This window comes from Mustela putorius, unplaced genomic scaffold (genome assembly GCF_011764305.1).
Source record: "Mustela putorius furo isolate JIRA1106 unplaced genomic scaffold, ASM1176430v1.1 tig00000129_pilon_pilon_pilon, whole genome shotgun sequence".
In the NCBI taxonomy this organism is placed as follows: Eukaryota; Metazoa; Chordata; class Mammalia; order Carnivora; family Mustelidae; genus Mustela; species Mustela putorius.
Window position 1 is genome coordinate 44,852,693 of NW_025421290.1, and position 144,179 is coordinate 44,996,871.

The 144,179-nt window shown below is 47.8% G+C and overlaps 1 protein-coding gene and 1 long non-coding RNA gene across 2 annotated transcripts; both read left to right on the forward strand.

Moving 5' to 3' along the window:
* Positions 1-47,882: 47,882 nt before the first annotated feature.
* On the forward strand, positions 47,883-98,236 carry CUNH14orf132 (chromosome unknown C14orf132 homolog). The gene is made up of 2 exons (XM_004754742.2): positions 47,883-48,153; positions 91,142-98,236. The coding sequence occupies exons 1-2, from the start codon at positions 48,127-48,129 to the stop codon at positions 91,364-91,366; spliced, it is 252 nt and encodes an 83-aa protein (XP_004754799.1). The 5' UTR covers positions 47,883-48,126; the 3' UTR covers positions 91,367-98,236.
* Positions 98,237-100,307: 2,071 nt separating this feature from the next.
* LOC123390040 lies at positions 100,308-104,466 on the forward strand. Its single transcript, XR_006604698.1, has 2 exons — positions 100,308-100,470; positions 100,803-104,466. It is a non-coding gene; the product is annotated as an uncharacterized LOC123390040 (long non-coding RNA).
* The last annotated feature ends 39,713 nt before the right edge of the window (positions 104,467-144,179 follow it).

Below are 144,179 nucleotides of genomic sequence, written 5' to 3' on the forward strand. Positions count from 1 at the left end.
CATAATAGCCAAACTGTGGAAAGAGCCCAGATGTCCATTGGCTGATGAATGGATAAAAGTGATGTGGTCCATATATACAATGGACTACTATGCAGCCATCAGAAAGGGTGAAATATTACCTTTTGCAACATCCTGGATGGAGCTAGAGGGTATTGTGCTACATGAAATAAGTCAATCAGAGAAAGACAATTATCATATGATTTCACTCATTTGTGGAGCATAAGAAACAAAATGGAGGATCATAGGGGAAGGAAGGGAAAAATAAACAAGACAAAACCAGAGAGGGAGACAAACTATGAGAGACTCTTAATCATAGCGACTCCCTGGAGGGGAGGCGGGGAGGAAATGTAGTCATTCACATTTAGTGTAAACACTGATTGACTTTATTCTATTCCTTATCATTTGTTTCACGTTTATTACTTGTTTCACTCTGTGTCATTTCTCCATCTTCTTGGCTTGGGGTCACGTGACCAAGAAGCTATTATTCATTTTCTCTTCTCCCTTTGTTAATTCAGAAACTCTCTTGGGTGATAGACAACAAGGAGGGCACGTAATATGAGGAGCACTGGGTGTTCTATGCAACCGACGAATCCCGGACCTCTATCTCTGAAACTAATAATATATTATTTATTAATTCATTGAATTTAAATACAATGAAAAAAAAAAAAGACAAGAAAACCGGTCTGCAAACCCCCAGGAGGGGACTAAGATGGCTTCCAGCTGCTTCTTTGAGTGGGCACTCCCATGTTAGCAGGCAGGTTGCTCCCATACCAGGAGGACTGGACCGTGCATGGGGTGGCCCCAATGTCCTCCGTTAAAACAGAAAGCCTCTAATGTTGGGGCAGAGCATCCCAACACAGGGCAGGTCATTAACCCACAACCGTGGATTAATTTTTCCAAAGGAAAAAATGTTACCTTAACATAGTGATTCCTAACATTCTGGGGGTACACACTCTGCTGAGACTCCAATGAAAGCAGTAACCGTGTCCTCAGGAAAACACACATGCTGTCACACATGCTACAACCATACATAAGGAATGGCTGTGGGCCGTCGTGGTACGCCCATTAGGACTGGCTTGGAAAGTGGAGAACAAAACACCAGGGCATGTGGTCACCCTGCGTCCAGCCCTGCCTTTCTTCCTCCCTTTTTTCTAGGAGTGTGGCTCTCATCACAAGGATGTCGGGACTCATGCCAGCAGACAGAGTCCAACCCTCAGCTCTGCTTATAAGACCCTGCCGGCCCAGAGACCCCGAGCCAACACCCACCTCCATGCAGCTTTCCTGGGGGAGAGCCCTGGTCCCAGAGATGCTCTCCCTCTGTCTCTGCCACCCCGTGCAAAGGGCAAATGCCCCAGAAAAAGAAAATGGTCACAGCTGGCCCGAATGTCACACAGAGTGTTACCTGATTTTATGAGTATTAGGACCGTGCAGCTGACCAATTACAGGGGAAAAGGCACCTATTTAATTCCAGTTGGTTTCACCCCCCAGACTGATGCAGCAACAGACACCTTGGTCCACATGAGCTACCATGTAGTGGCTTCATTTCTGTGGACTATATTCTCAGGAACAGGATTGCTAAGGGAAGGTTTGTATTAACTTTTAATTTTCACAGATGTTGGCAGATGGCTTTCTTGGAAGGTTGTTAACAACTCACGCTCCTACCCGTGATGGAGGAGAGAGCCTTTTTTCCCACATGCTTTCCTGCAACTGTTATCACTCTTAAATTTTGCTGGGCTTTGGGGAATAGAGTGATACGTCATCATAATTGTGATTTGCATATTTTTGACTGCTAGTGAATTTCCATATAATCTTTGGCCATTTGGATTTGCTGCTGTATACACTGCTTCCTCATATAAGCAGCCCTGTTCCTTTCTCTCTCTCTCTCTCTCTCTTTTTTAAGATTTAATTTGTCAGAGAGAAGAAGCGCACAAGCAGGAGGAGTGGCAGGCAGAGGGAGATGCAGACTTCCCACTGAGCAGGGAACCTGATGCAGGACTTGATCCCAGGATCCTGGGATCATGACCTGAGCCAAAGGCAGACCCTTAACTAACTGAGCCACCCAGTCATCCCTAAGCAGCCCTGTTTCTACTGTGTTGTTTATCTTATCAAATTTTAAAACACATGTTTAAATTGTATAAATGTTGACTGTCATCTCTGCCACAAATTTTGTTTCCAAATCTACCATGTGTTTGGTTACTTTGTTCACGAGAGCTTTTTGCCACATATGTTTTAAAGTTGTATAGACACAAATATGTCTACCTTTTCTTTTAGGGAGTCCAGGTTCAGGAAGTTTCTCCCATCCTCAGATAATAAACACAGCATATCTTGCAAAATTTTAAATTTGTCTTTTTTTAACACAGTCAGTAATCCATCTACCTCTTTTGGTATCATCTAAAACTCACTCCTATTTCCTTCCACATGGATAAACAGTTATACAACATCATTTCTTCAACAATCAACTTTCCCGCCCTAACAAAGCCCCCATATTTTCTCAGGCTAAGTGGGTCCTGCATGATTCAGTCCACCTGATCTATTTCTCTGGTCCTAACCCAGTACCAGTCTGACTTGACTGCAATGCCTTTGCAAGATATTCTGATAGTATATAAGGATATTCATTCATTCTTCTTCTATACATTTTGGGTATCTGGTGGATGGCCTCCTTCCAGACCCAAACCCAACCTGGCATATATGGAGGGAAAACCACCAGGTATTATTTTTCCTTATAACTTTACATATGATATTTTTCAATAATCTAAACACCCCCCCCACAAAAGACTTTGAATTTCTGATTAAAATTTTATTTTATTTACGTACTTCTTTTAGGTGAACTGACACTTTCATAAGACATCTCTTTCTCTAACCTACTATGTTCCTTCTTTCGATCAGCTCTTGCTTTTATATTCCTCTATGAGATTTTTCTAATGATCTTCACACAGACTCTGTCTTTTCTTATTATAGTTATATTTAAATATTCTAGAGTTTTTGTCATTACACAAACAAAATATTTCTCCCTATTTCCATTTCTATTTCTGTTTACTTTTGGAAGAGACAAAACCTAATGGTTCTTTTTTTCTCTTTCTTTCTTTTTTTTCTTTTTTCTTCTTTTATGTTGTATTTCTTTTATTAACTTATAATGTATTATTTGCTTCAGGGATACTGGTCCGTGAAGTGAATCATCATTTTTACACAATTTATAGCACTCACTATAGCACATACTCTCCCAGTGTCCATCACCCAGCCACCCCATTCCTCCCACACCCCTCCCCTCAAGACTACTGATTCTTGTATTTTTACCTTGTGACTAATGTATCTCTGCCAACCTCTTCATTTTAAACATTTGTGACTGTGTAATTTTTTTTAATTTTTAATTTATTTTTTAATAAACATATAATATATTTTTATCCCCAGGGGTACAGGTCTGTGAATCGCCAGGTTTTGTGTAATTTTTTTTTTTAATCTAATATGAAAGTCTCTGTCTTTGAGGGGGAAAATGTAGTCATTCACATTTAGTGTAAATACTCATTGATTTTATTCTATTCCTTATCATTTGTTTCACGTTTATTACTTGTTTCACTCTGTGTCTTTTCTCCGTCTTGGTTTGGGGTCACGTGACCAAGAAGCTATTATTCATTTCCTCTTCTCCCTTTGTTAATTTGGAAACTCTTTTAGCATTTTCCACTCCATCAGTTCTACTTATCTTCAGTCCGCTGTCTTCATCGGGGATATATTTTGTTAGAAATATTTGGAGCAGAGATGTTAACTATGATTTTTCCCACCAAAGAGGTATTGCATCCTCACTGAGACACTCTATATTGCCCAAATTTCTTCCTTGTCTGGGAAGATGACTGCTGGAGATGCTTTCCTCTTCCTTTTTGCTCCTTCTCCTTCCACGGTGGATAAGACTGTGTGGATGTTTTTACTTTTCCCCCCAGCCCCACTACTGTGAACTCTGAGTTTTCATTGAGATGGTTTAATATACTTTCACTTTGGGGGTGTCTGGATGGCTCAGTCAGTTAAGCATCTGGTCAACATTTAGCTCAGGTCACCATCACAGGGTCATAAGATCAAGTCCCAAGTCAGGCTCTGTGCTCAGTGGGGAGTCTACTTCCCTCCATCTCCCTCTGCCTCTCCCCCTGCATGCACACACTGGTGCACTCTCTCTCTCTCTCTCAAAAATAAATAAATAAATGAATACGCACATACTTTCAATTTTGAACCATGTGGCATAGTCTGTTCCTTTTTACTTTAAAAGTCTTTATTGAACAAACATATTACATGACCCTAGACAGCCTAACCTCATTCATGTATGTTTCACTGCATACACGTATTTATATATAATACATTTTATTACACAGCACTGCTCACCATTGCTTCCTCGCTCCTTATCTCCCCCATCTTGAATTCCCTCTTCAAGCTTCTTTATTTAATGCACACTGTTGGCAGGATACACTTGCTAAAGAATACCTTTGGTGGAATCTAGGAATCAGTATCTTCATTATTTTCACCCAGCTGTCTGTGGATTGTCACCATCTCCAGTTTTTTAGTCAATGTAGAGGAAAAGTCCAATGTCAGTCAGATTCTTTCTCTTTTATAGGAATTTGTTATTTCCGCTGGGAAGTTTGTAAGAGCTTCTTTTTGTGTTTAGAGTTTGGGGATTCCTGCAAGATAGGCCCAATTCTGTGTCTTTTCTTACTCATCTAGCCTGAAACTTGGTGAACCCTTTCAATTCACAAACTGTTTTTTTTTCCTTTGGCTCATAAAAATTGTCTTCTACTTGTTTGTTAATCGTCCTTCCTCCAACTCCCTCTTCTTCTGGAAGTCATGTTGCTCACGTGTTAACTTCCCTGTGTCTACTTTTATTCTCTTGTCTTTTCTTTCATGATCCTTAGTCTCTCTGATTTTGTTCTGAGATTTCAGTTATTTCATACACTTGTCCCTCGAGACCACTAGCTTGGGTCTCTACCATGACCATCTCCTGCTCACTTCTTTTAGCTCAGAAACAATGTATCTCAGTCCCAGAATCACCCTAGTTCCTGAATAATTATATATTATTCTTTTATCTTAAAATTCAAAATGTCTCTGTTAGAGACATTTGCTTTCTGTATCCTGACTTACCTCCCTCTTTCTGGCTCCAAAGCCTTCAAGATTGGTTATTGTCCCTTCTTTAGGACTCTGGTTTAATTTGACTATTAACATGCTCAAAGGAACAGAAGTATTGCAGGTAAGAAAGTAGAGCTGGTGGCAGACCAACACTCAGAGCCCTGCTAAGAATCTCAGCTGGAGGAGCCACCCTGCCCACAAGTATCCCTGTCCTGCCTTGGCATCAAGGGCGGTGGGGAAATAGTCCATTGTTTCATGAATTCATCAGCACTCAATGGCCAATGGGACTAGGTCCACTCATGCCTGCCTCTCCTTTATCCCTCCCAAAGTCTTGATATCTCTGAAGGCCAAGTTCTTCCCACTAAGCCTCTCAAAATGCTCGGCCCTCACCCTGGAACTCCCAGAAGCTGGTCTCTGGGTCCTTGCTCCATCCCACAGGAGAAACACTTGTAATTGCCACAAAACCCAGGGCTCCACCACAGCACAGCTGTCCCTGAGCCCCACAGATATGGCCAACAGAATGGAGGAGGGAGAGACAGGGACCTCTTCAGTTCATGTATTTCCAGATTCTCTCTCCTTATCATCGTTTATTAAATATTAGAAGAAAGGAGGATGGCACAGGGAGGTGAGAAGAAAGGAAAGTCATTTTGAAACATATCAAGATATGAAACAACTTGGGATGGATATTAACTGAGTATCTACCATCTGCCTAAAGGCAGACATCAATGCTTTTATATACTATGTCATTTTATCCTCCCATCAACCTTAGAATTAGATATAGTTATCCCCAATTGTCTTAGCTCCCACTGTTATAACACAGTGCCTTAAATAATGGATGTCTGGTTCACACATTCTTGGGCTGGGAAGTCCAAGACCAAGGTGCCAGCTGATGAACTCCTGGAGAGAGCTCTCTCCATGGCTTGCAGATGGTTGTCTTCTCACCGTGTCCTCACATGGCAGAGAGAGGGAACTCCAGTGTCTCTTCCTCTTCTTACAAGGGCACCAGTCACTGCAGGGGTTCTACCCTCATGACCTTATCTAAGACTGATTACCTCCCAAAGGCTCCACCTTCACATACCATCAGAATTGGGGTATAGTTTCAATGTATGAATTTGGGGTCTGGAACACAAACATTAAGTCCGTCACCCCAAACACAGATGAGAAAGCAGTTATAGAAGAGACACTCAAGGGCATTAAACACTTTGCTCAAAGTCCAACAGCCAGAAGCGACAAAGATGAGAACTCCTTTATTCCAAGGGTCATAGTCTTTGTACTACACCGTGCTGAACACAGATATTCTTGAAATTTTTTTTTCTTAAGAAAAAAACCCCACAACAATCCATTCTTTCCAGGAGTGTCTGGTTATTTTATGAGGCTTTATAGCATTTGCTTCTCCCCGTGGTGACACGACTTGGAAGGAACTTGCTGTTCCTGAGCAGGGGAGGAATTTATTTTCTTCCTCTAGAATCTGCCCGAACTAAGAATAGGCCAGGGACCATCTGTGTATGACGCTCGGAACTGGAAACACCAGTCTGGTGAAGCTTCCCCAGTCCATGGGATGAGACAGGGGACGGGTGGCAGAGAGAGGCCTGTGGTCTCTCTGCTAAGGCGGGACTGAAAATCACCTGGGCTGGCCTCTGAGAGACATTAGACAGTCATGTGCACACACAATGCACACATAGACACTTGCACATAGGCCTACACACATGTACACACACACGTGTGTGCATGCACAATGTACACACAGCCTGTTACATACACGTGGGTTTACGTGGACACATGGATGCACGTATACAGTGCACATGAGTACACACAGACATGCATACACATACATGAAATGTACGTGCATGCAAATATGCACACACACACATACATACAATGTATACACCACATGCACACACACATACAATGCACATTTTAATACCTTTCCCCATTTGAGTGTATGCTGGACTCATGAAACAGCTTTAACATAGGAGGAAACGATCAGAATTTCCTAGTGAATGCTTCTGTAGTTAAAAAAAAAAGTCTTTTTTTCTTTCACTCCTGATTTGTATATACTGCACACACAGCTTTATGCTAGCAATAAAGGAAATGAGAGAGAAGGGAAAACATTCAGCCAGAACCCCTCCAGTCCAGCACAACTCTGTCTTCACTCGCCCACGTTCCCCTGCATCCTTTATTCAGATGGAGACATATTTTTACAAAGCTCCAATCACTTTTCACTTTGTCTTCTCCTGTGTTGCAGATTATTTTCAGAGTTATGGTTGTTACAGCTGGGGCTTATCCCACGGAGTGGAATTTCCTAATTTACTTTGTGGTGTAAATATCCCTACTGCTGTTTCTTTTTAGTTGTTTGCAAATTTCTGCCACCATAAATAACAGCACAGAGAACACTTTCATGAAGAGGGGTTCTGCTACTTGAGGAGTATTTCCTAAGGATGGATGGATGGGTCACTGGGTGTGTGGGTGGGAGAGGCTGGGCTAAAGCTGGGTTTTATAAGCATCCTCTTTCTGGGGTCCTCAGGGAGAAACCCAGAGATGGTGCTCGCTGTTGCTCCTGGGAGAGTGAGAGTAGAGGGGTAGGCTGAGCTGGGAGCATCCAGGAAGCCCCACCTCCCCTCATTCAGGACCTTACTCTCCCTTCTCATGTGCTAGATTCCTGAAAACAATTCCATTTCAACAGAGTGGCACTGCTGAACTTGCCTTTGGAAAACAGGGGTTGCTAAGAATATTCCTATCCAGCTCCATTTGTTCATGAATGCCTATTTTCATTCATTTACTAATCCACAAATGGGTATTGTCATTTTATCTAAGCACTCGTTCCACACATTTTGAAGATTCCATATGTGCTGGGCTAGGGATCGAAGGTAAAAATGTAAATAGCTAGCCCCTGCTCTATAGAGCCCATGATTTAGTAGGAGAGAGAGAGACATCCGAATACTGATCATGGGTCAAAAAACTCGTGAGTCACCAGGGCATTATCTCATTTCTCACAAGAGCCTTCCGGGGCATGACTTGTGATAACCCCATTTTACAGATGAGAAGATTGAGGCTTAGTAACAAGTTAGAGATCACGGGGCTAATAAGTGCCATGTGGGACTCGGATCAAATCTCTCTGCCCAGAGTGTGAGCTCTCCACTGTGTGACGCGGCAACCACCCTTCAGCATAAACCATGGCCTGTGAGATCCTCGGGAAGAAGGGGTTGAGTTGGGCAGGACTAGAGAGGGTAATGGTTCCAGCAAAATTGCACAGCCAAGGCAGGAGAGAGCAGGGTCTGACATCAGGTGCCTTGACTCCCAGTCTAGTGCTCCTGCCTCAGCAAAGGACGGCCCCCGCTCTTTGCTCTTGTGCAGGGTGGGAGCAGAGCTGTGAGACTTCCAGGAACATGATGTGCTGTCTGGAGCAAGGATGGCAGAAGTGACAATGAGGTGAAATTTCTTTGACAAGGGACAATGGAACTGCGGGATTTTAAGCACAGCAAACCTCTCGGGTTCTTTGAAAAACTGGGTCAACTCACAATGCTGAACGCCCTCTTTGCCTGGAATTTTCTACCTGGAACAGCATTTCACACACCACAGACATCATTACTACCCCCCAGGGGACTGAACGGTCTGACAATGCTCCCCAAAGTTAATGACCAAAATTATGCAAAATCTCAAGGAAATGAGAATCCGGGAAAATGTCCCTCACTCCGCACTACCCACCTTCCCTCTCGTGCTAAGGTTCTGAGACATGAAAACCAATCCACTTTAACCCAAACCCCATGGCTTCTGCACATAATGAAAGGGTTTACCTGAAAGGAGATGAAAGAGAGCAACGGGAGGCTCGGCTTTCTCACCACTGCAGAGCTCCCGAACGGTCCTCTGAGGGCAAGAAAGAGCCTCTGTGGGCCAAGATATGCAGAATCCAGCTACCACCTCACAGTGTGACCTTGGGTATATCACTTCCCTTCTCTGATTAGTCTCTCATGGGTCACATGAAGGCATTAGACTAGTCAGGGTTCACTGAAGAAACAAAACCAATAAGATGACATATATATAAAATTTACTTCTCTCTATATGAATGTATGTTTATATATTTTATATATATACCCTCATATATATCTTTTATATCTACGTATAGATATCATTTATCCCTATATATCTTTATATATCTATAAATCCTTATCTATCTATATATATCCATACACATATCCATATATCTATTTCCTTATATATATCTTTATCATCCATCTATATAGATACATAAAGAGATTTATTTTAAGGAATGGTGTGGATGCTGAAATCTGTAAGGCAGGCCAGCAGGCTAGAGACTCAGGCAGGAGTTAGTACTGCAGTCTGATGGCAGAATTTCCTTCACTGGGAAACTTCAGATTTTTACTCTTAACGCCTTTGACAGACTGGATGGTATGATGGACGTGATGGGATGGTGTTGGTGAATGGGATGGTGGGATGATGATGGTGGGGGCAGTGATTATATGATGACGGGGTCATGATGACGAGGAGGACTGGATGATGGGGAGGGTGGGATGCTGATGCTGGTGGTGGTGGTGAGATGATGAAGATGAAGGAATGATGAAGATGGAGAGACCAGGATGATGGTGATGATGGGATGATGAAGGTCATGAAGATGGTGGTGGTGGTGGTGGTGGTGGTGGGATGATGCTGATGGTGGTGATTATGATGACGATGGGATGACCATGATATGATGATACTGATGGGATGAGAATGAAGAGGTGGGAGGAGGATACTGATGCCATGGGGATGGCATGATGAAGGCAGGGCATGCCCACAGCTGCTGTCCTGACAATACTCAGTTGGGAGAGAGACAAAGATGTGCAGTGACAAGGTCATAGACCTGATGTCATCACATCCGACTTATCCTGCTCCCCTCATGTTATAGTGAGTAGTTTCACCCATCTGAGCCCTATTCATCCAAGAGACATAGATGATATGCATCCTAAGAACCCAAAGATAGTCTATTTCTGCCTCTGACTCACCATAAGATCTCTGGGGGAAAATCTGGGCCCAGAGAAGCTTTTATAACCAGCTGGGACCCATGAAGAAGGCAAGGACACCCATCCACGCACAGTGTGCTCCTTTCCTGTGCTAAGCTGGCTTGATTGGCCATGAGCTAAGGTATCCCTCAGGCTGACCATTTGTGTTGGGGCTCACTGCTTTGTTCCTCTGAACCTCCCTCAGCCCCCTCCCTCTGGAAGGCCACCCCCCACTCTTTCTATGATTCCTCCAGCCCCTCAGCCTTCAAAGACACTGCCCAGAGCCTTTGGAGTGGCTCTCCTTCCCATTTCACTGCCTGCCTGCTTTCCCTGCATATAAACTTCAATTATCTTAATCACTGTGATCTTAAGATATTGAATCCTGCTTTCCCATTCAATACCATGCCCACTCAATATCATCAGTTGTATTTAATGGCTGCTAGTTACTTTTGATACCCACAAGGGCCCAGCAAGTGGGCCATGAGATCGCCCATCACGCACTGACTGCGTGTCAGAGCTGGGAACCCTGCTGGGTCTGTCTTGGCTTCCAAAGAGCCTGCAGCCTGACTGCATGATTTCATGCCCACACTCACTCAAATATTCCATTACTGCATGTTTGGGTTGGTCCGGATTTCTCCTTTTGTAAATGATTCCAGAATTGATATCTTTGGGCATAAAGCTTTTCCCAGTTTTTGGACCATTCATGTCTTCAACCATCTATGGAACATCTCTACACAATCAGGGGTCTTGTCCAGCTTGGCAGCATTCCCACCTCCTTCTACCTTCATTGCGGGGAAAATGCACAGGGCGTAATTTCCCAGAATCCCCTTCCAATATGGTTCCTATTTAGTTTTTTACAAGTGAGAGACTCCACTGACAATGGAAGGGAAATGGGAAGAAGCCATTATTACTTGAGGGACATTGGAGATAGGTGGCTGGGTTTATTGGTACCAAATACCCTTCTCCTCAGTGTCCACTGGAGTCAGGATGCTCTAGTGCTGTGGGTAGTGGGATCCATGATGGTTCCTTCCCTGGAACACCTAGACCTTTGTTTTACCTCTGATGGGCACCACAGAGTCCCCTCCCAAGCCCTGTCTTCAGCGATGATATACACATTCCCAACTGCTGACAGAGAGCTCACAATTAGGTGTCTCACTCGGAATTGCTGTCTGAGAGAGGTAAATCCACACTCAATGCTATATCCTCTCCAAGGGTATGGCCACTAACCAGCCACTGACTTGATGTCTGGATACAACGGCCTATCTCTCTGGCTCCTGTTGGGGTAAACAATGAAGGGCCATCCCAAATCCAGAGCTCCCCACCAGACTGGCTGAGATCTCCAGGCAACACATTGTAAGTCAGCTTCTCCCTCCACCCAGTCCTCCCTTGTTTCCTCACAGGTGTATCTTCCAAGAACACTCTCCAATAAATTTCCACACACAAATCCTCAGAGCCTGTTTCCAGAAAACTCAGTTTAAGACTCTGGTCTTCACTGCCCACGTCCATCCAATAGTCACGTAAGCCAAGGACCTTCAGGGTTGGTTTGCTGTAGCAAACCAATTTGCCTGCGCTAATTATCGTAACAGAAATTGGGACTGGAAGTGGAATTCTGCCAGAGCCACAAACCTGATATATGTGATGCTTCCTTAGTGGTAGGGGGATGGGAATTGAGGAAAATTAAGTCAGGATGGAAATATGTCAATTCAGCTTATTATAAAATAGCACAGCATATGGTGAAACCCTTGCCTGCAGTTATTGGGGAGGCAGACCACGGGCTCACTGAATTGGCAGTTCTAGGGCAGGGGTTGGAAAAATATCATTAGTGATGTGTGCTCACTGCTGTTGGCTGGATTTGATAAGATATTATAAGAAGAGATGGACTCAGACAAAAAATGGGAAAATAGAGAGTCCTGAAATTTGGGGCTTTGCATGGATGGGGGAAAAACTCTCTTTAGTTCCAGAACAGGAAGAAATGGAATCAAAAGAGGCTTTAAGGTACAAAGTCCAGCCAAACTTCCCAGTAAAGATAAATTAACAGCCAAGATCAGAGTAAGGGTGTGGGTTGCCAACCTATAGCTCCAGATAACCTTAATGGGACCTCCATTAAATAGAGAGGGACATGGGGCAAGGGAGCAAAGAAAGAATCAGACTGGGAACTAGTTTCAGAACTAGGTTTAGGTGCAGTTACTGATGCATGGACCCAGCTGGAAGCTAGTCTATCAGAAATGTGCTGTTTGTGAGGGTCATATTACCAAAGGAACCACACAGCCAGACAGAGCAAGCCTTTCACAGTTCAAATCTTAAGACAATCCTTGTGCCAATCTTCTAGAACACCCAGTGGGACAGAGAACCAAGCAGTCCCCCAGAGAGGGATTATTCCTCAGTGACCAACTTCCATGCTACCAAGAAGCCTCATTAAACAAAAACAAAATTTTAAAAAAATAAATAAAAAAACACCCAGAGGGTGGAATCAGGACTAACAGAGAACAATTAACGAGGAACATCTCCCAGGGAGTAATGTCATTGAGGCAATGTATTGAGGTTCTATTTTTCCAGTTCTACCAATATATATTGAGAGTGAGTTCAAGCAAGTGACTTGTTTTTTCCATTCAGAGATTTCTAGACCAAGAGGAACCATGTAAACCTGATGGTAAAGATGGTTGAACAATATTTGGAAATCCTAAGTTTGAAACTGCATGTAGCAACTGGAAGAGATTTTGGAGGAGGGGTTAAATGAGCTGGGGAGAAGGGGGAATGGGAGAAGACATCAAAGGGACATTTGGAGCCCTTGGTAGAGATAGTACTCACCTGGTATTCTGTGTGCTTCCCTACATTTCTCAGCCTCCCTTGCAGTTAGGTTGGGGCTATGTGACCAGTTCTGACCAATAGCCTATGAATGACATCACATTTGTCTTTCTCTCTTACAGAGGAAGTATGCACCAAGTGACATAGCTACAAGGTACAGGAGGGCCTCCTGAACACATTGACCTTTACACAAAATTCCTTGAATTTCACAGTTTATTGTATTACATCACAGAGAATTATGTTTGTTTCTGCAGCACGGCCTAGCCTGTCCTGACTAATATTCCTATTATGTGTTACTTTCCTCTAGCCAATGAGTAGAAACAGACATTGGATAACAAAGTAACACAATTAGGTTGTTACAAAGATTCCAAAATCTTATCGAATTCTAATGCTACTGCTCCTTGGACTTCTGGAAACTCTTTTGATTAGACTCATTTTTCTGCTGTTATTTCTGAGGGATGAGGGAGAGGCTGGAGGCCTCATCAATGTCCTCCCTCCTCTTGTTGACTCTAGCCCTTCAGTAAGCTGTGTGGCCCAGACTCTTCTAGGAAGACTCCTCTTTCACTGCTCATCCCACCAGGAAAGAGTGATGGGTACCCAGCAAATGATCCTTACCCTTTCTCAGCCCAGCCAGCTTGGGTAACCGCTTACTCCTTGGGTTCCCAGCTCCAACCAAAGCCAGCTTTCTTGGAACGTTTCTCTCCACACCACTATAGCTTTGTTCCAGGGCACCTAGGCCAGAATAGTCTTACCCTTTCTGAGACTCAGAGCTCTTTGGGGAGCTTCTGTTCCTTGTTTCAATGGGCATCCACAGAAACTTCAAAAAGCAACAGTTACTGCTTACCAGTACCCACTTTGCCCAGGACTTCATAAACGTGTCTCCTATCATCTCAACAGCAATTTATGGTTGAAGTTTCTACCTCCATTTATACAGGAGGAATCTGAAGCTCAGAGAAGCTAGGTGACTGGCCCAAGAGCCACAGCAAATAGCAGAACTGAGATTGGAAACCAGATTTGTTGATTTCAAAGGCCCTGCTGTTTCTACCTCCAGTTTATTTTTGCACTTGATGTTCTGTCCCTTCCCTGTTAGAAGTCAACTCTGCACCATTCTCAATTTCATTCCCTCTGCAACCATGTATTGAGCACTGTGCTAGCTAGTGAGAGTCCGGGATGACAAAGAAGTATGCAATAAAAGCAAGATAATCAGCTTCCTGAAATTTGCACCATTTAAATCATCAAGGCTAATCTCCATTCAATGTAAGACAAAAGCCCAGATGGTCAATGCCCCCTTCCCACTTCGGCTACAAACATTCCTTTTTTTTGCAAACTTCTCAAGCTGTTCTCTGATATCAGTGTATTCAAGGTGCCCCACAGGATTCTCCACCACTCTCCAGTATGGGCTCTCACTTCTTCTCATCAAAGCTGACCAAGGCCAGCTCCCAGACCTCAGCTGACTATATCCTGTGCTCCTTCTTCTTAGGAGCTCTGTAGACAACAACTTATCCATTCATTCATCCAGCAGACACTTAAAAAGCTGGGTGCCATTGTGTAGGCCCTAGGGCTATAATGATAGATAATACTACTGGTATTGCCTTCATGGAATGTAGGCCAGGAACAGGGAGGTGGACACACCAAGGCACCATAAGGATGACAGGTGAGGTGAAGGAGGCTGGATGTGACACAACGTTATAAGAGAGGGGGGAGTCCATGTATTCTGAGGGCCACTATTTCCAGAGAGGCTTCAGGAACAGCTCAAATTAAACATGAAGCATAAGCAGCTGATCTTATGTTTCCAGGAGAGGTGGGCTGGCGTGGAGAAGGAACCAACATCAGCAAAATCACAGCTCTATGAATCATTCAGGTGTGTTCTCCAGAGTCCAGGCAGCTGGAGATGGCCAGGTTCCAGGTTCCAGCTGGGGATGGGGGGGTGGGGGTGGGTGCGGTGTGCATGTTGTTGGAAGAAGTGTACCCAGGGTGGTGTGCTGGGTAGAGGCCCGATTCTGCAAGGCTGGTGAGCTAAGCCAGAAAGAGAAAGAGCTCTATCCTGTGGGCAGCAGTCTCACATTTTACCGAGCATCAGAATCCCCCAGGGGTCAATTATGTGCAGGGCACAGGGCCCATACCAGCAGTGCTGGCTTGGCCAGGCTGGGCAGGGGGCAGGGAATCTGCATGAGCGACAGGCAGCTGGGTGAGCCCTGTGCATGGGGTCCTGGGAGCCCTGCCTGCTCTGAAAGAGACGGAACCTGTAGACAGCACCTTGACCCCATTCTCCCGCTTGGAAAGACAAAAGCCAACTGCACCACAGAGTTTCAGTGTTGTTTGATGGTGTTCATGCCATCATCTCATAGAATCCAGATTTAGAGCCTCCAAGGAAATGAGGGCTCGGCTTACGCTATGAAATGAGGTTCAGAGACGGAGGAGTTTCCCTGCAGCTGGAGCCTGAGTCTGCCAAGGGCCAAGCTGGAGTTAGAAGCCATGTTCTGCTTTGTTGATTTTTGCCATTCTAACTGGAGTGAGGTGGTATCTCATTGTGGTTTTGATTTGTACTTCTCTGATGGCTATGATGTGATGTTGAACATATTTTTCATGTGTGTGTTAGCCATTTGCATGTCTTTTTTGAGGTGTCTTTTCATGTCTTCTGCCTATTTTTTGACTGCGTTATTTGTTTTTTGAGTGTTGAGTTTGAGAAGTTCTTTATAGATCTTGGATATTGGCCCTTTGTCTGTACTGTCATTTGCAAATATCTTCTCCCATTCCGTGGGCTGCCTTTTAGTCTTATTGACTATTTCGTTTGCTGTGCAGAAGCTTTTTATCTTGATGAAGTCCCAAAAAGTTCATTTTTGCTTTTGTTTCACTTCCCTTGGAGACGTGTCTTGAAAAAGTTACTATAGCCAATGTCTCTTCATAGGTAATTGCCTATGTTCTTCTGTAGGGTTCTGATGGATTCCTATCTCACACTGAGGTCTTTCATCCACTTTGAGTTTATATTTGTGTATGGTGTAAAGGAGTGGTCGGTTTCATTCTTCTGTATGTAGCCACCCAATTTTCCCAGCAACTTATTGAAGACACTATCTTTTTTCCATTGGATAAATGGAAACAACAAGTGTTGGTGAGGATGTGGAGAAAGGGGAACACTCATGCGCTGTTGGTGGGAATGCAAGCTGATATAGCCACCCTGGAGAATAGCATGGAGGTTCCTCAAGAAGTTAAGAAAAGATCTACCCTATGATCCAGCAATTGCATTTGTCAGTATTTACCCCAAAGATACAGATATGGTGAAAAGAAGGGGCACATGCCCCCCAATGTCCAGAGCAGCAATGTCCACAATAGCCAGACTGTGGAAGGAGCCGAGACATCCAACAGACAAATGGATAAAGATGTGGTCCATACATACAATGGGATATTACTCAGTCATCAGAAAGGATGAATACCCACCATTTGTATCGACGTGGATGGAACTAGAGGGGATTACACTAAGTGAAGAAAGTCCAACAGAGAAAGACAATTATCATATTGTTTCACTCACATGTGGAACATAAGCAATAGCACGAAGGGCCATAGGGGAGAGGTGGGAAATCCAAAGGGGGAGAAATCAGAGAGGAAGATGAACCATGAGAGACTATGGACCCGGAGAAATAATCTGCAGGTTTCAGAGGGGAGGAGGATGAAGAGAGCAGGTGACAGGATGATGGGTATTGAGAAGGGCACGTGCTGTGATGAGCACTGGGTGTTATACTTAACTAATGAATCACTGAACACTATAGAGTGGCTAACTGAACATGAAGAAGAAGAAGAAGAAGAAGAAGAAGAAGAAGAAGGAGAAGGAGAAGGAGAAGAAGAAGAAGAAGCAGCAGCAGCAGCAGCAGCCATGTTCTGACCCTGTTCTCACTGCCACGGCCATGGCCACACCTCCACAAAACTGTGATGGAAGAGAAGTATCTCTGGCTATAGACTGACTATCAGGGCCCAGGACTACTCTGCTGAGGGGCCCTGCTGGTCTTCCTATAGAGCATAGTAACCACATAAAGCACACTTGGGAGCCAGCAGAATCCGTCTGTGGTGACGTCAGCACAGAGGCTGGGACAAGAGAGAGCTGGGGGCAGGTGAGGTCCTTCTGCCAAGCCTTGAATTATTACAAAACAGTGACTGGGTCACTGCTGAGAAAATGTCATCAAAGAATATCATTAGATACTTTGCACTTTTTAAGGTCAAGTACAATCGTTTACGTAAGGGCACCCTCAAGCAGGTGGATGATCAGACATCGGGTGTCTGGAAGGCTCATAGAAACGTTCCTGAGGCTGTCTACACCATTGGTAGCAGACAGAGGCCTCTCCTCCGGGGGCCCCAGCCACGAGCTGGGGAGAGTCTAGTGTTCATTCTGTTCAGAGAAAGCAAACTATTTATTGGGGGAATTTAGCCCATAGGCAGAGGCCCATTTCTTATGCACTAGAGCCCCCTGCTGCCTGTATATGGCTAGCGATGGTCCCGTCTTCACTGACCTCCTAAAATGGGAAAGCTCCCAACTGAAGATGTTCAGACTTCTTATTTGTGAAATCAGATCACATATCATTCAAACGTTGGAAAACTAAAGTGGCTTATTTGATTATGAGAGCTGGTGGTCAACCGTGGGAGATTTCATTAGATCCCACTACACAGATAAACCTGATGAGAATTCTAGAGCTGCATATAGAAGTATGAATTACTAAAACTAAGAAAATAGGGTGCACATTAATTTGATTCCTGGTGGAAAGCATTTTATACATATAGAACCAAAAGAAGATCTCATAAGGGAAAGTATTAATCAAGTCAAGTAGGCTTGACAAGGGAAACATGTGCATTTTCCCTAGGCAGTCGCCTTAGATGGAAACAGACACGGATGGAGATTTTACTGGAAGGGCTCTCACAAGGACAACTGTCAGCGAGGCAGTGGGAGAAGCGAGACTGGAGAGAGGTGGGATGAACAGACCTCACAGGTAGTTCTAGAACTGAGCAGTGCCTCCAGCTGTCCTGAATCCAGGCAAAGGGCTCAGGCTTTTGTGTCCCTGTGTGGACCAGTCATGGGCTATGAGAAGTCCTAGGGAACACAGCTGAGGGAGGGATTAGGTTGTGAGCTTTGTGCCAGCAGCCAACTGTCCTAGCAGCTGGGCAGTGAGTGCGTCCGTCCTTCCATGGAAACCAGATGGAATGCTCTCCCATCCCCTACCCCATCTTCTGTGCCCATTTCCTTTACCTGGGCCACACTGATGGCTGATATTTTTAAATCTCTGCCCATATCACAGGTTAAAATTGTTTATTGTTTTAAACTATCAGGGCACCTTTTTGTTTATATATTTGCTGATTCCCCCTTATGTTAGTTTCCTTGCTCCTTTTTCTACTAACTAAACTTGGCTTCTCCCTCAAGTGGGCGTTTGGATAAAAACCAAGCTTGGGAGCCAGTTGGAAGCCTGTCTTCTACCATCACACTCATAAAACTTTAAATGTGCTTTTCTTTTGAGAGTCATTTATTTATTTCTGAGAGCCAATACAAGCTGCAGAGGCAGAGAGAGAGAGAGCATCTCAAGCAGGCTCTGCGCTGAGCATGGAGCCTGATGTGGGGCTTGATCTCATGACCATGAGATCATGACCTGAGCCAAATTGGATGTGCCACTGACTATGCCACCCACCAAATGTATTTTACATCCTAATTTATTCTTACTTTCCATTCCAACCTGTGGTGTTTCCCTTGGATTCCATTCTCTTCCTTTTTCTTAAAAGCCTCAAGGCAACAAATCTGGCGAAAGCTGACTATCGACTTCTAAAATAATACTCTAAGTTCTTCTGAGAGAAACCTAGCTTCTAGCATAAAGGCATTCAGCTCCGCTTTTAGATGTTGAGAAATCTAGGTATGACCTCTGAATCTGAATGTGAACCAAGAAGTACACATGTGTAGTAGCCTCTTTAAAAAGCCATATTTTTTTAAGGATCACTTTCTGAGAAAAAAAAATCCCATTGTCAAGATATGAGACTTCTCTTTTTTTTCTTTTTCTTTTTTAATTTAAATTTAATTAATTAACGTATAATGTATTATCCATTTCAGAGGTACAGGTCTGCGATTCATCAGTCTTACATAATGCCCAGTTCTCAGTACATCATGTGTCCTTCTTAATGTCCATCACCCAGCCACCCCATCCTTCCCACCATGCCCATCCCCTCCAGCAACCCTCAGTTTGTTTCCTATGATTAAAAGTCTCTTATGGTTTGTCTCCCTCTCTGGTTTTCTCTTTTATTTTTTTCCTCTCTTCCCCTATGATCCTCTGTTTTGTTTCTTAAATTCCACATGTCAGTGAAATTATATGATAATTGCCTTTCTCTGATTGATTTATTTTGCTTAGAAAAATATCCTCTAGTATTTTCCATGTCATTGCAAATGGCAATATTTTTGATGGCTGAGTAGTATTCCATTCTATATACACACCACGTCTTCTTTATCCATTCATCTGTCAATGAACATCTGGGCTCTTTCCATAGTTTGGCTATTGTGGACATTGCTACTATCAACAATGGGATGCACATGCCCCTTCAAATCACTACATTTGTATCTTTAGGATGAATACCCAGTAAGCAATTGCTGGGTCATAGGGTAGCTCTCTATTTTTGACTTTTTGAGGAATCTCCATACTGTTTTCGAGAATGGCTGTACCAGCTTGCATTCCCACCAACAAAGTAGGAGGGTTCCCCTTTCTCTGCATCTTTGCCAACACCTGTTTCTTCTTAACTTGTTAATTTTAGCCATTCTGACTGGTGTGAAGTGGTATCTCTTTGTGGTTTTGATTTGTATTTCCCTGATGCTGAATGATGGTTGAACACCTTTTCACGCATCTCTTGGCCATTTGGATGTCTTCTTTGAAGAAACATCTGTTCATGTCTTCTGTCCATTTCTTGATCAGGTTATTTGTTCCTTGAGTTTGGTAAGTTCTTTATAGATTTTGGATACTAGCCCTTTATCTGATATATCATTTGCAAATATCTTCTCCCATTCTGTCAATTGTCTTTTGATTTTGCTGTTTCCTTTGCTGTCCAAAAGCTTTTTATCTTGACGAAGTCCCAATAGTTTATATTTTCCTTTGTTTCCCTTGCCTTTGTGTCTAGCAAGAAGTTGCTGTGGCCAAGGCCAAAGACTTTGCTGCCTGTGTTCTCTTCTAGGATTTTGATGGATTCCTAAGACATGAGGTTTTTCTTTATAATGAATATCCATTTCACACATTGGTCTAGGAAATGTGTTGGGGGCAATGCTGTCATTAAAACAGACATGGTGAAGCTGAAACTTTGAAAATTGCCTCTAGGAAGACAACTGACAGTTCAAGTTAGAAACAATGAAGCTTCCTACCTTCACGTCCATCTAATTCAATTGCATGGGTAACTGTTGATTATTTACCTCCTGGAAGGCAGCAGACTAAGCTTGAAGATCTATGTCTGTTTTTCTCAATACAGTTCAAGGTTCTTCATGTACTTGTTTAGCTCTTACCATTCAGACCCTTCTCCAGCCACATCCAGCATGGTCCTCAATGTGCCTCCATACAGGACCCTGGCATGCCTCCCTGGCTCCTACCCCCATGTATTTGTGGACACTCCCTCTCTGATCATATTTGTCACAGTGAACTGCTGCTATGGCCTCCACACAGCTCAGATCTATCTGCTGTGTAAGCTTCTCACTTGCGCTCGTCCCCAACACCAGTCTCCCTGCCTCCTCCAGGTGCCTGCAGCACTTTGCACAAGCTGGACTACGGTCTCTATGGTTTCCAACGCTTGTTCTCTTGTGTCACCTATGAGGCCACCAATTCTTTCAGGAAATGAGCTGTGCCCTCCTAATTGTACAGTGTGCCTCATTAGCAAAATATGTGAGGGGCGCCTGGGAGGCTCAGTTAGTTAAGTGACTGCCTTCAGGTCAGGTCATGATCCCGGAGTCCCAGCATCGGGCTCCCAGCTCCATGGGGAGTCTGCTTCTGTCTCTGACCTTCTCCCCTCTCATGCTCTCTCTCACTCTTTCTCTCAAATATAATAAATAAAATCTTCTTTAAAAATTTCTTTAAAAGTTTGTGAAAGAGTAGATGAAGAGATCTGGGAAGTGTTTTGTAATTTACAAAATATTTTCACAGACTTCAGGCAATGTATCACATCACGACAGCCATGCAGGCTTGGTATTGTTTTATCCCATTTTTTTGGTGGAAATAAAAGAAAGAGAATTAAATAAGTTCCTACCTCAAGAGGTTTACAAGCTACTGGAGAAAACAGAGATATTGTAAGCCCTTGTCAGAAACAGAAACCCAAATAAGGCACTGCAGAATTGGTCTTGGAATCCAAGAAGTAAAAGAGTTGAATTCCAGTTTAAGATGAATATAAAGAGTGTTGCGTGGAGCACTGGGTGTGGTGAAAAAATAATGAATACTTTAATGCTGAAAATTAAAATAAATAAATAAATAAATAAAAATAAAAATATAATATGTGCAAAAAAAAAAAAAGAAAGAAAAGAGTGTTCATTTTCATTTTTCCAAGGGTTAGAAAAATCCTAGCAATAACTTAAACACACCACACAGGGGCAGAAGAAGCCCATTAGAACTAGTATTTCTTATTCTTCAGTGCATTTGTACCTGTTCATAATTCTACATCGGGTGAGACACAGAAGGAAATTAGGTTCCTCACATTTATTGAGTGCCTGTTGTATGTCAGAAAGATTACATAGGGTGGATCAGTAAATCCTCTAAATCTTGTGAGAGATTCTTATTTGACCCACAAAATTCCCCATCCCTATCCTCCACCCCACATCTTAGCCCCAGAGGTGATGTGACATGCCCAAGGTCATACATATATGGTCAGCAGTGGAGTTAAGATTCAAGCCCACGTCAAATCTCAAAGCCTGTTTTATTCTTTTCATTTCCTGTTTCATTCTTTTCATTTCCTGTTTCCTTTTCATACTTTTTAGATTACACAATACAAGACTATATTCTCATTGTTAATAAAGACATTCAAGATAAAACTTATGTCACCCTAGACTCCCATCTAATCCCTTCCCTCTGATTATTTTTAAAGATTTTATTTATTTATTTGAGAGAGAGAGAAAGCAAGAGAGAGAATTTGCTCACACTGAGTTATTATGTCATTGCTGTTAAATATTTATTGACAAAATATCTTATAATGACATTATGTTTTAAATTTGATAAGGTATAGGATTTGCTGCAAAATAATTCTACTGGGGTAGGAAGAATTGAGATGAAACAAGAATTCTGGGATTGACAGGTGCTGTAGCTGCATGATAAGGCTCATTGAACTGCAACTTGCCATACTTAAAAGTTTTTTAGACACTCTTGACTTCCAGTCTCCAAGTAAGACACAGGAAAATGGAAAGAACACGATTCCATCTTCACAACATCAAAAACATCAGGCAATCTGTAAATTCATAACTTTTCTTGCAACCAATTATTGCCATAGGACAATAAACCTTGTCACCTTTGGGGCACTGGTGAAAATCCATTATAGCTAGAGAAAAAGGGGGGAGAAAAAGTCCTTTGCTTTTGGGGAAGGTGCATCATCACTGTCCACTGACCAAACCCAGTTGGAGGTAGGCAAGATCACTGAGAAGCCCCACACCCAAGACCTAGGGACAGAGCTTTTGCTTAAAACTAAGGCTTAGTCAAATGAAAAAAAAAAAAATGTCTCTCCAACCCCACCAGAGGAGGAATGATACTGTGGGCATGTGACGTGTGCATCACAAAGGACACATGTTCTAAAGGTTCCTGTAGTTGGTTTAACACTCTGATGTCACCAGCTTAAAATATTCAATAACTTTTTTAACTGGAGTGCCCCAAATTTTCATTTTTCACTTCTAGTTGCATAGTTAATCCTGCCACCAGGCTAACAAGTGTCAAGTAACAAATAACTGATGGAAGAAAGAAACAGGAAACTTCTAGATCATTTTATTGAGATTATCTATTCTGAGGAACAGAAATTTTAAAAAGTTTATTTTTTTAAATATTTTACCTATTTATTTTACAGCGAAAGAGCACAAGCAGGAGGAGTGGGAGAGGGAGAAGCAGGATCCCCACTGAACAAGGAGCCTGACACAGGATTCAATCCCAGGACCCTGGGATCATGACCTGAGCTGAAGGCAGATGTTTACCAGACTGAGCCACCCAGGTGCTCCAAAAAGAGTTTAAAAGGAGAGTAAGGTAAGGTGAATGAATAAAGCTTCAGAAAACTGTGGAACACCATCAAATGTGGCAACATACACATAATGGGAGCAGAAGAAGAGAAAATAAAGAAAAGAACAGAAAGTATATATAAGTATATAAAGTATATATAAGACAGAATGGCTTAAAATGGCTTAATACTTGGTAAATTTTGATGAAAAACATTAATATGTACATTTAAGAAACCTAACAAACTCCAAGGGGATAAATTCAAAACTTTCCATGCCTACACATATATATCATAACCCAACTTTCAATATCCAAAGACAAAGAGGGAATCTTGAAAGCAGCAAAAATACAAGTAATTTTCAGTAAGAATAATCAATGATTTCTCAGATTAACCATGGAGCCCTAAAGGCAGTAGGATGATATATTCAAAGTGATGAAAGTAAAAACCTATCAAATAAGAACTCTGTATCCAGCAAAACTATGGGTATAGCTTGCTATAAAATCCCAAACTATAGATATGGAAATTAAGATATTTTCAGATAATAAAATAACTTAGATAATTGGTTGCTACCAGAACTTTCCTACAAGAAATATTAAGAGAATCTCACTGGCTGAAAGGAAAGGACACAAGACAATAACCCCAGTCCAAATGTCCACATGAAGAAATAAAGAGCACTGGTAAACATAACTCTACGGTAAGCATAAAAGATGACAAACATGTATTTTTTTATGTCACGTTCTCCCCCTTCTATCTGATTTTATAAACTGCATAAAGCAAAAATTGTACATCTGTGTTTATGGACATAAAATATATAAAGATGCAATGTGTAGAATAATAATAGCATGAGGGAAAAAATAGCACAAGGGAGGAGGAAAGTGAACAGAGCTATATAGGAGCAAAGACTTTGTGGACTATAAAAATTAAATTTGTATTAATTTGAACTGGATTACCATATATATAGTACTAACATATATCAATAGATATCAAGAAGGGAAATAAAATGGGATTAGAAAATATCTTTTTAATACAAAATAATGGAGGAATAAAGGAATAAGAAAGATCTAAGACACAGACAAAGCAAATACCAAAATAGTAGACATAATTCTACCCTATCAGTAACATTAAATGTAAATGCCTCAAACACTCCAATTAATAGGCAGAGATTGGCAAAATGAATTTAAAAACCACCATCCAAGTATATTTTATCTACAAGAGACATACTTTAGATACAAAGACACAAATAAGTTGACAATAAAAGAATAGAAAGCAATCTGCTATGCAAAGTGGAACCAAAAGACACCTGGGTGGCTCAATGGGTTGGGGCTTCTGCCTTCGGCTCAGGTCATGATCCCAGGGTCCTGGGATCGAGCCCCGCATCGGGCTCTCTGCTCATCAAGGAGCCTGCTTTCTCCCCCTCTCTCTGCCTACTTGTGATCTCAGCCTGTCAGATGAATAAATAAAATCTTTAAAAAAAAAAAAAAAAGAAGAAGAAGAAGAAAAGACATCTAGAGTGTCTCTTCTAATACCAAACAAAATGGACCTTAAGACAAAAAAAAAAAAAAAGTGTGATTAAGACAAAGAAAGACATTATATGATGAGAATAGACTGAATCCATCAAGAAGACAACAATTGTAAACATAAATGCACCTAAGGATTTTTGCATTACGGTGTAAAACGGTGGTCCAGTTCCATTTTTTTGTATGTAGTTGTTCAGTTTCCCCAAGACCACTTTTGAAGAGACTGCCTTTTTCCCATTGTATATTCCTTCCTCCTTTGTGGGAGAGTAATTGACCATATAATTTTGAGTTTATTTCTATGTTTTCTATTCTGTTCCATTGATCTATGTGTCTACTTTTATGTCAGTACTATACTGTTTTGATTACTATAGCTTTGTGATATAATTTGAAGTCTGGAATTGTGATACCTTGAGTTTTGTTTTGTTTTGTTTTGTTTTTCAGGATTGCTTTGGCTATTTGTGGTTCCATAAAAATTTTAGGATTGCTTGTTCCAGTTCTGTGGAAAATGTTGGGTGTTTTGATAAAGACTGCATTAAATCTGTTGATTGCTTTGCTTTGTAGACATTTTAACAATATTTGTTCTTCTAATCCATAAGCGTGTAATATCTTTCCATTTCTTTGCTTTGTTTTCAATTTCTTTCATCAATGTTTTATACTTTTCAGAATACAGGTCTTTCACCTATTTGGTTAAGTTAATTCTTAGATATTTAGTCATTTTTGGTGCAATTTTAGATGGGATTTTTTTTCTTAATTTCTCTTTCTGGTGCTTCATTATTAGTGCATAGAAATGCAACAGATTTCTGTGCATTGATTTTTGTATCTTGAAACTTGACTGAATTCATTTACCAGTGTTTTAGTGGAGTGTTTGGGTGGAGTTTTCAGGGTCTCCTATATAAAGTCTCATATCATCTGTAAATAGTGAAAGTTTTACTTATATCTTAACAATTTAGATGTCTTTTATTTCTTTGCATCTGATTGCTGTGGCTGGGACTTCCAGTTCTATGTTGAATAAAAGTGATGAGACTGGACATCTTTGTCTTGTTCCTGACCTTAGAGGAAAAGCTCTATTTTTTCCCATTGAGTATGATGCCCAGTGTGGGGTTTTCAAAGATGGGCTTTATTATATTGAAGTATGTTCCACTAAACCCACTTTGTTGAGAGCTTTTATTATGAATGGATGTTATACTTAGTCAAATGTTTTTCCTATCTCTATTGAAATAGCCATATGTGTGTTTTTGTCCTTTCTCTTATTGATGTGATGTAGCACACTGACTGATTTGCAAATGTTGAACCACCCTTGCATCCCAGGAATAAATCCCATTTGATTGTGGTGAATGATTTTTTTAATGTACTGTTGGATTCAACTTGCTAGGATTTTTGTATCTATGTTCATCATAGAGATATTGGCCTATATTCTTTTTTTGGTGATATCTTTATCTGGTTTGGCAACAGGATAATATGGTACTCACAGAATGACTTAGAAGTTTTTCTTCCTCTTCTATTTCTCAGAATAGTGTAAGAAGAATAAGTATTAACTTTTCTTTAAGTGTTTGGTAGAATTTGCCTGTGAAGCTATCTGGTTCGGGAGTTTTATTTATTGGGAATTTTTTTTTTTAATTACTGATTCAATTTCATTGCTGGTAATCAGTCTGTTCAAATTTTCTATTTCTTCCTGATTTGGTTTTGGTAGGTTATATGTTTCTAGGAATTTATCCATTTTTTCCTAGGTTTTCCATTTTATTAGCATATAATTTTTCATATTATCTTACAATTGTTTGTATTTCTGTGGTGTTGGGTTTTATTTCTCCTCTTTCATTTGTGATTTTGTTTTTTTTGTTTTGTTTTGTTTTGTTTTTAAAGATTTTATTTATTTGTCAGAGAGAGCGAGCGAGAGCGAGCACAGGCAGACAGAGTGGAAGGCAGAGTCAGACGGAGAAGCAGGCTCCCTGCGGAGCAAGGAGCCCGATATGGGACTCGATCCCAGGACGCCGGGATCATGACCTGAGCCAAAGGCAGCTGCTTAACCAACTGAGCCACCCAGGCGTCCCTGTGATTTTGTTTATTTGAGTCTTCTCTCTCTCTCTCTTTTCTTTTTTTTTTTTTCCTTTTTTCTTTTTTTCCCCTATGAGTCTGACTTAGAGGTTTATCCGTTTTGTTGATCTTTCCAAAGAACCAGCTCCTGGTCTCACTGATTGTCCTATTGTGTGTTTGTTTGTTTGTTTGTTTTCATTTCTCTATCATTTGTTTCTGCTTTTTTAAAATAAGCAGAAAAATAAAATATTTTTCTTGATTCTTAAGCTAGGCCTGTATTGCTGTAAACTTCCCTCTTAGAACCACTTTCACTGCATACCAAAGATTTTGAACTGTTCTGTTTTCACTTTCATTTGTTTCCTTGTGATTTTTTTTTTTAATTTCTTCTTTGATTGCCTGGTTGATCCATTCATTGTTTAGTAGGATGTTATTAAACTTCTGTCTTTATGCTCCTTCCAGATTTTTTCTTGTGGTTCACTTTCAGGTTCATAGCATTGTGTTCAGAAAGAAGCATGGAATGACTTTAGTCTTTCTTAATCTGTACAGACTTGTTCTGTGGCCTAATATGTGATCTGTGATAGAGATGTTGCATGATGCGGCCACTTTGGAAAACAGTTTGCCAGTTCTAAAAATTGAAATACAGAGTTACCATTATAGCCAACAATCCTACCCTAAGAGAAATGAAAAGATATATCTATACAAAAATTTACACATAAGTGTTCATAGCAGAGTTACTCACAACAGCCCCAAAATGAAAACATCAAATACTCATCAATTGATGAATAGGTAAACAAAATGTGGTCTGTTCATACAATGGAGTATTTTTAGCCATAAAAAGAAACATCATAGTGATACACACTACAACAATGATGACCCTTGAAAACATTAAGTGAAGGAAGCCAGACACAAAAGGCCATATAGTGTGTGATTCCATTCATATGAAATATTTTAAATAGGAAAATCCATAGAAAGAGAAAACAGATTAATGGTTGCCACAGCTGAAAGAAGGAAGAAATTGGGAGCAAATGCTATTGAATAATGAATAATGAATAATGAATGTTAATGAATTCATATAGGTGTGATAAAAGTGTTCTGGAATTAGACAGTGATGATGACTGCACAATTCTATGAATACACAAGAAACCACAGAATTGAATGCTTTAATATGGTAAATTTAAGAGACATGAGTTATAGCTCAATTTTAAAAATCTGTACACGAATGTTTATAGTGGCTTATTGGTAATTGCCAAGCAGAGGGAGGAGGAGGAAAGAGAGAGAGAGAGAGAGAAGGAGGGACAGAGGGAGGGTGAGGGGAAAGACAGAAGGAGGAAGAAGGAAGAAAGAAGAAAGAAGGAAGGAAGGAAGGACAGTCACTTCAAGTTACTTAGGTGGACAATTCATAAACAATCTGGTACATGCATGCAGTGGAATGTTTTTCTCAACCATTAAAAACAGAAGGACTGCTGAAACACAGCACCATGGTTATACATCAGATTCATTAGGTGAAGCAAAAGGATCCAGACACAAAGGGCTGCATACTCTAGAATTCCATTTCTAGGACCTTCCTGCAAAGACAAAACTGTATGGATCGATAACAGGTCTGTGGGTGCTTATGACTGGGGATGTGGGAGTGGCTGTCTACAAAGGAACATGGTGAGAGGTACTTTGGGGAGATGATGGAACTCTTCTAGATCTTGACAGTGGTGGGGTTTCCACGACTGCCTACATGTGTCAAAACTCACAGACGTGTATGCTGAAAAGGATAAATTTGACTTTCTGTGCCTTATAACAATACAGAATGTGAGTAATTTTTCTTTAATGTCTTAGAAATCTTACGTGTCAGTGTTTGGAACACCACCTCGTTTTCAAAGGGCTGCAGACATACCGCACTATGGATATATCCTAGTTTATTTATACATTCCTTAACTGGTAAGCGCTGGGCGTGTTTCCTTTTCTTTCCTATTCTAGCATTGCTTCCATCAGTATTTCTGCACTTGCCTCCTTATGTCATATTTTTATTTTCCATTTTCCAAAGATACACACATACGAATGGAACTCCTGTGTCACATCTTACCCTTAGTGCTCTGCTGAGTATCAACAACCCTCAGGAGTTCTTCTTCCCAGTGGAGGCCTAGAAAGTCTCCTCTACGGTCAAGTATGGGACTGAATACTGAGCACTGCTGCTCAGCATTGTCTAAGGATTGGTTACTAATTTTTTTAAGATTTTATTTATGTGAGAGACAGAGAAAGAGAGAGCTAGCACAAGTGGGTGGAGGAGCAGAAGGAGAGGGACAAGTAGACTCCCACTGAGCAGGGATCCTAACGCAGGGCTTGATCCCAGACCCTGAAATCATGACCTGAGCCAAAGGCAGAATCTTAAGGAACTGAGCCACCCAGGTGCCCCAGGTTGGTCACTTTTTTACTCAAACACTTGTCTTCAGCATTGTTGCTTTATCTTGTTTCCAACCATCCTGTCTTTCATGAGGTCGTGATAGATTTGATTGCAAAGCTACATGGGATTTTTTTGAGCAGCAACATTGTTATGTTTTAAGCCATGCTGGAGAGCCTGTTACCACAATTGGTGGCTTTATTTGCTATGCACAGATGATTCATGCAGGCTTTTCTGTCCTATTGGAAATCCCTAGGAAGGATTAATTTCTCAAGATGACAGAAATACATACATATATGTTTAACACATATTTAGCCATAGATTCTTGAGTCTTGAAAGTAGGCAAGACCCACTACACCCATTGGGAAGGACCATGGATGAAGTTACTAACTGTGGAATACTCAGTATCTAGCACAGTGTATGGCATGCCCGGACTTGTGCAGTAGATGTTATATATACATAATCCCTCCAGGTAACTCAGTCTCATCTCACCAGTCTATGAGCATCTATGCTCATGAGCTTTGGAATCAGGCATCTATCTACTGGAGCCCTACTTCAACTTCTCTTTCTCCATTCTGGGATTTTTTTCTGAGCCCTAGAATTGCAGGTCTGCCTGCCTACCAGACATCGTCACTGGGATGGCGCATCAACCCCTCAACAACATCATGCTTAACAATGGAATCTCACCTTCTTCCCTTCTCCTCTCCCAGGGTCCTCACCTCAAAAATGGCAAAACAATCCACTTGGTTGGCCATACCAGAAACCCACCATCGTCTTTTTAGGTCGGTCTCCCATACCCTATCAGTTCCCAGTCCTGTTGGCTCCACCTCCTAACCATCTTTCAGAAATGCCTTTGGAACTGATTCTATCCATCATGGCATCACAGCTATCTCCAGGCTGTGTTCCCAAATGGCTGTAACTTGCTCCCAGATTCTTTCTCAACTTCTGTGCCTTCCTTCATGCCATTTTCCAATTGCCAAACAGAGTTATCTTTTAAAAGATGCCTTTGGAACTTCAACAAGATACTCGCTTTTATAATCAATTGAAACCTTGGCTTTTGTGATTGTTGCCTTAGCTATGAGTATAAAAATAATGTACTCCGTTGAGTATAAAAATAATAAACTCCATTGACAACTTTGTTCTCTCAGAGATCAATAATTTCCTTTGAGGCCATAAGCCTCAACCACCTAGTCTACTTTTAGGGGTAGAAAGATTGTAGGGTAAAAAGGAATTACCTACCATGAAAATATATATATATTTCAAATGTTTCAAATATATATATTACACATATATATGTGTATATATATATATATATGTATAAATGTTATCTGCCATACTTTTGACAGTATAAAGATAAATAATGTCAGTTTTCACAGTCTTGTAATGGACAGCATAAGCCTGATGTCTGAGCTAGGGTGCTTAGTTCCCGTGAGAGTCTTAACAAGAGCATGTACATTTCTGATTCTGAATTGTAAAGAGGAAACTTAAAGTAACATTTGATCCATTGACTTGTTTTTTTTTTTTTTCTAAGATTTAGGATGTGTTAGAGACATATTGACTACAAGGAATAGAAACATATTCAGAAGAGGCAAAATACATATGGGTCTAAAGTCAAAGGAAAGGTCATGGATAACAAAGGTAGAGAGTACTTGGATACTGGAAACGTGTCAACCTCCTCTTTGCAACTGGATAGTTAGAGGGCAGACATAGGGTGGGGGTAGGGGTCTTGGACCATGGGGTCAAGGGCAACACCAAGAGATGGTATAACAAGATGGAAGGAGCCTACACCCAAGTAACTTTGTGAGTAAAGGTAAATCAACCAACTTGAACTACTTTGTGAGAGAAAATATGCTTCAGTCTTGTTTAACTCAGTGTTATTTTGGTTTTCCACCATGGCAGCTGAACTTACATCCTAATTTTGTGCTCCCTATCCCTTCTACATCTAACTCAACCCAATCTCTACATTTATCTCTCCCAGCCTGTGGGGCTTCTCATAACTTGCTCTCCACTTGCCATCTGTGTTCTCCCTCAGGACTAACTCTGCCTAGCCGCCCATGACTGAAAACCCAGCCTTCACCTCAATGCCAAATTCTTAAGAGAGGGAGCATCTAATGGGCCCACTTGCAGTTAGATATCCATTAAGCTATGGGTAGGATCACAAGGATTGCTGGTGCCGGAGCTGGGGATGGAACAGGCTCTCTATGGAGGTAATATGGAAAAGAAGAACATGGTAAGCAACTCCAGAATAGCCTCAGACTCTCTCTGCAGAAAATGTAGACCATTTGTGGAGTCCAAGTTAATAGCATAGGAAATAAAGCAGAAAAAGCTCATAAAAATTATGTATGAGCAATTTGCTTTAATTCATCATCTCATTTTATTTTAAAATTACCAATGACACAGGTACTGTGATCATCCCCATTTACAAGAGAGAAAAGTACAGTGCAGAGAGGCAGAAGACAGTGACCAGCTGAGCCGACCTCAGGCACTCATGACCTCGGCTCTGTACTGCCTCTGAAAGGCTCACTGACCACTAGCCCAGCCTTACTAGAAAGAGGAAGTCTGGGGTCTCTCGACCAGCTGCTATACAGCAGGGTGAGGCCCTAAGCCTCTTGTCTGGGGGGTGATCTTTCTACCACACCAGCCTCCTCTGAGGGTGTCTAGAGAAAACACCTGGAAAAATGTTGTGATGTCAGCTGCTTTTCTTGCCCACACGCTACTTCTGAGGCTTAGGTCACCACTGTGGCAATTGAAAAACAGTTTTGGATTGAGTCCCAATGGCGTGATGTGGACACGACCCTCACATCACTATCTTCCAGTTCATTAGCAGCAAAACCTTCCCCAGGGCCTCATCTTAAAAACTTACAACTCCCACCTAGTGTGGACTGGACAGATGTGCTACCTCAGTCAGCAGGTCCATGAAGGCATCCATGGTGATAATGCAGGCTCACTTGGATTGAATGCATCAGCAGATACCCAAAGTGATGATTTTTCCACCTGAAAAACAATTACCTAGTTAGCTTAATATCCAGTACTGGGAATCAAGGTCATGGTCCTGGGATTCTCTTCTGCTTCGCATGCTTGTTTCTCCCTTCTTCTTCCTCCCCCTCTTCCCCAAGAGAAGGCAGGATGCCAACAATACCCAGCTGTGCCCCATCAGGTGGCAGAGAACTCTTTCTAGAACAATGCAAGATGGCACCTTTCTGGCCAATAAGGCAAGGTGGAGCCCGAGGCTGAACTACTCATGTCCAAGCCCCCACCTTATTGATGTCAAGGTTGAACTACTCATGTCCAAGCCCCCACCTTGTTGATGTCAAGGTTGGTTGAAATGTGTGGAGGATGAGATAAGAACTCCCTATAGAAAAACTGAAGATGGCAAATTTATGACGGCCTTGGCATTTACTTGGGACCCTTGTCTACAGGACACTTTGAGCCAAAGACCAGGGAGTGGGTCAAGCAGGCCAGTGCTTTAAGAACACAGAGAAGAGCAAGCACCTGGAGCCCCATGAATGAATAAAAAAGAAGTTAATTAACTAGTAAACTAAGATTTATTATTTATTGAGCACATTCTATGGGCAGCACGTTTCATGGATCCTCTTATTTAACATTCATTAAAAAAACCCTCTGATGTACTGTCATTATTCTCACTTTACAAATAAAACTTTGGGTTCCAGGTCCTGAGATGTCACCACTGCTTCACCCAGGAGTGGGCATGGTGATGCCACATGTCAGAACTCAGCAGAGCATTTACAGAATATGGAAAATTCCATATACCCTTGGATAACCCTCTTCAACAAGAGAACTCTCCTTTCATCTATATGCTAAGTATTGATAACTCTCAACCAACACATATAAACACAAGATTCCACATTTAAGAAATCAAATCAAATCAGATCAGATCCAGCTCTGAGTTCTTCTCAGTAAAGTTTCTAAGAAGTGTCTGATATCTAACACTGGAGGACTCCTTCCTTCTCCCTTCAGTTATACCAGAAAACCCAAGGCTTACTTAAACCATAAAATTTGGGGAGAGACCTAGCTTCCTGCTTTGTGGCACCTGTATTCACCAACCCCATGAATGGAGGCTGTTTTTAGGAACAGAGCTCAGGCATCTCCACTCTAGGAACATGCAAAATCTGCCGCTTTCCAATCTCATGGCCACTTCATACCCTTCCTCAAAGCTCAGAAATAAACAACCCCTCCCACTGTGAGAAGAACCAACTTAATTATGAAACACAAAAGCCATGAAATCCTCTCTGAGCCAAGAGAGTCCCCACTTTAGAACTCAAAGCCTGACTGCCCATCCTACAGGGACAGGGAAGGGGACAAGTCCCTCTTTGCTCTTATTGAGATATCTCCTGCAACCCCAAAAAAACCAGAAACCAACTAATTTCTCAAAGACTCACCCGGTCACATCCGTTTTCTCCTTTGGGCTTCTTTGAATAGAGCACCCAGCCACTAACAATAAAATGGTTGAAACACTGGAAAACATTTGCATTTTATAGATGAGAGACTAAGAGCTTCCCCAAGGTCTCTGCGCTTCTAGAAAGCTTATCAGAGTCTCAAAAGGGGCTCCACTCTGGGTTCAGAAGCCCAAAGATTGCTAGATCTTAATTTCTAAACACCAATCACACTGAAGGAAACTAAAGCTTCTTTGAAAAATGTCTGTCTTCAAGCTCGGACAAAAAAAGTAGGACACGAGTTTATAACATCAAATTGTGTCTTAAAAATATATAAGTGCTAGAAAGAAAGAAAGAAAGAAAATGTAAAAAGGACACAGAAACCAAAGTAAACCAACTTGAAAGGGCTTCCAAAGGAGAAATCTGAGACAATGTGAACATCAAAATAATGTAGTTACTCGGAAGTAAATTATGTCCCTTCAGGTGTGTATATTGGGGCCCTAAACCAAGGAGATGGAGACTTCAGAGGTAATCAGGCTTAGATGAGGTCATGAGGATGGACCTTCATGATGGGATCAATGCTCTTATAGGAGGATACACCAAGTACGCTCTCTGTCTCTCTCTGCATGTGGGGACACACCAAGAAGGTAGTTATCTGGGACCCAGAAAGCAGGGCCTTGCCAGAGACAGTATCAGATGACACCTCTATCTGGGCCTTCCAGCCTCCATAACTGTGAAAAATAATTTTCTGTCATTTAAGCCACCGGGTCTATGGTATTTTGTTACAGCAACTCAAGCAGACCAAGATACCAGCAATGTAAGGAACATTTTACAAAACAAAAATGCCAGTGTCCAGAGAAATAAAGATAAACTCATGAAACATTCCAGTCTAAAGGAGAAGAAAAAGCAATGAAAATTAAAAGCAATGCTTAATCCCAAAGTGGGATTCTGGATTAGAATAAGAATGACCCCACAGGACATTAAGACAATTGATGAAATTTGAATAAATCCTATAGATTAAATAATAATATTGTATCAATGTTAAATTGTCTGGTTTTGAGCATCATACTAAAAGAAATTGTCTTGTCCTTAAAAACACACCATACCTATTTGTGGATTAGAGATGCCCAATATCTGAAACCTTCATGTCAGATAGTTCAAAAAAAAATTAGTGATTTGGATATCTAGAGAGAGGGAATAATAAAGCTAATGCAGCCAAATGTTAATCATTGTTGAATCTGGGTGGTATATTGGAGTGATTCGTGGTATTCTCATGGCCCTTTGGTATTTGAAATGATGTCAAAATAAAAAACAACCCTCTAGAGCTCAGACAGACTTATATTCACTCATATACACCCCGTATTGGGGGAGGGGCTAAATTCAGTCCAACAGTGATGATTTCTACACCTCAGTGGCTAACTAGGTCCACATTTCTGTTGGGTGCACACAGCTGTGGAAATACTGCCGTTAGTGATGGGGAGTTTTCTGAGTCATCCACACGGGTCAGAGGGGGAAGAACACTGAAGATCTAAACCCTAGAGAAATTCCCAGGGGTCTTTTATTCCAAATGCCCTCACCTGAAAGAATCTGTGTCAAGATTCTTTCAACTGTAACGGCAAAAACTCAATTCAAGCTGGCTAGCAAAAGAGAAGATTTACAGGCTCACTTTGCTGCAGGTTCCAGGATTCCAGAGTGCCAGGGGCTCAGAGACTGCTGTCCTGTCTGTCTTACTCTGTCTTTGCATTCTGATGACCTGCCTTCAAGCAGGTTCTCCCTTCCTTTGAGGAAGAAGCTATCAGCTGCTCTAGACCTGCCTTCTATCCCCTTCATGGCCTCAGGGAAATGGAACATCTTTTCCCTAGTAGTTTCAGAGGAAGTACTCTCTTGACTTTTGTTGGAATTAATATGTCTACCCCTGAAGGACTCTGGGATGTAATCACGGATTGTCTAGGTTTTGGATCACAGAGCTAGCCCAAAGTCTAAGAAGGCGGGTGGCAGAGAAGCTGTCATTCCGATCAGACACTCTGTGGGAGGCTGGGAAGGTCTTTTCCCCACAGGAGAAACAGGGTTCCGAGAGCAGAAAAGGCTAGGATGGATGGGGTTAGGGTAAAAACGACATGTCAACTCCACCTTGCCCTTTGAGTCCCCAACCTGCACATACCACAGCTTTCCCACACCTTCACAATGTCTCCACCCAAAAGGATTCGACGAAATCACGTATAATCCAACACTGACCTTTCCCCCAGCCTGAGACAACCTAAAGCCACGTCCAGATCCAGATCCAAATCCACGACTCTTGAGTGAACTTCATGAATCTCGATTAGATCTGATTATGATCTCCAGATGCCCAGCTACCAGACGGCTGAATGATACATTAAATCTCTCTTCTAACACTTCTCTCGTACAACAGTAGAGACAGAAAAAGAAAAATTACAACAAAACTCCCCTTGGGAAAAGAAGACAAGGAGAAGCCATATAAGACTACTACTTGTTCCTATTGTTTCCCCTAGGGATGGTCACAGGGAATCCCTCCTGGCAATGAACAAGTCCTTGGCGGTCACTTCTGGCTGTCCCTCGTCCGCTCTCTGAGGAGATCCTCCTCATGTGCTGACCGTCATTGTTGGGTCAAGAAGGAAGCTCCTTTGAATGTTGTATGTCTCTGGCAATCCAATTTCTGATCAAGGATGTTCAAGGCCCCCTGATTGCCTCCAGGGACAAGCAACTCAGGCTTTCTGTTGTCCACTACTGGGATTTCTCTAGAAGCCCAATGACCTGAAAAGTTCATTAAGAGTCTGGTCTCTTTGTTTCAGGGAAAGTCCTCAGATCAGCACCCAAAGTTAGAATTCTGATTGTGCTGGGGGTCTTGGCATCCAGGCCATGGCTTGCAAATTCTGCAGATGGGAAACGGGCTTCCCCTGTTCTCTTACTTGTCTCTCAGTCAACTTGTATTATTAACCATGGGCAGAAAAACTCTCTCAGGAAAGGCAGCTTTTATTCCCCCATCATGTCTGGGGTGGCCAGCTTCCAGCAAAGCTCATCTCTTTCTTGTAAGAACTTACTGAAGTCCACAACAAGCTTGCTCCAATATCCTTTCTCCACCATTCCTCTTAAAGCGAGTACCAGCAAGTACATGGCCCTTATCCCAGGAGAGGCAAGTGACTCTCAACCAGCTGGCTGGCTCCAAATAACTTCCCCGCTGTAGACTGAAAGATTGTCTCTGCTTCACACCAGTTCCCATTCAGCAGATTCCTCATTTTAGGTTCTGCAATACCCCACTTCTGCTATGAATTTCAATATTAAGCCAGGTGTTTTGGTTTCAGGGCACAAAACTCATATATATTTTCTCCAGGAGCGGGGAAGTACAGAGGTAGAGGCACCTTCAGGCACCACAGGATCCAGGCACTCAGATGATGGCCCTGAGAACTTTCTTCATCTCTCAGCTCTGCTTCCCTGTGGGTGGGTTTGGGTAGGAAGATGACCACTAGCCCCTCCAGATCTGCATTCTACCAGCTTAGCAACTTCACAGAGAGACAGCCTCTCTTTCCAGGTGAAACACTAGGGCTAAGTCTTATCGGACCAACCTGGGATTGCATGTTCACTCCTGAATCAAATTCCTGTGGCCGCTTGGGGGTGGCATCAGTCCTGGAGGGTCCACATGGACAGAGAGCCAAGGACAGGGATGACCCAAGGAAACTGGGGATATTGTCATCAGAAGAGAGAGAATGTCTGCTGAACAGGCACAAACAATATACCTTCCCTCTCATTTTCCAAACTTCAGTGGCCGCTGCCCCAGGGGAGCGGCAAGAAAAAGGGAATGAACAATTCTGCATCACCCACTGCGTGGCTTTTATCAGCTTATTTTTTCAACATAAATGTTTGGGCTCCTGTTATTACAGAGCGTAAGAGGAGCTAAGCGTTCTCCAGTACCTCGTGTTTCCCAGGCTTCACACTGTTTGTTCGTTTACACAGCTCCCAGCTCCACAGGGTGAGTCCCATAATGACTGTAAGAAACTGGAACGATGAGCACATCACCCTCCCATCAGCGGCAGAGCGGGGCATCCCTATCGGGTCCCCAGTGCTGCTGTAACCAAGAACCACAAACCGCGTGGCTTGAAACAACAGAAATAGAGTCTCTGACAGTCTTGGAGGCTGGAAGCCTGAAATCAGGGTGTCAGCAAAATCGGACTCCTTCTGAGACTCTAGGCGGACACCCCTCTTTCTCTTCCCAGTTGCTGGTGGCAGCTGGCTGTCCTTGAGCTTCCTTGACTTGCAGCTGGGTGTCTGTCTCTGCCCCATCATCATGTGACCATGGCTCCATATCTTCTTACAAGGACAGTCACACGGGATTAAGGCCCACCCTAATGACCATGTTTTAGCTTAATTACATCTAGCAAGACCCTCCTTTGGAGTCAGGGCCCTTGCACAGGTACTGGGGTTTAGGACTTCAGTATATCTTTCGGAGGGACATAATTCAACCCACAGCATCCAAGCCAGGCCAGGTCCCAGAGTCATCTATTCCCTCTGGTCTCAGATCTGGGAGATAGCTGCAGGGATCCCAGAGGCGAAGAAGCCCAGTGTGGACCCTCGAGGGGCTTTTGTGGTGTAGGGAGAGACACAAGGTAAGGAATGAGTGCTCTGATGAGGGTGGAACCAGAAACGGCATCATCCAGTCCCTGGCAGGTTCCTGGAGGAGGGATGTCTGCGGGGAGCCACGAGGGGTAAGCAGGGTGCGGGCAGGAGAGGGCAGGGACAGGAGGGAGGAACAGGTTCCAGGCAGAAGGGAACAGGACAAAGGTTGGGAGGGAGAGGGAACTGGGCTCTTTGGATTTGTCAAAACAGTTCCTCGGGACCAGATCGGAGAGATCAGAAGGAAGTGCAAAGAGGAATGTGCATAGGCTGGCAGGGGCAGACCCAGGAGGGTGGGAAAGCCATGCCCAGGAGCTCAGAGACTGGCCAGGATGTCACCAGGAGCCACACACATGAGGGCATGTGCTGGCTCTGCTAGAGGTGCTGGTTTCCATCCAATTCTCACTGTCCTGCAGAGTCGGTAATGTTAGCCCCATTTGGCACAATGGAGAAATTGAGGCTCCCAGAGATCACAGCTGTGTCTAGGTAGAATCAGAGGCCAAATGTGGCTAGTCTCCTGGAAGTCCCTGAGGGACACATCTTACTCCCCTGGGGGTTGGGCTATGCAGCGGGGCCAGACAGCAGAGCACCAGGCCAGGTGCTGAGTTCAAGTCCCGCCCCTCTGCTTCTTAGCTCATGACTTCCGGCAAGTTGCTCTGCTCCCTAAATGGTGCCTCCCAGATGCAGACACCTCGGCCTGGCAGGGCTTCTGCCTGGAGTGGCAAAGGAGTGGACACAAAAGGGCTTGGGCAATGGATGCTCGGGAAAATGGAGGCAGCCTGGTGGCTGCGTGATACCAATCAACATCTTCCGTCCGTGTGACTTCCTGGGGGAGAGGTTGGGAAGCAGCCACCTGGGGCAGACAGAGCTGGTCAAGGAAGCGTCCTCCTGTGACGTCACAGCCCTGCCACCCTCCCCAGCAGACCCACACTGTCCTCCACCATTTCCTCCCAATGCAATCAGTGCTTTAATTAAAATCAGTTCATCAGCCTCCAGAGGCGCAGCCAACAGTGGAAGCAGAAACAGCATTTACCTTCTGGAGGCGGTGCCCGGAGCTGGGCAAGTTTCCGGTGAAGGGAAGCAAGTGGGGGTATCTCGACCAGACTGAGCTGGGGGCTTGGGGAGAGGCAGACACTTTCCTCTCTGTGTGTGAGAGACACAGGCAGCCGTACATGGGTTTCTGACTAAGCATTCGGCACCCCAGCTCCCTGCGGAGGATGGAGATGCTGGAGTGGGACCGGTGGCCGTCTTCCCCAGTCAAGGAAAGAACTGGGACTTGGTGGCAAGGTGGTCCTGTCCTCTCTGCTCAGCCAGCCCTCCTTTAAAGGCCACAGAGCTGTCTCAGATGCCTTCGCCCTCCTGCATCCCACCCCAGCACTGCAGATGAGCTCTGTTCCCAGAAACAGAACGCAAGAGCCATATACAACTTTACACTTTCTAGCAGCCCCATACACAGGCGAAAAGGAACAAGTGAAATCAATCTTAATCATACATTTTATTTGGCCCGGTAGATCCAAAAAAATGTCATTGCAACATGAAATCAATAGTGAAAATCATTACTTGTTTATACTAAGTCTCCAAAATCCTGTATTTTATATTTCTGTCTCAATTCAGACTTGCCCTATTTCCTTTTCTTTCTTTTTTCTTTTTGAGGGTGGTTGACGCACAATGTTGTGTTAGTGTCAGGTGTACAACGTGGTGATTCAACATGTCGATACGTTACGCTACACTCCCACAAGTATAACTGCCGTCTGTCGCTATTACAGTGTCGTGGACTATGTTCCCTATGCTGTGTCTTTCATTTCCGGGACTTAGTCATTCCCTCACCAGAAGCCTGCCTCTCCCAGCTGCCTTCACCCATGTTTCTGTCCCCGTGCCCCTGGAAACCATCAGTTCGTTCTCTGTAATTATAGGTCTGATTCTGCTCTTTGTTTATTCACTTGTCTTGACTTTTAGATCCCATGGATAAGTGAAATCATACGGTCTTTGTCCTTCTCTGTCTGACTTATTTCACTTAACAGAATACTCTCTTAAATCCATCCAGATTATCACAAGTGGCAAGATCTCATTCTTCTTTATGGCTGAGTAATAGTCCATTGTATACATACACACCACATGTTCTTTATCCATTCATCTATTGATGGACATTTGGGCTGTTTCCATATCTTGGCCCTTGTAAATTATGTTGCAATTTAAACATAAGGGGAAATATATCTTTCTGAATTAGTGTTCTTATTTTCTTTGGTAGTGGAATTGCTGGATTGCATGGTATTTTTTTTTTTTTTTTTTTTTTTTTTTTTTTTGAGGGAGCTCCACACTGTTTTCCACAGTGGCTGCTCCAGTTTTCATTCCCACCAACAGTGCATCAGGCTCACTTCTCTCCACATCCTCCCTAGTAATTGTTATTTCTTGTCTTCTTGTTTCCAGCCATTCCGACAGGTGTAAAGTGATAGTTCACTGGGATTTGATGTACGATTTGATTGATGACATTGAGCATGTTTTCATGTCTGTTGGCTACTTGTATATCTCCTTTGGAAAGACATCTTCAGGTCCTCTGCCCGTATTTTATCAGATTAGTTTGTTAGCATTGAGGGGTACAAGTTCTTTATATATTTTGGATATTATCCCCTTATCAGATGTATCATTTACAAATGTCTTCTCCCATTCAGTAGGTTGCCTTTTGGTTTTTTGTTCGTGGTTTCCTTCACTGTACAGAGGCTTTTTATTTTGAAGTAGTCCCAAGTGTTTATTTTTGTTTTTGTTTCCCCTGTCTTAGGAGACATATTTAGAAAAATGTTGTTATCTCTGATGGCAGAGAAATTACTATGTTCTTTTCTAGGAGTTTTCTGGTTTTAGGACTCACGTTTAGGTCTTTAGTCTGTTTTTAATTTACTTTTGTATATAGTAAATAGTCCAGCTCCGTTCTCTCGCATGTAGCTGTCCAGTTTTCCCAGCACCATTTATCGAAGAGACTGTGCTTTTCCCCATCATATATTCTTGGCTCTTTTGTTGAAGATTAATTGGCCATATAATTTGGGGTTTACTTCTTGGCTTTGCATTCTGTTCCACTGATATATGTGTCTATTTTTGTGCCAGAACCAAACTACCATACTGTTTTGATTATGATACCAGGATTGTGATGCCTCCTGCTTTGCTCTTCTTTCTCAAGATTGCTTTGGCTATTCGGGTCTTTTGTGGTTCCATACAAGTTTTAGAATTATTAGTTCTAGTTTTATGAAAAATGCTGTTGGTCTTTTTATAAGGATTGCATGAATTTGAAAACTGCTTTGGTGAGTACGGACATCTGAACAATACTCATTCTCCCGGTCCATGAGCATAGAATATTCTTCCGTCTTCCGTTTGTTTATGTCCTCTTCAATTTCTTTCATCTGTGTTTTTTTTTTAATATTAGTGTATTCCTTTTTTTAAAATTTTTTATTTTTTATAAACATATATTTTTATCCCCAGGGGTACAGGTCTGTGAATCACCAGGTTTACACACTTCACAGCACTCACCAAAGCACATACCCTCCCCAATGTCCATAATCCCACCCCCTTCTCCCAAACCCCCTCCCCCCAGCAACCCTCAGTTTGTTTTGTGAGATTAAGAGTCACTTATGGTTTGTCTTTCATCTGTGTTTTAAGCGTTCACAGTACAGGTGTGGTTTCACCTCTTTGGTTAAATTAATTTCTAACTATTTTATTCTTTCTGGTCCAACTGTAAATGAGATTGCTTTCTTAATTTCTCTTTCTACTATTTTGTTATTAATGTATAAAAATACAACTGATTTCTGGGCATTAATTGCGTATCCTGCAACTTTATGGAATTCATTTATTACTTCTAATTATTGGGGGGGAGTCTTTAGGGGTTTTTTAAGGTACAGTATTATGTCAGCTGCAAATAAGGCCAGTTAAACTTCTCCTTTACTTTACTTTTCTTGTCTGATCGCTGTGCTGACTGACATATTTCATGGGCTCAGTGGCCGCACGTGGCCAGTGGCTACTGTGTTGGACAGTGCAGGTCTGTCTTGTGCTTAACATTGAGGAAATAGTCATCTTCGTTTATCAACAGGTTACAACTCCCTCCTATGGAACTAGGACCCAGGGAGGGTGTACTCACCCTCTAGAGAGCCCGGCATAGTGCCTAGCTCTTGGGAGGACCTTCATCATTGTTTTGGAGTAAATGAAAGATTCTTTATGAGGGACGGTCTCTCTGCCCATAATATGATATGGCGCTAGGAGATGTGGGCATGGCCATGGTCCAGGAATCCTGCCTCAAGTTCCCTTTTCTTTCCCATGATCTGGGAGCCCCGCATCAAAGAGGAAAGAGTGCCGCAACAAGTAAAGGTCCAACATCTGGCACTCACTCATTTTAAAAATCAGTGTGATGTGTGTGGATCAGCGAAGGAAAGCAGGGAAGTCCAAGGAGGGGGCGGGGGAGGGGCCTAGAGCAAGACACTTTACTTCCTAAAGCCCCCAACTTCATTTCACCCCTTTGTTTATTCAACCATAAATGCTTATTAGCTCATTAGTTTGTTCATTTAGGGAATGTTCCCAGCATACTTCATTTAAGCTAGGCTTTTGCTAGGTGCTGGTGCGTTTCATGAATAAATAAGAAACCATCCTATCTCTTGCTCTGTAATCCTCTGGTGAACTTGTTCTAGCAGAATCCGTGTTTAAACTGGAATAAACAAACAAATGAGCAACACTTGTATAAGGCTAACACCTTCCCTTTCCCCTGTGGACTTTTTTTTTAAGTGTTATTTATTTAAATGATCTCTCCGTCCAGCACAGGCTGAAACTCACAACCCCAAGATCAAGAGCTGCATGTTCCTCCGACTGAGCCAGCCAGGCCCGCATGTGGACTTAAACTAAACTCCCTTCTCCCCTTCCATTGACAACACACCTACTGTGTGCCCGGTATAGTGCTAGACCATCTTTCCATCATCTCATTCAATCCTTCCATTTTTAGGGGTGAGTAAACTCTGGGTCAGAAAATGTAGGTAGCTTGCCTGATGGCTTCCAGCTAGCAAGAGGCTGAGCCCAGAGGCAAGCCTGACTCTTCAGCCTTCCTAAATGCAGGGCTTAGGACCCTATGGCAGTTCCTTGTCTTTGTTATTGAAGCTCTGCCTGGCTATAGGGCCCAGAACATGGCAGGTGCTCTGGAAAGGCAGACTGAATGGATCAACGGGATACTCGTTGAATTAGAGAATGAATGAATGACTTCTTCATCACTTTGTGATGATTTGTTTTTATGCTGGTCTGATTAAAATATAGGTTCCTGATGGGAACAGAAGGCACATGGACTCTGCAATCAGCTGGATCTGGGTTCAAATCCTGACTTGGCCCACATTTGCTGAGAGACCCAAGCGAGGTTCTTAACCAATCTGGAGCTATGCTTTCTGAGGTTTGGGAGCAATGTATGAGAGAGTGTATGCCTAGCAAAGTGTAGGTACTCAGAAAACACCTGTTAAATGGAATGGCATTGAATTGCAATTTGATAAGCATCTAGGGGAGGCTGGGGAAGAGAAAGCTTAAGATAAAGATAAAAGAAGCTGGCATCAGAGTCGTTCAGGAAGCATGTACAATTCCAACTGCAGCCCGTCTTCCTGAGAATGAGATTCAGGAGGAATCCGGCTCATGAGCCAGTCATGGGGCACAGGGGGTGAGATGCTGAGGAATTACTTTTTGAAAGTGATCACCTTGGAGCATTCGAATGATCAGAAGAAATGGGTCTCACAGCAAAGGTTGCAGAGGAGAGAGAGTGAGCCAGACCTCAAAGGACAGAAGGATTTCCTGTGCATTTCACTGTCTCCACCACTGCCCTGGATTCTCTCTGCCTGCTAAAGGACAGGTGGGTCCTGGGCCATCTCTGCTCCTGTGAAGGGCCTTAAATAATTGATAAGCCACTAAGTGAGAATCTCATGAATTCTTAAACCCTTTTAAGGGCCTCCCGGGAAGGGAGGGCATCCCCTCCAGGGTCTCTGTGGCCCTGCGGTCTCTCCATCTAGGTCCTGGATAAAGCAAATGTCAGGGTCAGGCCCCCCTGTGTGGCCTTCACACTCACAGCTTTTTAAGGAATGGAATATTTCCCCTCGCAGGATCCCCAGTTCTCTTCGCACATGGATTCTACACCAGTAATTGGCGTAAGGGCAATCTGGAGACTGTCCCCAGGACCCAGATCCTCTAAGAGGAACATGCATAGATATGTTCCCTTCCCCCAGGCTAAACTGCCAGGACCCAGAGCATGCAGGTGGCTTAAAACTTGGAGTGCTTGGGGTGCCTGAGTGGCTCAGTGGGTTAAGCCTTTGCCTTCAGCTCAGGTCATGATCCCAGGGTCCTGGGATCAAGCCCTGCATCGGACTCTCTGCTCAGTGGGGAGCCTGCTTTCCCCTCTCTCTCTGTCTGCCTCTCTGCCTACTTGTGATCTCTATCTGTCAAATAAATAAATAAATAAATAAACAAATAAACTTGGGATGCTCAAGGCCCTGGCAGATTGCCTCTCCCAACAAGTAAGTATATTTTTTAAATGCAGAAATGTTATGGAAAAAAACAAAGGTTCCCCCCCCCCGTTTGTTTTATTTTAAGGACAGATTACTTAAGCTAGGGAATGCTTCCTGGAGGAGGTAGCTTTTGAAATGAAACCCGAACCATCAAAAGAAAGATCTGGAGAAAGACAGCTGCAAACAGAAGGAATAAAAAAGACTGTCTGCCTGCAGGGAATCATACTTGGTGTGTTCCTAGGACAGAAAGAAACTCAGTGTGGCCAGAGCACAGTGAATGAGAGGGTTAGAGGGGTCTAAGGGAGACAGAAGACTGGATCTACTGGCCCTCATGAGGCCTCTGGGGAAAAGAGCAAACTTTTGAGCCTCTTTCTGGATAGACATAACCCCTTATCCATACACAAGATTCCATGAGAGGAACATAGCTGAATTTTAACCCCTACTTGCCTGTCTGCCAGGCACCTTTGTGCAGTGTGCAACATGCAGAACTGTACATGAAGGACCTAGGGAGTGCTATTAGTTGTCTGTGATGGAGCTGGACAGAAGAGAGAAATCATAGCTCAGTGCTGGCCAGGTTAAATTCGAGATACCATTAACCACCAGGGGAAGTTGCTGAGTAGACAGATGGATATGCCCATCTGGAACTCCGGGCAGAGGTCTGGGTGCCCTCACTGAATCATCACACACTTGGATAAGGCAGTCCGGGGATAGCCAGGTCTGCCTGTGAGGTGCTTAGGAGTCCATGGGAGACGTCAACAAGGTGCTCAGAAATCAAAATTTAAGAAGAGACTCCTTCCCAGGATCACATAAGTGCAGAGCTGGCACTTGAGAGTGAGTACCACCTTAAAATTTGTGTCTTCTTAAATCTAGTTCCATCCTGTGTAATTCAATGGAGAAAAGGTAGTCTAACAACTAATGGTGCTGGCCCACTTGGACACTCATTTGGTAAAGAAAAAGAAAAGAACCTCACACTTCCCTTCACACTGTATATAAAAACAAAAATAGGTCAGAGACCTAAACATAAAAGCTAGAAGTATGAAACTTTAGGCAGGAAAAAAACAGAGAAAACCTTCATGACCTTGGGGTAAGCAAAGATTGCTTAGGCTACAGAAAGCATGAACCATAAAAGAGAAAAAAAAATCAATTGGATTTCATCAAAACTAAGAATTTTTCTTCAGGGAAAAACAAAACAACAACAACAAAAAACACCATTAAGAAGATTAAAACACCAGAGGCCCAGAGAGACTGTGTACGGTATATATATCTGACATAGAATTTGTTTCCGAAACACGTAAGGAACTCTTCCAACTCACTAATAAAAGGACAATTGATCCAATTTTTTTTTCAGTGGGTAAAAGACTGGATCCAACCCTTTGCAAAAGAAAATATACGAACATCCAAGAGTAAGTTAAAGTGATGTTCAAGATCATTGTCATCAGGAAAATGCAAATGGAAACCATAATGAAGTATTACTTTCCACCCACTAGAACAGCTTCTGTTAATAACAATGCCAAGTGTTCCGTGAGAACACAAAGCAACCAAAATTCTCCTACACTGCTGGTGGGTATATAAAATGTACGAACACTTTGTAACAGTTTGGCAGCTATTACCAACACAAAACTAAGCCATTGCCCTTTGAAAATGGAAACAAAGACTTGTAGCCAATGTTCAGTGTTTTAGTCATGATGGCCAAAACCTTGGAGACAACTCCAGCATCCATCAGCAGGAGAAAAGATTCAAACAAGACTGGTCCATATACACAGGGTCTGTATTCAGCAATCACAGTGTAACTACCTACATATGCCGCACCATGAATGAGTCTCCATGGCTGAACCCCAAAGCCAGACAAAGAAAAACAACAATTGGTATGATCCCATCTATACAGAAATCTAGAAAAGATAAATCTTACTGTAGTGCTAGAAACCTGATCAATGTTTGCCTGAGGCTGGCGATGGATGGTGGGTATTGACCCTAAGGGAATAAGAAGAAACTTGGAGGGATGAGTGGAATGTTCTATATCTTGATTATAGTTCTGGTTACAAGGGTGTATATATGTATCAAGACTCATTGACATGGACCTGTAAAATAGATACATTTATGTAAATTATACATCAATAGGGTGAGTTAAATACCTCCATTCAAGCTTTTGTGGACAGCCTTTTAAATCCTCTGGTCCTCCTTGTCACTCAGCCAGTGTGGCAACATTAGAATGTTTCTTCTGTTCAAGGACATTGTAGTTAAAGAGTTTGGTTCAGGGCAAGGACATAATGAGCATTAAAAATGGACTTCAGCGGGGGTGCCTGGGTGGCTCAGTCTACTAAGCGTCTGCCTTCAGCTCAGGTCATGATCCTAGGGTCCTGGGATGGAGCCCCACACTGGGCTCCCTACTCAGAGGAGAGTCTGCTTCTCCCTCTGCCTCTGCCTCTGTGATCTCTCTTGCACTCACTCTCTCTCAAATAAAATAAAATCTTAAAAAAAAAAAAGAAAGAAAGAAAGAAAGAAAAGAAAACAAGAATGGACTCAGGAACTTGCAGTGCATGAGGGAAGTGGGGCCCAGAGAGAGGGGAGACACTTGTCCAAGGATACACAGCCCCGTACTCGTATGGACTACGAGGTGTTGCTCAGGGGAGTTTTGGGTTTTAGAAAAACCTAAACAAGCAGAGACAGATGTCGGTCCATCAATCCGTCACCTCTTGTCCTGTCTGTTTTCCTTCACAACTGAGTCTGAGGTGAGGTCAGGATGCCATCCCCCTCCACCACCCCAGCAAGGCCCGGCCCGCCACGCGGGCAATTGCCCAATTGCAGAGCGCCTTCTGGGTGAGATGCCCGTGGTCCGCCCAGTCCCCCCACCCCAGGGTACGGTCCTCAGCAAGCAGAGAGGACCACCTTGGGCAGGTCTCTGCACCTCCAGCATTGCCCACCTCCCCTCCAGGGGCTCGGGGAGAAGCCATGACCATGGCCGTCGGCTCTCACTACTCCTACGGAACCCAGAGTTAGTTCTGCTCCGAAAGTGAGGCAAGGGAAGGAAATAACGAACAAGCCAAGCTAGTTCTTAAACCTCCTTGTGCCCAGCTCCAGGGCCTGAGGCACACTGAACTCTGGGCACAGAGCGGGCAAGGAAAGCTGGGTCACCCTGACTCTGACCCCCAAACAAGACACGCCAGCCCCTACGGGGCGCCAACAGCGTTGTACTTGGGGTCCAGCCCCAAGTTCTTACTCCCATCAGCTGGGCGACCCCGGCCTCAGTTTCCCCACTTGGCCCCCCACGCAGGAGAGGATGTGGGACGCGCAGGGGGTTCCGCCGGGCCCCGCCCTTGGGGTGGGGCTGGGGGCGGTCACGTGGAGGGGCTCCGGGGCCCCCGAGCCCCGCCCCGCTCCCGGCCTCTGTAGGGTCTGGGTCCGGAGCCGAGCGCGCAGAGCCCACCGAGGCCGCCACGCCGAGGCTGCTGAGGTCTGCGGGGCCGCAGGATCCGAGGTGTCTGCTCGCTGCTCCGCCCGTTCCCGGCCAGCTGTGCAGGCGGCTGGACCCGCAGCAGCAGCAGCAGCAGCAGCAGCAGCGAGGACTCGAGCGCGGGCGGCAGCGGCGACACCATGGATCTGTCCTTTATGGCCGCGCAGGTAACCGGGCGCCTTCCCCGCGATCCCTGGGCTGCAAGTTTGGGGAGGTTCGGGGCCACGGGCTCGCCCTGCCTGCACCTCTGGCCGCGCCGGGAGGCTTCGAGCCGGGCGGTGGCGCCCGCCGGGGATCTACGTCCCAGTCCTTTGTCCGGAGCCGGGCATCCCCGACCTGATTTCTCGCGTCCGAGGCACAGAGCGCGGCACCCGGGGGGTGGGGCCCGCCGTGCGCCCTGAGAGCGCAGGGCCGAGCTCTTCCCAGACTGCTAGGGGCCTGGGCGTTGCGAGGCGACCCCTCCCTGCCGTCCCCTCTCCAGGACCCGGGCCTTTCCCTCAGGGCCGTGCAGCCCAGATCCGTGCAAACCCGGGTGGGCGGGCACCTTCGCTGCTCTCCATTCCCTGTCGGGCGCCCCCCACTCAGTTTCCCCCATTAAGTGGAGACCACAGCCCCCGCAGCCTGAGGAAGGAGGTGAGACCCGCTCTGTGACCAACCGAGCGCCTGAGCGCCGCTATCCTTTTATCCTTCTTTTTCCTTTGTAGGGAGTCTGTAGGCATCAGTGGCCAACGCGACCGTAACTCTTCCCTTGACACAAAACAGGTTGCCAATGTCAGGAACAAAACCGATGACCTCTCGTCACTTGATCCCTGCTGAAAGAGAGTCCCCTGGAGTTCTGAGCGTTGGGTCTTTATGTTTTCGTGCTCAGCTCTCCTGAGCTAGAACAAAGACAGGCAGACACCCCCTTTGCAGAGCTGCGTGGCCTCTCCCGAGACCCAGTGCCGAGGACAGTCTGGCTCCAGGGAAGACCGCATTGGGTCTGGACGAGTAAATCCCAGTGCACCACGTTCGGACCTTGCCCCTTCTATGAGTTGCTTATGTTGGGAGCCCAGAGGAAGGAAGGCCACCGGGGGTCCCTCTGTCCCCTGCATGGGGAGCAGGGGCCCCGCTGCTGTTTAATTTTTCAGGGGATGGATTTGAAGAGAACACTTTCCTTTCTCACTCCCTAAAATCCCCACCCCCCACCCCAAGTGGAAGCCTCTTGAAAAAGTAATAGCAAAATCCAGGTTGTATGGACAATGAGATCCCGAACCCAGTCATGGAAGGATGCAGGATCCCCAGGATGGTTCCAGATCCCAGCTCTAGGCAGCATCTTGTTTAGTTTTCCAAAACGTGCCTTGCTCCAGTCAGCAACACTGGTCTTTGCCTAATTTTCCGTCTCCTGTTTCTAAACCCTTGTTTATAAATATTGTCATGTGGGCATCATTTTAGACAGTGGTGACTTTAGCTACAGGTTAACTGGAGTGGCCTCACCAGATTTATGTCTAGGGGAGACGGGGGTTCACACACACCTATCTCTACCTGCCTCCTCAGGATCCCACCAAACAGCTTGCATCCATGGTTACGAGATGAGATAAATTGATCGGGGCTAACCCTGGGGCTGGCTGGAGCATTGGAGGTTGCTATGGTAACCCGACAAAATAAACATAGGACTTTCCACCATCTGCAGGCAGAGCCCGCACAGAGATTGGGTTCTTTTTTCTCTGTCTCTCTTTTTTTTTACTCTCAAGTTTTGTGTGCTCAGTGTATTCCTGCCAACAGATATTTGGGCATTGGTGACATGCTCAGTCCCGAATCAGTTGCAAGGAACAGAAACACAACAAGCCATCCTAGGAAGAAAGCCTGAGGTTTATGGAGCGCCTGCTGTGTGCCCACCATTTGCACACTGTATTATAGTAAATCCGGACAAGCCTGTGACATGGGCACTGTTATTCCCTCTTTCACAGATCAGGATGTGAAACTTGAATAAGATTAAATAATTTGCCAGCACGGCGCATGTCCCCGCACATCAGCAGTGGACAGTGTGACAGGGAAATATTAATGCCTCCATCTACTTGTTTGGCAAAAGTGCCGAAAAGCTCATGCCAAGCACCGTGCTGGGCGTATGGGGTGGGACTGGGGTGCTGGCGACAAAGTGAAAGGGGATGTATGTAGGTTTTCTTTCTGGTACTTCCAGAGGACTGGAGACGTGATGGGCCAGGCCATCCCCAGCAGGGGGAATGGATCGGGATCAGAGCCAACCAAGACGCTTGGCACATAGTAGGCCTTCGGCGAGTTTCTGTTAGGTGATTGGACGGGGGTGAGACCAGATGGATGTCTATTGTGAAAAGGCAAGAACAGGAAAACAGTGCCTTTGTTGTGTTGGATGCCCCTCCCCCCCCGAACACCTGTCACCATCAGGACTTGGAGGACTCAAACTTGGACGGAGTAGAACTTCAGGCAGGTCTCCCCTGGTGGGCTCTAGGCAGAGAGGCAGGAGGAGGGAGGCCCAGAATATAGTCAGAGCCTCCTTCAGGAAGGGGGAAGGTAGGAGCAGAGGACATCTGGGAGAGGGGGGCTGGGGCCAGGTCACAGAGGTGCCAACCATTGAGTGGGAAGTTCACATGAATCAGTGGGCCGTGGGAGACATTGCAGGTCGTTGAGCAGGGAATGGTTTGTGATTGAAACTGGGTACTTTGGGAAGATCCCAGCCCCAGTGGAGCAGAGAGGCTGGAGGCATTAGTGGAGCCAGAAGCACCCACCTGCTTGATTAATTGAGGGAATGAAGCCAGCTCCCTGGGACTCCAAGAGCTCCTCCCCCTCCTCAGGGTTGTGGACTGTGATTCCTGTCCCTGGCTTTAAAGGGTCCAGAGGATATAAGCCATTTCAGAAAGAGTGGCCTCTCAAACGCTAAGCTTTACAAAGACATGCTTTATGGATGGAGGGAGTGGACACCAGTTCTCCCGCAACTCCGCAGCCGCAGATGCGCCCTCACTGGTGTGGGTGCGTGGGGCTGTGTGAGGGGGTGTGGAAGAAGCTGTGGACCCAACCTCACCCCTGAGCCCCGGAGGTGCTCAGCCACCCTTTCCTCCACCCTGGACACACCCTCGCCCCTCTCTGCACAGTTCCTGGGTCCCCAGACCCCCTGGCACGTTGAGCACCTGTTTCTCTATGGTCAGCGGTGACCAGAAGGGCAGGGCTGTGCAGATGCCCAGGGAGCTGGGGAACAGGAGGACAGCACAGACATTGAGGACTGAGCCCCAAATCCCTGTGTCATTGCTGGGGTGGCTCTTACCCCAAAGATGGCCCTGTTCCCTCCCTCCCCATCATGGTTCCTCTGCCCTTAAATCTGGGTTGACATCAGTGACTTTCTTGACCAGGAGAAGGCAGTGTGGGTGGCATTCTGGAATCTCCGAGATTAGCTTTTAAGGAGACTGCAGCGTCCACTGATGAGTCCTAGAATGCTTGCTCTAGGGGAAATGCAGAGAGCCCGAGACCTCTGCAATGAGACGAGAGAGTGAACATTTAAGGGACCTGCCGCGTGGGCAGAAATGAACAAGAGGGTGAGGCGTGCTCGAGGCTGTTAAGGCCGAGTTGAACGAGCACACACAGGACACACGAGCTCAGTCTTGTGTTTGTCCTGTGCCACCCCTACAGTGACTAGTCTAAACTCAGGAGTTCCCAACGTTACTGCCACGAGGATCCCCTGGGAGCTTGGATGACCTGTGCCCCCACCCCACCCCCAGTGCTCCCCTCACAGTCTCAGCTGGAATCGGACATCAGTATTTTCTGCCGTTCCCCAGAAGATTCCAGTGTGTGGTCTGGTTGGAGACTCAAAGCTGAAACCGCACTTAGGGCCATCTCCCTCCCCTCGTCTGGATGGAACAGGTCCTTGGCTCCCTGGCCCCTCTCAGGTCACAAAAGGTCCTGTGGTCTCCAAAAGTCAACTGAGTATGGATTCAGCAACTTAAAAAGTGAGACCCAGAAGGATAACGTGGAGACTTGCTCCAGAATTGAGGTTCCCCCTTCCTCCTGCCCACACCTGCCACATGTGGGAGACCCATAGTCGGGGAGGTGGCTCTGCGAGTCCCGTCACGCAGACAGGGAAGAAGGGGAGCGCCAGGAAGGCTCAGCCAGCAAGCGGAGGACCAGGCGTGGAGTCCAAACCCCATGGCTGTCCTGCATGTGGGTTCACCAGCTCTCAGAGCAGACCCAGTGCCAGGGTGCGGGGGTGCGGGGGGAACCCAGGGAGTGCAGGGGTGCGGGGGGAACCCAGGGCCCCGCCGTGGAGCAGCCCCAGGGGATCCTAAGTCCCTGAACACAGAGTGTTGTGCTTATGTCCATTTTTTTAAAAGATCTGTTTATTTGAGAGAGAGAGAGAGAGAGCATGAGCAGGGGGAGGGGCAGAAGGAGAGGGACAAGTAGACTCCCCACCTAGCAGGGACCCCAACACGGGACTCAGTGCCGGGACCCTGAAATCTTGACCTGAGCCCAAGTCAGACACTTAACTGACCGAGCCACCCAAGCACCCCGTGTTTATGTCCATTTTTATTTTTTTTAAGATTTTATTTATTTATCTGAGAGAGAGAAAGAGCATGAGAGGGAGGAAGTTCAGAGGGAGAAGCAGACTCTCTGTGGAGCTGGGACCCCCCTATGCGAGACTAGATCTGGGACTCTGGGATCACAACCTGAGCGAAGGCAGTGACTTAACCAACTGAGCCACACAGGCGCCCCATGTCCATTTTTAAACATGTTCCTAAGGAGGACTCTATTAGTTTCCTGGGACTGCCCTTAACAAAGGGGCACCGAATGGCTTGGCCCCGGGGGAGAATCCATTCCAGGCCTCTCTTAGCCTTGGATTTGCCCGTGGCCCTTGGTGCCCCTTGCATGTGGCTGCATCTCTCTGATCTCTCCCTCAGCAAACCTGGCACCTGCCCTCTGTGTCTCTGTGTCTCTTCTCCTCTGCTTAGAAAGACGTCGGTATACTGGGTTAGGGTCCACTCTGATGACCTCCGTTTAATTTGACTATACCTGCAGAGAACCTAGTTTGAAAGGAGGCCATACTCACAAATACCAGGAGTTAGGGTTTCAGGAGCATGTTTTGGGGGGAGACACAGTTTACCCCATAGTAACATCTGAACACCCACAAAGAATCCAAATCTTGATTCGTGGGCTAGTGCCCACCGGTCTTCGAGAGGCAGGGGGCAGATCACTTCTCTACACCTTAGTTTCATCATCTGTGAAATGGGCACAAAATCGCCTTCCCAGTGGAACTGTTCATGTAGTCCTTCAGCTTCCTGTGGGCCCGACCCGGAGCTCTAGGGAGGAGAAGGCCACGGGCCTGCTGTATGATATGTGACATGGTGTGGGTAAAGGGCCAGACGAGGTACCGAACCCACAGGTCAGGGAAGGGTTCTGGAAGTTTGATTTCAGCTGTCCGAGGGAAGCCTAGCTGTTACGTAGACAGAGAAGGAGGGAGGACATTTAGGCAGAGGGATTAGCATGCACAAGGGTTGAATGGAATAGGGCTTGAAATAGTGTCTCCTGTTGGGTGTGGAGTTTGCAAGTCAGGGCATTTGGCTGGGGGGGAGACAGGTGGGGAGGGCGTGGGAGACTAGGGCCAGATAGGGGACCTCATGCCGTGGAGGACAATGGGGTGGGGTGACCCACGGGGCAGAGGGCTGGCCTAGAAGAAGGCACAGGCATCTCTAGCCCCTAACTTGTGCCCCACAGACACACAGGTCCAGGGCTGTGGGTTCTTCCAGGTTTTCAAGATAACTGAAAATTTGGATTTTTATATGCAGTCTGGATTTTTAAATTTGGCCACTCATTAAAAATTTTTGGTAAGCCAGCCACCCATGATCTGAATGAACTGTTTCAGTTACTTAATGCTTTTTATTTCAGCTACTTAGTGGCCTAAAGCAATCATTTACTTTGCTCACGATTTTGTGGGACCAGAATTTGGGAAGGATTCGGCTTGACCATTTGTCTCTGCTCAGTGGCAGCAGGGCCTGGAGTCAAGACATCCAGCATCGTACACACGTCTGGTGACTCTGTTCAACTTGACCATTCTCACCACTTGGCCTTTCGTCTTGCCTGTTTTTCTTCAGGCAGCTGGGGCTTTCTCCCAGTGCGGTGGTCTCCTTGTGCCGCACTGCCTTCCCCCTGAACGGGCATTTCTGGGTAGAAGCTGCGAGGTTTCCTATAAATGAGGCTCGGAAGTCCCAGAATGTCAGTAACTCTGTTCATTTGGCCAAGAAAGTCCAAAGGCCAGACCCAGTTTCCGAGCAAGGGATCAGGTTCCACCTCTCAGTGTGGGGAACAGCGTGCTCATCCAGGAGGGACAGAAGGAATGGATATCTTTGGGGACTGGCTGCTCCAGGGGCCAAACCCGGCAGGTGCGGGATTGGTCCTGGGGCTGCCCACGCGTGTGCCCTAGATGAATGGGATGTGTGTAGAACTTGGCAAAACCTTGTGAACTGCCAACTCCAAGAGAAAAATAAATTACTGCTAAGGAGGTAGGCCATGACATCATTAGGCTGAACTGTATCAAGTTGCTGATCCGTGGCCATTTTTACCTGACAATTTCATATAGTTCAGCCTAATTGGTGCTAGCTGGAGAAACAGTAAGTTCTTGAGTTATGGAGGGAAGGAGGGGAGGAGACGCGGGGAGGGAGATCAGCACCTGCTGGGGAGACCTGAGGGGGCTTCCTGTGTTTGAAGAGAGGGCATCTCGCCACCACAACCCCAAGACACACACACACACACACACACACACACACACACACACACACACACACACACACTTCTCCCCTCAGCTGAGTGGGCAGTCTTTCCGGAAGACAGCCTGTGTGGTCTAATCATAGCTGAGATTCATCAGCCGCCATCCCTAATCCCCTGCCCTTTTCTCTCCCTAGACCTTGGGAGGCTCATAGTTAATTTGCATTTTTAAATCATTTTTCATGGAGAAGGAAAAATCCACAAAAGAATCCAGTAGTGCTGAAGAGGTTATTCTGTTATCTCTGGAAATGGCCGTCCCTACAGGCATGGGCTTGTGGGATAATTCCAAAAGATCTGCAAGACACCAGCAGAAATTTTCTCTCCCCAGAAGAACGCAGCACTGCCCAGAAAAATAGAATTCTAGGGAGTCTGGCAACCTCCTACTTAGAGAATGTTTTCCCCAGCCAGCAACTGCTCTCTTTTCTTAAAGCAAGATTTATCATTTAAATACAAATTGTCTACTTATCTCAAATGTTTTTAACTGTAGGGCCTGTCTTGTTATACTTCCAATTTTCATTTAAAGGATTTAAATATTTTATCTTTGTAATTAAACCTGCTTCAAGAGAGAATATAATGCTACGTTTTTGCAGGGCATAATGAGCGGTTAAGGAAGACTCAAAATTCATGGTACTTTTTGTAGACCAGATTTCTAGACAGCATTTTGGGAGTCAAGACACTCCATGTCACAGAGCTAAGAGAACTGGGGCATCCGGAGGTGAGTTGCAAGTCTCCAATCAAATACTTGAGTGTTTATGGAGCAGCTCCTGTGTGCTGAACTCTCCTCACTCTGCTTTTAGGAACGGAACCCCAGTTCCTTCTCTTCTGAGATGATGGAGACTCACCTCTTCACTGCCCCCTCATTCTGTCCCCTCAAGATGCCCCTGTACTTTCCCATTATAACTGCCATTTATCAAATTCTTAGGGGGGCACCAGGCGGGCCCTGTGTTGTGTAACACACAGAATCTCACTAAATCCTTTATGACAGGTCTGTGGAATAGGCAATTTTAAGATCCATTTTACAGATGAGGAAACTGAGGCTTAGGGCACACACAACTGAGATTCAAACCCAGATCTCTCTGCCATGTCGGCTTGTTTTTTTGTTTGTTTGTTTGTTTGTTTTTGTTTGTTTGTTTGTTTTTTAATGCAATCTCACAATCTCTGCCTTCTGCTTAGAGTCTTTAAGTCGTTCGTATTTAGTGTGATTTCTTGATGTGGTTGGGTTTATATCTACTATCTCATTGTTGCCTGTTGGTCCCATCTGTACTTTGTTCTCTTTCCCCTCTTTTTCTGCCTTACTTTGGATAAGGAATCTTTTGTTATTCCATATGATCTCCTTTGTTGGTTTACTAGCTCTAACTGTTTTGTTATATTAGCAGTTGCTTTAGGATTTCTAGTATGGACCATTAAGTTATCACAGCCGAGCTGCAATGATATTATACCACTTCACACTACTCTCCCCTCTCAGCTGTTGTGCTATTGTTGTTACACATTTCACTTCTGTGTGCTATAAGCCTCACGCCACATTATTATTTTTGTTAAAATTCAAGGATCTTTTAGAGCAATTTAAATAGTAAGAAAAAAGTCTTATATATTTTCTCATAAGATTATTTCTTCCAGTGTTCTTTATTCCTTTGTGTAGATCACAAATGTGGTATCATTTTCATTCTGCCTGAAGGACTTTAACATTTTTAGTGTGCACAAGTGCTGGCAATGAATTCTTCCAACTTTTATATGTCTGGCTGGGAAGAGTCTCTCTCTCCTTTTTTCTAACTATCATTTTTGAAAGTTAATTTTTACTCGGCATGGAACTCTAGGTCGACAGTTTGTTTTTCAGTGAAGATATTGTTCCTCCAACTTCTAGCTTGCAGTGTTTCCACTGAGAAATCTGCTGCCATCGGATTTTGGCCCTCTAAACATGTGTCTTTTTTCCTTTGGCTGCTTTAACAGCTTTCTCCTTATTGATTTTGGGAACTTTGCTTATAATGTGGTTTAGTGCAGTGTTTTGTTTTGTTTTGTTTGTTTTTCCCATGTTTCTTGTGCTTAGGATCTGGGAGCTTTCCCATCTGTGGGTTTGTAAGTTTAAGGTCTACAACACAGTGATTTGGTGTGTGTGTTTATCACAAAATGGCAACCACCCATGTGGTCTTTGTTTCTATGAATCTGGATTTTTTTAGATTCTGCATATAAATGAGATCATACAGTATTTGTTTTTCTTTCTGACTTATTTCACTTAGCATTAAGCCCTCAAGGCCCATCCATGGTGGTGCACATGGCAAGATTTCTTTCATTCTTCTGGTGAATAGTATTCTGGGGTGTGTGTGTGTGTGTGTGTGTGTGTGTGAGCATGCATGCACGTGCGTGCATATCACATCTTTATCCATTCATCCACTGATACACACTAGGCTGTCTCAGTGTCCTGGCTGTTCTAAGTAATGCTGCAGTGAGCATAAGGGTACAGATCACTCTTCGGACAGCGATTCCATTTTCTTTGGCTATATACCCAGAACTGAAATTGCTGGATCATATGGTAGTTCTATATTTTTAAATTTTTAATTGAATTTTTGAACCTCCACACCACTTTCCACAGTAGTTGCACCAATTTACACTCCCACCAGCAGTGCACAAGTCTTGCCTTCCATCCGTATTCTCACCAACTCTAGTTTTTTTTGGTCTTCTTTCTTCTTGATGCTGGCCCCTAGGACAGGTGTGAGGTGACAGCTCATTGCAGGTTTTGTTTTGCATTTCCCTGATGATAAGTCATGTCAAGCACCTTTTCATGCACCTGTTAGATCTTCTGAATGTCTTCTTTGGAAAAACTCCAATTCGCATCCTCTGCCCACTTTCTATCTGGGTTCTTTGGGGTTTTTTTCTTGCATCATATGAGCTTTACATTATTTCTTTACATAGCTTTTTTGTTCCCACCTTTCCTCTCCTTTGGAGACTCCATTTACACATACATCCAGCTGCCTACAGGTGTCTCCCAGCTCCCTGGTGTTTATTCATTTTTGATGAGTCTCCTTTTCTGATTGTGTTTCATTTAGGGTAACTAGTATGGATGTGTCTTCAAGTTCACCAGTGTTTTTCTTGAACATTAATCTCTGTGAATCCCATGTGGTGTATTTTTTATCTCAGGCATGGTAGTTTTTATGTCTACAAGCTTGATTTGTGTCTTTCTTTATATTTTTAATTGTCTTAGCATGCTCAGTGTTTCTTTAGCTTTCTGAGCTTGTGGAGTAATTAGAACAACTGCCCCCTTGGCCCTCATTGGCTACTCTTAATTCTGCCTCGGTTCTGGCTGATTTTGATTGACTGCTTTCTCCTCATTATGAGTCATATTTGCTGCTGCTTGGTATGCTTGACAATTTTTGATTAGATGCCAAACATTGTGAATTTTACATTGTGGGATGCTCAATATCCTTTTATTCCTATAAATATTCTTGAGCTTTGTTCTGGGATGCAGTGATGTTACTTGGAAACAGTTTGATCCTTTGGGGTCTTGCTTTTAAGGTTTGTGAGGTCAGACTGGAACCATCTTTAGTCAAAGAGCCCTTCTTTCCTGCTGGTGAGGCAGGCAGTTCTGAGTAATTTACACAGTGCCTGTGGATTGCAAAATTTTCAAAGTGACTGTTGGAAACAGGAACTGTTTCCAGCCTGTGTGGATGTTGGGCACTATTCCCTGTCATCCTTTTGGGTGATTCCTGCCTCCATTGCTTCCCTGACACACCTGCACCCATCAATCCTCTCCTGGATATCTGAAGGGTCCTTCTGCAGACCCCTAGGGTTCTCTTTGTGTATAGCTCTCTCCCCTCCATGCTCTGCCTCATTGTCTCCAGCTGCACTGGTCTCCCCAGACTTTAGTCCCATCTTTTCCATCAAGGAATGTACTGGTCTCTGCCAGGTTTCCCTGTCCTGTTCCACAACCTGGAAACTCTCCTCAGGTAGGCAACTGAGTCACTTGGAGGGATCACCTAGTTTGTTTCCTGTCTCTCAAAAGTCAGTACTCTTTGCTGCCTGATGTCCAATGTCTTGCAACCCATTTTCATGTATTTTGTACATTTTTATTGTTGTTTCATTTGGAAGGGTAGATCTAGTCCCTGTTACTTGGCTGGAAGCAGAATTTTCATAGGTGTTTTCAACAACTATGTTCCCACCTTCCTCCTTCCTGCATTATGGGGAAGGGGACTCAAGACCTGAGTCTGACTCTGGCCAACTGTCTCCCCCCGCCAACTCCCAGCCCTGGACCCTTGCTTGGTCTGGCACATCTCGGAATCTTCTGAATGTTATAAAATGTGGGTGGAGTACGGACTTAATCTCACAGGTGACTCTCGGATGCCAGGGTTAGGAAGCCAAACTGCACAGGCTGGGCAAGTTCCTTTCCATGCTACCTTGCCATGTGATCTTTTTTTTTTTTCAGGTGCCCTGGGACAGGGCATAGGGGACATCGAGAGAGCCAGTGCTGTGCCACAGGTGTCAGGTGGCTTAGTGAGCAAGGATGGGTTCCCTGAGGCCTCCCTCCATGCCCCTGCACCGTGGGGAGGCTCAGTCCCCAGAGGGATGGAAGTGAAGGGTGGAGCAGGCTGGTAGGCAGCAGCTGGGACTCCATGTGTCCTCTCCAGACCCTGCAACCTCCACTCATCCATCCCCTCAGCATGGAGCTGTGGGAGATGGTTACAAATGCAGTTAACTTGGCCTCCAGCAGCTTTGCGGGGAGGGGGAACCTCAGGGAGGTGACTAATTGCTCTCCCAGACCCCTGCACCCCCGCCTCTCCCGAGCCCGAGCCCGAGCCCGGCAGTGTTGTTGGCATGTCCTGCCTCCTTTCTGAGGTCCTGCCAGTTCTTCTTTCTCCCATGGAGATCCTGCTGCGGCCTCGCCATACATCCCAGTAACCTAGCAGGCAGGGTGGACTTGCGGGCAACATGCCATACAGAGCCCCCACAGTGGGAGAGGGGGCGGATAGTGTGGATGAATCTTGAGCTCCTTAAGGATGGGCTCCATGCTGCACAACTACCCAGTGAAGACAATTCCACTGCACGCCCATGTCACACATGGGGAGACCGAGGCTCTGAGAGCCTGAGTTTCTGGCCCAAAGTCACCCAGGCAAGAAGGGGTAAGATGGGGCTGGATCTGAGCCAGGGCCCAGGTGCCAGGTGGGGAGCAGCTAACGGGTTGCTGTGCCACAGCGGGCCTCCAAGGCGCCCCAAGCCCCGGACCAGCATGCTTCTTTGTTACAGCCTTCTGTTAGCCGGTCTCCCTCCCTAGAGCCTGTGTGTGCACAGGGGACCGTAGCTGCAGGGAGTTGTTCCAGAGCCCAGACAGGCTGGCGCCAGAGGCTGGCCAGAGGCCCACAGAAGGCTAAAGGGGTTGGGGGTGGGGGGCGGAGTGCAGGGCTGCAGCAGGGGGAGCTGCTCTGGAAGAGCTCCTCTCCCTCCTCCTCCATCAGAACATCAGAGAATCCTGGTGTTCCCTGAGTTCGGGGTTCCTGTCTCCTTTATGCTGGGATCACCACTGCCCAGCCCAGGGCCAAATGGGGAAAATACTGAATCAGTGAATTGAGAGGGCCAGGAATCCCAAGAAGCACAAGAAAAGCTAGATAGAAAACCATGTCTTGTGTCCCCTTGCATCACTTCCTGTTGGGGTCTGGGTCACAGCTTTCTTCCCCCAAGGGGAACCCTTGGTCCCTAACCCCGGGACCTGGCCTACCATAGGTTCTTAGTAGCCCATGGAATGGACACAGTGACCCCTTGAGTCAGGGAACTGGAGAGTGAACTCTGATTCCCATGTTTGCCTTACTCTAGGATCAGATCCCCAGGAAGACCTACTGTAATGCCAGAAATCCCTCCCAGCATGCCTTGTGAAGTGACCTGTGCATCTGCATGGGCAGGGAACTTACCACCTGGCAAGACCATGACTTCACTGTGCAGCAGGGAGATCACTTCCTCTCTCCAAGCCTCTGCATGCTCAGGGTGCAGTGGGGTCATGGTAGTGGTGATAAGTTATGATCAAGCTCAAGATTTTGAGGCTTACCAGCAGGCATGTGGCTCCTACTAAGTGTCAGTGAATGGGAATTATTCACAACAGACTTCCTCCCTTGAGTCAAAAATCATCTGCCCTTCATCCCTGGCACCGAGTCTAATCCTGGTTGCACGTGATGGGCTCTTCTGTGATTGCACTGGGGGACCACAGAGAGCACCCTGGGATGGGGGGCAGAAGGCCTGAGTCCCAGGGCTGGCTCTGCCACGAATGATTTGAAGTAAGATACTTTAACTTGTAGCCTCCGTGTCTCTGTAAAATGGGTAGCCCATTTTATACCTAGCTCATGATGTGGGCAGGAGAATGAAATGAGATGATGGCTGTAAAAGTACACCTTAGTGCACGAATACCAGTAAGTGTTACTCCATTTGGGCCATCCTCCTTTATTCTCCCTTAGTACCGTTCCTTTTTCGGACTGAGTGTAGCTATTTCCCTCCCTCAACTGTCTTCCCAAATGACTACTCTCTCTGAAGTCTTCACCAGGTCAGGCAGTGTTCTTGTAAATCCATTTTCTTAAAATATGACATGATGCCCCAGAAGAATCCATCACCTCCTCAGATCTAACCCTGATACACCCGTTAATGTGGCCATTGAGAGTCATATCTTGCCTCCCGTGATGCTGTACCTTTGAATCCTACTGATGAGGGGCATCTCTTTTCCGAGTGCTTTGTAGCCAGTTCTGCTTTCCAGAATGTGTACAATTGATCTTTTTGAACCTTAGCACAGATATGTCAAGAGCTGCGAGGCGTCTGAAATTCTACCCTGTGTGTAAGTTCGCCTGCTGTAATTTAAATGATGCTGGCAGAAGACATGAGGCTCCTGGATAGAGAACTCTATGACTCAGAGCGCAGCCAGCAGTGTGAGCTTCATGTTCTCATCAGTACACCCTACTGCACGGGCCCCAGGGGGGTGATGCCGAGCTGCTGGGGAGACTCTCTCTGCGTGCTCCCTGGGTTTGTGGAACAGCCTAGAAACCCCATGCTTAGGAAAACCTGCTCTTTTCAAGGGAGCTGCTGGCAAACCTGCCCCACCTTTGTCTCCGAGGGAGTCACCCCGGTCAGGAGACAGATGTGCCCTCAGCCGTACAGGGAACATCATCTTTGTTTGGGGCAGTTTGCTCTGCAAACGTCCTTAAAAGATAGTCTGAAGTGGGTTGCTTGGGTGGCTCAGTCGGTTAGGCGTCTGACTCTTGATGTTAGCTCAGGTCATGGTCTCAGGGTTGTGGGTTCAGGCCCCATGATGGGCTCCACGCTCAGCAGGGAGTCTGCTTCAGATTCTCTCTCTTCTCTCCCTCTGCCCCTCCCCAGCTCATTCTCTCTCTCTGTAAAATAAATAAATCAATCTTAAAGGAAAAAAAAAAAAAAAGACCGTCTGAGACAAAAAGCCGGCTGATTCCTTTGCCAAGAAGGCGCGTGAGAGATGGATGGAGAATGGTGTTCCGGCTTCTCCCGCGCACCACCGTGCACCGATATGGGCTTGCGTCTCCCGTGGCTATTCCTGAGTTGTGTCACTTTGGGCAAAGCACTAGCCTCTCTGGTCCTCTGCTTCTGCACCCTGAAGTAGAAGTGCTGTGAGGCGTCCTTAGGAATCGCCTTCTAGAAGCATGCTAGCTGTGCGGGTACCCAGTGGTCCGATGAGAGGAGGCAGCGGAGCCGCCGCCACCATGATAGGAAGCTCATCTTTCCATCGCTCGATTCTCACCCCTGTGTCTCCGCCATCCCTCTCTGACCTGGTGCTCGTGCTCCTGCCCCTTCTCTCCTGTCAGATGGGCCCAGTCTCCATCCTGGCCCTGAGCCCCACGGCCAGGGTGAATGCCTAAAAGCTGGGCTCTGGAGGCTCCAAGCAGAATGCACAGAGCCTGGCTCCTGCCCAGCTTTTCCGAGTCTCCACCTCTTCATCCATGTTACAGAACCTGCCTCCTGGGATTTAGGAACAAATGAAAGGAGGGGGTAAGCGCGTTTGGAGCATTCCCGCGGGAGACAGGTGCTCAGCAGCGCCGTGACGGGGCTGTTCCTGGGGTCTGAGCTTCCCAGAACACAGTATGAGGGTGAAAACGCACGTTCCCTACCTGCTGGGAAAGGTGGCCATGCCAGCCGCTCCCTGGAGAGAACTGATGCGGAAGAGAACCACCTCCAAGGGGGCTGCGGAGCGCGAGCTGGTTTTGCAAACCTTGCAGACCGCTCCGCGTGCGGGGCATCTGCATGGCAGGGCCCCCATGAGTCTCCTGTGTAGGGAACACAGAACTGACCCAGCTGTTGTCCCATTGGCTCGAGAAGCCGGGGTACCTCGGGTCCCCGACACCTGCTGTTTTGTCTCTGCAATGCTGCTTGCACACTGTGTGACCCTGGGTATTGGTTCCCCTCCTTAGGCTCCATTTAGGGCCTCCATGTAGCGTGGTGGTTGAGAGCTGGAGACCAAGAGTCAAACAGATGGGGTTCAAATCCTGAATTGGAAACTGGCTGGGAGATTCAAACAAGGCGGTTTATCTTCCTCGGCCTCAGTGTCCTTATTCTGTAAAGTGGGGATGATGACTTTTCCTGCCTCATGGAGCTGTTGTGAGCAGAGGCCAGATGTGAGCAGATGTGAGCAGAGCCCAGCCACTTAAGAGTGCCTGTTGTGATGCTGCATTTTCTGGGTCTGGGTCTGCAAAATGGGGCCGGTGGGAGTGGACCACAGGACCTCTTACTGCGTGGGGACATGGAAAGACTCCCGGAGTCGAGGTGAGCAAACCTTGGTCCAGATGTTCCTCAGCCTCTTCCCGGTTGTGCGTGACCTGGACAGGTCCTGTCCCTTCCCTGTGCACCCTCCGTAGCAGTGGCGGATCCCACCTCCTTCTCCACGTATGACAAAAGTGCTGGTCACCACTCCTGGCCCGGGAGCTGGGTCGGTGGTCAAGGGGCCTCTCAGTTCTGAGCTTGTTCGTCAGCAGGGCTGCTGGTCCCAGAGAGCACTCCTCTATTGGGAGCCATCGCCAGGAGGAAGGTACCAGACTTGGAGTCCTCCTTGGGGCCAGAGCAGGTAGGAGCCTCCAAGTGGGCTGCATGCGGTCCCAGTGGCTGGAGCGCCCAGTGTTTCATCCCAAAGCAAGGCTTAGTCCTCAGGACATCCTCTGGAGCAGCTTGGGCTGATGGAACCCCCATGCATAACCCCCAGCTCATCCTACCCCCGTGGCAAGCAGGGTGGACCGTCCCCTGGGTGGACAGGAAGGAACAATGCCTTCTGCAAAAGGAAAGTCTGCTCAGCTGCCTCCTGGCAGGTGATGTCTTCTGGGCGCTTCGAGGTGGAGCCCATTCTCTATACTTTCGGACGGGAAAGTTCCGTGGTGTGAAGGGATATTCTAGGGAGGAATCTGCAGGCCTCCATTCCCGGGATCCATCATGGAGAGGAACGTGAAGATCCCAGGGCCCCTTCTGGCTTGATTCATGTCACAGTGGTGGACAAGTGGCCTCCACTGCCATCAGTCCCTGGGGTCGCTGTGCAGTGCCCACCATGTCCTAACCGCAGTGGCCTTGCCGTGTGGTGGACGCGTTGCTAGATCTGAGCTCAGCCCGAGCAGGGACTCAGAAGACCGGCAGTGATGGGCATCCCTCACGTTGCCACGGTGCTTTTAGATTTGCCATAAGCCTCAGAGTCGGCTCTGATACGGGAGCGCGGGTCAGCACCTCTGCTTCCAAAACCGGAACCCCAGGTGCAGAGAGCAGAAGTGGGTAACCCTACCCCAGGCTGGATCCCAGCCCTGCCGCAGGGTGTGGCCAGAAGCAGCTCCCGGGGGGGAAGGGCAGCCCGGCAGAAGGCTGAGGAAGCAGCTGGGGAGTGGTCTGAGAAGGTTCCGGAACAGGGCAGCCCAGGGCCGCATCTGGAAAGTGCTCTGCTTGCAAGAGGGGCCGTGCTGGGGACTGGGGAGGGCAATGCACCAAGAGACAGAATGGTAGCCAGATGCCAGGTCCTCTAGTATCGGTGCCCACTGGGGGTGAACCCCTCGGCCCTGGAACGCAGAGGCGCCCAGACTGCAGCACAAGCAGACTGATGCTACCCCTCGGGCCCTCAGGCCAAGTCCCATGTTCCTTCCTTAGTCCACTTAATTCGTTGGACAGCTGTCCTCTGGGCCACTCGCCTGGGTCTGGCTCCGTGCTGGGTACCAGGTCCAAGGGCCCAGCTGTCTGGTGGGAGAGCAGCGGAGCCAGAGAATGGGTGGTACTCAGAGGGGAGGGTGGGGCAGGCACCTCCAGCAGCCTGCTCTGGCGGGCTCTCTGGGAGGGCTTCCTCGAGGAGGTGGCGTCTCAGGCCCTGTGGTTATGCTTCTGTGCCTGCGGCTTGCTTGGAGGCTGCAGCAGCTCTGGGGTGGCCACAGGCTCTGGAGGGAACAGGCTGGCAGGTCCTGGACTCCTGTAATCCTGGGCTCCAGCCAGCACCACGTTCTGTCTATTTGGGGGCTTGCAAAGCTTGACCTTGGGGCAGTGAGGTCCCTCAGGAAGGAAGGGGGCCAGGACAGGAGTGAAGCCCAGGCGCCCTCCTACCCTCTCCCCCCACCCACTGAGGCTCAGACCCCCATCCCATGTCCCTGTCCTCATCACACCTGTAATGCCCGAGGCCCACTGGCCCCGGCACGCTCAGAGCCCAGGGGCTTCCTGCCCGCCACACTCACTCTAGACCGGGCCCAGGCTCCTGCCCGAGACCCCTTCCACGTGGGTGTTCAGTTTCTGGGTGTCGGCCCTGGGACATTTGTTCACCTGGGAGACCCGGCTTCCCATTTGGGCCGGGAGAGCGCCCGAGGCTCAGACCGCCAACCACAGACTTGCAACTTGCAGGAGCAGGAAGGGACCTGGCACCGAAGCCCTCTTCACACAGAGCTGGCGTCGGTCCCGTGTGCGACAGTGTCGAGGGCCTGGGAATACGCCTGGGGCAGGGCTTGCATTGGTGGTTGGAGCTGGCCTCTAGGAAAGATGTCCTCTTAGGGGCACCTGGGTGGCCCTGCAGGTTTGGCATCTGCCTTCAGCTCGGGTCCTGATCTCACAGTCCTGGGGTGGAGCCCTATGTCGGTCTCCTTGCCCCATGGGGAGTCTCCTTCTCCCTCTTCCCCTGCCTGTGCGCTCTCGCATGCTTTCGCTCTCTCGCTATCTCTGTCGAATAAAAAAATAAAATCTTTAAAAAGAAAAGCAGAAGTCCTCTTAGACCCCTTGCTCTTCCTCTGCCTTCTTATCAGTCGTAATAACTGATCCGTCCTTCTACGACCCTAACAAGTCTCTTTGGGGGTCCCAGGCAGCTCCTCTGGGTCACCTTCCCCAGCTGTGGGTCGGCGTTTGGAGGACACAGCTGCCTTCAAATTCGTGCTCTGCCGTCCAGGCTCCTGGGTGACTTGAACCAGTCACTTAGCAGCTCTAGACCTGCTCCGTGGCCTGTGAGATTGACAAGTGTCATTAGGCTGGAAGGATTCGGTGGGGACTGGGAAGATCAAGGGCACAGGCCTGGCACTGAGCATTGTCTAGATGGAGGGAAGGGGGGCCCAGGAAGGGGGACGGGACATCAGCCATGACATCTGGCTCCAGCTGGCAAAGGCTCATGACTCAGACCGGTCCCTTCTCCCAGAACCTCATCTTGAATCTGATGGTTCTTTCCCCATTTTTTTAGCTTCATTATGGGTCAAGGTTGGTGCTACATGACAGGGTGAGATTGCAGGTGTTGCTTTTGGAAGCTCGGCTGTCACTCACAGTGATTGACTTGCAGGAGAATTACATGCAAGGAAGCAAGAGCCTTTAGCTATATTCCTCATTTTTAAAAAAGGATTTTATTTATTTGACAGATAGAGATCACAAGTAGGCAGAGAGGCAGGCTCCCTGCTGAGCAGAGAGCCCTATGCAGGCCTTGATCCCAGGACCCTGGGATCATGACCTGAGCCGAAAGCAGAGGCTTTAACCCACTGAGCCCCCCCAGGTGCCCACTATATTCCTCATTTTAACACAATCAGCATGTTGAACTGATTCTGGCCAGATCACGGGCTCTGCGGTCAAAGGGTCACTTACAGCCAGGTTGGTGGAGAAAATCCTTGGCTGACCAAATAGTTTGCTACAGCAAATATTCTAACAAATGATAACAATTCAGCTTGGTAAGTCCATAGCCTTTAGAGCCCTTGAAACAGCATTCATTATAATATCAATGCTGGGAGCTCTTCTCCATAAACAGAATCCAGCTTGACCTTTGGAGGATGAGCTGCAGAATCCATTTGGCTTTAACTTAAACGATCAGGTAACAGTGATGTAAATATTTCGTGATCTTGCCTCTTATCTGCCTAAGCGAAGGTAAGACCCCGTATCAACAGCTTCATGGTCTCTCAAATTTCAAGCAAACCTGTCTGGATTCTGGTTTCTTGTTTGCTTCTGGTGACGTGTAATTTACAGGAGATAGAGCAAGACTCTTAACCGTGCGGCCTGATGAATCTACGTATTGTGCCAAAAACTGTGGACGTACCAGGCCTGGCTGCCATCGGGTGAAATCCCTACTTACAAAGTTGGCGCTTGGCTGGAGGGTCCCCCTCCTCATTGCGAAGCGCGGCTCACCGTGCCGACGCTGCTTGTGCCAACAGTAAGTTTCGTGCAAACAGTAGGGCTCGTGCAGAACTCTTGCTTTCCTTCCCGGGGGTCTGGAACGTGGGTGTGTGCCGGCCGGGGGTTCCTGTGTGGCCAGCCCCCAGTAAAAATTCTGGTGCTGTGTATCCTTAGTTGGCTGCAGTGGGGACATTTTGTCACAACTTGTTGTTGGGGAGTTGGGTGCGTCCTGCGTGACCATACCAGGAGGAGATCCTTGCAAACTGGTGCCTAGTTTCCTGCGGGCTTCCTCCTTTTGGCACATTTTCCCTTTGCTGATCTTGCTTTGCGTCCTGTGCTATAACACATGGGAGCCATGAGTCTGCCCAGGGCATCATTGAACCTGGGGTAGGCTCGGGGTCCAACCTACACATGTGAGCGCCCCTGTGACTGCCATCTGGGTCCAGAAGTAGATCATCTTCCCCCCAAAGATGCCCTCCTGCAGCCAGCACCTGCCCCTCATCTCCCTCTCCCTGTTCCCCCATCCCTGCCAGGCCTTGGGGAGCATCTTTCCCTGGCCACTCCTCCGGAGGCAGCTCTGGTTGCACACAGAAGAATTGTTTTCTCTCTTTTTTTGCACACAGCTTACTCACAAATGCATCTTTTTATCTCCTGAAAATAGCTGCTTCTGACCCAGCAGAGTTTTATCCACCGGAATGTTCCTTAATGACATCATTTCTGAGCCTCTGAGCCTGTTCCCTGACCCCCAGCACTTTCCTCTCTGTTCTACTTTAAAAAATCTTGTGAATAGTGGCTTATTATAATGATGTCTGTTATTAGAATGTTCCTGGGGGGTTTCATAGTCTACTTTCTTGCCGGAGACTTTTAATAAGCTCCGATTCCAACCCCGGATCTGAGAACATTTTTTCTCATGGATATTGTTCATCTGAACAATGTTGAATGGAGACTAACGTGGTGGGTTTTCCCACACGGCCACACCTCGAACGTATGGTAGAGCTTGACGGCTGACTCAGGGAAACGCTTCACAGAGTCTGTTCTCTCAAGCAGAGAGCTTGGAGGGCTCAAGTCCTCCCCAGAGGGATCAGGGTCCTCTCGGGGGGGAGTGACAGGCTTTCCATAGTTCTAGCTGAAGGAGCTACAGAAAGGGCTCGGTTTGCACCCACCATGTTGACCAGGAATAGTAGCAAAAAGTAGGGTTAAAACAATTTAATCCCCTTGAAACAACAGGATTCTAAAATACCGATGGATCTTGCATTGATGCAATGAAGTATTTTTAACTCTTTTCTCCTGTGTAATTCATTTTCATGGAAACTCTCGAGAGACCCATGTATTTCCCGTGATGTGGGAATGAGGCTTCTGAAATCAACACAGAGCCGTGCAGACTCCAGAGCCCAGTGTGATGGAATGAAATACCCTGATCAGTTCCTGTTCACATTTGTTTGTGGATAAATAGGATCCATCTTTCTTACCACGTATTTTTGGTGCCAGACTCGAGGTCCCTCCAGACTTTCCCTCCTGGAAGCCAGAGGGAGGTGGGCGGGGTTCATGCCAAAGCCTTCTGTCCTTGGCCACCTCTCCCTGCATGTAGAGGCTGTGGGTAAATACTGGGCACACAGTGGAGCCAGTGCAGCACACTGGGTTAAACTGTATGTGTACATATCTGTTATTTCTAAATTGAAAGCAAGAGAACAATGGGACACACTTTGCATTGACAGGACAGATGTTAACGGGGGCGGAGCAGGAAGACTGACCTTCACGGAGTTCCGTGCTGTGGCCCAACATCTCTTATGTGGGGGAGGGGAGGCTCTGGGACACAGCTGGCTGCTGGTGGCCAGGCCGAGGGCAACTGGTAGCTTACTCATCTCCCACTGCCATGCCAAGCCCACCTGTCAGATGCAGAAGGAAGTGCAGGATATTGCTTAAGCTGGGAGCCCCTAATGGGATCGGTTGTTTCTTAACACACAAACACCTGGGGCAAGCCTCTGCTTTCAGCTCAGGTCATGGTCTCAGGGTCCTGAGATCGAGACCCACATCGGGCTCTCTGCTCAGCAGAGAGCCTACTTCTCCCCCTCTCTTTGCCTACCTCTCTGCCTACTTGTGATCTCTCTCTCTCTTTCAAATAAATAAAATCTTAAAAACACACACACACCTGTCTGCAAATTCCTACAGTGCCACCAGCCCATCTCTCCTAGACCACTGCGCCTCTGAGCGGGTGGGTGCCTTGAGTCCCCTCCTGACCCTTCCCTTCGTGGCTTACTTGCCGCAGACTCTTGAGTTGCCAGAAACATTGAGCTCGAACTCCAGAGTTTGCAAATGTTCGTTACAGAGCATGCATCACCTTAAAGTAATAAAAATAAAGACACTGTCACCATGACCTCCTACTACTATTACGACTAGTAACATTAAGGAATAAGGTAGCTTATTAAATTATTACCCACCTTAACACCATGTGCCGGGCACTGAGCTTAAGAGCTTTACACCTGTTGTCCCAGGAAGTCCTCACGGCTCCCCAGTGAGGGTGTTCTCGTAGGTCTCTGTGCAGATGTGAAGAGGAAGGCTTCGGGAGGGTGACGGATGGGTCCCCGGTCACACAGCTCCCTGGTAGCCACATCAGACAGTGGACAGACAGGGATGGCCCAGCTCCCAATCCCTGCGCTTCTCCCGTGGGAGTAGCTGGGGTGTGGTATGACTTGTTGTCACCGGGCCTACGTGTTGTCGCCCTGTGTTACCATCCATAAGCTCACTCGGGGAGCCACCTGCCCTTATTCAGGTGTTTGCTGAGCAGCAAAGGCAGCCACCAGGAGAGCCCCGTGTGATTGCTGGGGCTGGGTGTGGGGGACACCTGCTAACAGCAGGAAGTAGGGTCTGGGTGTGTGCGTGTGTTGAGTTTACTGTATTTTCTTTCTGGTAGAACACGTTAGTGGCCCTAAGACCAGTACGTAAGAGATGATGCCTTTGGCTGAGAGATATTTATTTCTGTAAAGATTTTATTTATTTGAGAGAGAGAGAGCAGGAGTTGGGGGGAGGAGCAGAGGGAAAGGCAGAGGGAGAGTTGTGTGGGGCGGGAGCTCAGTGTAGGGCTCCATCCCAGGACCCTGAGATCACGACCTGAGCCCCCCAGGTGCCCCTGGCTGAGCAGGGTTTAAAGAAATAAACACATCAGCATCATCCTCAAGGGGATGTTATTCTGATGCTCGGTTTTCTGTCTTGGTAAACACGTCCCAGCCTAATAAGGAGTTAATCCACGTCTGTGGGGAGAAATCCTCTAGCCACCGGCCCCGAGCCTTGGCATGTTTTGAAGTCGAAGCCCTGGCCGTCAACTTTGTTATCTGCTCTCAGCTTTTCTCAGAAAGTCACTGTGCTTATCACGTGCCCGCAGGAGGCGCCCACGGTCTCTGAAGCTGCCCTCCCCCCACCCCAGTCCGACCGCTGGGCTGATGTCCCCTGGTGCAGAGGAAGAAGGTGGGCTCCGGATGAAGTGGGGGTCCGTGGCCGCAGGGGGAGTGGCCTGAGCCCACAGCGACGGTGCCACGAGCGTCGCAGCTGCTGACGGCTCCCAGCCAGGAAGAGGGGACGGAGGGAAGAAGGGAAGGGGGGAGGGAAAGAGGAAGGAAGAAAACCCGAAGGACTAGTGGGTCTTTATCAAAGATCTCTCCTTTATTCCTCTTCTTTCTTCCCTGCCTTTCGCAAAAGCAGACATTGATTTTTTTTTTAATTTTATTTATTTATTCGACAGACAGAGATCACAAGTAGGCAGAGAGGCAGGCAGAGAGAGAGAGAGAGAGAGAGGGAAGCAGGCTCCCTGTGGAGCAGACAGCCCGACTCGGGGCTCGATCCCAGGACGCTGAGATCATGACCTGAGCCGAAGGCAGCGGCTTAACCCACTGAGCCACCCAGGCGCCCCAAGCAGACATTGATTTTATAGCCCCCCGCGTGCATCTCTACGCTAATCCTTTGCAACACTGGGACTGTCATTATCACTTAGAAAGGAGGCATTTTTCCAAGTCTTCTAGGAGAAAATGCCTCCTCCCCAGTGCCCTGCCCGCCGCTGGTAACGATCGGGTACCCTCAAGACCGCTTTTCTGAGTGGTTTCCTTGCCAGACCACCCAGAGGGGAGGCCCACATCCCTTTTCCCAAACTTTCCAGCTGAAACTGGATCGGGGTTTTTCAACAGAGGATCGAAGCGCTTTCTTTGTTCCTGGGCTGTTCAAGCACATCCTTCCTGGGGCGCCCGGAGCCTCGTTAGCCCTAAATACTCTTGAGGAGAATACAGCCTTGTTTCTGAGACGATTTCTCTCCAACAGGCAGGTTTCCTGCGGAGCACAATACAGACTTGATTTAGCCCAGACAAGCCTGGGAGCATATAGTGAGGACCTACTGTGTGCACTCGGGATCAAAGGTGACAACTCGGGTCTTCACAGTCCTGAGTCATAAAACAAACATCAGTACATGGTAAAATGGTAAGACTGTGACTTTCAGCACATTGCAGGAAAAATCATTTCATCTGACCCTTGCAAAATCTCTGGAAGGTGGAGGAGGTTAGGATCATGGTGTGTCTGTTTGAGGTTTGGAGGCTGAGACCGGGAAGGTTTTTTTGTTTAGGCCCCTGCTGATTTGCAGCTGTGAGTTAACTCTCCACTCTCCTCGCCCCTGGCCAAGCCCCCGCTGGCAGATGGCTGCGCTCAGGACCAGGTTGTAAAGGGTAATGTCAGTGGCAGAGGAATCCTGCTCTTTAAAAGCACTCTTGACCTGAGGAGCGGGACTCTGAGGTCCTCTCAAGGAATCACGAGAGTCCTAGCCCAGTCTCTCTTTGTTTTTCTGGCACTTGACTTTTTCCACGTTGGGACCCTGCTTCTGTGCCAGCTCTGAGGACCAGCCTTTCTCTCTGGCAGGGATTGCCCAGGGCTCCAGCCTCCTTTATTTCTCGGGCCCTGTTTTCTTTACGACACACGGGCTGGATTTCCAGCTCATGGACATGCAGGGGGCTGTGACGTGGCTTCATGAACACGGATGGGGGAGATTCTTCCTCTGGCTTCCAACCCAGCAGGGTTTGCAGAAGCACCTGTGAGTGCAGGGATGCCTGGAGAGCTCAGTCATTTTAAGTGTCCGACTTTTGATTTTTGGCTCAGGTCATGATCTCAGGGTCCTGGGATGGAGCCCTGCATCAGGTTCCTTGCTCAGCACGGAGTCTGCTTGGGATTCTTTCCCTTTCCCCGTCCCTCTGCCCCTCCCCCTGCTCTCTCTCTCTCTCTCTCTCTCTCTTTCTCTCTCAAATAAATCTTTTTTTTAATAAAATTTTTTTTAATATTTTATTTATTTATTTATTTGACACAGAGCAAGGGAGAGGGAGAGAGTGAGAGCAAGCATAAGCAGGGGAATGGCAGGCTGGAGAGAAGCAGGCTCCCTGCTGAGCAGGGAGCCCCATGCAGGGCTCGATCCCAGGCCCCTGGGATGGTGACCTGAGCTGAAGGCTGAGGCTTAACTGACTGAGCCACTAAGGTACCTAAATCTTAAATGAACAAATGAAAAAAAAAAGAAACACCAGTGAGTGTACATCACATGTTCTGAGCCAGCTTGGATCAACAATGGCCAGCTTCCTGACACGGTAACTGCGGGCAGCAAAAGATGGGGAGAGATTGCTTCTCACCAGCTCCCCGCTCCCCGTGTTCAGCAAGTAGTGGACGAACAATGCCCCCGTCTGCCCACATGTTTTCTGTACATCTATTAGGACCTACCTCAAGGGACACCCCTGCATGGAGACCTTCTGGAAGCTTCTTAGGACACTTGTGTCCCGTCTCTTCTCCTGTTGACACAGGTGTCCCTGTGGAGGAGGGGCACGGCCCATTCACCCGGACCATCATCACTGGGAGGAGACCAGTGCACTAAAAACGTTCCCCTGGAGGTCCCGATAGTCCTCCCAGTGGAGAGTGCCTGGGCTTCTGTTCTTGTCCTTTGTCTCATGCCACAGTGACTACTGAAAACTGTGGTGCAGAGGAAGGGAGATTAAAAAAAAAAAAAATGACCTAGATATTTTTCTTATGGCGATAGTCATCTTCCACTTAATGGCAAGAATACTTTCAAATGATGTCTTTCCTCACCTTTAAAAGAAAGAAAAAAAGGAAGGAAGGAAGGAAGAAAAGTTAGAAAGAAAGAAAGAAAGAAAAGAAAAAAGACCCCAAAGCCGCGGGGTAGGGAGGTAATCACGGGTAGGTCCTGGCCCTGCCTCCCTTCCCTCCAGGGCGTTTCCTTGGCAGACGCGAGTGATGCTCTGTTCCAATTAATTTCGTTTGTTAGCTCTGTTCTCTACCCTGTCTCCCGCTCCTCCCCCTCTCTTTTCCTTCCCTTCTCCCTCTTCCTCCAAAGTAAAGAGCGCATGGTTTCTCTCCTTGCACTTCTGGCTTCCAGCCAGTCCCCCTGGCACGTAGTAGCCGCTTTGTCCTGCCGGTGAATGAATGACCAGTTGAACTAACACATTTCCCAGCCTTCTCCCCAAGGCCTTGATAGTCCACTGCACCGGGGAAAGGGAGTTTAGTATGGTCAGGAGGATGTGGGCGCATACAGGGGACTAGTCCCACTATTGAATCATCCCAAAGATATTCGTGAATGAGTTGGGACAGAATAAGTACTAACCTAAGACATCTTTGGCCCACTATTTCCTAGGGGGAAAACTTTAAAACTCCTTATGTTTTTGGGTATGCTCAACTGTTCATACCCAGTGATAGTGACAGGAGCTTTTCGAAGCTGAACCAACAGAGGCGGGGCAGACCTGCCACCCCAGGAAGCCCGGGCCATAGAAAGGCTAGTAGGTGCCACCAGGGAGGACAGCAGCATCCCCACCAGGTCTTGGGGCTGCCTCTCCCCCAGGTTCTCAGCCAGTGCCTTCAAAATAAGCATTGTCCCCCTGATTCTCACGGAGGACCATGGACACACCATGGAGGACAGGGTCCTGGGAACCCTGGAGCCCCGCCGCCTGACATTTCTGTCCCCCAAGGCAAGCGTTCCCTCCATTACTGGTAATCGGAGTTGATGTGTGTTCTGACCAAGCCAGCATTTTCTTCTGCTGTGTTGTACTGAGTTTCTATGGCAACGGTTTCAAAAGTGGTGAATTTGCTTTTTCCTTTTAATTCAGTAGTGCTCTGAGCCTTGCCAAAAATATCCTTGTTTTCCTGGGTCCTAGGTTTTTCCTGAGTCTACACGTGTTTAGTCACAAGTAGAACTTTATGCATCCTACAGATAACGTCTCAAATAGCACAAGGTACAGCCACCGATCGAGCAGGTTCTTTTAAATAAAATGTTCTGTGCGAGTTGACGTGCTAGGCACTGGGAATCCAAAGGGAGATTAGACTCTGTTCTTATTCTGAGGAAGCTCACATTCCCTAAGAAAGATAGATCAGAACTCAGCTTATTGTAATACAATTTACTATAATGTGACTTAACGATGTACTATGATGTAATCTTAGTTCACAGCTATAATACAATGTAATCTAAGATAGCATCACACACTGCAACAAACTAACATAATGTTAGGATACAGCCGACTGGAATATAATGTAACATTATGTAATGTCACATCATTCAAGTGCACAGCTAACCGTAATATAAAGTGACATAACATGTTAGTACACTGCGAGCTAGAACATAACATCACCTAATGTAACAGAGTACAATGATATAATAAATATCATGTAAAGTCATAAATCTAAGACGATGTATTGAAAGTTCTATCGGTTGTAGGAATAAAGTTTTATGGGAACCCAGCAGAGAAAGCCATAATGCAGCCTAGAGCAATGAAAGAGTGAGGCGTTGGCACGTGTGAGTTTTGATTCCTGGTCGGTCACTTGGAACTTGGAACTGTGCAAGCTCAGGGGAATGACTACACCCCTCTGAGCCCCCAGTCACCCACCTCCTGCTGGGCTGGGGCGAGATGGAAGCTGTACCATAAAGTGACAGCATCCAGAGCAGCCCCTTTTGGTGAATTCCTGCTCATTCCCGCTGGCCGGTTCCAGAGAGGCTCGGGAGAGGCTCAGGAGAGGACCCGCAGGCAGTGGACAGACTGTCCAGTCCAGCATGAAGCAGAGGCGGCTGCCTGAGCAGCGAGGGGGCTGGGTGGAAACACTCAGCACATCCGGTCGGGGGGTGGGGGGCAGGCAGTGTGGTCCCTGAGGGTGTGGGATCCGACCCATCGCCACCCCTGGCTGCTAAAGGAGATTGATGTCACAGTGCTCCTCGAGGAGGCACTGAAATGAACACAGATGTCACTCTAGAAGCTCCCTGTGTGTGCTCAGTGCTGGTCCTGATGTCACGGTGCCCTGTCACCTTCGTGAGTCCCGAGTGTCACCTCTGCCTTCCTGGCCTGTTTAGACACCCCACAAGAGAAGGAAGTATCCACTGGCTCATGGAGGTGTCCAATAACCTCCCCATCTCCTTTCACTCTGTGCCTCCCTTTCTTCCCCTGCCCGCAGGCATGGGGACAGTACCCAGCTCATGGAGCTGTTGGTGACAAAATGCATTGTGTCCTAAAAGGACCCAACACGTCCCCGATGCAGAGCAGGCTCTCCATAAATATTAGCTTTTATTTTTATTTCCTAAGCTGTTTTTCATTAGCAACTCTTCAGCACGTGAACAGGAGCCAACTCGAATGGCACGTGTTGGCATCGGGTGGCTGCATTGCCCTTGACCAGAGCCGACAAGAAGGAAGACAGAGCCAGGTGGGTGACTGGCTGTGTGGGGTCGATTTGATGAAAGAGCAGAACTGCCTTTGTCCTTGTGCTCTTCCAACAGATTAGCCAAGTTGGAGGCCAGTTCTCTGTAGGACAGCATCCCAGAGTAGCTTGGGGCTGGTGACTTCGTGACAGGGCTCTCGGGGGTTTGGGGTGTAGGCGGGATGCCCAGGGGAGCGTTCGTAGGCAGGATGCCTGAAGCTTGCAGCCAGCGGTCGGGGTCGGGGGCCTCACTGCCGAGGCTGGTGTTGCCTTGGGTCTGTAGCCTCAACATCTGTAGAAGGAGGCAGAGCCCCTTGCTGATACCCCCTTGGGGAAGAGAAATGGAATTCCCACTTCTGAAAGAGACCAAAGCAGGATCTGATTGCACTCTCCATTTCTGCCTCCAGGGGAGCAAGCGTGCGGCTGGTGGCAGGAGCACAGCCGGCTGGCACGGCTCTTGGAGAGGGTGAGCAGGACGCAGGCGCGTTCCTCAGCAGAGCCCATCCGTCGGGCTTCTGTGCAAGGTTTCTGTCCGCCGACACCTTGCTGCCTTTACATCTTCTGTTCCAGCCGCTGAGCACGGGGACATAGTTTCCATAAGAATCATCCTGTAATACTGCTGTGAACCCCCTGATACTCAGACTATTGATTTCCATAAGAATCATCCTGGAATGTTGCCAGGAACCCTGTAATAGGCATTTTGAATTCAGCCTCCAGAACGTCGGGAATGTCTAACCTATCGAAGCCTTGGTTTTACCGTCTCTAAGATGGGGAAATCCCACCTCCCTGAGAGGCAGTCTGTCTAACTAGGGCAGGTATGGGACAGTCAAGGAGCAAGGTAACATGAGAGGGACACGTGGTGTCCCCCATGGGGCCAGGGCAACTTGCCTGGGGAGATGGGTGGCCTTTGAAGGCTTCAGCCCCCTTCACTGTCCTCAAAGTCCCGGGGCTCAGAGGCTGATGACTGACCACGGCTTCGTGAATCAGGCGCGAGGTGGAGGTCAAGAGCACTGAGGATGTTGAGCTGAGCTCTGTGAAATGCTGCCTCTCTTACGTTGTAGGGGGTGTAAATGTTAATCATTTAGAGGGAAAGGCTCTCTTTATTTGAGAGGCCATCTTGTGCCATGCTGACCTGTGTTCTCACAACCTGGAGTTGATATGGGGCCCTTGGCACAAACCCCTCATCGAGGAGAAGTCTTCACACCTGTGCTCATTAGCATTTCTTCCAGCACATTCCCAGGTCCCAGGGAGGAATCTCACAGAGCCGGATGGAGTCCTGCTTCCACTTAAGACCCCATGCCCCAGAGCCCCGCTCTCAGGATGGGAGTCAACTTCAGTACTGAACCAGGACGATTGGCCCACAGGCCACCTGGCACCCAAGCTGGGCTGGGAACCCATGAGGCATGGGCCCTTTGACCAAAGAAGGGTTTTCCATGTGGAGGGCGCTCTGGGAGTCCTTCGAGGATTGTCCATTTACCTTGGTGATTAACTCTCAGTGCCCAGAACCCTACACTCTTCACCTGGTCATTTATTTTTAAAATAACTGGTTTCCCTGTTTGTGTCCCACGAAGCACGGACAGCTGCTGTTTTTTTGGGTCCCTGGAGAGGAACCCAGCCCACCTTGTCCCTCTGGGACCAGTTCCGTCCTCACTGGGCTCTCTGCACCACCGCAGCCTCTTTCGTCTCTCCCCCTGGGGAAGTCTTGGGCACATAAACTGCAAACCATATTTGCAGAAATGCCAGGACTCTGGGAGGAGGAGACATCCAGGGCTTGTTACTGGTGACAAGTAACCGGGAACCAGTAACCCGGGTTCCAAGTCTGAACTGGTGTGTGGATCACAAAGTGTCATGCCCCTGTGCGCGTGGATTCTCTGGTTCGTACATTGCCTCCCCCTCCTCTCTCACACACATGTACTTCCAAGCTCACGTGCTCACGCTCACCTTCCCATTCCGGTCCTTTGCCAGCTGAGGAACTGACCCTGGGCAAAGTCCTTCCCTCTTCCCACAGGCAGATTCTGGGTCCTTTTTGGAAGGGGTCAAGGAAGGCAAGCGCCCCAGCTGGGCCACTGGCCATTCTGAAGGTCCAACCTGAAGCCATGCCAGGGACTAAGCTGCCTGCCCTACATCCTGCTGTGACGCTCCCTCAGGATGGCCCTGGGTCACCATATCTCCCCTCCACCCCTGCAGGCAGCCGCACAGGTGTGGGGTGATGATGGCCCCCTCAGGAGGCTCTTGTCTGCACGTTGCAGACGGGCGAGCTCACTCGGAGCCCTGCCTCGTGTGCCGGGAAGGGGAAGAACATCCCATAAGCTGTGGCTATTCCGAGTAGAGGTTCCATCTCAAACGTCATTGAAATCAAATCCGAGATTCCTGGGCAAGCTTAGTTGTTCCCTTCATCTTCTTAAAGGACAACTTTTGAAATAGGACAGACACACAGGACCGTGTACAGCTTGATGGGTGTTTTTTAAGGGAGCGCCCATAACCAGCGCCCAGATCAGAACAGCCAGCCTTCTACCCTGAAACACCCTGGTCCCTCTTCCCAGGCTTCACCCCTTCCAGCAGCAGCCATAGGCTGAATCTGACACCAGATACTAGTGTTGCCTGGTCATGACCTTTATAAAAATCAGGATCTCTCACTCGACATGCTGTTGATATTGGACTGGATCACTCTGTGCTGTGGAGGGATGTCCCGGGCACTGTGGGATGGTCACCCGCAGCCCTGGCCTCCACCCACTAGGTAGTCTGTAGTGCGCCCTCCCCCTCAGTTGTGACAATCAAAATGGTCTCCAGACATCGTCGAAGGTCCTCAGGGGTGCAGAATTACTCCCAGTTGAGACCGCTGAAATAAACGGGACCACAGAGTACATTCTTATCTGAGTCTGGGTTTTTCGGGTCGTTACGTTTGTGGCTCATGGTTCTCGTTGTGTAGGATTCCATTGTGTGAATACGCCACAGTTGACATACCCATTCTCCAGCTGATGGGCCAACTGTGCTGTTTCCGGTTTGGGGCTCTTCGGAGTGATGCTGTATAGACAGGTGTACACATGTGTTTTGGTGAACACGTATTTGCATGTGTGTTGGGTGTGCAATCTGCTTTGTGAGGTCTTTTGCTTCCTTTCCCTCCAGTGGCCACTGGCCTCCGTGCCTGCCTCCTAAAGGGGCTTCCTCACCAACACCTTCGGCCTCCCCTGGACCTGGCGGCATAAACCTCAGTGTGCCAAGCTCCACCATCTGCTGCCGTCACTCCGCTGAGGTCATTGACACTCCCCACACAGCCCCGTGGGGACCCCCAGCCTTTGACCAACCGGCCACAGCCCGTGCCCTGCCTCCAGGTGGGGCCGGTGGCAGGGGGAGAGGGAAGCCTATTGACCCTGCCCTGTAGCCAGGCCTGGGAGGTGGCACCCCTCATATTTGGGGAGCTGTGCTCCATGCCTGTGGGAATGAAAGCCCCAAGCATCCAGAGGGAGACCAGCCCCAGGGGTCAGATGATGGATGGTAACACGCGTGCGTGCGTGTGGCTACACACCCCACATCTTATGAATGCATTTCGCAGTGTTCTGGCAGTGGGGAGATGGCAGGAGAGCCACAAATAAAATGTTCTGAGAACCAAAGGAAGTTGAAACTTCAAGGGAAGGTTCCAGAAATAGTAGCTGGACCTGGAAAGTTGGGAGGCATTTTGGTACGCGGAGGTCTGGGATGGGCTTCCTGGTCTGGGAAAGGTGTGAGTGGCCACCAGGAGGCCAAACAGGCAGGGTGCTTAGTACTTCCTCAGGTCAGGGTCCTAAGCCCTCAGCCAGCCCGTGGAGATATCACAGTGACCTCTGCCATGGACCACGTGGCTCCGTTTCCCTACCTGCCTTGGCCATACATGCAGGAAAATCCGGGGGCTGTGGAAAGAGTCCAGGCTTCAGGGCCCTATGCAGGTTAGAACCAGCCTCCCCAGCCTCCCCAGCCCAGTTCTGCAGGGGGAGCCTCAGCTCTGGCCAGCCGGTACAGTGGGAATGCCGGTGTTTCCCGCCCCTCTCACCTCCCCCCACCTCCCAGGGCATGGAGAACACTGCATGGCTCCCATGGGCTGCAGAGACAGCGGTGGCCTTCGAGGTGTGCTGTAATTTCCTTTCCAACATACACCCCCGTCCAGGCCGTACATACAGCTCTGTAAGTTCCCACAAACGCAGAGTCCTGGGACCGCAACCACAGTCCCCTCCCTCACCCCAAACACTTCCTGCCGCTGCCCTCCTGTTCACCCCGCACCCACGCCCGCTCCCGCCGTCACCCTGTCATTTCTCCCTCCTCCAGATCGTCACGGGGATGGAATCACACAGCGCGAAGCCTTTTCTGTCTCACTTATTCACACGCTGGAGAGTCCCCCGCGTGCTGTCCATCAGGAGCTGATCTGTTTTGCGTGCTGACTAGTATTTTACTGCGTGATCCTATCGCCGTTTTTTGGTTTTGTTTTATTCTGTGCTGCTGAAAGACAATCTGCATTGCTTCCAGTTCAGGGTAGTTATGAATAAAGCTATTGTAAACATTTGCCCAGATTTTTCTGTGAGTGTACGTTTTCATTTTGGGGGAAGCAAATACATGGGACCAAGATTTCCAAGTCGTTCGGCAAATGTATGCTTATGAGAAACTGCAAAATTTTCCAGAACGACTGTACCATTTTACTTTCCCACCTGCCTTATATTTGAGATCCAGCTGGTCCACATTCTCGCCAGAACTAAGTAATGATCTTTTAAAAAAAAAAAAAAAAAGTGAGAAAGAAAAAGAAAAGAAAGAAAAAAAAGAAAAAGAAAAACTAACCATTATAATAGGTGTACAGTGGTATCTCGTGATGGTTTTATCTTGTATTTCCCTAATAATTGATGACGTTGAACAACTTTTCATGTGTTGTTCTGCCTTCTGCGTTTCTCCTGTGCAGTGACCATTCAAAATTTTGCTCATTTCTCAAACTGTTTTCCTATTGTTGATTTTTCAGAGTTCTTTATATATTCTGATTACAAGTCCCTTGTCAGATACATGATTTGTAAATATATTCTTCCAGTAGATGGTTTGTCTTTTCATTCTCCTATCAGTGCCTTTCGCAGAGGAGATGTTTCTAATTTTGATGAAATCTCGGTTACCAATGCTTTCTTGTATGTATTGCACTTTCGGTGTTGGATTTGAGAATTCTTTGCTTACCTAACTCAAGGTCACGGACATTCTTCTCTGTATTTTCCTATAAGTATTATACTTTTTCATTTTCATTTAGGTCTGTAATCCATTTTGAGTTAATTTTTGTGTAAAGCATGAGGTGGGGTCTTGGGGGGTAATTTTTATATAAGAGGTCAGGTTCCAGGGACATTTTTATTTATTTATCTTTTTGGCACATCGGTAACCAAGTGTTCTAGCATCATTAGTTGAAAAGACTACTCTTTCTTCACTGAATTTCTTCTGAGATTTTTTTTAAAAATTCAATTGACCATATTTATGTGAATCTAGCTCTGGATGCTGGGTTCTCTCTCATCGATCTGTGTATCTCTTGTGCAAATGCTACACTGTCTTCACCTTCCAATTGTTGATTGTTTGACTGTAGACAACCAATTGATTTGTTTAATAGTCTAGGTATGCTGTTAGCTTTAAGCTGTTTCTTGGTGATGGTTTTTGGTTTTTGTAGATGGTCTTGATCAGATTTAGGGAGTTCCCTTCTATTTGTAGCTTGCCAAGAATTTTTACCATGAGTCAATGTTTAATTTTGTCAAATGATTTTCCTGTGTCTATGGATACAATTATGTTTTGTTTCTTTTTACTTCTGTGAGGATAATGAATTACATTAACCGATCTTTGAATGTTGACCCAGGCAACAAAAAATACAGTATCTTTTTATGTATTGCTGGATTCGGTTCACTAGTATCTCTCATTTTATTTTTTGTCTACGTTTAATTAGGATATTGATCTTCCATTTTCTTTTCTTGTCATATCTCTGATTTTGGTAACAGGGTTGCGCTGGCTTTATTAACCTGATTTGGAAAACATTCCACAAAAAGAGTTAAAAAGTGACCTTCCTTCTTCTATTTTCTGGAAGAGATTGTGAGGAGTTGGTATTATTCTTCCTTGTGGGTCTGGTAGAATGAGTCAGTGAGACCATTTGGATATTTCTTTTGTTCGGGAGATTTTTGCCCTGCCTTCTGCAAGTGGTGGTCCCAGCGTGGGTCCGTTGGTAACGGCGCGGCGATGCTGTCTGACTCTGTCCAGCACGGGCCTCTCTCAGGGGTGCGTCTGGACTTATCCAGGGTTTCATGAGGCTTCTTTGGGTCGCTCACATGCCTATATGGCACAGAGGGAGCCCAGAATGTGCACAGGTTCTGTGCAGAACTAGGGGATCCTTTCTGCGCTCTCTCCCCCTGGGATACTCCTTGGCTCCCAGGGACCTTCTTCCCTAACCCTCCAATTGGGAGTCTGTCGACTTTATTGCCCTTTGTGTGCCGTGGGTCTGAACCATCACGCTGCCCTGCCCGCAGGGCAAAGCAGGAGATGAGAGAGCAAGCGAGTGAGAGAGGAGGGATAAGAACTAACTCCCCGACACATCTCCGACTGCAAGAGCCCTTTCTTCAGTTCCTCCAGCCAGAGAGAAGGGTTTTGCCTTACACTTTAGGTCCCCTGTCTCTGCCACTGCCCCCCACGGCCACAGAAGAGCACCCAGCAACCGGGGCTGGCCCCAGGGCAGCCAGAGAGAGAAAAGAGAAAGAAATTAGGGATTCCCCCAGATTCTCTGGGTCCCCCGGGAGCCCCTCTTCCCTGCCCTCTGTCTACAAAGAGGGGGGTTCTCTAGGGCTTTAGCTGTCGGCACTGGGAGACGGAGGGAGGACGCCGGGAAGCTCACCGCGCCTGCGTCTTCAAGGTGGGAAATGGAGAAAATCACAAAAGCCCCACGATGGTGAGGCCGTGAGCGGGGAGCAGGCCTGGCTCTGTGCCCTCCAGCAATGACAGCGGGGACGATACTAACAATAGCTGGCTTCTTAGAGCCCGGATGCGGTACTCCACCCCCACGGCACCCTACAGAGTGGCCCCTGCTATCATCCTCCTGGGACAGAAAGGGAACAGAGGCCTGGAGAGGGTCAGTCACTGGCTCAAGGCACACAGCCAGAAAGGAACAGAACCAGGGCTCAGGCTTGTGCCTGATTCTTTGGTTCAAGGGATTAAAAACAGCCTGCCCTCTTTCATGCTGTGAGAACCCTGTTGCTCGGTTCTCATCTCTGTTAAAGTGCGCCAAATGCCGTTTTATGGCTGAGAGCTTATCTGTATTCCTTTTAAATGTTAAGCCCTTCAGGGTCTCCCCTGGGAACCCCTAGGGTCAATCCAGCGCCTCCAGGTGCACAGTAGGTCCTCGGTGTTTGTTGAATGACTAATAAATGGATGGATGGCGCTCCCAGGCTGTCCAGCCTTTATATTTGGACCACAGAGATCCCGTGAGAAGGTAGTAAGGGAAGAAATTGGCTTTATAATGTTTGCAGGCCGGCCGGAGGCCTCCTGAACTTTCCAGGGAACGAGGTCACCCAGAGAGGCCTGGCTGCAGATGGCGGGCTCTGGAGAGACAGACCCGAGGGCGTGGCCCCTCGCACAAATTCTGAAATTGCAGCTCTTTCTCAGAGAGGCCGCACACAGAGTTGCCAGATTTAGCAAATAAAAATGCAGGAGGCCCAGTTAAATTTAAATGTCAGATCATTTTTCAGTAAGATTTTTTTCCTCTAAGTAGGTCCAGTGAAATACTTGGAATATACTTACATCAAAAAGTGGTTTTGTTATTGTTTCTCTGAAATTCAGATTGCACTGGGAGGGGGTGCGGATTTTACCCAAGGGCCCTCACCATGCAACCCTCACTTGAGGACCGTCTACACCTGACCCTGGCTTTCTTAGAGTCTGGCGAGGGCTTCTGAGCCCCAAGCTTGGCCTCGGCCGTCACTCCTCTGAGCAGCTCCTGGGTAAGCGAGGCTCAGAGAGGGAAGCAGGGCCAGGTGTGTCAGCCGTTAAGAGGCACCAGAGTGTCCCCACCCACTGGAGATGGGGACAGTATGGATGTATCTATCCTCGTATAAGTTTAGCTTAGAAATCCACAGTCCAGGAGAGGATCAGCTCCTATGTGTGGCTGAGATACTGCAGGGACCCTGTGGATTTCTGGGGGAGAAGGGTCTGGTGGGACCCAGCACGAGGCCAGCAAGCCCACTTCCCAGAGCCTCCAACAACAAACACCCAATGTCTCCGGTGTCCCCTCCCCTGAAGCGTGGGCATTATTTGGGGAACTTTTGCCAGAGCCATCTCTTTGAAGATTTTCCTTTGAAAGCATCTTCTGTTCCTTCCTCTGGAGAGGCCCAGCCTAGGGGAGATTTATCTAACCTCCCTCATCTCAGCAGGAACAGATGGGCCCCCGGAGGCGGGCCTCCTCCCAGCAGCTCTGCTGTGTGCAGGGAGAGGGGGTTGGGGTGGAAACCATGTGAATTGCCACGGTTGGAACCTTGGGGTCCTCACATCTGCACTTTCCTGGAACCCCTCCACACCGTTCTGGTCTCCAGCACCGAGGGCCAGGGTCCCCCCGTGGTGATCAGAACCCACCCTGTCTGTGACCCACTCCTGTTGTTTAAGCCTTGCTCTTCACATTAGAGGTTGAAAATACTGAAGAGTGCCCAGTGACCGGAAGAGACTCTTTCTAAGAGCTCATCCTGTTTGCTCATCTTTTCTTAGAGTAAAATGTTACGGGCAAAACCAGTCTCCTTTGCGCCGCCCTTTTCCTCCGGGACAGGTGCACTGCGGAGTCTGGCCTCCACATTATCATCCTTGACTTCGCTTTTAGTGTCGGGGATGCTCTCTGAGTTTATTTGGCGACTCCCGCTTCCCCACCTCCCACCGCAGACAGCGTTTTGCCACTCCTGGCAGCCCTCATCCGGGAGGCAGTGTCTGGTATTTGCCCTTGGGTTTCGGAATTCTTGGCTGATGGACCTGGAGTTCCTTTGCTTTCCCTCTGTCTTCTGAGCACCGGCTCTTTTCTGGGCCTTGGGGATGCTTCAGGAAACCAGGAAGGCTCCTGCTCTCCTGAAACGTACCGTCAGGAAGCGCAGCCTTGATCAACAGACCTTAAATGTTGACCTGTGCTGTTGTCCCCTCTTTAACAAGCCAACGGGCTTCTTTCTGACCCGGCCGGCTGGCTATAACCACCTCCTCTGCTGGGGAAACGAGCTCCCCGCTCCTCCTGCCTACGCCCCACGCTGTGACTCAGCCTCAAATGCCCAGGATCTGATTCTGCCTCCATGGGCCTCTCGCTTCTACGAGGTGGGAAGTTAGAAGTCTTCACCCCCAAATCTGCTCTGAGTTGAAACCTCATCCAAGGGTTCCACTCCCAGGGGGCCAGTGACCACATCTGCCCACTGGCGTGAGAAGGCCCGGTTGTCACCCAGTAGGGGAGGAGGGGCATCTCTAAGAGACCCTTCAGATGCTTCTCTCACCATCTGTCTCTGGGGTGACTCCAGCTACAGCCCGTCGCTCTGACCATGAGTCCTCCTGGTCAGCCGTTTCCAATTTCCCAAGAATGCAATTGAGGCTGATCTTTTTGTTTGTTGTTTTCTATTCATGAGATTTCACCATTTAAACTTGTTTTCACATCTATGGACACTTTGAATGTGGACTCTGTTTTACCAAGGGAAAAAAAAAATCAGAACAACTAAACATCTTAGACAGATGGATCAAATGACAGCACTGGCCACACTTGGAGCATCTCTCAGCCAGAACATAAGTTGGGGAGCAGGGGGGCGGTCTGTTGCACCTGCAAGAGAGTGCCTGATTAATGGATTGCATAAAATGCACATCTGGAAACGCCAGGGTCCCCCTTCCCTCCCTTCGACTTAAGCAGTTGGATAAGATGCATGCAAGCTCCTGGTTTTGAATTTCTGCAAAGACTGATAAAAGGAGAAAATATGAGGAATTGCTGAGTGACTGTCTTGGGCCACATTTTATCACCTATGGTTTTATCTCCTCCTTGCGAGAATCCTGCTGGTCCCACTGAAGACAATGAATTATCTTCACAACTTACAGGCAAGTCAGTTGCAGGACCCACCAGCTTTACTATACAAATTCACCCCCAAATCTGTCTTGAACTGGAACCCACCCTTGTTCCCACCCTCAGAGGGACAGTACCGATCTGACAACAGCCGTGGTCCCTGGCACAGTACGGAGTGGCAGACGCAGGGCAGATTGTTGTGGCAGATGCAGGGCAGAGGGGAGCTCGCTGTCTGGAGAACGCACTGTGCCCCCGAGAGGGTCTGTGGGACTGGGTTGATGGAGCAGAGCTGGTGGGGAGCCCTTCTGCTGACTTCAGGTCATTAATTCCACAGGGTCAGGTTTGTCACCTTTTTTACATTAACAGTGGGGCTGAGAGAGCTTGAGGTGTGTAGGTCACAAGGCTTACTTTCCAGAGAGTTCCCTGTGTAGCGGAGACCAACCTCCAATTAGGTGAGCCTCTGAATAGGTTATCTGACGGGGCAGAGACTGTGCAGGTATGATTAAGGTTAAGGATCTTGAGATCAGGGGCGACTGGGTGGTGTGGTAGGTTAAGCACCTGACTCTTGGTTTTGGCTCAGGTTATGATCTCAGGGTGGAGAGATTGAGCCCCACCTCGGGCTCCATGCCCCGCGGGGAGTCTGCTTGAGATTCTCTCTCCCACGGCCTCTGCCCTCCCCCACCATGTGCTCTCTCTCCCTCTCTCAAATAAATAAATCTTAAAAAAAAACAATCTTGAGATCAGAGATGATCTTGGATTATCCAAGTGAGCCCAGGGGACTCACCAGGGTCCCCATACTGGGGCAGAGGGAGGGTCTGAGAGAGGCTGGAAGATCGCACAGTGAGGGCTTGCGAGACAGAGGAAGGAGCCACAGGCCAATGCGGGAGCTTTGGAAGCCGGAGGAGGCTGCAGCACAGTGAACACCTGCGTGGCAGCCCCCGGAGACCCATGTCAGACCTCCGACCTCTGGGTCTGGAAGAGAATAAATGTGTGTCATCATTCGTGGCAACTCGCTAAGGCCACCACAGGATACTAACACGGGGACACCAACTACGTGCAGGGGAGCAGAGCACGGGAAGCAGCGCAGGTGGACGGGTGCTGGGGGAGAGCCGGTGGACGGCAGCGGCCCTGGGCAGGGTGGTGGCGGCAGGGCCATGTGCTCTGCTCTCTGGGGCTGCGCTTTCTTCCCCGCCAAGAAGCTCTGCCCAGTGTCCTCCTTTTCCCCAGTGATTTGATGCAAATACCCAGAGAGACCAGCCCTACCTCAGAGAGAGGTGAGGGGGGCACAGGTCTCGCCCCAGACCGCAGCGGGTCCCCCACACAGTGGAGTGGAAGGAGGGCCTCTGCCCAGAAACCCAGCAGGGCCCTGGCTGGGGGAGAGGGATGGAGAGGCGGCCACGGGCAGAGGACTGGAACGTGGGTTCACTCTAGGGGGTCCAGCAGGCCCAGGGGAGGCAGCTGCAGACCAAGTTCAGGTGCATGGGGAGTCCTGGCCTGAGTCCCCCACTAAGATGCTACCAGCAGAGTTTCTGGGGCCTCACCACAGTCCTGCTTCCGCCGTGGGCTGCCAGAGGAAGACCCTAGAGAAGGGCAGGCTGTGGAGTGCCCGGAGCGCCGGCTGTGGTGGGGGCTGAGGAGAGGAACCCACTGCCCTCTGTGAACCCTGCAGGTGGCAGGACCATCGGGAGAGGCCAGAGAGGCCGTTAGCCAACATAGGAGTGACAGCCCTTGAGTTGAGAGAGGCCATCATTCATCAGCAGCAGCCAGGTTTTTATTAGGCACCACTGTATGCCATACCTGTGCAATGCTCTTGGAACCCCATGAGGAGAATAAGCAGATCTGGTCCCGCCTCCCAGAACTTCCAGGCCACTGGGGAAGCAGACAGGAGGAGCTGTGTCTCCGAACGGGAGGCCGCGAGGTGAAGATGGGGCACACGGGAGGGAGGGGTCCCGGGCAGAGGACCATGGGCTGAGACCCAAAGCAGGAATGGGTTTCATGGAAAGGCCCTGGACTCAGAGGCTCCACCACCCGCCCAGCCGCGCCAGCCCCTCAGCCCCCCTCAGGCTGCCTATGCCTGAGGAGGCTGTGACCCATCCCATCTGCGACACCAGCTTGGGGCCAAGAGGGGGTCCCGGCTCGCTTCTTTAAACTCTTCATTGCACTTCTCGTAGGATGCATGTCAGTTGGTCTTCTCACCTGTGTTCGTCCTGATAGCTACTCCCACGCACTAAACATGTTCATTGAACTCAACGTCTTAATTTAATATACGGCTAAACCGTGATAGACGTGTAAGAAGGGACACACATACACACGCAGCGCCGGCCAGATCTTCACGCCGTGAGCATGCCCCCATGGGCTGCAGCACCCCCAGGCTGGGCCCCGAACCGGTCCCGAGATCCCCAGGGACCCTGCTGTCCCTGCACCGCCAGGGTTGTGATAGCTGGCAGGTTCCCACCAGATAAAGGGTAGAGCCGTGTCGTGGACGAAATGTCGGGCTTCTCTGAGCGAGCCCAGAGAGGCTGCGCTTCTCGGCCAAGCAGGTGCTCTGCGGAGGCTGCTGGGATGTGGGTGGCCAAGCACAGAGCTGCCCGAAGGGAGCCTCCCTGCGTCGATCCCGATGGTTCACGTTCCCCACACACGTGCTCCCTGTCTTGGTCCCTCCCTGCTCCCCTCTGGTCTCTCTTTCTCCTCCCTGCTCTCATCCCCCTACTGGAGTGTGGACCCGTCTGTCTTGCTCGCTGCTGTATCCAGAGTCTGGAACCCGGGAACCTAATCCATGCACCCTTCAAACTTATTTGCCAGAAGAATGGGGGCGTGAAGTGGCACCTGATTTGCTCCCCTGGGGTCCAAGACTTCCTGGGGACAGTGATCTTGACATCTCCAAGCCCCAACATGGAGTCCGAACCCAGAGTCGGGGTGACTGTGTGCAGAGCAAGAAGCTCTCAACCCTGACTCCACCATGAATTCGCCATGTAGCCTTGACCTCTGCCTACCGACCTGTGAAAGTGGTCCCTCCAACAGGAGAGCTAAGTGGTGAGTCTTGAAATCTCTTGCACACCCCCTGGGTGTGGCCGGGCCTCCGTGCCAGTGGTAGTAAGGGCTCTGGAAGTGTGCAGAAGGAGAGCGTAACTGTTCACTGTTCATTCTCCCCGGTGCCATCCAAAACACACACCATGGGCCTAACAGATGCAGGGGCCAGCCCTGGAGACACCAGCCTCCGGGGTGTTCTGGAAGGGCCCAGAAGACCTAGAGCAGGAAAGGTCTCCTTGTGGCTGTATGGAGGGTCACCCCCTCCTTTGAGCAGCCACGTCCCCACCCCCAGCCTGGAGCTTTTACTCCAACTTCTGGAGAGCGAACATGTGGCCACCCTTGTATGTGAGGCTTGGGAGTGAGAATCACTCTTCTGCAGAGCGTGTCCCTGTGCCCCAGAAGCTCTGAAGTGCTCATACCCATTGACTCAGAAGCTCCCTGCCCAGGAGTCTGCGGCAATAAAGACAAATGCACGTAGAAGCACATATGTACGCCCAAGTGCAGGGATAGCTAGGGGCTCAATCAGTGCATTATTTTTTAAAATTTTTTTATTATTAACATACAATGTATTATTTGCTTCAGGGGTACAGTCTGTGAATCATCAGTCCTACACAATTCAGAGAACTCACCATAGCACAGACCCTCCCCAATGTCCATAACCCAGCCACCCCCTCCCTCCCGCCCACCTCCCCTCCAGCAGCCCTCAGTTTATTTCCTGAGATTAAGAGTCTCATGGTTTGTCTCCCTCTCTGGTTCCATCTTGCTTCATTTTTTCCTCTCTTCCCCTGTGATCCTCTGTCTTGTTTCTTAAATTTCACCTATCAGGGAGATCATATGATAATTATCTTTCTCTCAGCATAATACCCTCTAATTCCATCCACGTCGTTACAAATGGCAAGATTTCATTTCTTTGGATGGCTGCATAGTATTCCACTGTGTGTATATATACCACATCTTCTTTATCCATTCATCTGTCGATGGACATTTAAGTTCTTTCCACAGTTTGGCTATTGTGGACATCGCTGCTATAAATATTCGGGTCCACAGGCCCCTTTTTTCACTACATTTGTATCTTTGGTGTAAATACCCAGTAGTGAGATTATTGGGTCATAGGGTAGCTGTATTTTCAACTTTTTGAGGAAAGTCCATGCTGTTTTCCAGACTGGCTGCACCAGCTTGCATTCCCACCGACAGTGTGGGAGGGTTCCCCTTTCTCCGCATCCTCGCCAGCATCTGTCGTTTCCTGACTTCTTAATTAGCCGTTCTGACTGCTTTATTTATTTATTTATTTACTTCCTTACTTACTTATTTAATTTTTTCAAGATTTTATTTATTTATTTGACAGAAAGAGACACAGCGAGAGAGGAAACACAAACAGAGGGAGTGGGAGAAAGAGAAGCAGGCTTCCTGCCAAGCAGAGAGCCCGATGCGGGGCTCGATCACAGGATCCTGGGATCATGACCTGAGCTGAAGGCAGAGGCTTAACGACTGAGCCACCCAGGCACCCTGGACTGGCTGAATAGTATACAATGGGTAAAATGGTGTTCTGTGGAATTTTTATACAGAACTTAATATAAAACCACGTGTTTGAACATGTTTTCTCTCTGTCTCTCTCACACACACATACGGACTCACACTGAAAAAAGTGTGAAAGAAAAATATCACCGTGTTAGCAGCCATTATCCTAAAGCAGCGAGGCTGATTCTCACTTTTTCTTTTTCCTCTTTTCTCTTTCCTTAACGGTCTGTGCTGAGTATCACGACTTTGCAAAGAGAAGAGGAAGGAAGTGTTTTAGAACTCACGCTGATGTGGAGGGACTGCCCGCAGCTGTGGACGAGCTGTGTGCCTTAACGGTTCCATCTGCAAAATGGGCATGAGGGCGTCTTCCTCCAAGCGTTACCATCTCTATAACCATTTGTAGCAGCACCATCCATGATAACAAACAGGAGAAGAGCCCGTGTGAAGCTGTGTCCCAGCACCCGATGGCTTGACCAGACCAGACCAGACCAGGCTCCTCTCCAGCCCCGTGTGCCCAGATTAATTCTCTCTCTCCCTCTCTGCAGCTGCCCATGATGGGAGGCGCCTTCATGGACTCGCCCAACGAAGACTTCAGCACGGAGTACTCCCTCTTTAACTCCTCCACCAACGTCCACGCGGCCTCCAGTGGCCAGGGCCAGCCGGAGGAGTCTCCGCGGTCCTCCAACGATGCGGTCCTGCTCTGGATTGCCATCATAGCGACGCTGGGGAACATTGTGGTGGTTGGGGTGGTGTACGCCTTCACCTTCTGAGGTTCGGGGCACCCACCAGCTCCGAGCCGGCTCAGCCTGTGCTGGGCTCATAGCAAGGCCAGGCTTTGCTGGGGACACTCGTGCTGTTGGCCTTTGGCTGGTTCCACCTTCTGGAACCAGGAGTTCTGACCAAGCGCATGGCCTCTCCGGGGGCAGCGACCGTGCATCAGGAGTTCCCCCCAGCAGCTCCGATTTCCAGTGTTCCGGGCTGTGATCAAGCTGATCCCGAAAACATGGGCGTGTGGCCTCTGGCCCCTGGAGGCGCAATGGAGCAAAGCCTTTGCAAGGAGCCAAGTGGGGACTTTTTGAACCTATATTCCAAGAACGTAAGACCAGAGGAAATAGCCAGTTAGGTGTGAAATATGGACATGGTGGGACGATCGCTTGCTGGCAGTAAATAATCACGTATGTGTCTTGTTTTTATGCCAAGTTGCTGCACCTGGTGTGTGGGGTGCCCAGCAGGAGCAGCCGTCGGAACTGGAGTGTTTCCAGCCCAGCCGAGGTCTCTCACTCCACCCTTTGGAATGTGGGTGGTGTGACCTGGGCCATAGAATGTTCTTTGTTTGACTTGGACAGGGCACCTTTGTCACCAGACACTTGGCCCCTTTTGAGACCCAGATGGATCAGGAAATCCAAGGACAGGGGGATGACTGGTGATGGGGTAGGATTTCCAGGGGTGGGGGGTTCTCGGCCGAACAGATTTGCTCTTCTTTTTCAGAAGAGAAGGACCTTCAGACTATAGTTGGGCAGAGCGGTCGAGTTCAGACCAGCCGCCAGCAGATGCTCTTTCCTCTCTGAGAACTTAGGATTTTAGAGATGGTGGCCTCACGCCCACCTGATCTTCTGACAGCGGGAGGGAGAGGCACGATTTGCCCGTGATCGCAGGGCACGTGACTGGCACTGTCAGAGCAGGGGGACGGGCCCCAGTGAAGCACTCCGTTAAGCAAATCCCTGCTTCTCAGCTGCCCTCGGGGAGAATGCCCAGAAGGTTTGGAAGCTGTCTGGGGTCAGGAGGGTGCACAGGGTGCTCAGACACCTGCATTTTACACTGGATCTGGCTCCCACATTCTCTTGCAGACCTGGATGTGCTCTGTCCGAGTCAGCCTCCTTAACCTTCCTCCAAGTCAGTGGCTATGGGGGGGTGTTGGGGGAGTGGGGGTGGTCTCTGACCAGCAAGGGAGACTCCCGTGCAGACCAGCCCAGGATGGCTTGCCCTGGGGGAGGGGGCAGCATGGGGAAGGACTCGCTCTACTTCTGTCCTTAGGAAAGGCTTCCGCCCAGTAGTCCCCTTCCCCAGATAGCTGCCCTGTGCCAAGCAGAGTGGGGAAAGCTTACATGCAGCCTCCCTCGCCGGCGGGCCAGGAGCAATGCTGCCCTTGCTTTCTCCCTGTGCTGTGCAAAAGAGAATAAATGGTCCAAACTTCCCCTCAGTGGTGGGGAAAGTTAAAAGACTGGATGGGAAGCCCTGGTGCTGTCTGGGACAATTGCAAAAAGGTGTCCTGTGTCCCTGTGGTCTCGGGAGACATGGCTATTCCGGATGACAGGCAAAGGGACATCTTAATTGCTCTGAGGCAGCCACTCGTCTGCGGGCTTGGTGCTGAGCTGCTGTGAAAACAGGATTAGCAGCCCAGCCTCCAGACCACGCCCGTAGATGGCCACCACCTCCTAGTAGCCATGTCTGTCCCTGCAGCCGTGCACGCATCCACCCACGAAGGCTTCAGCTCCAGTGGAGGCCATGAGTGCAAAGCTGGCGTGACCTTTGCGGAGAGGGAGAAGGGTATGGGGGACCTTCAGCCTGGGCTCCCTCTGGAATCACTGACAGGGCCGTGCTCTCGGCACGACAAGGTCAGGGTGGAAGGGACAGGGGCTGGGCTGGGCTGGGTGGTCAGCCATTGCGTGCCGGTCATCCCAGATGCTTCTCGAGCAAACCCTTCCCTGTCTCAAGCTCCCCACGTGTGCCCCATGAGCGAGGGCTTTCTGAGACAAGTGTCCTCATGAGAACCCAAGGAGAAAGTCCAGAGCTGGGGTGGAAGGGACCAAGGTGATGCTTGGCATCTTTGTGGGGGTCAGTGCAGCCCAGATATTCTGAGTCCTTACCTTCCGACCCTACATCCCCAACAGAGCCCTGTAGAGAGGGGGTGACTGCTCTCTGCTCTGCAAATGGCCTGCGGTGATGGCCATCAGGGCTCTGGGGCTTCTGTGCGCTGTGACCGGGGAGGGGTGGAGCCTGTGGTCCCGGCTCAGAGCAGCAAGGACAGCCCTAGTGGGCCAGGGGTTCTCTGGGAAATTCTGGGCGCAGGGGGTCTCCCCCATGAAGGCTTTCTTTTCCCCTGGCATAAAGGCCAGTTAAATTCAACTCTCAAGGATTCTCCCTCTTGGGTCAGGGCCGCAGACACACAGCCTGGAGCTTAGGGCCCAGCTTGTCCAAACTCGGCATTGGGCAATTCTAGTGACCCGCTCAGGGTCACTCCCTCCCAGTCTCCTACAGTGTTTTGATCTGGTGTTTCCCCCCATCACCTGGATGACAGCGAGGATAGACGTCCCCTGAAGGGTAAAGAACGGGCTTCCCGCCAGAGGGGGCGCTGTGCTGTCCCTCCTGCCTTCCTCAGCTGAGCTCTGTGGTGGACGTTAGGTGACCGGCAGGAGGCGCTGTCTGAGCCTTGCGTCCAGGCGCCGTGCTAGACCCCCACGCGCACGTTTAATCCGTACGATTACCTTACAGCATCGTTGCTCCATTGCATGGAGAACCAGAAGCTCAGAGGAGCAGAGGAACTTGTCCAGGGCCACACAGTGTGAATGTGACAAGCTGGGACTTGAGGCTGGACCCTCCGCCTCTAGAGGTAGCCTCTTTCCGCCACAACGTGCCACCTTCAGTGGCTGGGGTGGCACCTCCAGGCCTCATTTAAGCCAGGCTCTGGGTCTACAGAGGCCATTTCCCCAAGGTCCCATGTCATGGTGTGACCCGGGGCCAGCTCTGGCTTCCTCCACAGGCAGAAGTCTAACCGTCCTCAGAATGCGGCACGCTCGTCCCCCTGCTGGTTGCCCCGTCTCTGTCCAAGCTTCAAGGATGGTGGTCCCTGTCACCTGCCCCTCTCTTTAAAGCTGAGCACAAGTGGTTTCTTTGTGGCCAGAGACGTAACCAGAAAGCAGATTTCTTGGGACACGTACAGAAGACCCCCGGCTCCAACCCAGAGCCCAACAGAGGAGCCCACACGAGGAGTGAGGCTCGCGTAGCCGGATTGCCGAGGACAGTCGGGACGGTCCGTCGGGTGGGTGAGGCTCCAGCCCAGGCTCAGGCGTCCTGTTGAGCCCAGACTCTCCCAAGCAGGCAGGACAGTGTTCCTCTCACAGACCCCAGCCTGAGGCTCCGATCCGGCTTCTCCTGGGTGAGGTTGGCCCAGAGCCCACCCGGACATAATGGGCCGGTGCTGAGGAAGAAGCTGCTTCCATAGCTGCTCTTCAGAGAAGGCTCCTGCGTTTGCCGGAAAGTTCTCCATGCCTGGCCCTCCACATGCCTCCCCGTCTTCCCTCCGCAAGCTGTAGGGGTCCCATACCATTCGTCTGCATGTGGGACACTCCACCGAACAGAACGACACCTGATTTAGGAGGCTGGACCCATGTCCCCCGAGCTCTGGAGGAGAGGCCGGAGGACACGGTAGCCTGCCATGTTCTGAGCGGATTCCAGCTCTTGCGTGGGCCTGGGCGACATCATTGCTCTGCTGTCCCTCCCTCCTCCTGAGATCTGGGTCAAGGGGGCAGATGAAATTCCCCTAACCCCCCCCACACCCTTCAGAGAGAGACGGTTCATCTCCTTTCAGGAGATCCCTGGGATCCGAGGGAGAAAGGGAGAGCAGGCCAGGACCCCTGGCTGGAGAGGCGATAGGCCATTGTCCAGCTTGTTCTAAAGGGAAGGCCTGGATGCCAGCCAGACCACTAACATATGTCAGAATCCCTCCCTGGAGACTGCGGACACTCGGCTGTCATCTGCTCTGCCGCCCGATTCCTTCCAGACAGATGCTCCTGTTCTCCTTCCAAGAGCATGACCCCTGCTCATCATTAGCAGAGAAATCCCTGATAATGATTATCCTATTTGTCGTGCATCTTCCTTGTGTTGTGCTCTGTTCCTATGCCGTTTACTTGTCAACTCACCCCTCGGAGGCAGAAGAGAGGTGCGGAGACGTGCGTGTTATTATGATCCCATTTTTCTGATGAGAAAACTGAGAACTCACATCTACAGAGCTGGGATTCTGATCCACCTGCTCTCCAGGCTCTGCAGGCTGGACGGCTGCCCTGTGTCTCCCTGCTCTGCACCGTGAGCCCTCTGGAATAGGCCGTCCTGGGAACGGGGACTCCGAGGCTGGGGCTTTTTGGGTCTCGGATCACGGTAGGTCCTGGAAGGGGGGCAGGAGTGGTGCCCACGTGTTTAGCAGTCTGAGAGCCTCACAGCAGTAGGAGGTGTTAGGAGCTTCCAATCAGGACCTGTAATATTAGGGAGGGCGAATGGGGCCACACGGCAAAGGAGGGGAGACCTGGCGAGTCTCCGGCTGCCTGGTCCAGGACATCATCTCCCAGCCTGCTGCGCATTCACCAGGGAGCAGGGATGGCCCTGGATTACCAGCGCCAGCCCCGGGAGAGGCACCGTGCTCTTTGCCAGCTGTCACCCGGCCCCCTCTGCCATGTCCTGGTACCTGCCCTTTGAGCATCCCTAGAGCGGGCCCCAGGTGGGCTGGGATGCCCTGATGGGACGACCAAGGGGCTGTGCTCAGAGAGCCAAAGGGAGCAATTGGAGCCGGAATGTTCTGTAGGGGCCTGGCCTACCTCTCCCACCCCATCCATCATTCAGGGACAGGGATAAGGGACAGGCTGGCTGAGCTGAGCGCTGAGAGCCCAGAGGAACGGAGCTTATCGTCTCCAAGTGGGAAAAGGAGGCTCTCCGAGGAACCCAGGTCATCAGCATCAAGCAGCAGTCAGATGTCTCCAGAAAGTCACTTCTAAGATTAGACATTGGACAGTTTCTTTCCCCTTTCGGGGGTGGGGGGGCTTGCTGGGGACAAGACAGTGCAAACCACAGGGACTGAAGAGAGGAAGAAGATCCCCTAGAGTGAAAAGAGGGCAGCTGCCAGGAATGTAATCGAAAGTCTGGGAAATTGGCTGCAGCAATTTCGGAATGTACGTTTGTGCTGTTCTTCTGAGTCACTGGGAAAGTCTTATATAGAGAATAAAATCAGAGGAAGCCTTTGGAGAGGGGGGACAGGGTGCCCAGTACCTAGGACGTACGCCGCGCCCATCCTTCGGCCACGGTCCAGGCTTGCACCTGCCGGCATCTGTCCAGATGCTTTAATGAGGCTCCGGCCTTCACCTTCAGGAGGGCTGAGGCCCTTCCTGCCTTGGGATTAAATCCTGACAGATACACGAAGTGTATTTGCAGGGAACTTGTGCGCACAACAGTTGGGGAAATCCAGAGCCTTATTCATGGAGCCCCCCCATGTGGGTAAGCAGCCACCCGTGACCCCAGTGTGTGTCCCACAGGGGGCTTCAGGAACGAGAGAATCAAGCAGCCCAGAGGATTCCGACCACGACCCTGTAAACTTGTAGGAAGGGTGTCCCAGACTTTCATGCTTGAGGGGACAGAGTGTCCGAGGGGTTTGGGGGAGTTTGCCAGCTCAGGCTGGTCGGCAGGAGATCGGAGTCCTGAGCCCAGAGCATCTGTGTAGCAACGTGTCTGAACAATTAGGCCAGTGGGTCTCAACCTGGGAAAATTCTGTCCGGGGGACCTTCAACGATGTGCGGAGACAATTTTGATTTTCACGACTTGCTGGGAGTTGATATTCTACTGGCGTCTGGTGGATAGAAGCCACGATGCCGCCGAGCTCCCCCAGCAACAAAGAATTCATGATGCGGCCCCAGGCACCAACAGCACAGCACCGAGGTGGGGAAACCCGGCGCCAGGCAATGCTGTCTCTGAATCCAAAAATATAGGAGTTCTCCAGAGTTCCGCTTTTCCCCGTTTGCGAGTCCTGGAATAAACCAGAGCTCCTCTGGGCAACAGCAGTGATCGTGGCTGTGGCCCCGAGTCCCGGCAATCCCATCGGAGGGCAGTAGACCGCCTGCTGAGTCCTCTGGGCACCCACGGACCCTCCATCCCCACCGTCTTGGGCTTTCAAGGGGAGACACGGCCTGGGTGGAGGAAGCCCTACGCAGGGAATGGGAAGGCGGGGCTGAACTTGACCTTGTCCAGATAACTTGGTCTCTGGGACCTGGAGGGACCTGACCTCCACCAGGCATTTGAGCAGCACTGTTGGGATGGGGGAGTGGGCTGGGGTCGGGAGCGGAGGGGAGCTTAGACGGGATGAGGACGGGAGGGTCCGCCTCACTCTCTGGGCGAACCTGCATCTTCACCTTGTGTGTGACTGTTTGCCACTATCCCGCCCAGTCCCCTGCCCCCCTCCACCCGCCTGAAGGCATATTCACACTTTCTACTATTTAAAGTTTTACGGGAACCTTATTCTGGTAACAAACTGCTTTCCACAGACCCGTTCTTCCTGCAGAGAGAATCAGAGATGTTTCTGGGTCTGGCGAACGTTTTCGTAATCAACTTGTAAGTAGTTTACTTAATAATAATGATAATAAAAGGTATTTATCTATTCTTGTAATTCTTTGCTACTCAAGCCCCCTGGTTTCACGATGAGATCACTAACTTTTACTACAGTGAAAAGGCGATTTCTTAATGTAGGCCTGCAGTGTGCTCTTCGAGAAGTCTCTGACCTTGATGGACGTAAAACTGTGGCTGTGCGATCGTGTCCCTCTGTCAGCACTGTTCGATTTTGTCCTTTTCTATCATGTCATTAAAAACCAAACTTGAATGTCTAAGTGTTTGAATCCAGCCTGTGCTTCACATCCCAGCAAGGATGCTGTCTGTTCATCGCAGCGACGCCCAGCTCTAGGGCACCTCCATCCTGGTGCTCCTGCCCCCACTGGAGGCAGGATGACCCCCCTCTTCCCCACACTCCTCCCCAGCCTCGCCCCTACAGGGGGCAGCGGGGAGCAGATCCCCAGAGCTGCGTCCATTTACCTCACATCAGGAGCCCTCACCAGGTATGTCCTCCCAGAGCAAGGGGTATCTTACTCAAGTTTTTAATTCCCCCGCACCTAGCCCTGTGTCTGGCTCACGGTAAACACCCGACATTCAGGGGATGAATGAATGATATCCAGAAGACCAGCCTAATACATTTCCACAGAACAGCAGACGGTGAGCCTGCACTTAACAGGTTCATTCATTCACGGGTAAGAGCAAACAGAAAGCCAACAGAAACAGGCTTCTGCGCAGGTCTGAGCTCTTTACCTCTGTCTGATGTGGGGTTCAAACCCACAACCCTGGGATCACGACTGAGCCAAAGGCAACCGCGTAATCAGCTGAGCCTCCACACGTAGCTCCATACGTAGGCTCCATACGTAGCCTCCACAACACCACAGCACCAGTATGAAGTAGGTACTATTGTTATCCTGTTTCTGTTTTTACAAAAGGGGAAACAGGAGGCAGGAGGCGTTTCCTGGCCCCATGTAGTATAGCTGGCAGGTGGCAGGACTGGGACCAGAATCCAGGCTGGGCTCCGAGTCCACATTCTAACGGCTGTAAATGCCCCCCATTTGTTGAGCACCGACTGTGGGTTCCTTGTGCGGGGAGCAGGGATGCCGGGCCAGCCTCTGTCCTCAAACCCATGCTTGAGGGGGCGAGAGGCTCAAAGACGGTCACTGTCAGGGTCGCATGCCACAGTGATAAGGGACCCTGTGCTGGCTCTGCAGCAGGGCCCCCACCAAGGGATCCAGAGCAGGGCACCAGCGGGGCTCAGCTGATTACACAGCTGCCTTTGGCTCGGTCGCGATCCCAGGGTTGTGGGTTCGAACCCCAAATCAGAGTCTCTGCTTGGCTGGGAGCCTGCTTCTCCCTCTGCCCACCGCTCCCCCTGCCTGTGGCCTTGTGACCTGTGTCGACCAAGAGGTTTGGGCAGGACTGACATTGATTCAATCCTGGGTGTAAGCCTCGGGAAGGCTGACAGGTTGCTGGGGCGCTCGGGGGGCTCCTTCAGTGATGTTTCCAGCTCTTGATCTCAGTTCAGGTGTCGATCCCAGGGTCGTGAGTTCAGGGCCTGTGTTGGGCTCCATGCTGGTTGGGCATAGAACCTGCTTTAAAGAGAGAGAGAGAAGGCTTGTCATTTCTTGTCTTTTTTTTTTTTTTTTTTTAAGATTTGATTTATTTCCTCATGAGAGAGAGACTGAGAGGCAGAGGGAGAAGCAGGTTCCCCATGTAGCAGGGAGCCCGAGGCAGGACTTGATCCCAGGACCCCAGGATCATGACCTGAGCCAAAGGCAGACGCCTAACCAACTGAGCCACCCCGGTGCCCTTTGTTTCCTGTCTTAATGACTTTGAAATCCTGGGCCAGGTCTAGCCAAGGCTAGCCTGCTAGAAGGGGGAAGTGAGCCAGTGGAGTAGAGAGGTTCAAGGAAAAGAAGGTGCTACAGGGGTTCCCTAGGCAGCAAGTAAGTCAAGTAGATCACTGAAGGCTGCCGGGAGGAGATAAGATGCAACCTCGAGTGGGCTGTGGCTTTGGAATATCGGTGAGGTTCGGTGGGGCAGGCACCGGGGTCCATGAGACACCCTTGGTGCAAAACGGTGGTTTATTAAAGCACAGGGACAGGACCCGTGGGCAGAAAGAGCTGCAGCCCAGGGGTTGTGAGGGGTGGCTGATTATACACCACGGGGTTGGGGGAGGTAAGGAAAAAGGGAGGTTTCAAAAGAACTTTCATATGCTAGAGCGGACCTGCCAGAGACTGGAGGCCTTGCCATTGCCAAGTTCAGGTTGTTTACCCCGCTAGTAAGGCATTAACACTGAGATAGTTGGAAGCTTCCTGGAGGAACTTTGCCCTCTGTCCAGCTTTGCCCTCTGCCCGCTGCAATTGTCTGTCAGTGACTGTAGGTTATAAAGGCTTTAATTGTATCTACATTTCCTTCTGGAAGCTGGGTTACTGGTACAATGCTTTGTTCTTGTGCATCGCTAAGACGTTTGTACACCGAGGGACTCCTGTCTTGCAGGATTGTCATCTCTGTAAGTTTAACTATTTGTTTTTCCTTTCCTTAGCTTCAGGGCACTCAGGGTGCATGAGGAATGTCACCTAGATGCCATGGGGAGGGGTTGTGTCAGCTTCTGCTTTGTCTTCCGCTGGCCTTCTGTCCCTCATCATAAGAAGAAGCAGGTGCACAGCAGAGGGGTACATGGGTGCTGGGGGGGTGGGTTGGGAGGTCAGGATGGAGCCTGGAGGTCAAAGCAATAATGAGGATAAGGCTGATAGGCAGATAAAGCCAGCTTGTAGGGGCCCTGAATGTCAGGGTTGGGGGGTCATGGTAGGCACTGGGCTGCCATCAACTGTCCCCATGCAGGGCTGGTCCTCGGAGTGGAGGGGACACAGTGTCTGGAAGAGGAAGGCAGCATGGAGCTGAGAAGTGACTCTTGATTCTGTCTCAAACCAGCTCCTCCAGCTATCTTCCTGGTATCAGCCCCCCCCACCCCGAACCCTGCCTTCTTGCCTCTGGCCAAAGCCTTGAGTCTTTGTCCCCATCAAACAGCGTGCAAAGATGGCAAAGATGGCACTCCCATCTGCGCTCCCGCAGCCCAGCGACCCTGTTCTCGAGAACTGATGAGGTGCATCACTTAGGAACCACTAAGAAAGCCACAGCAAGGTTTCTAATGAAAAGAAGGTGGCAGCCACAGCCCAGCACAGCTGCATTTGTTTCAGGAGTCCACTGCCAAACGCGCCCCCAGGGAAAATGGGCCCTGCTCCCCGCCCCCACCGCTGCCACGCTTTAGCGTTTATACTAAAGTTTTGGTTTTACAAATTTGGTTTGTAAAGACATAGGTTTGCATTCTATTTGACGGCTCCCAATCCATCTTGGGATTTTGATGGTTTGAAATGGGTTTGCTGGCTCTGAATGTGAACATGTCCAACATCCAGCCCGCGAAGAAATTAACATTCCAGCGGGCACGGCTCTCCTGTCCAGGAGCCAGTCGGTCGCTGAGTTGGTGGGGGAGGCGTACTCCCTTCTCCTGGGTAAGCCAGCCTGTCTCCTTTGGCTTACCCTCGTGTACCCCCCCCCCCAGTGCCCAGCCCAGACATGGCACCGTGTCACACTTCACGCCAGCGGGTGAATAAATAAACCAGAGCAGATGAAATGAAGAAACACATCGCCCTTGGGTGCCAGCATCACCCTGGAGCTGTCTGAGCTGAGAGGGGAGGAGGGAGAAGCGGAGTCGGGGAGGGACAACTCCCGGGATGGTGGTGGGGCCCCTCCCCGGGGGTTCTGGCCGCAGCCCTGCCCGTTCCTGTCGCCTAGCTCCGAAGCCTGCCCTCCCTGGTGATTTTCCGTTTGGCCAGGGTTGGCCTCTAAAGTCGGGTCCTGCGGAGCGCTAGCCTGACCCGGGCAGCAGAAATGGCTGATGATGAATATTCATACAAGTTAGGCTGCGGGGGCCTTTTCTGCAAAGGACACAAATCCCATGAACCACCATGGTAACCGCACTTGCCAGGAGCTGCTCTGGGGATTTGCAAAGCTCTTTCCCACCCAGCGGGTGGAAAGGGAGGGGGTGCGGCTCCAGTGCTGGGCCCCTCCCATCCAACATCCACCTGCTTCGGCCACACCTCGGTCTGGGCGGGGCACTGACAGGCCCAAGGAACAAGGCAGGACCCCCTCTCCCTTGCAATTTCCTGGGTGATAGCAGCGCCTTTATACTAATAAAGTGACTCCAGGGGCGCTCCCCCTACCTCCTGGGTGGGGGCTGGTCACCAGAAAGCCCTTGACCTTGGAACTTTCAGCCCCACCCCCATCCTCTGAGGGAAGCTCAGGGGCTAGAGATAAGGAATCCATCCTGCCTGCTCCAAGACACACCACAGAATCCCTCAACTAGAGGGTTGGGAGAACTCCAAGTGGGGGGACTCCTCCACAGGCCAGGGGTGGTGCACCCCAAACTCCCTGGGGAGGGAGGCTCCTGCCCCAGGACCCTTTCCAGCCCCGTCCTGTATCCCCTGTGACATGGCATCCTTTATCACACACCCGTACACATGGCAAGTATTTCCCTGCGTTCTGTGAGCTGTTGTAGCAAATCATCAGAACTGACAAAGGTGGTGTGTGAACAGCAGGTCAGACACAAGTGTGGGGACCCTGGGGACCATCCGACATTGGGGCAGTCTGGTGGGTCTGAGCCCGGAAGCCTCCAGGTAGTTCGCCTCAGAATGGAATGAAAGCCCAGGCCCCCCCACCCCGCAGACATCCGAGAGTCAAGAACCCCACACACGTCCACATGTTCTGCGTCAGAAGTAGTGTACACAGAGCAACCGTTTTCATTCTATAACGTCAAGTGGTGACGAATGTTTGGACCACAGCAAAGAGGCGGGAAGGGGGTGCCTGGTTTGGGGGAGGGTTGTCAGGAACCCGGGGAAGGCCCAGCAGAAGTTCGAGTGTGAGGCTAGCACCCCAGGTCACCACTGTCAGCAGGGCAGCCCTGAGTGCACCCCACTTGTGCGAGCGTGACAGGAGGGAGCAGGGAGGAGATGGGGAGGGGGCAGGTGCCGCAGGAGCCAGGACGCAAGTAGAGTCAGGAGTGACCAAGTGCAAAGCCAGGGTCCGTGGACATGCCGGGAGGCCAGCTGTATCTGCCAGCCGGCGACTCTCCAAAGTCCCCCCTCCCGCAGAGACCCCACAACAGAGGCCCCGTCCTTCCCCACGATGACATTTCTGGGGAAATGGCTTTAAGCCTTGAGAAAGGCTCTCTGAAATTGTAGGTCGTACAGAGACACAGGGAGGGTTCACGGTGTAAGTCCCCCCCACCTTTTTAGTAAATGCTTTTAAGAAAAGGAGATGAGGGGCCCGTGTCAGGTGTTGGGTAGAAAGACAGTTCTTCGGGCAGCCCCAAGCTTTTCCAGATAGGAATCCAAAGGAGCTGAAGGACCCTGGGGACCGGCCTTTGGCTGCTGGAGACCATGCAAAGTCTCTCGGGGTGGGGCTTTGAACAGAGCCAGCCAGAGCCAGGAGAGCTGTTTGCTGTTCTCAAAACTCCTGCTTGCAGGGGAGAAGTGTGGGGCTAGCTCCAACCAGCGACCCGAGGTGCCCACCACCCTGGGGGGCTGGGGGAGAAGGGTTTGGGACTCAGTTCTGACAAAGTATAGTCTGGTCCCAGAAGGGCCTCGGAAATGACACCCTTCCTCCATTCGTCCCACAAGCGTTCAGCAAGCCTCCAAGCTGAGCTAGACACGCCAGACTACTTACGTCCCCCAAGGGGCCGCCAGGGCCCTCACTGAAGGTTCTGAAGTCCTACTCAGAGACATGCCCCAGTTCCCATCCTCAGCCCCCCAAAATCAAGCCTCTGCTTGAGCATCTGCAAGCACCTTATTGCCAGCAGGGTCCACATGTGTGGGAGACGGGGCAGGGAGTGATGTCTTGGGTGCGTGCCTGGTGGGGCCCCTTACCTCGTTGGCCTCTTCTAAGTAGAGAGGGCCACCCTGCATGACTCTGGCGGGTGCCCCTGGGGGGGCACCTCCAGCCTTCAAGATCCCCTGCTGGGTTCCAGGGCAGGTGTGTGCCCATGGACTGCCTACATCTGCTGCCCCCCCCCCTTTTAGCATAGCACCCTCTCCATCTGTGTACTGGGTTCATCCCAGGCCCCGTGGCCACAGTGACACATACAGGGTGGGCACAGGCTTCGGGCCCAGCCCGCTGTGACACTTTATACCCCTGGCCCCAGTGACTGGGTCAGCGATGGTCATGCAACCAAGCACAAGTAGGCAGAATGGTAGCTTGACTTGTAAGGGAACACCAGGAAGATTCTCTGCTGCGTGGAAAGTCACGAGGACATGAGTCTGCATTGGCCACCTGCCATCTTGCCCCCATAAGGAGAACCATCAAAGAATGACACAGAGGACACAGAACACAGACATGAAAAGAAACATTGGTTCCTGATGGGTCTGACTGGATTCCTGGATCAAGCCATTCCTGAAAGTTGACCTTCAGGATTCTCAGCTGCATGAACTAATAAATTCCCTGTATGTCTGAACTGGTTTGAGTTGGGGTTCTGCCCCTTGTAATAGTCTTCACTGACACTCCATTTCTGCTGTCTGTCTTTTAACCCCTATGACAGTGGGCCCGCCCCTAAGGTGACAAGCTCCAGGGGCCTCATCCTATTCAACATCAACCATCCTGGACTCTCTGGCCTTGCTGCCACCTGTTTTTGCTCTCGCCTGGCTCCCCATTTTTCTGGTGGCTTGCACTCTGCGTCTGACCACAGGCTCAGCTTTTCTGGCTTGACACATCACCCCTGGCCTTAGTCTTGTCCATTGGCCTCTGATGGTCCCAGGTACGGCACACCAATGAGTTCTCAGCACCTAGGGCCTGAGCCTGTCTCAGCGTGTTATAGCCTTCCTTTGGGTCAGGCCCCCGAAGAATGACAGCCTGTCAGACGGCGCCTTCCCTATATTTCCCTCATCAGTAGAATGTTGCGGGATTGGGAGGGAGCAGTCCCAACACCGTCCCGTGTCATTACTGTTGCTTTAGGAAGCCTAACGAAACTAGCACATGCCCAGTGCTCCATAGTTTACAGAGTTCCTTGACCTACATTTTCCGATTCGATCTTGTCACACCCCTGAGCCTCTCTGCCAGGAATCCCTCCCAGCATTTGCATACTTTGGCTTGTTCCGATGCAGGATGCTTTGCCCCCCCCCCAACTGTGACACTAGCCTCCTGCCGTCTAACTAAGTGGCTTTGCCCACTTGGAGAGGGCAGCTGGAGAAGCCTGAGCCTGCTTCCCCGCTGCCCACCCCTGGGGTGGCCCTTAACCTGTGACTGACAGGTGCTGCTCCTTCCCCTCTAACCAGAGAGAGAAATTACATCTCCAAGCTCCCTGCAGGATCAGGCGGAGACTGCCCTCTGCAGGGCTTTTCCTGAAACTGCTACGCTGGCTTTGCTTTCTGCACTTCCCCGTCTTCCTCCCAAGTCTCCCAACGTGCCCAGAAGAACTTCCTTCCTAAATCACTTGCACATGAGGCTTGTCTCGGGTCTGTTTCTGGAGAACACATGTTAAGCCTTCACCCTAACTTCTCTGAGACCTAGATCCATTCACTTCCATCGTACAGATGGGAAAGTTGCGGCTCAGAGAGGTTAGGTGACTTGTCCAATGTCACATAGCCAGCTCAAACCCACTTCTTATGGACCCCACAACCTAAGCAGCCTCTTCCTGCATGGATCAATAAGGCACCCGAAGCTGCCACCAGCGGTTAGTCCCCATAAGCTAGGCTTCGACGTGTTCTGTCCTGTCTCATCACGGTGCGTGTCACAGTGGTCTGCAGGCACTATGGACCCCCCCCCAGCCTCACGTTCATGGCCAGAGCCTCAGGGAGCTCTCTGCGGCCCCGACTCGTTGTGGATCTCTACCATCAGCAGCCATAGCCCCGCATCCTGTTCCTTGTTTCATGAGTCAGTAGTATGGCTCCTGAGATGGACACCCTCACCTGTCCCTTTCTAGACCCCTGAAGGGCACCGATACACAGCAGCCGTCCCGGGACACAGGCGCAGCTGTGACTGCTTCCCAGGCAGAGAGATGCTGGCCACAGGCGTCAGCATTGAAGTTGAATCTTCAGCCTGTGGATCTGAACCATCTTGTCGATATGAACCAACGTTCACGAAGTGTCCATTTTGTGGCATCATGCATGTCGAGTCAAAGCCAAGCAATCCGCATGTCTTAGGTGAATGTTATTTCTAAAAACCACAAACTAAGAATAAGTAACTAAAAGAAAAAAAAAAGGAATGCTAAATCATCAATATTCAGGTGCCCTTTGAACACCACAGGGGTGGGGGCACCAACCCCACCCACAGCTGGAAATCTGCATACACCTTCTTTTTTTTTTTTTTTTTAAGATTTTATTTATTTGTCAGAGAGAGAGAGCACAAGCACAGGCAGAAAGGGTGGCAGGCAGAGTCAGAGGGAGAAGCAGGCTCCCTGCGGAGCAAGGAGCCCGATGTGGGACTCGATCCCAGGACGCTGGGATCATGACCTGAGCCGAAGGCAGCCGCTTAACCAACTGAGCCACCCAGGTGTCCCCTGCATACACCTTCTGACTCCCCCCAAATTTAACTCCTGATAGCCTGCCATCGACTGAGCCCAACTGATAACATAAACCATCAACTGATGCGTATTTTGTGTGTCGTGTGTATTGGGTTCTGGATTCTTACAATGAAGTAAGCCAGGGAGGAGAAAATGTTATTAAGAAAACCACAAGGAAGAGAAAGGACATTTGCAGAGCTGGACTGTATTTATTAGAAAAACTCTGTCTCGCACACCGCACAGTTCAAACCCGTGTGATTTAGAAGCCGAGGAAAGTTTAGGATTTGCCAGTCTTACTGCACTCGTCTGTTTTGCATACACAGGAAGGTCCAAGGGATTAAGAATTCCATTTGCGTAGAGTTAAAAAACCATATGTTCTATGACAAAGGGCATTGAAGATGGACAAAGCACAAATATTATGTATTTGCTGTACGGAGAATAAAAAGAGATTTAATTTTCTGTATTTAAAAGCTGTGTAATGAAAACTTGTTTCCATTAACTTAGGGGGCGAAAACATTCTTGTTACAAAGCCACTTAGGAGATTTCCTTGTGTCCACTCAAGTCTTCTCCTCCTGCCCCTCCTGTTTCAGTTTACTCTGCTTCTAGCCAGGGAGGGGACAGGAGGCAGGAGCATTATTTGGTGAAGATGAAGATGAAAATAGAGTGTCATTGCCGATGGTCGGTTCCGGGCATGCGGACCTGGGATGAGCCTTGTCACTGAATGTGATTCTCCTTCCCCGGAGTGTTTGGCAAGAGGCACGACTGCCTCTCCACACCCCCACCCCCACGGGCGGTCCCCTCCCGCAGGAAGGGAGGACCTGTGTGTGTCTGCACCTCTGCTAACACTTTTCAACCCCTTGAAAACCCACAATCAAACTCCTGCTTTGCCCAGAAAACTCCTGAGCATTAATTCATTCCCCAAAATTGCCCCCAGAGGGCACCATGACTAGCGGATTGTTATCAGGAGTTTATGTTCCCAAACAGGGAGGAGCCCTAAACTGCAGAGGAAATTGAGCAGAACTCCCTGGTATATGCACCCAGATCCCGCCTTACAGAGTGAAAGTCAGGGTCCGAACTGGTGGGCCACGGCCCACGCCCAGCCCTCATCCCTTCCCATGGGCCTGGGCCTGGGCCTGGCTCTGTCTCGTGTCAATAAACCTTCTTATTAAAGTACTATGTACAGACAGGAGAACCCACATACCATATGTGTATGGTTGCATGAATTTTTCCCAAATCATGACACCCATGAACCAAGGACTCAGGTCCATGACCACATGTCCTCAGCTCATCCAGAAAACCCCTTCAGCCTGTACAATGTTGCAAGATTCGTTTCTATTCATTGCCAAGAATGGCAGTAGAAAAATCTGGATGTCCAGACCAAATGGAAAGACCAACGTGGGGCTGTCCGCCTGCAGCAGTGAGGGGAGGGGAGGTTGGCCGCAGGCACTACGGGAAGTGTGGACTTGTTAGTCCGCGTCAGACCCAGGCCAGAAGGGTCCTTGGCCACACATTTTAAAGGGCACCTCCCCATCCTCTGCGGGCACTTTCCTGTAGGGCGGGGGACCCCAGAGGCCGTGTGTCCAGAAGGACCCTTCACTCTTCCCTCGAGCCAGACTGCACTACTCAGAACACCAGAATTCTTGCCCTCCTCAAGGCCTCGGCCGTTTGTAGGTTTTGAGAACTGACTTTTAGGCCCCAGACAGGCCAAGGGGCAGCTGTTTCCGAGATGGGAAAGAGGGCTTTGAATGGAGCTCAGATGTGCAGGTAGTGGGGGCAGAACATGGCGACAGGCCCTAAGTCAGAACCAGTTCTCTCAGGGGAACTACATTTCAGCAGAGAACCCCACAGAGTCCATACTAGGCAGGGCTCTCCAGAGAAACAGAGCAAATAGGATATACACATATAGAGAAAAAGGATTTCTTTAGAGGAATTCGCTCATGCCATTATGCAGGCTGGCAGGTCTACACTCTGCCAAGTAGGCTGTTGATCTGGAAATTCAGGTAAGAGCCTCGATGTCATCATCTTGACTTCATATTCTGCAGGGCAGCAGGCTGGACACTCAGGCAGGGTTTCTAGGCTGTAGTCTGAAGGATTCCTTCCTTTTCAGAGACTACCTCAGTCCTTGTCCTTGTGGCCTTCAACTGATTAGATGAGACCCACCCATAGTTCAGAGGGCAATCTGCTTTATTCAAAGTCTATTGATTTGAATGTTAGGCACATCTACAAAATACCTTCACAGCAACATCAAGACCACTGTTCATCCACACAACTGGGTCACCATAACCTAACCAAATGGACATGTAAAATTAACCATAATAGGGTCCAAGAAGTCTGTATTCAAGTCCGTATCCAGATCCTTCTAGGTTGTTGTGAAGGTGTAGTTGTCAAGAGAGAAGAATCAGAAAGATTTTATTCAATAGTTAACTAGCTGGCTTATAGCTTTTACATACTTGGACACGGCACATGGGCTTTGTTGGTATAAATGTTTTGGTCTGGTGTGCCTGTCTTAAGGGCAATCTGCCCACCACTCCAGATTGTCTCACAGCAGCCGACTTCAGTCTCACTTTACCCACTGACCCCTCCAGGCATTGGGTTTGCAACCCTCGATTGAAGACACATCAATTTGGAAAGGGGTAGGAGAGGATGGAATTAGCAGCGTGCATCCTGCTGTCAGACCGGCCCTCACCCTGTGACCATGGATAAGCTGCCATCAAGGCCCTGCTCCCTTCCCATTGTGTTGGGTGTGGAGGCTGGGGCTGCGAGGTTGTTCACGGCTCCATTTCTGGGGAGTAGGATGCGGTAGTGTCCCATGGATTTCCTTAGATGATGTCAACAGCAGGCTTCATGTGAGGTCCACATTCACGGACACTAGCAGCCGCTACCGTTCTGAGGACTCCAGGCTCAACAGCTCAGCCCAGCCTCCCTTTAAAACTGTTCTCTCTTGATAAGAAGGGTTGGGGCAGGGGCTGTTCTGCCTTAAAGTTCATCAGGGAACTTTGGCTAGTGTCCCAGGGGAGGCAAGAGAGCAGAAAATGCCCTAGGAGAAGGGGCCAAGAGCGGCCTCTGCTGGTTTTTATAAATAAAGTTTTATTGAGACAGAGCATGCCCATCTGTGTCCATCTTGTCTACAGCTGTTCAAGCACCACCAGAACAGGTGAGCATTGCCACGGATATGACGTGGCTGGTGGAGTAGGAAACATAGACTCTCTGGCCTTTTTCAGAAAAAGTTTGCCAACCCCGCCTTAAAAGGTAAGGCCGAGTTAGCCCTTCTTAAGGAGCTGGTAGGTCCACCTGGCCAACCAAACAGGAGGCCCCCACCTCCTGGCACTCCTCTTGGTCGTCTTTGGGAACAGCAACCCCTCCATGGAGCTCAGGAGGAAGGAGTGCCTGGGGCAGCCTCCCATCCACTGCTGCCACCGCTTCCAGCTTTCCCCCGAGGAGCCCACCCATCAGCCCTCGGGATAAGAGGGAGCAGACATGGAGACAGGCTTGGCGGCCACCTGCGGCTGTGTGGGTTGTCACCACACAGAGGGGTCTGGCCTCGAGGCATCCGGAGTCTGATATCCGAATGTGCCACTCAGCAGGCTCTGTGTCTAGCGTGGGCTACACCTTCCCAGGGGAAAGGGCACCTCTGAATTCTCATAAAGGTGCCTACGACCTGCACGAGCCGGCGTGGAGGGACTGGCTTTTGACCTTGGACCAGAGACACAAATCCTCCGAGCCTCAGTCTCCTCACCTGTAAAATGGCAACAAGAGCAGTGCTAAGGGGCACCTGGGGAGCCCAGTTGGTGAAACGTTCTGTCTTTGGCTCAGGTCAGGATCCCAGGGTCCTGGGATCGAGCCCCATATCAGGCTCGCTGCTCAGTAGGGAGCCTGCTTCTCCCTCCCCCTCCGCCACTCTCCCTGATGGTGCTCTCTCCTCTGCTCACTCTCTCTCTCTCAATAAATAAATAAATAAGATCTTTTAAAAATAAATAAATAAATAAGAGGGAGAGAGAGAGCAAGTGCTGGGACGAGCTGAGTAGAGGCCTTTCAGAGATGTGTGATCCTCGGCCCGAGGACCCCGACTGGGTCACCTGTGTGGCAAACGGGATGTTGCACCATGATTGGGTTAAAGATCCTGAGCCGGGGAGAGGAACCTGCACTATCCGGGTGAGCCCAAGGTCATCACAGGGGTCCTCAGAGGAGCAGAGAGTTGGGGCGAGCAGTAAGAGGGAAAGCTGGAAGCAAACGGTTGGGGTGATGCAGGAAGGGGTCCCCAGCCAAGGCACGTGGGCAGCCCTAGGGGCTGGAGAAGGCAGGGAGAAGGGTCCTTCCCCCTGGAGCTTCCAGAAGGAGCCAGCCCTGCTGACAACTTGACTTCAGCCCAGTGAGACTGCTTCTGGACTTCTTGTTCCAGACCTGTGCTGGCCGCAGCCCCTGCACGCGTTCACCTGTTCTGGCAGCCAGAAGAGGCTGGTTTTAAGAGCAGAGATGGTGCCTCTGAACATTCCTCCCCGTGTACCTCATGGGGCTAACGGGAGCTGCCGCAGGGTCACCAAGCCTCCTTACTCTACCGTGCCCTCTCTGCCACCCCTCCTGGTCCCAGAGACAGCTGCTGTCCCAGGAGGCCCCCGGGGGAAGATAAGGGGTGGCCTCTGACCACACGAGGAAGGGCAGGAGGCCAAGACGGCCAGATGGTGGAGATTACAGTAAGTGCACCCCTGGCCCCTTCCAGAGCTGCCGGACCACGGGAGGCAGGACGGCAGTGAAGTCATCACTTACAGGCTTGGCTTGCGAAAGAGGTTTCAAGGAGAGAAGGCGGGGGAAAAGCAAGAGTTATTTTCAGACTGGTCATCGGTGACCGGCAGGCCAGACCATTCCCTCCAAAAACAAACCACACAGGAACAAAGTCACCCTATATACACTTTCCCTCAGCAGGCTGGCCCCCACCCCTTCCGGCACCGCACCAGCCCTCCCTGCTGCCCTGGCTTTGCCTGGTCCCTGCCTCTCCCCCCCCCCCCAGAGCAACCAATTCCTCCCCGTCAGCCAGGGACTTTCCAGGTTCCAGTGCTGAAGGTCCCATGGCCAGGGAAGGTCCCCAGAACACTGCAAACTGGGACAGGTGGTCCTGACTCAGCCCAACTCTGTGCCCCCCACAGGGGCTCCTGCTGCACTGGGGGGTCCCTCTGGGCCCCATGAGCGCAGTGGCTGACCCTCTGCCCACAACCCTCTTCCCCTCATTCGTCACAGCTGAGCCGGTTCAGGGGCCCTGACCACCTTGTCTGGGACAAAGCCCACCTGGCGACTGTCACTGCTTCTGTGTCTTTCCGTCCTAGGCCTTAAGCCACCTCGCAATTCCATCCGTGTGTCTCCCTTCCTAGATTTCTGCTTTAGTCATTGCGAACCCTCAGTACCCACCAAAGTGCCTGACACATAGTTGGCACTCAGTAAATTTTTTTTAAGATTTTATTTTTGTATTTTATCATTTAAGGGAGAGAGAGAGCCCGAGTGAGGGAGAGGGGCAGAGGCCGAGGGAGAAGGAGACCCCTCGTGAGCGTGAAGCCTGACACCCGCTCGATCCCGGAATCCCGGGATCACGACCTGTGTCAAAGGCAGACGCTTCACCGACTGAGCCCTCCAGGCACCCCTAAATATTTTTTGAAGGATGGGGGGGGAGGAAGGGAGGAAGGAGAGAGGGAGGGAAGAGAGAGGGAAAGAGGGAGAAGCCACGGAACTGGGTCCTTCGTCATCACAGCCCTCCATGTGACTCTGGGTAGATGACAGCCTGCACGACATTTACCAGGTGTGCACGGAGACAGGCCCCCATTTGGTGCACTGATCTAGCTGCTGAAGGACGCAGCAGAAGCTCATGGGAGCATAGGCTGCCTGTTTTTCAGGTCACCTAGACACAGACCCGTCCTCAGAAATGATCTTTACTGAGATTTCACAGCAGGCCGCAACTGTGCGTGGACATGAACCGGAAGGAACAGCTGAGAAGCCCCCAGTCCAGACCCAGACGAGGCTCCGGGGTGCACTTGTAAAGGCCAGTGCACACCAGCTTTGACCCACCAGATAGCCCTGCCCCAAGTCATGAAAATTATCCTTCCAGTTCCCCAACCTGCATGCACATTAATGCTGGGGTTCTTGGAAGGACTGTGAGCTTCCAAGTCCTTCTGTCCATTCTCCCATGGAATGCCAGGCTGTGCATGGGGGACCCTCTCAGGAGCTCCTGGGGGTGGGTGGCTGCTGGGGCTCCCCATGTGGCTGTGGCTGTGTGCACCTGGGAGATAGCTGGGCCTGAGCAGGGGCTTTGCAGACTAGGATCACAATGTCATGTCCATTCTCTGTTCGAGTCCCCTTTGCAAAGATGTCCCGAGTGTGTGTGCTGGGTGCCACTCACTGAGCAGGAAGGACAATAATCACATAAACTAGCTCACAAGCTGTAGGTATGATGAGGAGAAAATCCAGACTGGTATACTTTTGCCCATGAGTCCATTCCGCAAGACTTCCTCCCATGCCGGGAAGAGATGGCCCCAAGGCATACATAATCAAAGATCAGATATAGTGTCATATACTAAAAACGGGATAGGAAAATGGGAGGCAAATATAATTAGATAATCCCCTTTGAGGGCAGCTTTGAAAGAGCTATCAAACTTAAATATGTGCCTAGCCCTATCACCCAGAGCTTCCAACTCAAGTCACCCCTCTGGCAAAAGCTCTACAGTTATGCAGAGAAAACATGGACCAACATTTTAATGACCACATCGTTGGTAAGAGCAGTAAACTGTCTATCGATCCCTGAAATATGGACTAACAGTTTACCAGGAGGAAGGAGGGCGCCTGGGGGCACCATCAGTGGAGTAACGGACTCTTGGGTTTCAGCTCATGTCATGATCTCAGGGTTGTGGGAACGAGCCCCGCACCGGGCTCCCTGCTCAGCTCAGAGTCTCCTGAAAGATTCTCTCCCTCTCCCTCTCCCCCTCCTGTTCGTGCTTTCTCTTAATAAGTAAATACATCAATCTTTTTTTAAAAATTTTATTTATTTTTTTAAATTTCTTTTCAGCGTTCCAGAATTCATTGTTTATGCACCACACCCAGTGCTCCATGCCATACACGCCCTCCATAATACCCACTACCAATATTTTTTTTTTAAACTTTTAAAAAATAAAATAAAAGGAAGAAGGAGGTCTAGTTGCCCTGAAGATTTTCCAGGAGGGGGTCATTGGGTAAAAGAGCAAGGTGGAGAAAAGTAAGTGTGATATGGTCTTATTCAGAAGGTGGGAAACCCCACACCCCAGTCTCCCCGAGTCCGTAGACATGACTTAAGGCACGGACACGGGACTGGAACCATGGACCCCTGGAAAGGAGACCGGCAGAGAGGGCCCCACCAGAGGCCCCAGCCTGACTCAGATGTTCCAGTTTCTACACAATTACACATGGCTTATCTGCATAATTATTATGTCAGTATAATTAAACATTAGAAGGAAAAGAAAACAGAAAACAAACCCAGGTGACAGAACAATCCCCAATTTGTGCAGCCCAGCTCAGATATCATTGTCTACTTGGACAATAAAGACAAAAGCCCAAATATCGGCCAAGATCCCTGCCATTTACAGGGTACACACCCACCCCTGTGTGGCTCCGATGGCCCGAGAGCCCTATCGCTTAGCTTTTATTTTATTGGGTACACACACGCACACACACATACGCACCCTCCAAAATGTGGCTTAAAACCATAGCCATTTGATTTAGCTCACAGCTCTGGGGGTCAGCTGGGTGACTTTTCTGGTCTGGGCCGGCTGGGCTGACCTTTGCTGGATTTGTCTGTGGTCAGCTGGCACAGTCCTGAAGAATGGAACTCACGCGTGACATCTTGTTCTCGGTCTGGCTCTCCTCCTGCAACGGGGCTCCTTCCCATGGCAGGGGATGGGCGGGTGGTCAGAGTTCCAAGAGCATCATGGTGAAAGACGCAATACCCGTCAAGGTACAGGCTCAAAAATTCACACCTTGTCACTTCTACCACATTCCATGGTAAAAGCAAGTGCTGAGACCAGCCCGCGTGCCAGTGCTGGGAACTGGACCCTCTCCAGCTAATAATACTAACACCTATGGGCCAGGTTCTGTGCTAAGCCTTTTAGGTGTGTGTTCTCATTAGGTTCTCATAGAAAGCCTGTGAAAACGGTGCATAATCTCACTTTAGGGAAGGAGAAACTGAGGCACCCTGGTGGGGTCAAAGAGGGGAAACTCTCCTGTGGACTCCAAGACTTTAACCCACGTACAGATGTCTGAAATGTCACCACTGCTGATTCTGTCCTGCTACGGGCTGAATTATGTCCCCCCACTCCACTCCCTACCCCCACCCTGGGATCCATACAGTGGGGCTGTAGCCCCCAAGGGACAGCCTTGGGAACAAGGGAATAATGAAGGTTAAAGGAGGTTGATGGCAGAGCCCTGCTTTGTCTCCTCGTAAAAGGAGACCCCAGAGAGCTCGCTGTCTCCCTGCCACGTGAGGACACAATGTGATTGTCTGCCCACCAAGAAGACGACTAGAACTGAACTGGCCCACACCTTGATCTAGGACCTCCGAACCTCCAGGACTGTGGGAAATACATATGTGCTGTCTAAGCCCCCCAGCTTGTTCTATTTTGTGATGGCAGCCCAAGCAGACTAGGACACCTCTCTGGTCCCTTTTAAGGTGCAGTGCCACCTTGTTGGGATGAGCCGGGGGTATTGCATGGAAGTGATGAGTCACTGAATTCTACTCTAGAAACCAATATTGCATCACATGTACCTAACAAGATTTAAATTAAAAAATTTTTAATAAATAAAAAGATGTATAAGTAGAAACATAAAATGCAATATCCCCGGAGCTGATGGTGACCCTCCTTTCCTAACTTCTCAGCACACACCTGTCATTCACTTTGTGAGTCTCCTTCCCGGGGAGCCAGACTTCAAGGTGAAGTTCCCTCAACACCACATTTCTGCGGAGAGCCGGTCTCAAGTCCCACTTGTCTCTGCCTTTTGTTATTACTGTTATTGGTATTGGTATTGGTATTGTTACTGTTATTGTTGTTGTTGTTGTTGTTGTTATTGTTATTGTTATTGTTATTGTTATTGTTATTGTTATTTCTCCACTTGGAGGACACAGGTTTGGCGATGACTTCTTGATCCAACAGGTAGGTCTTGAGTCAACAGACAACGTCTCGATAGGAAGAGAAAGGGTTTGAAGGCAGCTTGACTGATGGGATTCCCCACTCTGTTTCTGATTCCAGGAATCTTTATCACACGTTGGATGAGGCAAATGGATCCTGGAGTGTCTCCCAGAGTCAGCTGACCATACTTCCCATTTGGAACTAGTCTCAGCCCTGTTCAGTCCACCCCGACTCCTTCCTTCATACAAGCCCCTTCCTGGGGCGCACCACAAGAAAAAGGGGACAGACCGCCTTTGAAAACATTCAGTCCCTCCTCTGCAGACTGAGCAATGTCTGTGAGGTCACTGACGTTCCCAGTGTGGGCCATTGCAGGTGCCAACGGACAAGAGGCCCCAGATGGAGTCACTTGTGCTAAGCCCACATCACCAGACCAAGACCTGGTAGTGAACCTAATTGTAGTTTCAGTCTCCCAGGGAACTGGAATTACCAGGTCAGCACCAGAGAGATCATCCACCTAACAGGCCTCGCCTTCCCTTAAAGGAAGGTGACCTTGCCTGAAACAAACCATTCTGCTGGTAACCTCCTGGCCCTGCCCTCTTTGACCTCTCAGAGTGTTCCATTTTGCATCGTGCCTTGGAGCTACTTTCTACGCAAGGTTGGAAGCTGCCTAATCCATGAATCATGAATAAAGCCAGCAAGATCTGGAAAACGTACTCAGCTGAAGTTTGTTTTTAACAGATTCTGTGGCAGCAGTGGGATCTGAAGGAGACTTCAGATGGTCCCTGATGGTTTCAGGGACAACAAGAAACATAGGCATGGTACCCACACATCCCTGGAGTTCTCTGCCTTCTTGCTATTTCGGAGGGCTATGGGTGAGTCCCCTTGGTTCTGAGCTCCACTCTCCCTGCTTCAAGATCCTGATCCAACTGGCTCTCCACACCCCCCATTTGACTGGAAACTCTGACCCTTGGTTTAGTCCCCAGATCCCACACTGTGGAATGGTTGGTGGCTTAGCCATTTTGGGGAACCCCAGTCTCCACTTCCACCTTGAAAGCTGCTGGTGGTGCACGAGGGTTTCTTCCAGCCAAGCTGCCTTAACATCTCTTCCTTTACTGCCAACGTGTTACGGAGCATGGGAAGTAAATGTTATTGTTGATGGAAAATGTGAAGGCCAAAAGCCATAAGTGTTAGTGGGCATGGTCCAGTACTTAAAAACTGTTAGAGCACAAAAAAGCAAGGGGTAGGGAGATCTTTAAATTCCAAAAAGTAGGGTATGCCACCTTCCAAGCATACCCACTTATTTTATGGCCAAGAACTATAATTCCAGAAGCTACTGCCATCTACAAAAAGGGCAAGTGATTACTAGAAGGAACCTAAAATTGCAGTGGTCATTATAGGAAATGTTTCAATTGGACAAGATCATCGGTCTAAGAAGTTCACTTGAGATCAAGCTTTCCCAAATCAGATAGACAGAATGGGATGCCCATTTTAATTAGCAGGTGGAAGCTTCCAAATTTTAAAATTCTAAAATTGCTTCATTAAAAGACTTATTGCAAAGGACTAATGAAAAAGACACAAGAGGTACCTAAAACAAAAGACAGTACGGCTGGTGTGACCCCTCCCCTCCTCTCCATGGGAGTACTCCGTGGAAGTACTCATGATCTACTAATTCTCTATCAGAACTGCTTCCACTCTGAAGAGACTATGAAACTGTTACCTCTTCCAATAAATCCACCCAAGGTTTCAGGAGATCCTCCTCGGGGAATTTTCACACGGTAGTCAAAGACTGAACGAACTAAGGGAATAGTTAAAGCATTTCCTAAAGTCAGGGAGAATCCCCAAAAGTTTTCTGGAGAACTTAGAGTCCTTATTGAGGTCAATCACCCCAGGTTTCCAGATCTTTATCATCTGTGCACCTGGTAGTAGGACCACATGAAGCCCCAAAATGGATGTGCATAACCCTGAAGATGATATTCAAGATTATGACCTTCATGGACCAGAAAAAGCTCATAAAATAGCGAATAGTGATCAAGCTTTCAAAAGCCATTCCTAGAGTTCTGTGCCCACAGGGATCAGTCTGTTACTCAAACCTGCAGCGCAGAAGATGAATCTGAGGCAGGTTTTTCAAGCCGGTCTGGAAATCTCTCTTCCTGTGGCATTCTGGGATTTATACAATAAATGAAGTCATCCTACATGTTCTAGCTGCCCTGTTTGTACATGGATTATCTCCTGAGATCAGGGGATTGATAACAAGGAAGAAAATAGCATGGGAGGCATCAGTCTGGCTGAACCCAGGACCATATCCAAGCATGTAGAAAGACTTGGGAACTAGATCATAAACAAACGTTCACCAACCTATTAGCCTTACAACTGGAACAGCTGCAAGGCAAGAAACCTCAAGTAATACCTGAGCACCCTTCATGGCACCCTTCTAGGGATCCATCATCAAACTTCTGTCCTAGGGGAAGCCATCTAAGTGTCCATTGAAGGAAAAATGGATAAAGAATATGTGATATACGTACAATGGAATATTACTCAGTCATAAAAAAAAGAATGAGATCTTGCCATATGTGACAGCATGGATGGACCTCACGGATATTAACCAATGTGAAAGAAGTCAGAGAGAGAAAGATAAATACCATATGATCCCACCAATATGTGAAATCTAAACAGTAAAACAAATGAATAAAGAAAAAGCAGAAACAGATGTACAGATATTACCCAAAGTGAAAGAAGTCAGAGAGAGAAAGATAAATACCATATGATCCCACCAATATGTGAAATCTAAACAATAAAACAAATGAATAAAGAAAAAGCAGAAAAAGATGTATAGATTCAGGAAACAAACTGTTGGCTACCAGTGGGGAGGGGCTAGGGGCAGGCAGAGGAGGAAAAAGGGATTAGGAGTGCAAGCTCCCAGTTCTAGAATAAACAAGGCATGGGGATGTAGTGTACAGCATAAGGAATATAGTCAGTAGTAATAAATTTGCATGGCCACACACAGCGACCAGACTTGCCAAGGGGATCATTTTGCAGTGTATAAAAATATCAAACACTGTGACGTATGTCTGAGCCTAAAAGGATATCATGAGACAATTATACTTCAATTTTAAGAAATGCTGATCCAAGGGTCAATGGTCTCTTTGTAGTCAATTAGGACGCTGGAAAACGATTGTCTGCAAAGGTTTGGGCAAATCCTTATACATCAACTCAGATGCCCTCCATCTGCCCCCAAAGTTAACACCCACAGGGGCCCCCCCAGAGTTGATGGGATCCTGAAGGATCCACCAGTAAAGTCCTACCAGTAATTCCCTTAAGTAGTCAAGAAGAAACTAAAATTTAAATTAATGGGAAAACTTTCCAGTTCTTGTAGATACCACAGCTGCATTCTCCACTACCAACCCACTGTGATAGGACAACAGATCACTTGAAGTGAAAAATGATGTTTCCATATTGGGAGTATCTCATAAAATTCAGAGAGACTTACTATCTCAACCAGCACAAATGACTCTAGTATCTTTCACTGAAAAACCTTCCTTTCTGCTGTGATTCGGCTCCCGATTAGGTTGAGATCTTCTTTCTAAATTAAAAGCACTAATATGTTTTACCTCTGATGGAAGCCCCACCTCCGAATTTCCTGACCAACAACAACCTGATCTTTTATCTGCTTTACAATCTGTCCTTGATGTAGAAGAGGACAAATTCCAGCGAAAGTCCTCTAATTGAATCAAGATGACCTCAAATATGTGGGCCACTTCTAACACTGACTTCGGAAGAAGAAAAAGTGCAGAGCCTCTAAAGATTCTGGGAGACATGACCAAACCTTGTCTCAGATTGCCTGAACATCCGTTAAAGCCCAAGACTGCAAAAGGTGCACACCAATCGTGGAAGACCTTACCACCCATGGGCTAATCATCCCCTGAGCCAGTCCCCCAACACGCTGAACTGGCCAGTCCAGAAACCTAATGGGCATGATGATGATTTGTGTAGGACTTAAGGGCTATTCACAAGGGAGTGGCTCCGCATTTCCCAGTTGTCCCAAACCCGGACACCCTTTCGTCATGAGTTCCACCAGCTCATAGAGGTTCACTCTGTGGACCTGTGTTCAGCCTTCTCCAGCATCCCCGTTGACCCAACAGCCAGTACCAATTCACCCTGACTTGGAACAATTCACAGTCTACCAGGATAGCCATGCCTCGAGGGTTCCCTGAGGCCCCTTCTTATTTCCCCCAAGTGCCCCTCCAAGTTCAAAGCATGTCCCATTCTCTGGGAAATCGACCCTTTTACAATCTATAGATGACCTCTTTCTGTGTTCTGTTACCCAAGAGGCGTCCATAAAAGATTCCCTTCATTTGCTGCAAGTTACTGAAAAGGGCAGAACAGCTATAAGCTATAAAAATTCCAAAGACTTCTAGATACCGTTCATTACCTAGGTCATAATCTTGGGGCTGAAAGAATCCAGGTATCTCCAAAGAGAACGAAGCTAATGCAAGAATTCTGTAGGTGCCCTACTGAACAGCAGCTTCACAGATTCCTAGGCCTGGCTGGCATCATAGCTCTAGGTTCCCATTGCTTCTCTATTGGCTTCCCTACTCTAGGGGAACTTACTAAAATTTTCAGTCCCTGGGCGCCCTCCTTAGGAAGGTGAAGATGAGCCGGTCTTTACACAACTAGAATAAGGGCTATGAGAGCCACTTGCCCTGGGGCTACCGAACTCCTCAAAACGCTTCACCAGGTTTATGCAGGAAAGAGACAAGCAGGCCCTGGGGATGCTCATACAACAGCTGGAACATCTGCTTATCACTTTCTAGGGCACGGGACTTGATTCCGTCCCTCCAGGCTATCTGAACTGGCTAGAGCCACAGCTGCAAAGTTAACAGAAGCTTCTGCTGATTTAACCCTAGGAAGTGACATTGTTTTACACACTTGGCTGCCCAAAGTCTCCTCAATTCTGAAAGGACCCAACGTCTCGCGGCAAGCAGAGGGACCTCCTCTGAGATCCTTCTGCTGTCACCACCTAATTTTATCTTAGACGTTGCAACATTCTTAATCCTGGGGCTCTCCTACCCCCGCCTGACGAAGGCGAGCCCCATGATGGTGAATAACATCCCGTTCGTGACACTGAGTCCTGATTTACAAGGCATCCCTTTGACTAATCCTGATCTAATTTTGCTTGTTGGTGGGTCAGATGGTAAAGACAGAAAAGGAAATTACCAAGCTGCCTTAGCTGTTGCCTCGTGTGAACAACCTGAGAGCGGACACCTTCCACAAGTTAAGTCGACCCCCGGGACAGCCCCATGCCCTCCCCGGAGCAGACCACTTATCAGAGGGATGAATTAATATTTATCTTGATGGCTCGTTTGCCTTTGGGGTTGTCCATGATTTGGGGATGTTGTGGAAAGAACCGGGACCCCCGTCGTAAGTGGACCACTAAACCAGCTTCTCACAGCTCTTCTCTTATCTTCTGAAGCTGCTGTTGTCAAAATTGAGGCTCCCACTGAAAGAACTGAGCCTGAATGTCAGAGAAATGCCCTGGCTGACTATTAGGCAAAGGTGGAAACCACAGGATCTCCAAAAACTGTGGTGCATGTGGATGAAGTTCATTCTGCTTCTTCAGGAGAATGATCCCCAATTGCCAGACTTTGGCCATCCCCTGGTCCTTGTCACATGGCAGCATTCTGCTCTTGCCTCAGAGAAACCATGATGGCAAACAATGGCTATAAAATCAATGAACAGTCAGGGCTGTTGGAAACCCAGGGCAGCTGCTTGCCTCTTCCTGGCTCCCTGGCACACGCTGTCTTTAGGGTTTTCTGTCCTTCTCCCACCACAGTGCAATTATGATCACTCAAACTATGAACACGCTCTGGTGGGGAAACTTCTCTAAAACCGCCAAGACCGTGTGCCACCGACGTCTGGCCTGTCAGGCTCATAATCTTGGAAAGACTATTATGCATTCCCAGAGCCCTCCAACCTCCTCCCTCTGGACCCTTTGAGTGCCTGCAACCAAACTTTATTCAACTGTTCTTCCTATGGGTTATCAGTATGTTCCGGTTATTGGACGTGTGTTTTCTGAATGGGTTGAAACTCCCCTGTCCCAAGGTTGATGCCCTCACAGTGGCAAATAAGCTCTTGGAAAATGTGATTCCCACTTGGGGTATACCTACCACCACATCCAGTGATGGGGACACTCACCTCATTGCGAATCCTATAAGCCTAAAGGAAAGCCTTGCAAACTTGTTCCTGTTACCCTCCCTGGTACCCTCCATATTCAGGCAAGGCCAAGAGAACTGATGGGATCCTCAGACTCAAAATCCCTAAACTGGCTGAAACTATTGGACTCTGTTGGTTTAAAGTGTTGCCTTTGGTCTTGCTGAGTGTTTGAGGTACCCCCTTTAGGAAACATAAGCTCACTCCTCATGAGATAATCACTGGTAGACCAACATCTGTTGTCTGCAAATGTGACCTGCTACTGTATGTCCTTAATGTCTTATGCTAAAGTCTATCATCAACAGATTGAAGAAGCCTCCCCAAAACCCTATTCAAAAAATTCGGTTGTGGTGCTTGGGTGGCTCAGTCGGTTAAGTGTCTGTTTTCATTCAACTCAGGTCATGAAGCTGAGGTCCTGGGATAGAGCCCTGCATTGGGCTCCTTGCTCAGAGGGGAGTCTGCTTCCTCGTCTCCCTCTGCTGTTCCCCTGCTTGCATGCACTCTTTCTCTCTCTCTGTCAATAAATAAATAAAATCTTTTTTAAAAAAAAATCCTGTTGGTCACGGTCTAGATCCTAGTAGCTAGGCATTCTGGAAACCTCACCAGAGGAGGACAGCCCTAGAGCTGTGATGGAAGGGATTTTACCAAGCGCTCCTGACCACTGACATTATAGTAGAATTAGAAAGCATTGAACCTTGGGTTCACAACTCACAGCTGAAGAAGTTTCTACCTGTTACCTGATTCTGTGCAAACACTGGAGACCTCCAAGTCAAATTCATGAGGAAGACAAGCAGCTGACGTGGAGGTAGACTGCTTCCTCCTAAGATACCAAAACTTTACACTTGAACTAAACACAAGACCCTCTCTTCTTCTCTTTCTTTCCTTAACTCTGGCATTGGCCTGGAAAGATAACGCCATCATCCCTAAATCCCAGGCCATTGCCAATGAGGGTAACCTTCAGGTTGCTGAACTTGTCATCCAAATCTGTCCATGGTGCTAAAGATCTCCTGGCCCTTCTTATGATCAATTTCTCTTCTATTCCCAATGTCATTGTAAACGACTGTTGACCCCTGTGCCAGAAGCCATTTACAGAATATTTTATGACTAGAACATCCAAGTGCCTCATTTTTACCTTTCTCTAATTACACCTGTACCCAACTAGACACACATACTTATGTAGACCATAGTACATTTGCACCCCCAAATTCTTATGATTATCTACACCAGGTCTGCCCCTAGTCACAAAAAGATCTCACCAGCAGTACCCATCTTTGCAAGGAATTTAGATCACCTTTTTATTTCAGCCTAGGAGATTTACCTCCTGACAGTGCTAGAAACCTGACTGACCCCTACTCTTGGACGGGTAGATGCAGGAGTGGTTCATGCCCCAACAGGATTAATCTCTGCCTGTGCTGGTTATTATTCTTCTTAAACCCATGAATGTCTTGACAGCTAGCATACAACCAGGCAGCTTCACTTATCTATGCCCCTAACTGTCCAAAATTAAACTGAAATACCTCATTAGTCAGCTCCCCTGCACTTACATCATTGAGTTAGAAGGGACCTATGAATAAGCTTTGATCCAGGATTCCCTTTCTTTGGCTTTCCCCACCCCCCATCTAGGAGTGAGTGCAAATGAAGCTATAGTGAGGAACTTCTCCATAACTCCTAAGATATTACAGTCTTCTACTAAAGCAGTAGATGCCCAACAAAATTCCTTGGACTCCCTAGCCATGGTTGATCTTGATAATATGATAGCCTTTAATTATCTTTTCGCTGAGTAAGGAGACATCTGTGTTGTGGCCAATACCACTTGCTGCACCTGGGTTAACACTTTGGGGAGAGTTAAACTCAGTTCTACCATATTACTGAACAAGACATTTGGCTTAAGAAAGTGACTCTTTCGGGACTCTTGGGTGGCTCAGTTGGTTGGGCAGCTGCCTTCGACTCAGGTCATGATCCCAGCGTCCTGAGATCAAGTCCCACATCAGGCTCCTTGCTCAGCAGAGAGCCTGCTTCTCCCTCTGCCTCCTTCTGCCAGTACTCACTCTCTCTCTCTCTCTCTCTGACAAATAAATAAATAAAATCTTTAAAAGAAAAAGTGACTCTTTCAATGGAATATTTTTATGACTATTTAATTTTGATTGGTTTGGGTGTTGGAGACTGTGTTTCCAAAGTATTCTCCAAAGATTGGGAATGATCCTGCTTATAATAATCACAATCGTCTCCCTGTTGTACTGTGTTCTCCCAAAAGTTTTAGATGCATGTTTGCAGCTGCTAACCACCAAGCTAATGATCTCCCCAGGACTGGAATGTCAAAAAAGGAACAGAGAAAGACGATCTTAAAAAAAAAAAAAAAAAGTGAGCCCAAGGTCACGACCTGTGAGGTTCATAGAGATTCTGCAAAAAGATCTCATGACCTATGGATACCACCAAGGATCAGCAAAAACAACAAGAACTTAAGAACTGTAGCTATGCATGGTGCTGATGCCTTACACTTTGATCACGTCTCTAGTTAAACTGTGAGTCTGATCCAAAAGGGGACTTGTTACAAAGAGATAATAGGCCTAAATTGGAGTCACTTGTGCTAAGCCCATGTCACCAAACTGGAGTTTCAGCCCCATCCTCACCCCCAGGAATGTAATCTTAACCCATCAACCTGGAATTACCTGGTCAGCACCTGGGAGGTCATCTGCCTGAGGAAGGTGATCTTGCTGAAATAATCCAGTCCTTGCTGGCTATTTCCTTGTCCTGCCCTCTTCTGCCTCTGAGAGTCTTCTGATTGTACAGTCCTTGGAGCTAACAACCATCCTCTTGACAGGATGCTGTCTGATTCATGAATGGTCGAACAAAGTCACGAAGATCTTTAAAATTTACTCGGTTGAATTTCATTTTTTAATAGTGCTTATTACATTTTTTAAAAGAGTCCATTTTACTTAAAAGTAGGTATTTGAGGGTTGGGGGAAATAGGAGGGGGAGATGAACCATGAGAGACTGTGGGCTCTGAGAAACAAACTGAGGGTTTTGGAGGGGATGTGTGGTAGGAGGTTGGGTGAGCTGGTGGTGGGTATTATGGAGGGCACATATTGCATGGAGCACTGGGTGTGGTGCATAAACAATGAATTCTGGAACACCAGAATTTAAAAAAAAAAAGAAATTAAAAAAAATAATATTTTTTAAAAGGAAAAAACCTTTTTAAAGTAGGTATTTATGGGAAGTCTTTTGAAGGTAAATGGCTTTCCTGGTTGTGTTTGCTCTTGGGAAAGAGCATATATTCCTATTCCAGAAGTGGCTGCTGCTGCCATAGGGCTTGGTATGGGCCCTGGCATGGTCAGATCTGGGACTCAGAAAAGCAGCTTAAGCAACAGGGGTGGGTGAGGCTGACATCCCGCAGCCTTGAAGGAAGCAACATGGCAGCAAGGCACAAGCTTTGGGCCCCTGTTTGCACTCCAGCTTTGCCGTCTACTCTCCCACACACACACGAGTTGGGACCAGTTATTTAACCTTCATAATGGTTAGTCTCCGTCTGTAAAGTGAAAATCAGACCTACTGTCTAGGGTGGTTGTGTGGTTTAAATTTGATACGACAGGGGGAATATTCCTTGTGGAGTAAATGCTCAACAAAGTCTAATGTCCTTTTCCCTGATGGGATGAAGAAGGTGGGAGAAGGGGCCAAGAGTCACAGGGCCTCCAGCTGCCCTGTTCCAAACATTTCACAACTCGTTGGTTCTCTCCCAAGGCCCTGAGTGCTGGCTTCAGGGTCCCTCTAAGGATTCACTGATAAACATCTTAATCTGCACAGAGAGGCCCTGAGTTAAAGGGAGGAAATTAACATTTTTGAAGCAAATTCGTCAACAGTTGAGTGTGACTGGAATATGTTTAAAAGCCAGCTTGAATCTGTACTTTTCCAGGCCAAAATATCTCTCACTTCCCAGGGTTCTGAAAAATCATTTGTTTGGCCCTGCACTGAGTAAGCCTTCAGTGACCACCCACCGTGCACGAATCCTTATGCTAACCACTAACAAGACAAGAGTGCCTTCTCCCTGTCACTTATTCAATGGACCAAAGGACATTTCTTGAATGCCTATTAAAATAATTTTCTTTCTATCCTTCTGAGCCCTCAACTGAGACCACCCAGACTAACAAGAGGAAAATAAATATAAGATAATTAACATATACCTCATAAAGACATAGGAGAACTCACAGAAGAATGAGCCATTCCTCTGAGGTGGCCTACACCACCAGCTTAAATATCACATCGGCACTAAAGACAGAGGAAAGCATGTTTGTGGTGAGGGGCTTTGGAGAGGCCAGGTATGGAAAGTTACCAGAAAAAGCATGGTGAGCAAGGGCAAGGGTGTTACGCACATTGAAGCCAAGCCTTCTCTAGTAACGAGTCTCCTGTGATTTAGAATGACCTTTCTCTTCTTGGTACAGAGAGGGAGACAGGCTTGCAAATGAGGATTTCTTTCACAAAAACAAATATCCCTTACAACTAACTATTTTCAGAGCCTCTAACTGCTGTCTCTCAACAGCCTTTAACTGCTGTCTCTCAAAATAATCCATGTGTCAACGAGGCATATTTTGGGGTAGCATATTCTGTGCAAGACCCAGAGGACACAAAGATGAAATACTTGGTTCTTATTCCCAAAGGACTTCGCTGGTCCAAACGCAGACTTCAAGAAACACAATAAGCCCAGAAAAATTACTCCTACCTCCCACCTGTCCTCTGGAGACGTCCTTCATTTTGAGTGTTGGTAACATACAATAAGGAGCAAGGTTTTAAGCCACAAGCAATTATGGAGGAATTCTAGGCTTACCACTGACAATAATAGGAAGTTTGTGAGTGGGGAGTGGACCTTTCACAAAATCTCTGGAAATTGGATCACACAGGGAGCACCTGAGTAACTCAGTTGGCTGAGTGTCTTACTCTTGGGTTTGGCTCAGGACGTGATCTCAGGGTTGTGGGATAGAGCCCCAAGTTCAGCTCCCTATGTTCAGTGTGGAGTCTGCTTGGGAGCCTTTCTCTCCCCCTCCCTCTGCTCAGCTTCCCACCGGTAATAAATAAATAAATAAAATCTTTAAAAAAAGAAAGAAATTGGGTCACATATTCTTGGGTGATGTCTTAATGCTGGTTCATCCACCCAGTTGATATTTCTTGAGTGCCTACTCTGTGTTAAGCATGGTATCAATCGTTTAACTAATGCTCAAGCCTTCTTTCTTCCCTTTCCACATTTCAGACCCAGCAGAGGCTATGGTACCAGAAATCTATAGGCACATCCCCAGCATTACTGATATGGGCTCCTTTCACAGGGGCCCACGAATCAAATCATAGGCCCCTGTGACAGGTTTTCTCTCCGGAGAATCATGGACATTATTAATTCAAGAACATCTTAGAGAAATAACTCCCTAGTAGGGATGTCAGTATAGGGGTGGAAATTTTTTCCCTCCTCCCTTTTAAGTTCTTTGGCTGGTCTAATAATTGAATGGACATAAGACATAGGAGAAAACAAATCTAATTTCATACACACAGTTACTCTGAGGCTCAAAGAGGTGACCAAAGCAGTAAGCTTTTATGCCTTTTAGACAAAAAAAAAAAAAAAAAAAACCATGAATCTGTGGAATATTGACAAGAAAAAGGTTTGGGCCTGGAGGTAGTAAATTGGTGAAGTGATAAGCTTTATTTTTCAGCTCTTAAATTCCCTACCCCTGGTGATAAGGGTGCCTTCTACCATCCTGGTATGTGGAGAAGAGAAGATGTGGAGAATCTTCTCACAGAGGGATTCATCTCCTGTTTTCAGGGGACAAAGGAAAGTGTCAAGGTGTCCTTCTTGTGCTGGTTGTTTCTCAAGGTTTTTTTGTTTTGTTGTTTTAAAGATTTTGTTTACTTATTTAACAGAGAGAAAGAGAGTGAGCACATAAGCAGTGGGAAGGAGCAGAGGAAGAAGGAGATACATGCCTCTGTGGAACGGGGAGCCTGACATGGGCCTAAATCCCAGGAGCCTGGGACCACAACCCAAGCCAAAGGCAGACACTTAACCGACTGAGCCACCCAGGCGTCCCCTCAAGTTCCTTTAATTCAAAATAATCAATATGCCAAAATGGCATAGTATGGTGTGGCATATACCGTTCTCCTTCACCAGTGTGGGGAGAGAAAGTCATTCTGTCTTATTAAAAGCCAGAGTGTGCTGCATGGTCACCTTCTGTTTGTCTTTACATGTTTTGGAAAAATAAGCCCCAAACCAACATGGCCTCCATTTCAAACTATTGAGATTGTTTCTAGCGTAAGCCATACGGATGTGGGTTTCCCTCTGCCCTAAGTGAAATGGTCGATGTGTGAGAGATAGAGAGTTGGCAACATCAACTCTGAAACACCCAAGAGTGATTCTTTGTTCAATTTTTTTAAAAAAGGAAAATAAGCAGGGAGAAATGCCAGTCCACACAGAGTCTGTAGGCAGCCTGTAGGATTCGTGACTGCTAAGAATCTACCATGAAGCCCCAGAAAGACAAGTTGCTAACAGGAGCTGAGGACACAATTCAGAATGACCATAGTGATTCTGGGGAGGGAGGTATGTGATGCCTCCTGCTGCACCCAGGGACATTGCCAGCCAAATTTGAGGTCCCATTGTCTTGATACATGAAGGAGAGAAAAGATGGCATCCTGAAGCAGAGGAGGAGTCCTGGAGTCTATGGAAAGAAACAGTGGCCTGCTGAAGGAGATCAGCAACAAAGAGCCCCCACTGGAGCCATAGAAAGGCCTTGACTTCTAGAAAGAGAACCTCCTGCCCCGCTCCTTTCTCATCTTCTCAGCCATCAAACTGCAATGTAAGTAAGACAATGAGGAGAGGATTTAGGGAGAACTGTAGGTCTCCAGTGCCACCCAGGGTTCCACTAGGAGGACCAATCCTCTTTGTCCTGCTTTCTGTCCAGATGTTTGAAAAGTGCCATAGAAGGTTTCAGAACATTCATAAAGAGAATAACAGATGTTCACACAGTTTCAAGCACTTGAGAGACCTACCTGTGGGTCCAGGATCTGGTAAGGCAAGTAAGGCACTAATCTTGGCACAAAATTTCAGGGGTGCCAAAAGAAATAGCTGCAGCAGTCAAGATAGATATTATTCAAGGCAGTGTTTTAAAAAAGCCAAATTTGTGCAAAAAAAAAAAAATCCGTGACAAATAAAATGCACAATAAGCTCTCGATAAACAGTGATGTTACAGAGCAACACAGCAATGACAAGAACAAGATGAGTCGGCTCCAGATGGTTCAGTCTCTAAATGGGAGGGTCCAGTGCGTAGGCCAGGAGCCCCAGAAGCTTGGAGAAATAAGGGAAGCTTATTTCAAAGAATTAGGAAAGAAAACATTTCTTTGTAAAAATAGCTGATATTGTGATTTATAATAAGAAATATATATTTAGTCTTCATCCCCATTTCTGCCACAGAGCTCCTAAAACCCCTGGAATGTCCTAAATGAAGAGAAGCTAAAGATGTCTTTCATGGTGTGAATGAGGTGACTTTAGGGATGGGAGCTGGAAGTTTCAGTCCCGCCCCCAAGGCCTCTGGGGAGGGGAGACGGGTTGGAGGTGGGATCAGTCACCAATGGCCAATGACTCATTAATCACGACTATGTAATGAAGCCTCCATAAAACCCAAAAAGGACAGGTAGAGAGAACTTCTGGGTTGGTGGGCAAGTAGAGGTATGGAGAGAGGTGTGCCTAGATGGGGCATGAAACTCCATGCCTTTCCCCCATGCCTGACCCTATACATCTCTTCCATGTGGCTGTTCCTGAATTATATCCTGTTATAGCAAACTGGTGATCTAGTTAGTAAAATGTTTCTCTGAGTTCTGTAAGCTTCTCCAGAAGATGAATCCAACCCAAGGAGGGGGTCGTTGGCATCTCTGATCTATAACTGGTGGGCCACAAGCACAGGCGACCACCTGGACTTCTGGTCAGTGTCTGAGGTGGGGAAGAGCAGACAATTCTGTAGGACTGAGCCCTTAACCTGTGGGATCTGGTGCTACCTCCAGGTAAACAGTGTCCCATTGGAATCAAATTGTACGACACCCAACTGGTGTTGGAGAATGGGTTGGTGGTGCGGAAAAGAGCCCCACATGTTGGAACTGGGTGCAGAATGCCAAAAGAACATCTCTTTTTGGACTTGCTCTTGCCCAGCCTACCAATAATAGGTGTTTACTTCGTGTTTGCTGAAAGAAAGACAAGATCTAGATGAAGACAGCTCATGGTTGCTTATCAAGGCTTAGTGTCAGAAATGAGATCAGTGAGGCAAGACACTGCCCAAGGACCCCAGAATTCTGCTTATCCAGAATTCATGCTGGGCTTCTCATTTCTTTTTCATTATAGAATTTTTTTAAATATTCATAAAAGTAGAGTGAATCATACAACAATCCCACCACATATTCACCACCACCAGCTTCAATAATTATAAAGATTTTGTTCATCTTATTTCCTGTACTTTCCATTCTCATCTCAGAGTACTTTAGAGCAAATCCCAGACGTCATATTATTCCACCCATGAATACTTCAGTTTTGCCTCCCACAGATAAAGCCTTTAAAACGTATCATTGCAGGGGCGCCTGGGTGGCTCAGTGGGTTAAAGCCTCTGACTTCAGCTCAGGTCATGATCTCAGGGTCCTGGGATCGAGCCCCACATCAGGTTCTCTGTGCTCAGCTGGGAGCCTGCTTGCCCCTCTCTCTGCCTCTCTGCCTACTTGTGATCTCTGTCTGTCAAAAAAAAAAATCGTAAAAATCTTAAAATGTACAACTGCAAAATCATAGTCACATGTGATAAAATTAAAAGTAATTCCATCCATGTCCATGCATACCTAGGCAAGGTCCAGTTTCTCCTACTGTATCAGTGCTATTTGTTTAAGCAGTCATTCTAATCAGGATCCAAATATAGTTTACACATTGCGTGCATCTGATTTGTCTCTTAAACCTTTTTTAATCTGTAATGATTCCTGTCTTTTTTGCCCCCTTAAAAAAACAACTCAAACCATTTGTCCAGTAGAATTTCCTACATACTTGTAATGACCATTAATGGGTTCCTCTGACCTTTGAATTTCCTGTAAGCTGGGGATCTGATCTAAAGGCTTGACTAGATTCCAGTTGAGGGATTTTGGTGGCATTCTTAGGTGATCTTGGGCATTTCCTATTACGTCACACACCAGGAAAAGCATCACGTCTGTTGCCCCACCATGAGTAGGGTAAGGTCCCCGCATATAAAGTCCTACATTAACCTTTTGCCTCATGATTTCGGCATCCAATCGTTATTCTTAACTGGGCCAGGAGAGATTGCAAAATTCTAGCCATTAAAAAGGGGAACCTCTCTGAGCTCTGTCCTAGGGCTTCTTTTTTCTCACTTTATGCCTAAGATTAGAAATACAACATAACAATTTGTTTTGTTTGAACTTCACAGTGTTTTTTTAAGCAGTAGAGCTGGCATTTTAAAGTGGGGGTATTGTACATTTTAAAAATGCAATTTTTCTGCTTCCTTTGAAAAGTCAAACAGCATTGGGGATGCCTGACCACAGGATGGCAGTCTCTGGGATCTGAGGAGGGGCTGACACTCTAGACACAGTGTGCTCCTCGTTCTCTGGAGCCCTGCCAGGCCCTCCTGTGTCTTCAGAATGATGTTGAGCACCTGTTGCATCTACCAGGCCATTGTTACATTGTCTTCCGTATGACAGAAAGATCATTCTCTGGGCTAAGGCCTCCATCAAAAGTACACCAAAAGCGAAGCTGGTTTCAAGAAAAGTAATAAAGAGAACCTTTGTGAAAATAACTTTTAAAAAAATAAGAATAATGGCCAAATAAAGTATATCTGTGTTAAAAGAATACAGCTCAAAATGCTAGTGGGTTCCTACCAGTGCGTTTGTTCATTGATCTCTGGGGTGTTGACCCCACCCCTGCCCTCCATTCTCAGCATCAGAACACCCCGTCCCCACAATCTCAGAACCCATCTTGCTAGGGACTCAACCTTATGCCCCCCAGAACTCAGACGGACACCCGTCAAAGAACAAAACTCAACTGAGTAAATTTGAAGATCTAGTTGGCTTTATTCCACAATTCATGAATCGGGCAGCGTCTCCTCATCAACAAGTACAAAGGAGCTCCAAGAGCTTTGCAAAATGGAAGGTTCTTAGAAGCAGAGAGTGTGACAAAGAAGGCTCTAAAAGCAGGATGAGTTCAGGCAAGTTACCTTCCCTTAGGAACAGGCAGAGGGTCTTACGGAGACTTCCTCACTAGGGCTGATTAGGAAAATCCAGACTGAGTGGTTTAAAATTCCATTGCTGGGGGAGGCGGAACCTGCCATTAGGTTAGGTATTAAATCTTGGTAGGGCTTAGCAAAAGTGACTCCATTTGTGACCTATTATTTCTTTATTCTTTCTTTCTTTCTTTCTTTCTTTCTCTCTCTCTCTCTCTCTCTCTTTTTCTTTTAATAAGCCCTAACCCCCTAACCCCCCATGTGACTGTGTTCAGACATGGGATCTTTAAAGAGGTGTTTAGGTTAAAATGAGACCATTAGAGTGGACCCTAATCCAATCTGACTGGTGTCCTTATAAGATGAAGAAATCAAGACAGAGAGACAGCAGGGATATTTATACACAGAGAGCAGCAGAGTAGTCAAGGGCAAGCCAAGGACAGAAGAAAGCAACGCAGTCTGCTCCCTGATGTTAGACTTCCAACTTCCAGAACGATGAGCAGATGAATTTCTGCTGTTTAACCCAGCCAGTCCCGGTAGATCTAGCAGACTAATATACATCCCTGTGCTTTAGATCTTAAGGCCATGTCCCCAGTACTGTCTGAAGCCCCAGACTAGAATATCCAACAGCCCTTGCTACAGCTACAAGCAAATATCCTGCAGGTTTGAGCAAACGTGCAAAGACAGGAATTGACTGAGGTCGGGGGGTATAGGCTTAGCTAAAGTAGAGAGGACAGGCAAAGAAGTTTGGACAGGTAGATGGCAGTGAAAATTGTCAAGTGCTCAGAAGCAGTAGGGTTTTCAGAGGCCACCAAAGAATTTCAGACCAAGTGACATTTGGGAAAGATTAATCATGGAAGTGTTACCTTTCCTTATTAGGAAGAGCTGTTAACATGGTTTGTTTTGCTTTGGTGTATTTTAATCCTCAAACCCACCAACCAAACATAGCTGACCGCAATAAACATTTGTTAATTTCAATTGACTCAGAGTCAACCCTTGGGAACAAAAGGGCAGGAGCCCTGGCCTGAATTGGCATTTTGCGGTTGTGTAAACAAACACCATTTTGTGTGCTAACCACCCCCAGGTAAAAAGGGACTAAGTTTGGGCCCATGGGGGTGGGATGTAGCATACAAACACGGGGGAAACAAGGGTTTTGTCTGTGTCAGGTTAGGCATTGGGTCACTGATGGAGAAGGGGGACTTCATGCTTGAACACCCTCCCAAACGGGTAGCAATGAAAGAAGAAAAGAAAAGAAAGAGACACTCAGAGGAGATGAAGTGGGACTAGGAAGCAAGGTATACGTCCTTGAGAACTAGAAAGAGAACAGGAATGCAAAGCTTTAGTGAAATTTGATGGAACAACGGAGGGAGTTGGCCAAGCTCACAGATTAAAGACAGGGAACTGGATCCAGCTGGGGGGATGGCAGATGGGGGGGTCTGGGGGTGGGCTCAATTTGTGGAAGGAGTTGCGGGAAAAAATGGCCCATTGCTTGTGACTACAACTTTATCAAAGCCTTTGGGAAAGGGAGGTGGTGTGGTAGAGAGGACAGAGACTCTGCCACTGGCCCAAGGCCCTTCCTGCCCACTCTCTCTGTAGCCAGATTATGGTTTCCTTGGTGTCAACAGGAAACAAGAGCTCTAAAACCCAAGTGCAGGTCAAATGTCTGTTCTAGGCCCCTGGGGCCTGTGTGGAAGCACCGGAAAAAATGCACAGAGATAGGAAGAGTGAGAAATGCAAACAGATGCAAAACCCCCCAAACCTCACATTTACTTTGGGTTCATGAACAAAATATAAGAAATACATGAATGCCATGCAGGAGAATCGACCTACTGGACGAAGGAACTTTCATTCCAGATGCAAAAGCTTTCTGAAACACTACACATGACAAACCTATGAAACAAGGACATCTAGGGTGCTCAAAGAGTTGAAGGGAAGCATTGCCTCTGCTACAAGAGGATATAACAGGATATAACAAAACAGGCAGAAATTAAACAAGACGGATGTGAGAAAGAAAAGAATGAAATCGTAGTGTCTGCTACACACAGCCCAACTTGTTTTCTCAAGAAGCCTCGCAAAGAGGGGCAAAATGTTTATTTTCACTAGAAATCAGTACAAAATAGACTAAACTTGAAAAAAAAATTAGAACAGCTCGGTATTGCTATTGATACAAATGTGCCAGAAAGCTACATGCTCCTCCATCTACAAAGCCATGAAGATGTTTGCATCTTTTGACTCAAAATAATTTCACATTGAGGCATTTACTCCATAGACACAAAAGCGAAAGGCTACAGGTACAGATTGGTCATCACCTAAGATGGCTGCTTCCTGAAAATGGTCTGAGTGTGCTTTGTAAGAATCATAACTTAATAAAGCATGGTATCAAATGAGGGGAAGAATACAGATTCATTAAAACAATTATGATGATTGCGTGAAAACATTTGAAGGATTTATGATGAAGAGGTTAAAGCCTAAAAATAAATTTTGCAAGGTGCTGGGTGGCTCAGTCAGTTAAGCGTCTGCCATCAGCTCAGGTCATGATCTCAGGGTCCTGGGATGGAGGCTCCCATCAGGCTCTGCGCTCAGGGAGGAGCCTGCTTGTCCCTCTCCCTCTTTGCTCTTTTTCTCTCTCAAATAAATAAATAAAATCTTCTAAAAAAGTAGATTTTGTTTTCCAGCTCTGATGGAGTAACTATCCAACTAATCATCCCACCGTAAACAACCAAAACACGAGACAAAATAGATAAGAAACTGTTTGTTTGGCATTGGACATTACGTAGTGCGAGCGTGCCAGCCCCGGGAGAAGGGGAACTTACAGGAAGAGCCCCATTATAACCCCAGCCCCTCCATAAGGACAGTTTCCCAACTGTGATGTGGCAAGCTGGAGTCTAAACAGACTGCAGAGCTCCTCTGATCCCGGGAGGCAGGAGCTGGAGAAGCTGAAGTGGTTGAAATCTGTGGGGCAAACATTCAGACAGGAGGGAGCTAGGGCAAGCATAAATCCATGCTCTGGGTCTTTACAAGTCCTTCAGTGAATATCGGGCTGCATGCTTGCGGGGTGAGAACACCGGACATCTCGAGGTAGTGGCCACGAGGGGCTGAAAGAAGAATAAAGGTCACATGATTGAGTCATGCTTGGAGAGTCCTGGGGTTCCGGACCAGCCAGACCCCACAGTTAAAGAACAAGTAAAGCATATTGTAAAAATTGTAATGTCATTCAATGCAACAACTCGGAACACTTGGCTTTGTCAAACTAATTCATGAAGAAATAATCTATCAAGAGACCCGTAGCTATGAAAGAAGTTGAATTTGTAGGAAAAAACCTTCTCACAAAGAAAACCCCCGGTCCAGGTGGCTTCCTTCGTGAATACTGTGAAATACTTTAGAAAGAACGAATATCAACATTGCACAAACTCCTTCAGAAAGGAGAGGAAGAGGAAACTTTTCCCCGTTTGTGTTATGAGGTTCGCTTTACCCTGATTCCAAAACAAACAAAGACATTTCCAGAAAAGAGAAGTACAGATAAAGATCCCTTGTAATTATAGATGCAAAAATACTCGAAAAAATTAACAGATCCAATCAGCAACATGTACAAGGGGGGGAAAAAGTCTCTTATATCATGACCAAGGCGGGGTTCATCCTAGGAAATCAAGTTTGATTTAACACTCAAAAAGACCCAACCGTGTAGCCACTGTGAAAAACAGCTGGGCAGTTTCTTAAAGGGTTAAGCAGAGAACTACCAGACAACACAGCAATTCCATACCTGGGTGTCTGCTTAAGGGAAATGCACATGTTCACCCCAAAATTGACACATCAATGTTCATAGCAGCATTATTCACAAAAGCCAAGAACAGCCTAAATGTCCATCAACTGGTGAGTGGATGAAATGGGTATATCCACACGATGGATAGACAATAGGAGGGACAAACTACTCGCATGTGTTACATCATGGAAAGAACCTTAAACTAGTATGCTAAGTGGAAGAAACCAGACACGAAAGACCACGTACGGTATGATTCCACGTGTAATGGAAAGGTCCAGAAAAAGCAAATATATTATGTAGATGAGTGGTTGCCTGGGAATGGAGGTGGGGGGATAGGGATTAACTGAAATGGGCTTGAAGAATCTTAACCAGGGGAATGAAGGTGACCTAACACTAATTCATCATCATGATTGCAACACTCAATAATGCTACTAAGCATCATTGAGTCACATCCTTGAAAGGAGTGAATGTTATGTAAGTTTGAAGTTACTTGGAACTTATTTTTTTTTAATGGTATCTTCTTTTTTAAAAGATTTTATTTATTTATTTGACAGAGAGAGAGAGATCTCAGGTAGGCAGAGAGGCAGGCAGAGAGAGAGAGAGGAGGAAGAAGGCTCCCTGCTGAGCAGAGAGCCCGATGCGGGGCTTGATCCCAGGACCCTGAGATCATGACCTGAGGCGAAGGCAGAGGCTTAACCCACTGAGCCACCCAGGTGTCTGACTTAGAACTTATTTTTAAAAATGAATGTATTGACTACATCAATAGAATGGAGAAAAACCATGTGGTTATCCTAATAAATACAGAAAAAACATTAGACAAGTTTCAACATCCATTTATAGTCTAAAATAAAAAATTTAAGAAGTGGGAAGAACCAACTCTATAGAAATCTAAGAGTAGAAAAAGCAAAATTTCTTAATCCTAATAGAGGGCATCGATGACAGGTCACAGATAGCATCATATTTTTTTTTTAAAGATTTATTTATTTGACAGAGAGAGAGATCACAAGTAGGCAGAGAGGCAGGCAGAGAGAGGAAGGGAAGCAGGCTCCCTGATGAGGAGAGAGCCTGATGTGGGACTCCATCCCAGGACCCTGAGACCATGATCTGAGCCAAAGGCAGAGGCTTTAACCCACTGAGCCACCCAAGCGCCCCACAGGTAGCATCATATTTAATGGTCATCTTAACTCATAGTTGTTTATGGTGGACCAGAAGACTTACCAATAACATAGAGGTCAATGAACACTCATTTTGTATGTTATATGTATAATATACTGTATTCTTACAGTAAAGTAAGAGAGAGAAGAGGGGCACCTCGGTGGCTCAGTGGGTTAAAGCCTCTGCATTTGGCTCAGGTCATGATCCCAGGGTCCTGGGATCGAGCCCCACATCAGGCTCTCTGCTCATCAGGGAGCCTGCTTCCTCCTCTCTCTCTCTCTCTGCCTGCCTCTCTGCCTACTTGTGACCTCTCTCTGTCAAATAAATAAATAAAATCTTTTTTCAAAAAAAGTAAGAGAGAGAAGATATTTATTTTCTTTATTAAGAAAAGCATAAGGAAGAGGGTGCACTTATAGTACTGTACTCTGTTTACACTCTACTCTGTTTAGTGAAAAAAAAAAACCCACATATAAGTGGACTTCCACAGTTCACAACCCTGTTGTTCAAGACTCAACTGTAAATCTCTAACTGAAAAATATAAACCTCAAACTACTTCACAGCATACATAAAATTTATTTGAACTGGAGCTTAGACTTAAAAGTTGAAACCATAAAACAGAAGCAAAAGTACTTACGACATTGTAGTAAGCCAAGATTTAAAGCACAAAAAGCACGAGCCATAAAACAATTGATAAATTGGACATCTTAAGAATTCAAAAGTCCAGGGCATCTGGGTGACTCAGTCAACTAAGTGTCCAACTCTTGATCTCAGTTCAGGTCATGATCTCAGGGTATGAGTTCGAGCCCCAGGTTGGGAGCCTACTTAAAAAGAAAAAAAAAATTTCAAACTTTTGACTCTTCAAAGGATATCATTAAAAAGGTAAGAAAACAAGCTACAGACCAGGAGAAAACACTTACAGTAGATAACATCCAACAAAGGATCTGTATTCGGGTTACACAAAGGACACCTGAAGCTCACTAATAAAAAATTTCAAAACAACCTAACTTAAAAGGGAATAGTGGAAGACATGAATAGAGACTTCACGAGATAAAATCTGTAAATGGCCAATAATTGAGAAGATCAAGTGTGGCAAGGACAAGGAGCAACTGGAATTGTCACGCACGACCGGCAGAACATAAAATGGTGCAGATGTTTGGAAAACAATTAGGTAGTTCTCATAAATATATACTTGTTATGTACTCTAACAATTATACTTCTAGGTATTTACCAAAGATGAATATATATGTACACACACACCCAAAACAAACAACAACAGCAACAAAAACCTATACTTAAATGTTCCTACCAGCTTTCTTCAGAAAAGCCCCAAACTGGAAACAACTCAAATGTCCATCAGCTGGATAAACACAAGGTAGTATAGCCATAAAATGGACAATTACTCAGCAATACTGATGGGGTCCGTGATCAAAGGAGCGAGACTGATACAAAGTGAAGGTCAAGCAAAGCTTTATTTCGCACCAGCACCAAGAATCAAACCGACCGGCCAGGGCGTCTCTTATGGAGAGAGCGACGACCCCCAGCCTCACAGACTAGCTTTTAGAGAGCAAAGGCCATGTGGTTGAGCCTGGCCAATGAGACTGTAACACACAGAGAAAGTTGCATAGTCATGCTAGGTCACACACAGGTGGCCAATTGAATTACAATTTACCCTGTAGTAGCTGTTTGAACTAGCCTATCACTCTGGCCAGAACTGGTGCCCTAGTTTGGCGCCCAAAAGGCGGGGTTTACATTCTTTGGTGGTTATGGAGATAGTATGTGTCTTTTACTGATTGGATGTCTCCACCTGGCCTGACTTGTCCTTGCATTCTGGACTCTGTTATCTCCACCTGACCTGACCTGTCCTTGTATTTGGGCTCTGTTATTAGGGACTGATCAACCATATTTCACTGGGTTTCCCAGACTTGCTTTTAAGTAAGTTGCCCTGGGGGAGGTGAGCAGGGTCAGTTTACGTTTTACTGTATAAACAACAAAATGGCTGTTTAAACGAGATGGAGTCGCTCTGGCTACGTAGGCCCCTACAAAACAAAGGAATGAACTACTGATACGTACCTCAGCATAGATGAACCTCAAAAACATTATCCTGGGAGAAAGAAGTCAGTCAAGAAAGGGTACCTGCTGAATGGCCTTGGCATTCACAAGTTCTCAGAACAGAGTACGCTGAGTCTATAGAGATGAAAATCAGATGATGGTTATCTGAACAATGGGTGTGAATGGAATTCATACATACATACAGGGGAAAATTTTGGGGTGCTGGAAATGTTTTTCTCTCCATTGAAGTGGTTACCTGGTGTATACATTTGTCAAATTCATGAAGCTGTGAACATATTGCATATAGATCATACCCCAATAAGGTTGATTAAAAAATGGATTTTACCTGTGAGTTTTTGTTTCTTTAAGAAACAAGATAGAGGAATTTTACCTCATGGATGTCTCAGATGTTACTTATACAAACATCTGAAGATAATAAGAAGGAACAGGAAGGGTGGGGGAGAGAGGCAGGACCTTGACCATAACCTTGAAGGGTTTTATGAGTCCTGCTAAGGTATCTGGACTCCATCCTGTGTTAGAAGCAGTGGGATGATAGCTAAGGTTTATGAGGTTTTTTTTGAAATGTTCCATTTATATTATTGCCATATTTTTTCAAGGAAATGTATTTATTTTTAAATATAGGCCAGGGACCCTGAAGCTGACATGTTCTACTGGAGAGGTAAAAAAATTTATACCTTAGCTGGATTAGCAGGTCATCTAAGCAAGTCTGTTTATCAGTATGTATTGATTCAGGTGTTTAATGTACAGTGCCTAATTTTATTTACACAAAAGTTCTAAAATATAAGCATATTATATCAGCTCTTACTACCTATCAAACCACCCCAAAAATAGTGGCTTAAAAAGAAGTCACCACTTATTTAACTCACTGTTCTGCATGTAGACAGATTGGGCTGGGCTCAGCTGGAAGTCTTCTAGACTCGGCTGTGTTCACTTACATCTCCATGCTTAGCTGCCAAGCAGACGGAGGCCAGCTGATCTGAACGGTCACTCCCAGAGAGGCTCCTTTCTGCTCCACATGCCTCTCATCCTCCAGTAAGCCATTCCATGTTTTCTCACATTGCAACTGGGCAGGGTTCGGAGAGAGAGCACACGTGGGCAAGCCTTCTTGAGCTTAGACTTGGAACTGGTGCCCATCATTCTTTGAGCCCAAGCAAATTAAAATGTCCACCCAGATTCAGAGGGATGAGAAATAGAAAATCCACCCCTTCTGGATGGATGCAGCTCATTGCTAAGGGTGAGGATTTAGGAAGGGTGGACGATTGTAACCATTTTTGCACCTAATGCAATTGCCATCGCCTTTTCATGTGAAAAAAGCGGGGGAGGCTAGAGAAGTGAAGTGATTTTTCTATGGTCACGCAGTAAACGACAGGCTGCCAGGCTCCAATTCCAGACCAGTTCCACAACAAAATGTGAATCAGCATGTTAACGTATAATATTTCATGCTATTGAAACCATGCTTCCCACAGAATCAACAGACTGGAAAATGAAGGAGCAAGAGGTTTAGGAGCAGTAATGATTTTAAATTTAAGAGTTTATTTCCTGAGACCTAAACAGAAAAGAATTTCACTTCTTTTCAGTAACATCAGTAATAATGTCCCCCCAAAATATTCCATTTGGCCCTAAAGGGGTTCAGAACAAGTGTCCCCACCATGTGCCACTTTGGCCTGAGGACTGTTATTAGCTGAAGTCATTAAGACCCGGCAGACTCAAGAAAACTTCTACCTCTCCCATAAACCTCCTAAAAGAATTCAGAGAAGGGGCCTGGTCCAGCAAGTGAGCTATTACCAAGAGCACCTCTTTTATCCAAATGACCTTTCTGTTCGGCAGGACAAACATCTAATTACCCAACATCTGCTCTTCTTACCGTCTTTTGAATCCCCTTCTTAGGAGCCCCCCGCCCCATCGCATCCTTAACTCACGATGGCACATAAGCCTCCATTGCCTGCTTGTCTTTGGGTCTCATAATCTTATTGGGCCCCATGGTTATGTAATTAAACTTAGTTTTCTCCTGTTAATCTATTTTATGTTAATTTGGTTATTAGACCAGCCAAAGAATCTAGAAGGAGAGAAATAAAATGATTTTCTCCCCAACAGCCCTGTGTTTCCTTATCCTTCAGAAAAAGAGGAACACAAAAACACCTGTCTATTTACCAAAAGCTCTTTGGGGTATAAAAGCACACATCTGTAGATATAACCACAATGTTTTGAAGGGCCACAGTCAGTCTTGGGAAAAGGGGAGGGAGAAAAGCCCTCTTTCTGTAACTAAGCTACCAGTTCCTATGCAGGAATCTCAATATTTGGGCAAGAGATCACAGGGAAAATCCCCCATGATTAGAAACATTATCAGATTATTGCCCAAGCAAGCCAGTCTGGAACTGGGTAGATGAATGGACATTTAAGATCAAATGTCAGCAGGGGAGAGAGCTCATTAATCCTGAGACCCCAACAATGGGTTGGAGCTAAGAGAGAACAATGGCAGGACAAGCTCATGGACTACTCTAGAGTCATTGGCTGGGGACGGAGCAGCCAGGCCAGTGCAGGAAGTGGAGCTGGACTGCGGGAAATGGGAACTGGAAATGTACACATATACATTGACAAAGGGAGGAAGCGGCTGCAGAGAAGTAGGACTAGTTAGAGCTAGGAGGTCTCGGCTATCAAGTTGCTGAGGTATGAGAACTTGGCATAGCTATTTACTGTCACACCCCCAAATTCGAATGAGCCAATCCTTCTGACCAAAATAAATGGGATGATGCAGAGATCTTCAAACCTGCCCAATCAGGGGGTTCCCCTGGAGAGCTTATGCACAGTACACCTTCCTGGGCTCCTGCCTGGAAATCCTGATTACTGTCCGTTATGGCGGGGTGGGGAGGGAACCAGGAATCTGTGTTTTTAACAAAAGCTCCGGATGGTCCTGAGGCTGAGACAAGCGTGGAATATGAATGTGCAGTTGTGCAGAGCTTTCTAACCTTTATCTCAGTGGGGCACACATTAGAAATACTTGGGGTGCGTATGGGAGGGCACTCTTCTTGATGGAAGGCAACAGCCTCAGGTGCTCTGGCCCCCTGAGGGTTGGGATAATCAGGATCTTAGTGCTCCTCAACGGGTGTAATAGTCAAAATACAGAGTCATAATAGAGACAGCGTCTGATGCAGGAGGCTCCCTGCTTCGCCTGGGTCTGCCTTTTACGCTGTGTGAGAGTCTGGAAGATTCCAGGGAAGGATCTAGGGCAGCAGGCTAAGGCAGGAGGCCTTGGAAGGCTTAGGGCCTTTGCTATTTGTTACCTTATAAGGAAGAAGTTCAACATTAATAATAGCACTGCCTGACATGCATTCGCTGGGTGCCATTTGGGAGATTTCAATGTTCTGGAAAGGGTTTGGTATTTGGATTCCCACACAGGCACCACCATGGACTAACTATGAGCGCTGGCCCCGTGTAAACCACCATTTCCTCATCTGCAGAAGAGGGTGACCATGAGTCCTCACTCGTAGGACTGTCAGGATCATCAAATACACAGAGTAGCCCCTGGTACTTTCGTTCAGACCGAACCCACGGCACAGGCTCTGGCTCCTCTTTTCAATCACGAAATCTAAAGATGCTACAGGCACCTCAGTTTAAATGTTGTTTGGGATTTTCCTTCTGTTTGTGTTTTCAAGTTGAAGGGGAGCAGACTTTGCAACCACAGTCTACGCCTCTTTGGTGTAAGGATTGTTTTCAGCTGGTTATTTCCGAGAAACAGCAGATACAGGAGACACTTAGAAAACTGAGTAGAAGTTACCGTTTTGTGAGAGAAATGAGCATTTGTAAGGGAAGTCTCCGTTTGGGGCCACTTAAATCTGCACAGCAACCTTACCCTTGTGGATTTTAATTTTCCTGGTCACCTCCCATCACTGCCCCCCCCCCCACATCTTCTTTGGGCTGTAGCTAGAGATGGTATTTAAAGTGGTAGCTTAGGAGCGCCTGTGTGGCTCAGTCAGTTAAGCATCTGACTCTTGATTTCATCTCGGGTCATGATCTCAGGGCCATGGGATCGAGCCCCAAGTTGGGCTCTGCATGGGGTATGAAGTCTGCTAAAGATTCTCTTTCTCCCTCTCCCTCTGCCCTTCTCCTCCTGATCTCACACACACACACTCTCTCTCGCTCTCAAAAAAAAAAAAAAAAAAAAAAAAAGGCAGTGGCTAGGGCCATTTTGGGGAGTTACTCAGTTTTCTTGGGTATTTCCCATGCATACAGGAGGGATACATGTCAGTAAACTTCTGTTCCTCCCCCTCCCCCGCCGTTAATCCATTTTTTAATTTCAAGGGACCTCAGCCAAGAACCTGGAAGGGTGGAGGAAAAATGATTTTTCCTACCCCAGAAAGTAAGTGAAATGTTCTAAAAGTTCACATGCAGGTCCACAATATCTTATCTGCAATGCCAAAGTCCAAAAAAACTGTGAATTCCAGAGGCTTCCCATATTTGGTGGAACAATTTGACCTGACCTGAAACCCTTTCCAAGAAAACTCTGACATAGGCTTTGCTCATATGGTTTACTCCAGAAATGCTAGTGTTCCATTTTGAAGTGTTCCTCAAACTCCCCTAGGGTTCTGACATAAGGTACAATATATGCACAGTGTTTTCTTTCTAAAATCTGGAAAGTAAAGAATTCTGGAATAATTGATCCCAAGGGGAGGTGTTTTTACTCATAAGACTTCCGACATAAAAAATGTGGGGTGTTTTTCCTCACATCAACCAATTCGCCAACTCTCCAGATACTAAGTGGGTGTCCTACAACTTAATCATGACTCCAGCTACCCCAAATCAGCTTCAGATCCACAAGTTTAGGGGCCAGTTCCACAAGACTACCCCCACTTCAGACACCAGTCCCAAGTATTGGGTCCCCAAGTAACCTACACTTCTATCCATCTTGGCTACAACCTCCCCTCCCTTTCAGGTTTGGTAGTTTTCTAGAACAGCTCACAGAACTCCACAAAACACATTACGGGTTTTATTACCAGTTTATTATAAAGTTTATAAATGAACAACCACATGAAAATGTACATAGGGTAAGATCCAGAAGGGTCCGGAGCACAGGAGTTTCTGCCTCCATGGAGTTCAGAGTTCAGCACCTTTCCAGCATGTACCTAT

Excerpts from the sequence above, each read along its gene's own strand:
- CUNH14orf132 (XM_004754742.2), top strand. The coding sequence starts at position 48,127 with ATGGATCTGTCCTTTATGGCCGCGCAG. Across the intron at positions 48,154-91,141 it reads TGTCCTTTATGGCCGCGCAG|CTGCCCATGATGGGAGGCGC; the intron begins GTAACCGGGCGC and ends CCCTCTCTGCAG.